This window comes from Bacillus rossius, chromosome 11 (assembly GCF_032445375.1).
Source record: "Bacillus rossius redtenbacheri isolate Brsri chromosome 11, Brsri_v3, whole genome shotgun sequence".
NCBI lineage: Eukaryota > Metazoa > Arthropoda > Insecta > Phasmatodea > Bacillidae > Bacillus > Bacillus rossius.
Window position 1 is genome coordinate 13,101,445 of NC_086338.1, and position 128,788 is coordinate 13,230,232.

Genomic DNA, 128,788 nt, shown 5'->3' on the forward strand with positions numbered 1-128,788 from the left:
TGAATTAAGTATAATATTGTATTGATAACCATATACAAAGAAATTCAGTTCAAAATTTAATTTTTCGAGCATGATTAGCTGCAAAAGAGTTAATAATATCATAAAAATTTATCAAAGCAGCTCGTTTGTGTTCAATAGATATAATACTTAGATTTGTTAATCTCTGCTGGCCCATCGTGCTTCTCAAATAGCTTTTAATAAGTTTAAGTTTACTAAAACTTCTTTCACCTGACGCAATTGTAACTGGAATGGTGAAAAACATTCTCAAAGCAGTAGTAATGTTAGGATGTGCCTCCTCCAGTTTATTTTTGTAGATAAGGCTCAACATTGTTGATGCTGTAGCATCTTTTAATTCATAGTCTACTGTTAATGCATGGTGCTTAAAACTTTCAATTTCAAATACGAATTCTTCTTTGTTAAGATCGGCACTGTGTTTCCTAATTCTGCTGCTTTGACTTTTAAATCTTCTACTTCCATTTTATGAATTTGAACACCACTAAAAAATCCAAACTTATTGTTAATGTTCTCCAAAGCCTTAAACCTGTTACTCAGTTCCGTAATTAATCTGTCAATGACTTTCAACATTACTTGATGTAAGTTTTTTGGACATACGCCATTGCTAAGCACTTTTTCTGTAGAAGAAAACTAAAAAATAAAATAAATAAATAAGTAAAAATAACCAAAAGACAAAAAGCACAAATTAAGCAAAAAATTGGTGTTGTCAACAGAATATAAACACCACAAAATATTCCGTAACAGAAATATGGTCAACAAACAAAGAAAAACAAAGAAAAATGTACTAAGAGAACGAAAAAAAACCACAAATCATGACGACACAAAAATATTGAACCCAAAAAAAATTCAGCACAATGGTTGAAACGAGACAAAAACACGGCAAAACGGAAATACAAAACAGAATAGAACGATAAAAACCCCACAAATGATGACAGCACAAAAATATTGAACCCAAAAAAATTCAGCACAACAGTTGAAACGAGACAATAACACGACAAAACGAAAAGACGAAACAAACACAATAGTTTTTTCAAAACAGAAACAAGCGATGTTTCGGGAACTGATATCTGCTCCCGTCCTCACACAGAGACACGAAAACACAGGAGCGACTGAGTAGGGGCTGGAAAAATGAGGGTATTTATCAGAGAAAGGGCTACATATTGCTCAGCCAAGTGATCACCCGCGCAACGGGTCCTTGAGATACCAGCTCTCATCGCAGTGGTTTTACTCACTTCAGACCACGAATTATGGTAATACGTGTTTCTTAGAGTGAAGTAACGCATTTGAAGTACGAATATATTTACAAATTATGGATAATCAAGTTAAATAGAATTTCTTAATTTCTTGGCTAACTTATTGTTTGCGATATGTACACTTTCAAAACTTTTTTTAATGACTAGTTTCAACTTGTTTTAGTGAACCACTTTTCATATTTTGCCGCCCCCTGATATTTGCCGCCCGGGGCACATGCCCCCCATGCCCCCCCCCCCCCCCTTAGTTCCGGCCCTGGACCAATGCACCCAATTAAGTACTTAAGTGTATGAAATACTCCCAATCTTATGACAGAAATTATCACAGACTGGCGTTCTCGTGCCTTATATACAATGGTTGGTCGAAAGTTACAACAAATCATGAAACCTTGCTGTTGGATATCGTTGGATGGATCCTGTAAAGCTGTGTACATCATGTTGTATCATTTGGTGAACTGATGAAAAGCAAAAAAAATTGCTGTACTTGTTTCACCATTAGTTATGTTACTGACAATCTGCATAGATTCCTTCCATCCAGGAATTGTGTGCAGTTTTGGAGAGGCCTGCACTGAGTAGAGCCACTTACAAAATATCTTGCGAATTGGGAAGATGGCTGGAATGGGATTGAGCATGTTCAATGTCCGATGTTCAAAGATCTGATCTTCCATAACACCTAGTTGGCTTACTTCTGTGGCAGGGAGAGCCCATTAAAAATAATTTTATACAATTCAAAAACTATTTTTAATATTCCATATTTTTTAATACCCTGCATTTAGCAAATTAATCAACCTAGATAATAATTAATTTGACTTTATTGTATTAAATTTTATTAAGTTGAATTTGCACATGCACATGTTTTCCGCCCACCAGGCAAGATTTTTAGCTTATGTTGTTCTTGGCTCTCCCCTTTAGCAGTGTGTGTTACCAGAAGAAACATCGACAGTTGGCGTCAAATCGAACCTCTTTTCCTCCTTATGGTGGCTATTTTTGTGTTGTCGCCACAGGGTGTATTGATATCAGATTAACTATGTCCAGACTTTTTTTTTATTCACTAGTATTAATACAAGTGCTGTGCAAAATTTCATAACTGCAAGTGAAATATCGTATTTTTATTACTAACTCCACTGGCTACAATGAACTTTTAATTAAACCAATTTATGTAGGTGCATGTACGGATCATAAAAGTCTAATTTAAAAAAAAAATAATCTTTGCTTGAAAATTAAAATGCAGAATGTAGTGTTTTGTTAATTAAAATAGGCATTTGGCGTGGTTTATGAATTTGTGAAATATCGTCATTTCAAATTCTACTGATAAAGTGGACAAAATTACAAGACATATTTATCCATTGAACCCATTCAAAGATCTAAAAGAAGTTTTAAAAATTATAAAATGAGGAATAATATCCAATTATATACCAAACATCTTAAACAACACAAAGTTAAACTAAAATAGTTACTACTAACGCTGTTAGTTTGCAGGCCGCCGCTTATATCTCTGTCCAGAAACATACGAATTTGCCAGAGCTAACTATATGATCTTCTTAAATCTGTGCCGTGTCTGCTAAAAACACGGCTCAAAATATTACTAATATATGTTATAAATATAATGCTTTAAACACTACACTTATTTGAATATGTGATATTTTACTTTTTTTTTATAGGTAAGCAAGATTGAGTGTATGAAGATCTGCGTGAAATAATGTTCTTATATTATTACGTAAAAAAATGAAGAAAAAATATATATAAATTTTAAACTAATTCTCTTCTTGTTGTAGCTTTCTCTTGTAGAAATTAGTGTTTTTATAATCTGTGTTTTTATAATGTTCTTATGTGTAAGATATGCATTTTATTGTCTTGTCGGCTCAAATTTGACAGTTCTCAAGAGTCTTAGTTTAGGCATCCTGCTATTGGTATTCTGTTAACTAATAGTGTCTGTAAACAACTTCACATTGTTGTCAATGACCGTAAAGCCTGGGCTACAGTCACGATTGCACGCAAACAACATATAAATAGCACATTTCCACACGCACCTAACAAATGACAAGTTACATTTGCACACAACACATTTCAAATGATTTGAACATATTTTTCCCTTCAGTCAAAATTTTCTGTTTCAAATGTTTGCATTTTGTCAGCTATTATTTACAGAAGCAGTTGTTTACTAAATCCTAGCATTTATTTGTATGTTTTGTGTTTAACGTTTAGGAATAATAGGTTTTAATGTTGAGAAAATTAAATAGATACATATTCAAATTTGTTTAATTTTTTATCTCTGAAATGCACATATCACAAAAAGTCAGTTACTCTATGCTGCTGATGTAGTGCACAGCATAGAGAAAAGTCAAAAATTCGTCAACTTTCTGTGAGAGTGCTGTTTTGCTATGCATGTGTTATTTTACAATGTGGCTGCTGCTATTTGTTCGTGCATAATTAGCTTCTGTGTGCCTGTGCTGTGCACATGCTGTTGCAATTGTAGCGCAGTCATAACCAAACACAATGTGACATTTGGGAATTGGTACTATTTTCAAGAAATGTCATTAGAGACAAGTTGCATGATGCACACTTTATGAAAAAATGAAATGAAATTAGCATGTGATGTATCACTGTTTCAGGTGTTCATACTGGTCACTTCAAAATGTTCCCCAGAGGAAAGAAGTTTGATAATGACACAATCGACGTGGTCAACAAGGGTTGTTTTGACAACTACGATACATTGGCATGTGTTAGGACAAGCTTTCTCACGATCCTGTCTGCCATTACCTTAGTCTTTGTCATACTGAAGATAGTCAAGTACCACGTGTACAGACACCCACAACTGCATCACTATGTGATCTTCTATGTATCTGCTGTTCTCTGCTTCATGTGGTTAGTATTGCCAATTTTTAAAAAAAATTGATCGGTCTCTTCCATCCACCATCCGAATGTCCGTCAAATAATAGAACGCTTAATTAGAGGTAAAAGTTAATCTTGTTGATTTTGAAAGTCATTAAAGTTAAGCACTTTAAAATCATTAAAGTTTTTTTGCCTCTTGCAATTTTTGTATCAAACATAAAATTTACAAATGTTTACAAATGTAAGTTAAAAACATTTAATGGATCATCTAAACAAAACAACAAACTTTAAAACCTTTTAATATATAGTTGTCTTGCTAACATTTTGGAGGTTATTTCATCCATCGGAAGTTAAAGCTTGGCAATGTTTTGACAGACGGAGTGGCGGATGGAATTTTCTGGGCCACCTGATTGCTTGGTGGTCATGTGCAGGGGCTAACCCAGTATTGACTTAAGGGGGGGGGGGGGGGAGAGGGTGCACTGGTAGTCTGAGTCTGGACCTAGTATAATACCTGCTTATTACTTAAGGTAGTATCCAGTGTATATTTTACTCTTCTGGGGTCCCCTCGTGACCACCCTCTGCTGCCACTCGTCATATATTGATAGACGGACGGGGGACGAATGGATGAAACGGATCATTTTGAGTCCAGCTTTAATTGAAATTTTGCCATTCTAAGTTTTGGTTATTGCTTAGAATATTGAATTCTAAATTTATTTTTGTACGTAATTTTTTGCAATAGTCTTTTCAGAGCAAAAATAATTGGAAACTTTAAGGTTAATGCAAAATGAAAAAAAAAATATACATATAATTTTTTGTCATAGGTCCTATTTATATTGGTACTAGCAATTTTCCTAACGCTCCATCTATATTTTGCTTTTTTTAATTTGAGAAACTACTCTAGTTTCTTTGACAGCATTGCTAGGCCCTTCACAATTAACATTCTGCAGGAATATTAATTTGTTAAAACCCCTTGTTTACAAGAATTCATACATTAGTGTGATTTTACGGTATATGTATACCATATATTAAATTTTGCGATCTTATGCAACTATTCATTTTGGTTATGTTCACTTAGACATGCAAAAACATAACTTTCCTAGCTCACAAAGAACTAACAATTTTATGAGTCACTATCAACACTTAGAATTAGGTGAAGAAAATATGCATTGCACTATTAATTTGTTGAAGTATAATACAAATGGAATATAACAAGATCCACACAATTATGACTGTTTAATCATTATAAAATACATTACTCACTAACATGAGCTCTTTCCGTAAAGAATTTCTAGATATATATTCTTATATGTTTCTGATAAAAAATTACAGAATGATAAATTAAAAAATATAGATCATCTAACAAAGACATTAAACTAACAAATTGTTAAGGGCATATAAGATGGCCATGAGGCAAGCCAGCAGGCAGGCTATCAAGGCAGCTGGCCCGTTCCCACGGGTGGGGCGCGGTCCTTTAGCGTGACACACCTAATCCAATTAGCAACTGTCCTTGCTACTTCCCCTCACCTTGCTCCCTCCTGTGCCCAGTGCTTTCTCATTGGAGCTGGTAAACTCTCTACGGCTCTGGAGGGTTCGGCACATTCCCAGAGCCCCACCTGCGTGAAGTGGTGTAACTAGGATGCCTTCGTGTGTCAAGTCGACTCTGATGAGACTCTTCAAAGGGGCGCGAGATCATTCGAAAAGTGACGAAGGGGTATAAAAACAGTGATGCCAGCCTCCGAGGCAGCCAAGCAAATATGGTGAGTGACCCCTCGGTGAGCGATGGGTTTCGAGTGGGGAGACTGGTGCGTTGTGGGCTGAAACATCTGAAACTGTGGTGGGTGTGCGACAGGCCAGTGTGTAGTGCGAGGCCGTGTGTTGAGACAGAGTTGTGCGGTAAGAGACGAGCGGCCGTCGAAGCCACTGTCGAGCAGATTGCCAAGGGGAAGCGTGGGTAGTGGAAATTGTGAAGCAACAATATATTCGTGGCTAAGTAATTTAATTTTTATAACTTAATAGTTAAAATATTATATAATAAGTGAATCTGTATTTAAACCTTATCGAACCTGTTTTCTCACACAAATTTTGTGCTTTCAGAAGTAAGGATAGCACTTATTAATAGATTTAGGAATGATTTCTAAAATTAAATTAAAAAATATTTGATTTATTATGAAAAAGGAATTTAGCTGTTTGAGAATAAAGTTAGGGTTAGCTGTAATTAGGTAGTGTTAGTTTGGAGTGTGATAAATGTTTTGAGCAGGATTTGAGGCTAGGCTGTATGTGAAATTTAATTTTAGTCAAGAGGACATAAGTGACAGTTACTTTGTCAGTGCATGGTGCTTCACATGCCGAGAATGGGGACATGTCCAGCGCGACTGCCCGGATCGTGGAAGGAGATAGTAGAAAGGAGGACAGCATTGTGATAATGGAGTTAAGGAGGAGGAAAATTTGCAGGTTCGAAAAGCAGGAAATAGCCCACTTTTTTTTTGCCTGCCAGGGGCTATAGCATAATTATTCAATAGAGGTGCTGGAAACGGGAACATACCCGGTGGGACTGCCTAATGGAAAATTTGACGCCATAGCAACAAATGCAGAGAAACGAGGTCCAGAATAAACTCAAAGCAGACCTAAGGTCCGGAAGCGTTGGAGGGCGCAGCGATGTTACATCTGCCAAGAAGTGGGCCACACCCAGAACAGTTGCCAGATGCGTAGTATGGCATTGTAGCATGGACATCAGCAACACATTGTTACCTGTTTGGGACGAACAGGTTTAAGAAGGGGCAGTGTTACAAGCATACTAGAGGCAGGGTGACAAGCCGGACTACGCCGGCTAGCCCGTCAACTGGCCCATTAGCCCAAAGGTGGGGTGTGGTACATTAGCATAATACACATAATGCAATTAGCAATACTAATTATCATCGCTACTCCCCCTTCAGCACTTTCTCATTGAAACCTTAGAACTCTTTGAGGCTCTGGAGGGTTAGGCATGTTCCCACAGCCCAGACGGGTGAAGTGGCGTAACTAGGACACCATTGTTCTGAGGGCTTAGTCTGTCAAGTCGACCTTGAGGACACAACATTTCAAACGGGTGCGAAACATTCCAGAAGGGGGCTGATGGGTACAAAAAGGGTGTCGCTAGTCTCTGAGGTAGTGAAGTGAAGAGGTTGAGTGATTCCTTTGTGAGAGAAGGTGGACGATGGATGAAGGTTTTCGTGTGTGGAGACTGATGCATTGGGGACCAAAACATCTGGGACTGTGTTGTGTGTGAAGAGTGTAAATTCTGATCTTCTATGTACAAGACATTACTTATATGTTTTTGTACTAAAGTAAAGTAAAGTTAGAATCAAGCCTTTCTAAATAAATTTATTCAAAGTAAATATTTTGTAATTAATCGTAGTTGGGTTGAATAACTGTACACTAATAGAATGTTCTAGTGAGCATGTTCACTGGCTCCTGAAATAGAGATGGAGCACAGTGATGCAGTGGTAACCCAACAGACTCGCAGTCTAGAGGTCCTGAGTTTGAATCCTGGTACAGCCATGGCTTCTTGATGTCACTCCAGGAAAATGCTGACCCAGGTCCACTGATACTTCTCTAATCTACGTTCTACGCCTTTGCTGATGACTTATGACAAAATATACATATTTGAACCAAATTCCTGCCTGATGTACAAAACAGCCATGTTTTCATCACAATTTCATAACTCTTTCACTTCATGTAGTACGAGGTGTAATATTTGAATTGGTGACCACTCAAATCAGTCTATTTTCTGTTGTGCAAATTAGAGCAATAATTGGTGCAATAATTGGACCATTTTCATATGGTAAACAGGTTGCTGGTGTTGATGTATTTATCAGTAGCGGTTCAAAAGCATCATTGAAGATTTTTCAAAAGGATCAATTGAGATTTTGACACATAGATGTTTATTCTAGGAAAACTACATATAGCGTGTAATTTAAAAATTAAGTGATAACTTACCTATATAATACAGGTGACTGTAAAAAATCTAGGAACAAGGGTAAAAACTATATTAGTGTAATTTAGTTGTTAGCTTTAGGCTAAAGAATAAAATTATAAAAAGGAAATTATTAAAGAATAAAATTATAAAAAAGGAAATTATTTTAAGTTGTTTTTTGTGGAAATAACAGATAAGAAAACAATTGTTATTAGGAATAAAACCTGTAAATGTGAGCACCAAATGTTCTCTCAGGATGCAGACACCATTTGTGAAGAACGTAAATGCTTGCTAGTCGGCTTCAGCAATCCAGTCTGATGTGTGCTGTTATCTTCAGCTGTGTAATCCCGCTGTGAGGCTGTAGCAAACACAGGGCTCCAGACAAGTTCAAGTAAACATGTTCACATCTCTGCCCTTGTTACACTCTCCAAACATGCCTCTTTCCAGATCATCTCTTTTCTGAAGTCAGAAGCTATCCTCATTATTTGATATAACTATCATCTTCAATGTGTGGAAACAAGATGGAGCATAAATTTTGTAGCTGTGGTACATTGTGTCTAGTAAAAATGTGGTCAAGTGTGTCGACGATTAAAAATAATAGTTAATTTTCTAACATTGACTGTTAGAAATTATTCCACTTTGATTGCTGTGGAGAAGTATTGTTTTGTTTTAAAAGAATTTAACTCTTCGAGAGGTTGCTAGTTGAGAAGTATCCGTGCTGAATAAGTTCAAAATATTTTGCCTTTTATGTTATAAAAACATGTGATTTGTCTCTTTTAAGAAGTTTTATTGTTATAAAGTAAAACTGGAAAAATTTCTTAAAATACTATAACTGTGTTTGTGGTGGTTCTAGAAAGCACTGACTGTAGCAGGATGTGTCGAGATGGAGTAGTAGGCGGCAGCCACATGCAGAGGCGTGTGTTGCAGCGGAGCGAGCTTCATGGCGGGCGCGCGCTACCCGCAGCTGGACTTCTCGGCCTGCTTCCTGAAGCTGCTGCAGTTTGCGCTGATCTGCCACCTGCACTGGTCGCTGGGCGCGCGGGCGGCGCGGCGCGAGGACGTGGTGCAGCACGTCGTCAACCCCGTGCTGTGCCTGTACGTGCTGTACTGCACCACCGTGGCGCTCATGGGCATGGTGGACGTCACCGGCTCGTGGACCCAGTGCATGCGTGAGTCTCCTCCGTTCCTCCGTTCCCGGCAGCCATGTCTTCCGTATTTGTGGTTCACGAATACTATTCTAATTCATATAAAGCTAAATAAAGCAGCACATATTACCGCTGTAGTTATATTTTCGGGTTGATTTTTTTTAAGTAAATCATTTATAATTTAAAAAGTTTATTTTAAATTTGGCTTCAAATAATATAATTGATTATGTTCCATGCACAGGCCTGGGTTGTAACGAGTTACTTGTAATAATTACTTTTTACATTAATCTTATAGGTAATTTGTTACATTTAAAAACCAGTAATTTTACATAAATTTTGATAAAGCAATTTTAGTTACAGTAACTTGTTATAATTTATATTAATTTCATTATTAATACTACATACAAAACTTGTGTGAGACAGTGATTTTTGTATGTCTGTTTTCAGTTCCCTACCTACAGCAAGAAGCATGTTTGTAAAATTCAATACGCCTTTGCCTGCGAGCGCGGCTGTTGAAATATTGTTTAGTTCTGGCATTTTGTGTCTCCGACCAAATTGTAGCCGCCTAAGCGACAAAAACTTTGAGATGCAATTGTATTTGTTACTATAGAAGCACAGTAATTTTACAGGTATTTCATTACTTTTTATAAAAGTAATTTTAATTGTAACAGGTTACATTTAAACAAGTAACTGCTCAGCCCTACCCGTACACTTGAGAACACACACACACATACATTCCACATTCTGGAAAAGTCAGGGAACTTCAAATTGTTCGAGAAAATTCAGGGAATTTTCTTTAAAACCTGTAAAAGTCATGAAAAAAAATTTTTTTTAGATGGTGGTTTAGTTCATAAGCACATACTCTGTAAAATGGTGTATGCAAGATTCTGTTTAAACAAGTACAGCTACAGGGATGGTGGAAGCTGAATGTCTTTATTTCTTCAAGAAAATTGCAATATAGTTAAATTATTTTTAAAATATTTTCAGGAAAATTTGTAAGTTTGGTCATAAAAAGTAGTAATGGTATTTTCTTCTGATTTGTTGGACACATGCCAGTCCTTGTGTCGGGTAGATTTTGAATAAACGTAAACTTCTTGAAGGAAAAACAAATTAGTAAACCAAATTGCTTTAATGAACTGCGGCAAGACAAGTGATAGGTTTGACGCCATGCTTACTTTGTCCACAACTGACTCCAGTATCTGTTTGTTGCAAATGCCAACAATAAAAATAATTTACCAACCCACTTCAAACACAACTAAGGTGGGAAATTCACAGTACACTCATACTACAGGGTGTCTACAAGTCACGAAAGTCCCGAAAGTAACGAAAAAGTAACGAATTTTGATGCGAGGTCACAAAGTCACTAAAAAGTCACGGAATTCGGTACAAGCTCACGAAATTTTTTTCTATTGACGTATTTTCACGTGTATTTATTGGACACTAAGTGACTGTAATTGGCACAGCCGTATTTTTCTTTCTTTAGCATGGTTTGGCCTGCGATAGAAGAACAAAGTGCTGAAATAAGATACCATGAAACGCAGTGGTGAAATTCAATGCTATGCCAAGCTGATTGTCGTGCTATGTTCGTTTTCGTTGTTTCGTTTTTTAGGACACAGGCGGTACGAGTCTAGCATTGCCTGACTTATGAAAAGTCTCTTATTTGTATGAGGATTCAGAGGTTTTCAAACCATAGATGTTACATTATACTACCGTATTTACTCGTATAATCATCTCCAGCGCATATTTTTTTTCTATATGTACTCGACATGTATCATACCCCAGAAATGGGGTCAATGGTTATGAAATAAATAAATCAAATAAATAAAATAAAAATAATCGTCGCACACTAATTTATTGACGGCGACTGAGGCGCGATCGGAACAGCCGTAAACACAATGGAACAGCCTGCTTTCATGTGGCGTGGCCGTGTGGGAGGAAGGAATGTGAGTGCGGGCTATCAAATATAGTTTACATGGAACCAGGCAGTGTGTGCGCGCTGAATGTAATCGGCAACCTATCGATATCCGTACTTGACTACATGCGCGCACTCTATGCAGGCATCAACATAACCAAACACAGCGGTGACCTACCGATATCCATATACATACGACTGCGTGTGCTCACACAATACATGCATAAACATAACGAAACACAGCGGCGACGGAAAAAATGATTAAAGATTTAACTGAAAGAGAATTTACACATCAGAAAACTTCGTGTTCATGTTAGTTAAATAAATAAATGGTAATTTCTTAACAAATAATTTATTTCAACGTAAAATAAAGACAGTACGGAGAAAATGGCGGGATCGAAACGTTCTATCAGCTATCACATTTCATGGGAAATCTTTGTGTGATAACTTCATAAACGAGTTTTACATAATTTTTTTTTTTTAATTTTTACTCAATGGTTGCTTCTAACATTTCTCATAAAATTTGGTAAAATTACTGCGACGATTGTGCAAGTAAATACGGTACGTACAACTTGTTACGGTAACGATGCTTTCCGCCTACGCGTCCATATAAGTATAGTAAATACACAATCTTCTCATTAGGATAACATGTCATTTTAAATTTTGGTGGTCATTGGTAGTTTTTAGGTATAATTGTTATGCCTAATGTGTAATTTTTTTTGTAAAAGTGTCAATTAGTTTAGTCAAAAGTACAAAGTGAAAAAAATATCAGAAAAAAAATGTTGCCATTTAGGTCAGTTAGTCACTAAAAAGGTCACTAAAAAGTCACTAAAATTGATTTTGTCACTTCTGTAGACACTCTGTACTAAATACATCACATGTTTTTAATTTTTGTTTGGAGATAAGCTATAGAAATTTTTTTTTATTATCTTTTTTGGTATTTATATACTACATTCACTTTATTTCTAGTTTTTTTTGTTGCAAGAATGCAGTCTGTTGTAAGGATTGAATAAGTTTCTAAAAGTACATAATTTTTAAAGTTAAATGTTAGTGTATGTTCATAGTCAAGATGGTATTCAACTGTTAGTAGGCCTTTGCAAATATCAGTTCTTGTAGTTTAAACCAAATTTGAATGCAGATGTCAAAATAATCCTGAATGTTAATATTGAATTTGAATACCAAGAGTAAGGGAAATAACTTTTTTAAAAAGTCATATACAGTAGACTCCCGATTATCCGGGTGTGGGTTATCCGGTTTGCGGATAACCTGTGCCATATTTCACTTTCATAAAACCATAAAAAGAAAAATAATTTTCGTTATTTTATTTCCATGCGCGCACATTGGCAATGGCACTAGTTGTAGCATTAAATTTAATCCAATAAATTAGTAATGTTACGAATCAACAAAAAATATTTTTCTTTTGCTCAATAGCTATTTGCTTCCTTCATTGCATAATTATTTCTGACGCTGACCAAGTGATCAGCAAACGTTTATATTCCTCCATCCTGCATGTCAACAGCAGGAGAGAAAAGCTAGAAGCTTTCAGGGCTAGTTTACCTTGTGCCACTAGGATGCGATAATGGCAAGTCATGGCAGACACACCTTTATTAAACAACAGAGTTGGGAATTACAGTTAAAAGGTTAAATAATCATTCTAATAATAGAAAACGTTATGTTTATGCTTTTTAAATTCTTATTTATTAGAACTGTAATATATTCTCCTTTATCAATAACTTCATTATTTTGTAACTCAGAAATGTTGTTAGTGCCTACATAAGAAAAAGAAAGTACATATTATGCCCAAGCCCTATTATGTAAACATTGCTTTATTTGAATTTTTTAATTAACTCTGTAAATGTTATTCAACATTTATTTAAATGTATTTAGATACATATTAGTACTGTAAATTAATTTTAACAGGAGTATTGTCTTGATTAAAATGTTAGTCTGCAATCACACTTTAACTATTTGGAAAACAAATTATTTTGATTAAAATACTCTCTTTTGGAAAAACGTATGTGACTAGTGCTGTTTTGATTAGTGCTCCGTTTTACTGGAGCAAATTGGGGCGTTACTTTGAGGGACGGGTGTTAAAGTGTTTGTCTAGATGGTTGGGATAAAAAAATTAATTTTTTTTTTTACATTTTTAACCTGTTTTTTCGGTTGTCCCTGGACCCCTTGCCAGTCATTACCACAGATAGTTGGGAGTCTACTGAATTAACGAATATGTGTACCAAGTTTTGTGGAATGGCAATTAACATTACACACTAATAATTATAAATTATATAAAAAAAAATGGTTTTCAAAGTTTTTTGGAATTTTTTTGTTGTGGTGACAAACTGTTTTTTTTTTTTTTTTTTTTTTTTTTTAACTAATGAAAGATATTCTTGATGGCAGATACCTGCCGATTGGACTTAACTATTCTGATGTTAACTCTGCACTTCTTGAAATAAAATTTTGACAAATAGTTTGCTGTGTGCATTTTAACTGTAAGTTACTCTCTCTTTCCAATGTACAGTTCGTGATATTAGTGCTGTCCTTGTTTCTGTGTGCTCACAAAAATTTTGACACAGCTTTATTATTTAATTAAAATTTTTTTAAATGTACTTAAATATTTTTATTTGTTTTGAGGAAAATTTGGAATGAGAATTTGGTAAATATATTTTCTGGTTGTATTTCATCAAGACCATCATCTGATAAATTCAGTCCATTCTTCTAAAGAAATATAAGTGAAAGATGCCATCTCGTGTTCAAAATGTTTTTATGGAGAATTCTTTTTATTTGTTTTAATGTTAAAAGTTTTTGCTCTGTATGAACTTAGCACACAAATAATGTAATGGGATGAATTGTTATTAATAGTGACAGACTGCTACAGTTTCTGCTGCGAAGAAAAAATTGGTGATTATAATTTTTATTTTTTATTTTTATTTTTTTCAGAATCTATACAACTCTAATAATACTGTCAAAAGACACTAGCTATTTTATTGTTTTAAAAAAAAATAACAAATAATATAGTTAAAAATATGTATTAAAACTTACAATATTGAAAGAAAATAAATTTTGATGTTAAAAAGCCAGGTAGAATAAATATGACAGCAGTGAGCAATATTTTCTCTGTACTGCAATCTGAGCATGGCACAGACTAGACTGTAGATACATATACATTATACGTATTGTACAATGATGACTGTTGTTGATAATTACACCTCTTCCCCCGGTTCCCCCACCTCATACCTAGCTATTTCCTCTCATGTGATGGGAATTTAGGTAATGCTTGAAAATTGTTACCCTCTCAGGAAAAAAGGTTAAACATAAAAAAAAAGTATTTTTTTTTATGGTATGTGTTTTATTGGTATGATAGCAACTTTAACTTTTAAAAAATTACCATTCACGGACAGCTGTACATGAATGGGTCAAACAGCTAAGCCTTATGTATTATGTAGCTGGTACCAACTATTGGAGCTATTGGAACTTTTTAAATTTATTTCAAATTTCTATAAGTTGATTACCGAAAGTTATATTGTATGAAGTTAAAAAAAGAACCACAAATTCCTGTTTAGGAGATGTAATTAAATGAAACCTTGCAATTACAATTATCACGTACAAGGTAAGTTTCAAGCTCAATGGAGTTGCGGGAGGCCTGTGGCAGGCCTCTTTCCGCATTCTGCGTGACTGTTGGAGAGCTGTCACTGGGAGCTACTGTAGAGGGATGTAGACACGTAAGGAGAGAGGCGAGGAAGCTGGTAGAGCGACCTCGGCAGCTGACTCTCAAGTGTGCAGCGACGCTGTAGACAGTGGATCCTGCAGTTGGACAAAACGTGTGTTTGATATGTCTATTTTTTTTGTGATTGTAAGGAGTTATGGTTTTATAAAAAGATTTTGAAGGGAAACTTTTTTGCTAGGAGCTACAATTTTCTAGCGTTCTGAAAATTCTGATCGCATGAGGGAAATAGTTGGGTACCGGGTGGTGGAACCGGGAGAGGAGGATAGGGCAGGGGAGGGGTACAAATGACGTGGAATACTTGCACACTTTCATACTTGCATAATTTCATCTATTTTTTTGATCTGTGACCTCAGCCAAAGAAAATTATGATTCCTATACCCAAAAAATATAATAAGCAAGAAGTTTCACTTGTGTCACACGTGGACACACAGGCCCATATTTGTACATCTTTAATGCAGTGTATTTATTGATCAGCCCAGCTGTGACTATTTCTATGAGGTTTGTTTCCCGTGAGTGGCGGACCACTGTCGGAAGCTCGGTGAGCCGTGGCTTGTGCGCAGGACCGTACTGGCTGATGCTCTCGTCTGCCGACCTGGTGCTGGTGCAGTTGTTCGTGGTGATGGCCTTGTACATGACGCATCGCTCGGAGGGGCTGTCGTCGCTCGCCTCCTTCAAGAGCACTCAGAAGCGTGACCTCTGGAGCGTCGTCGTCGTCTACGAGGTGTCTGCCGTGCTGGCGGTCACGCTCGACGCCATCATGAGATTCGGTGGGTTCGCTGTCTGGTACCTACTTCTTCCAGTCGGACCTGTTTGTGAAATATCCTGCATTGTATTTTAATCCGAATGTTGTCGATTGGGTCTCTAGAAAATTGTTAGGTACTTAAATGTAATTGGATATTTTTAAAAAAGAAAATGTACCGTAAGTTAAATTTAAAATTGCAAACAGGTGGTATTAATTGTGTATGAGTTTTTCCATGAAGTTGAAGACCAATTTTTATTTCCTTTTTTTTTTTTTTTTTTTTTTTTTTTTTTTTTTTTTTTTTTTTTTTTTTTTTTTTTTTTTTTTTTTTGGCTGTTTGCCCTGTATGATTTTTATTTGTTATTGAAGTTTTGAAATATATTCAAAAGACAAAATTAATAAAAAGTAAACAGTTACTTTGTTAATTTTTATTTTAAGTGCAATTTAAACAAACAAAAAAAAATACATTTAGAAAACAAAGTTTTAGGAAATGTGAAAGAGCAATAAATTTTTTACTAAAATTGTTGTAAACACTTTTTAATACAAAGTATTTGAAAGTAGATACATTTTTTTTGCATGTAAATTTGTTTTAACAGATGCTTGCAATGTAAAAAAGACATTTGTGCTGTGGTTATCATATTGTTTTGGAATGCTCCTTTATTGGTAGGGACATACATTTATCGCATTTGCAGTAATGCAATTTTTTGGCATATTTCGGTGTTTTTTGGTTAAAAAAATACAGATACTATACAGTATCTTTCACTTTTTAAAAAATCCTGAGAACGTACTTCAAAAATGATAACTTGAAATATTAACTGAACTACTGATTGTGTACTTTGCAGCATGTGGATACTTGCAGTCATGTATTTGAGTATTGAAGCTTTATTTCTTTGGGCTTTTTCCATTGGTAGGGACATACATATATCACATTTGCGGTAACTCAAGTAACTACTTAGATGCATTATTTGTAAGAAAAATGGTTATAGTTCTAAAATTAATTGTAAATATTTGTTTGGCTGTGGGCATCGAACCAGGAGATGACTCAATCAGGTCGGAATTAATTTTTCTAAGTGGTATTTTCTTGAGAGGGTTTTAATGTACATGCAGATCGTGATTGGTTAGTCATTTGATGCAGCAAGCAAAATAAGGTGCATACCTGGGAAATTGTTTTATAAACTAAAGAACCAAAATCTGAAAATCTGTTGACGACACCTGGCTCTCTGACCCCTATTGCGAGTGATTCAGACGCGTCCGTCGCGGATGACAGGCAAGCTACGACTGACTCCCACGCACCGGCGCGCGGCGAGCGGGAAGCAGGGGAGGGGGGACGCACGAGATGCGTTAGACAGTACGCGGTCCGTGTCAGATTAAACTGTCGTTCATCACGCCAACCGCCACGCTCACCGCTCAAAGCACTTTGTTACACTACACTCATGCCAGGACCAGACGGCCATGGGCAACAGCGGGCCTAGGGACCAGGATAGACACGGCAGCTGTCTTACATCTACTTGAGTGTACATGGGTGTATGGTGACCGACGGTGCTTGCGCAGTGGGCTCGGAGGTGAGCGGCTGCAGCGGGCTGTTCGGCCACACGCAGGTGCTCTACTCGACGGTGATGGCCGTGTTCGCCATGGCCAAGTTCCTGCTGCCCACGTGGGTGCTGCTGTGCGTCTTCCAGCCCGTGGAGGGCGACGCCCACAACTCGGAGGTGGCGCTGGCGAGCCGCTACAGCCTGGTGAGCCCCGCCGCCCGCCCGCCCAGGGCCCGCTCGCACCCCTGTTTGGCCCGGCCCTGATCTCGACACTCTCCGGAAAAACTCAGACCGACCCTACTGAACTTTCTCCCGGGAATTATTATTTTTTGAGGCACATCACATACGTTCTTTGTGAACAGCCGTGTAGAAATTGTAGTAGATCTCGAGTAAGCTGTACATCATGCAGGCATAAATCTTTTTAAAACTACCTCGGAGTGCTACATATTTGTTCCAGTGTTAAACCTTCTTAATGAACCATGTGATCCACATTTATTGTTACTTATTCTTACAGCTTGTACTTTAAAGAAATATTTTTTTTAATTTTTCAAAGTCATGTACATACAAATAATTATAATTTTGTGCACACAATAAATGCCAGTTCATAAAATATATAATAATTGTTTCACTCCAACACTTTTTTATTTGTTTATTTTTCCAGGTTTGGAAATATGACAAATTAATAATAATTATCATTGGCTACTTAGTAAAATATTCCATGTACTTAATAGTGTTGCTCAGTTATAACTTGTGTTGTGTTGTGTTAAAACTTTTTTTTCAATTTGAGTGGAAGTCAAAGACGAATAATCTAAGACTTCGCTGAAGATGTCTAAGTCAAAATTAAATGTTTTTTTTATTATTTTTTTTAATATTTAAGAAAAATTCATAGATACAATTTTGAATGCTTGAGTTGGTACTTAACCAGCACATCCTGCATACCACACACAATGTAGGAGACATTTACGAAGCTAACATAACAACTACCACTGCTTTTAAATAAAAAAAGATAAAATTAAATTGCAAAGTGAAAAGTAACTTATGTAAAAGCAAAATTAACTGTTAAAGTACATTTGAAACATCAACACACTACAATTATGTATTGTATATAACTAAACATCTTTTCAAGTATCTTATGTTGAAAATTTGGTTTTTTCTGTTAAATTTTGAAGTATAAAACTCTCATAGTCATGATTTTTCTCTGTTTCTTTGGTGTATGTTTTAAGCAGCGTAAATGAGCCAAACAAATTTAACTTTTACTTGCATCTAGTAGAATCTTACATATATCATGCAACTGTAGTTAATGTTACTAAACCCTTAGTGATATAACCAAATTGGTTGTAGTGCTAGGATTTTCTTTGTTAATAGCACTCTGTCCCCCTGAGATAACATATATGGTTGGGTCTCTGGTTGGGAGAAACAGTTGCGTGCAGGTTATAATTCTTTCCTAATGGCAGTTCGCAAAAATGTAAAATGTTTTCTGTAGTTGATGGAATGAAAAAGGTGAGACTAAAGCAAATCTACAAAATGTCTCAATATCAAGCTCCGAACAGTTGATAGGCCAAGTAATGCCTGTTTAAAATAAGAAAAAGAACAAAAGTCTCCTATTTATTGAGTTGTAGGAATATATATTATATATATTTTTTTTCTTTCAATTTTTCAAATATCCACCCTGCACCAAATTATTAGATAATGTGACTGCAAGTTTCTATATTAAAGTATTTTAATTTGTGATACACAAATCTTGATCGCCTTACTATTAATAATACTTCAAATAATCCCAAACATAAAATAATTTTGAGGGAAATTTATTTTCACAACCTATGTGGCAAACATTTTTAATAAGGTAACTTAAAAAAAATACTGTAAAAAAAATTTACTCTGCAAGTTATTTTAAAAGATGCTCATTAAAACCAGTTTGAAATTGGTGCCACACTGACCATTTTTTTTATAAATTCATATATGTATTTTTTGCAAAACAACTTAATTTCAAAATAATGTCCATACTCTGATAGATGATTCAATAAATAATATTAAAAGTCAATTTCAATTAGTCTGTAAGGCGGACAGTGAAAGCATTTGACGTGAGTTGGAGTAAGACAGATAGTGAAATTCAAAATGAAACTACCATGTTTTATCGCATTATTGTCGCACGCGCATAATCATCGCACTAACATTTTAGGGCGTCAAAATTTGGATTAAAACACCTCTCGCATAAACGTCACATTAAGTTTTTGGTCCCGCTATTAGATTCCGAGCACTTTGTGTAGGTATTTTATCTGTATTAACAATGTGTTTTAAAGTAGAAATCTAATATTTATTCAGACATTACCACTTACTTATTTAATTAACGGGAATACGAAGTTGCCTGACGTGTAAATTTTCTTTTAAAGACGTTTTTAAGCGTTATTTTCTTTATCTTATCGTCTGCGTCGCCGCGGAGTACCGCTTATGAACATGTAGCCAGCGCTAGTTGGCATCATTCATGTTTAGTGACGTTGCTTCCCGTATAGAGTGCGCACACGTAGTCGAATATCAATATTGATATCTCGCAGATTGCATGCAACGTGCACTTTCTGTTGAGTGCCTAGTTAACATTTGCTGGCCCACATTCTTTCGTGGTAAGTGTGTACTACGACGATAGTTATGTGTTAGTTCAGTCTTGCATTCGGGTCATAGATTTTGTTTTTCTATTTAAAGTTGAAGAAAGGTTTTTGTTGCATGACTTATTAATTTAAATTGTTTGGCGTGCTTTTGTATACTCTACTTTTTAAATAAACGTACTTTCCATGAATGGGTTTTGTTTGTATAGATAACTTTACGTAACAAAAAAAAAATGTGTTTTTTTTTTGCTTAAAAATTGCACCCTAACTTTTCAAACTTGATTTTAGTATAATAAAACACGGTAAGCATTTATTGAAATTATTTTTATAAAATTAAAGTAAATAGCCTTTTATCGTCACATTATGTTTTTACACAGACTTAACTGAATTCAATCTTTAATCTTGTAAATAATATAAATGTATTGAACAGTATTGAAATTACAGTAAAACCCTGTTAAGATGTTTTTCAAGAGACTGGATGCTAAAAATTTCTTAAAAGGGAAATACATTTGCTTCATAACAACAAATATTACTCAAATGACATACTGCTTAACTCAAAATTACACTTACCAATTATCATCGACATGCTGAAATAACTATACACCTATCCCTCACTTAGCACGTCTTCAGATTGCGCGGATTCATTTAGTGCTATGTTAATTTTACTGCCCCAGTCTTGAATAGCACGTCTGTAAATTTCAGTTAACACAAAATCTCCGCAGGCAAAAAAATTTAAAAAAAAATTGGGGCACGACGCCACAAAGTCTGTTTCAACTTCTGTAAACAAAGATATGCCGTGGGATACAGTTAGCCAAACAAGGGTGGAAGAGATGCGCGTGCTGATCTGACTATGCTGTCGGCTGTTGTACAAACATCAGCTATGGCAAGTTAAATTGCGACTATGGAGTGTAAAGGACCAAATGTTTTTACGTCCGTGCGTATGCCGCCGTGCCGTACCGTTGTCGCCTGGCCACAAACTGGGCCGTGAACTCAGTCTAGCAAGTGGCAGGGAATTTACACAAACAAAAGCAACGTCTGCCCATTCAGCTGCCGGTAACTGTATGTGTTTGTTCACTCATAATGCATTGTGTTCAAGGATTTGAGACGAAAGTAGAAGTATTACGGCACACAGTTTGTCTTGAAGGCCACACTTATGTTGGTTGCACTTTAGTTTTAAGCAAGTCAACTGTGCGCACAATCGTACAAAATAAGGACTCATATCAAAAGTTTATATAAGTCTGATGCTGTTGGTTGTACTAGCGGGAATATATTTGACATTAGATACCAGAACATAAAATAACAGATGTTTCACATGGAAAAGGTTGTTAAATGAATGTTTCAATGAAAAAAATAATCATTGGCCTGACATTATGGGTGTGAACCAGGTGGGCATATGCGAATAAGCACTTTAATTTTTGAAAAATAAAATGTAATTATCCGGACAGTAATAATATCAGTTTCACTGTCAGTAAAGGATGATTTGAAAGGTACGCAACGTGATATGAAGGTCACGCCTGGGCGGGCAAGTCAGCCAGCCGACTGACGATAAAGTACATAACCACATACCTCCCGTGTTGTATTTGTCATACAAAGTGCGATGGGAGGCATATAAAGATAAATGGTGTCACATATTTATAGTTGAGTGTTATTCTACACATTTATGTTACGTAAAGTATATTGTCCTACACCATTTTGGAACACATTAAATAAATTAGCCTTGCTATTAATGGAAACTAATGCTTCAGAATACGCGATTTCGAATAACACGAGCATTTTTAGGAACGAATTAGTCGTGCTAAGTGAGGGATAGGTGCATTATTATTTTTTTATTTAAAATTGAATTTCAATACAAATATCAAAATATTTTTGAATGTTATTAATGTAAAATAAATAAAACTAAAATAAGAGAGTATAAAAAATGTTATTGTAGTTCATGAACACATTTGAATACATACCTCTAAATGGTTTTATACAACAAAAATGGTTTGATAATGTTAATAGTTATCAGTAAATATAAATCATATAACAAAGCAGTATGTTTTCAAATTACATGTAGGGATCTTTTTACACTGATTGCAAACTCAGGGTATCAACCAGTCACAGAAGTCACTAAAAGGCCACAATATTGAACTCATGCTCATGGATGTCACGGATAAGTCACGAAAGTGCCCATATGGTCACTTTTTTTTTTCGTTACAATGTGAGAAATGATTTTCAATCTACAACTGTGGGTGCTTGTCAGCAACACAAGGGCTTTTTTTTTACAGCTTCATTTTATATTAAAATTTTCATTCTTTTTTTCAACTTCTCAACAAAACTAACATATTCGATGTAAACAAATACCATAATCAAAGAATGTAAATATTAAATATGTTTTGTAATGCGCGTGGCATGATTGGTAGTGAAGCGTTATGTTGACATGGTGTTGAGAGGCTTTGCAATATGTGACAAGCTGTGCGTGCGGTTAACAGTATTATTTTTGTACGCAGTAGAAGCAAAAAATATGTGAATTATTGCTGAATTGACGTTTTCTGCGTAACAAGTTACCGATAAAAAGTAACAAGTGTACTGGTAAGATATAGCAGTATTTTAAAGACATGTGTTTATGAAACCAATGTGTTTTCAACATTTTTATTTTGTTGTGTATTTTCATTGTGTGTTCGCATGTGAAAATTTAATTGTTCTAAAACTTGTGGTAGAAGTCTTCAGCATGCCTAACAGCTAGTATTTTGCAGTGTTTTATCAGCGATAAAAATGCTAGGGAAGTTGCATTTACAAGACATTTGGTTGCAAGAGTTGCAAGAGGATGAATGGAAATTGTGGCTAAGAGCTGGTGACGATACGTTTTCGGCTTTTTGTACGCTGTAGCCAGGATTTGTGTATTGGGGGTGTTAAGCATGCCCCCCCCCCCCCCTCCCGGTATTAAAGCGGGGGTCCGGGGGTCCTCTCCCGGGAAAATTGGAAAATTTGGATTTTAAGGTGTAAAATAGTGCTATTTTATCAGTTTTTGGCTCTTAAATTTAAATATTGTAATGGTAAAAGTTTTATTAATTTTAATATGAAATTTGTTTGAGTGATGAATAAGAAATTAATTAAAGATTTGGTGCTAGGGGGGGGGGGGGTTTGAACCCCTAACCCCCCCCCCCCCTGGCTACGCCCCTGCTCTGGAATTAACGCAATTAAATGCCATGAAATAAAAAAAAAAAGAGTTTCTTAATGTTGACAAGTCAGGCATGCAGCAAATGCTCTCTTTTTGTACAAGGGTATCTGCGATACTTGTTAGGCCCACCGGTAGTTCATCAAAGCCTGGGCCCAGCAATCAAAGCCTGCACCTAGCCCCAGTTCACAGCATACACCTGACAGTATTATCCCAGGAGAGACACATGCAGAACAAAAGCTCTCCACTTTCCTTGTTAGTGATAGTGCAAGTAAAGCAGAGATAGTGTAGGCTGCTCATTGTGTCCATATGCATGCTTCAACCTGCTCAGGAGCAGCTGCAGTGGAATCTTTTCCACTCATGTTTCCAGATAGTACTATAGCTTCAAAAATAAAATTACAAAAGCACAAAGTAGCATATAGTGTCACATATGGCCTTGGGCCTCATTTTGCATCATTATTGTGTAATAGTGTACAGAAAAGGCTTTTTTTTTTGCATTATCTGTTGATGAAATTATCAATGATATTCGCCAAACACAGCAAATGGATATTGTTTTAAAATATTGGGATTCAGAAAACAGTATATCATGTACTTTATTCTTAACAGCTGCTTTTCTTGAGTGTTGTATGGCTGTAGATTTGCTTGAAGAAGTGCTAGTGTGTTTAGTAAAGCCAAACTTTCCCTAGAATGTTTAATTCAACTGTATTTACTGATGGACCAAATGTAAATCTGAAGATGATTTTTGATCTCAAAAGTTACATGAAGAGTACACTGGATACTGAAATGGAACCTTTGGAATTGGTACTTTTTCATTGCACATAATCAGTGGACCCTACAAAACTGCACACACAAAGGTTGGTTGGCAACTTAATCAGATTCTTGAAGCATTGTATCAACTGTTTAAGAATTATCCATTTCGGCATGCTGTTTATTCTCAGATTACTGTTTCCAGAGTTTCTCCAAAAATGTTCAGTGCTGTGTGGTGGACTGAAAACTCATCTTTATTCAAAAGATGCCTAGAAGTGATTCCATTTCTGGGAAAAAAAAAAAAAAACTCGCAGACAAAGAGCTTGAGGAAAACCCTCCCAACACCCAGAATCTTGCCACTGAGAAAAAGGCTTTGTTGGAAGCTTCAGTTCTGAAAGCCAAATTGCATATTTCTGCTATGATTGCTGAGGAGTTGGAAGACAAACTTCCAGAGAAAAGATCATCTTCTTCCTTTCATTCACGAAGAGTTGTATCTTTTGATGAAAAATAGGAAGAAGGGTTTTCAAGCAAAATGTAATGGACAACATTTTAACTGCTTCTCAGTTGAAGAGTCTGGATATCAAAAATGAGAATATCTTACAAAATACTGTTTCCATAGAGATTGGTGCCACTTTCAGTTTCAAAAATGTGAAGGAGCTTGACTCCCTGAAATTTAAGGCTGACTGCAGAAAATTTCTGTAATCTTCATTTGCCAAACTTGATGAAAAGAGTCCTCTGAGAAAGATAATTGTGTGGGGCTCAACTTGCTTTTCTTCAGTAATGGTTAGAGACTCGGTTAGAGCTCTTAGAGCTAAGATTGCCATTCAGGAACTTACCTCACACAATCAGTTGGCACCTGCTGATGCTGAGATTGTTCTTAGAAAGTTCACAAAGTTTTGTGAACATCCCGAGGTGTTGAAAGATGCAAAATCTTTTAATTGGAAAAATGAAAGCCTTGACAAGTTCATTTTTAATTTGATCAGCTCATGATGCAAAATGCACATGACCAATTAATCCTATTCTCCCAGAGCTTCTTAATTTGTTTCCATGGAAATGCAGTGGTAAAGAGAAGTTTCTTTTTCAACGAAGATTTTTTTGGTTGAAAATCTTCAAGAGAAATATCTTGTAGCTCAAAGATTGGTTATGACCACATCTTTTTACTTTCAGGTGAGTATTTTAATTTTAGACTAATGTGTGTTGACTAGAGTGAGAGTACTTACAACTCCAATTGTGTAATATTGCACTACCATTAATATATTTTACCCAACTATTTTGTGTATTGGTTCACTTGGTTTTTCAGAGAGTGTTTCTTCTCTGGCTCATCAAATTACAAGAAAAAAAAAATTGAAATTTTAGCAATGCCACAGCAAAAAGGAAATTTTTTTGTGTAACCTATTAAAAAGAATTAATGCAGAATACTTAAAATTACAGGTCGTAAAGAAAATTTAAAGTAGTGATGCACCGATTATACTTTGCCGATTACGATTACGGATTACCGATTATTACACTAATAATTGCAATTAGCGATTACGATTACCGATTATCAGTTTTTGCGTAAAGTTGAAATAAAAAAACAAAGTCTTTTACTAAATATTCCTACTTGAACGCCGTTCTGTTTTTACTCGTCGTTTAACATCTTCAAACATAGATGGTCTAACTACAGTACCGTACTCAAATGTTTCCTGGAAGGAAGTTCATACTTTGGTACTGCTTTCTCCATTAGTAGCTTAAACCCTTTGTTGTTGACAATATCGACTGGCTGCATGTCAACACAGATCATTTCTGCATCAGCTCGAGTCATTTCTTGTGCTCTTGGATCAGTGGGCAAGTACTTTATTTTTTTTTATACCATGGCTGGTAGTGTTGTTTGTGACGGTGCGCGTTTTTCAGGTGGTTTAGGAGTGACATCAGGATCATCTACTTCACTTTCCCAACTTTTATTTATTTTTTCTGAAATCACTTCACTAGAATGAAATTTTTTTTGCGTGGTTCCACATGTTTGTAGTTGTGTACGACTTCCGGTTCCCGCAACTGCCTCGTGAGATGAGTGTTCCACATATTAAGCATTTTGCTTTAGATTCACTTATTAAATCCACCGAGAAAAATTTCCATATGCCACTTTTCGATCTTGAAGACATTATGTTGATCAACAATCAAAATACAAAGCTAAACTACAATGTGTTTACGTTAATGGCCATTGTCTACGAAAAAAAATCTGCAGTATTCAATATTCATGAATTACTTTTGCAGTGTTGCCAACTTCAATTCTGATCGTCACTTGTGCAAACATTATGGTTGCAATTTGGTATTTCATTTTAGTAACTCCCGTTAATGACTAAAAAGAACTAAATTTAAAAAATGCCAAATAATCACCATTTCAGTTTATTAATTACTAATTAGCATCACGTGAGCCTACTTTTCTCAATCCTTTGAGAAAGGGAATTATGTAGCGGCAGTGGAATGTGAACCGATGGCACTATTGTGTATTTGTGCGTGTTGTCCGTTCCAACCTCACATCATACATAACAAACATGGCCGACATACGGTACGCAGTGAAAATTAGTTAGGCTGTGTTCCAAATAATCCGCATTCGCACTTGCACTCGCACTTGCACTCGTGCTCATACTCACTCCCACAATTCCTTGCGTGCAAAGTGCATGCTCCATGCGTGCTCGCCATTTGGAACACAACCATACTCCAAAGTAAACACACCCATGTGGTAGGTTAAGGTATTATTTGTGTATGAGGTTTCCTACAACAATGTACAATGCTAACAGCTTCATTAAGACATGTACGTTGGTTTATCCATCACCTAAATGCATGTATGTATATGTTTATGTTTCATCATGTTAAAATTAGCTAACCTAACCTGTACCTCCGGGTCAATTTCCGTGCTATTACCGGTATCATACTTGTTAATCTTTGTTGCATATTTGTTCCACGTCTTACAGATCACATGAAGACATCGCGTGTTGTTTAATTACGAACAGGTACTTAAATGAAATGTGCATTGTTCATTTGCCATTGTTTAGATCAATAGTCCAGACGTAAACGTAAACAAACAATGGTTACGAGAGTACACAACGAGCATGCATTCAAACGCACTCAATATGCGCACTCTTTCTCGTGCTCCCACCCGACTATATGGAACAACACTCTCGTGACGTTACTTCCGAGAGCGAGTACGTGAGCACGCATGTTTACCTATTTGGAACACAGCCGTAGGCGCATCGTTTCTACGATACCATGTCCAATTTTTTTTCAGACTTACATTTACTAATATAAGTAACATATGCCATATTGTGAATTGTGACAGCTTTAAAAATGCATTTATTTTCTTAACTAAATATTTTGTGCGAAAAAATCAAGTGTGTGATTTAGCTGTGGCCATGGTAAATATTGTGACAATAATACCATTCACGACGTTAACTTTACAGGATAAATTGTACAATAAGTAATTGAATTGAAAGGGGTAAATACTGTAAATAGTAAACGGGGCAGTTATGTATGTACGAGCACAATTCACAAAACAAGCAAATATTATTAGGCGAGTGTATCTATGTACACTCCGAGACGTTGACATTCTCTACCTTCCACGGTCATATTCGTTAAGAGATTTCAGCAGTTTGTAGTTTCAATTCAAGAACTTATTAAGGTTTAAACTTTAAATGTATTTTCTTTTCTTTCAAGTCGTATGGGTTTCAGCAATAAATTTTACAATAATCGGCAATCGGTTATAACCTAACCTGGTAATCGCCGATTACGATTAATCGGCATTGGGTCAATAATCACAGTTGCCGATTAACCAGCTGCATAATAGGTGCATCACTAATTTAAAGGTCCTCAAAAGTTACCAAAAAGTCACTGATTTTTGCTGAAACTGGTTGGTTTTATTTATTTTCGACGTGTAAAAAAATTTACAGATTGTAGATTTTTGCTGCCATCTGAACTACTTGTAATGCTCACTTTATTTTGAAAGAAGGTATGGTGAGATTTAGAGACAGATGGCTAGTAATATTGAATCATTTATGTATTTAATCTGGGATCTTATGCATTTATGTTTTACAATGATTCTTAACCGCAACGTCACAAGTTGTATTGAAAGCACAACATTTAATTGTGTGTCTGTGAAAACTTAAAAAGAGAAATAATGGCATGTTGTTACATTGAACACATGTAAATAGACACTAATAATTCAAAAGTGAAGTGTTGGTAAAAAAATTTGACTAAAGTTTTGGAAACTCACCACGAGTCGAAAATTGGCACATCTCAGTCATAAGAAACGAGGCATTATGGAAACATTAAAATATTACCAGATCTCAATAAGTTGAAGAATAAATACCAGCTTTTACAATGGCTGAGCTAAATATGATGTAGCACTGTCAGTATCACTCTTTTCATCACTGTTGTCCGTTTCACTGTTACTTGTTAATGAAAGGAATTCGTCATCGCCACTGTCATCTATTAATTTTAAGAACTGTTCCATTGCCATGCCTATTATGCAATCCCTCTTCCAGTTTTTATCTTCTAATTTTTCAACATGATTGCAGTAGCCTACCTAGTTATCCTGTGTCACGGAGTTAATAATATCCAGTGTGTGCATCTGAAGTGCTTGCGCGGAAAACTCATCCACAATATTACATTCCCGAATGCACCTCTTTATCTTTGCCCACAGTGATTCAGTAGCATTGAACTCAGACATGTATGGTGGGAATTGAATGACATGATGTCCTGCAGTTTTTAAAAGTTGATCAACCTGAAATATTTTATCCTTTGGTTTGTTTTCCTACTAGTTCCATCAATATATACTTCAGAATTTTTTCATCACACTCTACACTTCTGCGTTTTAGCCATGTAATCATTTCGTTTTTTGTACTGTATTTCAAAGGAGGCTTATCGTCTTGTTCGGAGTGATAAGGTGCATTCATTGTCCGTTACTACAGCAGAAGATGGCAGCAAGTTTGGTAGAATACATTCACACAGCCATTTTACAAAATTATTACCATTCATTTCTCCGTGATAATCTCAGACTGTCGTATTTGACTTGTACATCAATAAACCTCCTGGAAGAAATCCACATCTTGAATCAATATGAACTAATATTAGCCTCTTGGTTACATTTCCTTTAGTTAGTCCAGTTACATCATTTTTGTGTTGCCAGCATTTCTGGAATGTGAGATTAGTATCTACCCACAACTCATCAAGGTAAAACACCTCCTTACCTTCAGACCTACACTGTTTAATTTGTGTGAGGTACTTGAAGCGCCATGCCACTATATCAGCTCGTTCAATTAACAAAGGCCGCCTGTTTTCACACCGTTTCCAGATGAAGCCCACACTTCGCAATAATCTCTTGAGCAACGAAGGGCTCCACTGCCAGCCTATATTTTACTTTAATACGGGAATCAGTTTGCATATTGTGGGGACAAATTTTTCAACCACATAGAATTCTGAATTGTGTCTCTTATGACATATTTATTGAAGTTGTCTGTCTCATTTTGCATTTTTTCATGGCCTGCACATAAAAAAATAGGCTGTGGGAATCTTAATAATAAAAAAATAAACATATACATGTCTGTTATATTTTGTACACTAACATAACCAATGATGAATACACTTCTTTTAACATCACTGATACACATTACACATGTATTAAATGCATGGCTTACCTCTTTTTTCCTGGTGTTATATGTGGTTCATTTGGCATAGCAATTTTTTTCTTCTGAATACTCATCACTGTTGTTTTGCTTACATCTGTATAATTTGCAGCACGTTCCATTGCTTTGAATAGGAATCTAAAGGCATTTTTACAATTTACAGATTGATATTACTTTATTAATTATATCTCTCTCTTTCCGGTGAATCACTTTATTACTTTTCCTATGCTTTATATTTGGATCCATTACTCGTCACACACTATCTGCCGATATACTTCACACGGTTCGTAACGCACGAAGAAAGATGGAATCCCCTACTGCATTACACTCCCTTCCCTTTCAACCCCTACTTCCTCTGTCGTCCTTCATCCACTCTTTCCCCTTCACCACCATACTGACATCTCGCAAGATTACTGGCCCCTAGAGTAGTTCAACTAGCAAATTTTCTGTACCTATTAAACTTTTTTAATTGAAGATTAAAGAAAATGGGTTCAGAAGGTATTAATTTGTGTGAAGAGAAAATTTTTTATATATACAGACTGTCTTAAAACAATTGAATTAATAATTCTTCAGGCATAGGTCCAAGAATCTGAAATACATACATTTTAATTACACTTTTTTAAATTACTAAACATAATATCATAATATTTACACTTTCCTGTCGAATGGTGACTGTTGTTGGATGGTGTATTTGTCAGTTTGTTGATTATTTGTTATATTTGAAAATTTTTATTTGATTGATCTTTCAATGGTTAGCATTCAGTTTTAATCTGGGGCCGAAATCTGTAATGTTGATGTTTGACTGGGTAGCAGGTAGTCGGTAACAAATGCAATCCTGCCCAGGACTGCCAAACGGACACCGGCTGCTCCTCCATCCGGGGCTACCACCAGTACCGCCGCATGTTCGTCCCCGAGCAGAGCGGCGTGTTGCCCGCCTTGCAGGACGAGTATCCCTTCCCGGAGCTGCAGAAGCAGCAGCCGGCCGGCCTCCCGGTGGCAGGGCTGTCGACCATCAACGAGGAGTCGGGCAGCCTGTCCGTGCTGGAGAGCCCCGTGAGTGGCTCTCTGCGCAGCGACGCGGGCGAGCTGTCGCGAGCCTTCGGCCACCGCGTCTCCTGCTGAGCCCCTGGCATCCGCTGTATCGCAAGCTAGGGGTGTACCGATTCCACTGCCACTGTTCATTAAGGTTATGGAAACAAATAATTATTTACTTTTATGTATTCTTGAATTGGGATTCTGAAAACATTTTCTTGGTTCCCTGTAATTTTACTTGCTGATTGATACCAACTAATTAACTCCCTCAATTTTAATAATCGCATTCATTAATTAGTACCTAAATGTCGGTACACCCCTATTTAAAATACAAAGTGTTTCAAAAATTGTTTGGCAGTTATTCAGGCAGTCTTTTCTCGTGTTGCCATACAAGTGGACTTGCTCATTTCTTGTTTACTGTAAATCACTTATTTTATCCTGGCTATCATTAATGATCATTCTGTTTTTTTTTTCTGCTACAGAAACAGAGTGATTGGTTGTGTGCCTCCGGCAACTGAACATGCTCAAGGAGGAAAGTGCGTAGCCTGTTTTCTTGCTTTGGAAAACTTTTATGCTGTGTGTTTTTTTAAACCATTAACTCCTACTCATAGTTAAAAAGCTCCATTCTCATAGTTATTTAAGGCTGTGCGAAGCTTCAGATGTTCAGAGTTAAAACCAATATGTATTATGATTCATATTGATTTGCTTGAAAACATGAATATTCATTAATATTCAAAGCTTTCATGTGGCATACCGTAGAAGATAAATTGTAATATTTGGAATTTCTATAAGCGCTCTAATTCAATTTGGGTTGATTCCAGTTTCGATTCTTGTATTTGGGCTCTGATTTGGATTCTGATTCCATCAGATTCTATACTCTTTGCAGTAATGCCTTATGGGGCCCTCCTAGTCAGGGTGTGTCTGTGTTAGTGAGGCAGGATTAGAAGTTCGACACGCACTAGTGCTTCTAGCGCGGTGCTGCCTCTAAGCGCAGGGCTCTAAACCAGCACCTTCTCGTGGTGCATAAGGAAACGGTGAAATTTGAGCAGTAACCATAACATTATATGGAGGAGAAATAAAGATAAATATGTAATGCAAGGCCTTAGGGTGCTTTGAAGAGTCTTTAACCAAATATTTAATGTCTAATATTATTCTGAAAAAACCTGTATTAAGCCCTTTACTCTCTCCTAAAAATACTGTTCGGTTACGAAATACGGAAACACAACTACCCATCCGCCCTCAGCATATTTATGAATACTTTTCGTAAACCGACCCCACTCTGATATCTTGACCAATTTTCAAATCGCGTGGCTTCTTCTGTAGCTCTGCATACAGTATGTGTGCCCAGGTAGGCAGGCCCCTTACTTATCAAATTATTCTTGATTTGTATATTTGTGTACAAAAACCTGTATTTTATGGACTAATTTAATTATAAATATATAAGTATATTTATTTACTCACAATTATTGCAATGTATAAATAATTTATATAGACAGGGCACTATAAATTCACATACAAATATTTTCTGTACTTTTACACTTTCACAAAATCGTATATAATCATTGAATTAAAAATAAGGTAAATACTTGTAATAACATCAACAAAATCAAGGAATTGGTTTGTAATACACTTGTAATAAAATTATTTTTTAATAACATTGGTTATTATAAAATTTGGCTATAAATATTTAAAAAATCAGCTCTACTCTGTTAAATTATCAAATTTCATATTAAATCAGTACTTCTAGTTAATTGGCACAATACTGTCATCAATCTGTGAAAATACAGATGAATCAAAAAACAAAAATTAAAAATTCTTTTTAATCAAACTAGCCTGATTAATCATAAATCACCCTATAAGTGGGATATGTATTGCCTGATTGACAGGGAATTTACAGATTAGTGTGGTATCGGCCAATTAGTGGAATATATGCCAATTAGTGGGGTATCTGCTGGTTAGCGTGGTACCTGGTGTTCAGTTCGGCGGATTAATGTGGAATCACCTGATTATTCAGACCAAAATCCTTTTTAAAGTTTTGGCAAATCTATACTGATCCCCCTATTAAAAATAAAAATCTAATTTTTAAGTTGGTGCTATAGGGGAGGAAGTAACATCTTCAACAATTCAAAACCATTGGATTCTGAATCCTTTAATACCATTGAAATCGATGGAATCGAAAATGACCCAACATAATTCAATAGTACAAGCATATATATCTTTGGGTTTTTGTTCCAAACTTTGAAGTGCAGTTCTGCAGTTCATTTATAAATGAAGCCACATCTTTTACCACAACTAGTTTAAAGCTACATATTTTTACATTGTTTTATTGATATTTCAAATTTCATAAATATTATAGATCATGATTTTTACAAAGTACTTCTCTTGTTGGAGTTAAGAAATAATTAAAAATAATTCATTTTTGAAAAGTGGTAAGAAAATATTAAAACAAAAGTAATAATGACTTAACCACACTTCCTGTTTGTTCACAGTTGCATCCCAAAAAAAAAAAAAAAGGATTTTATGGTAGGATAAGAAAATTAATAGGATTCTTCATGTATGTGTTTTTAATAGGTTTGGTATTAAATGAGAAGATAAATTTTAACCAAAGTTGTATGAGAATAAATTTTTTTTGCAAAAAGTATTTTATATGCAATATTTTAATAAAACAATTTAAGATCAGTTTTATTAAAGGATCAGTTAATTAAAGATTTTAGTAATTAATAATACTTGAATTCCTTATATCTATATGTCATACACCCACCCCTCGAAGTAACACCCTAATTCGTTCCAGGAAAACAGAGCACTAATCAAAACAGCGCTAATCAAAAACAATTTTTCCATACGAGTGTATGTTAGTCAAATTAATTTTTTTAGAAATAGGTTAAGTGTGCTTCCTGACAAACATTTCAATAAAGACCCTACTCCTGTTAAAATCATTTTAGAGTACTAATATATATCAAAATACATTTGAAGTGTGTTTACATAAATGTTGAGTAGTATTTTGAAAATAAGCAACCTAAAATAAAATTAATAAACAATTCTCAGAGTTACAAAATAACAATGTTATTAATATAGTAAATAAATTTCAATTCTAAAAAGATTTATTAGAATGATTATTTAACCTTTTAACATAATTCCCAACTCTTTTTACTAAATGTGTGTCTTCCATGATTTGCCACTATCAAATCCTATTGGCGCAAGGTAAACTAGCCCTGAAAGCTTCTGGCTTTTCTATCAAGAGCTCCTGCTGACATATGGGACTGTTGTCTGAGATAAATACGCTATGAAGGAATGAATAAATATTGAGGAAAGAGCAAAATATTGTTTTTTTGATTCATCACATTATTAATTTGTTGCATTGTATTTAATGCTACACAAGAACTGTTCCATTGTGCACGTCCAGAAATAAAAATTCACGTAAAAGAAAAAATTGCTTCTTCAATACCACGCAAATCGAACAGCATTTCTTCGAGGGATGGGTGTAGAATATGTATTTAAAACATTAGTGTTTAATAGAGTTCTTGTAAAAGCAGTAAGAAGGCCCTTAACATAAATTTTTTTCTTGTGGAATTCATCATTATGAAGAATTTTTGAACTTACATTTAATTATTACTTTAAATAATATTAATATTCTCTTCAAATCTTTTTTAAAAATATTTTCTACTTCGCACAGCCTAAGTTATATCATATAATTCTTTTCTTCTGAATACTAATTCTTTATTTTTATTTATTCATTAATTAACATATTTTTTGCTGCTCAGTGCTTTTTTTAAATGTTGGGTGATTTTAATTATTCTTCCTAGTACTTTCTTCACGCAATATGAGTCTCCAATGATGTGAAGCATGATGAATACTTAAACTTTTTTAAGGGAGGATATAAAGTGTTATAAATAAATGAAGCCTGACTGCAGTTTTGGTAGGTTCTTTCATGTTTTTGTAGCAGATAATAGAGTTTTAAGTAGTCATGTATGTGTAGAATTGAAGGTGTTTCTTCCCTGTATGTGTTTGTGTCACTGTTATCTATAATACTCAGTAATCATAGATCTCTTGAACACACATGTACCTGTACATGTTCTTAGAATCGGGTTAATGTGTGAAAGTGTTCAATTATTCATATCATAATTATTTTAAATGTGATATTTTATAATTTTATTAAATTACTTTTAGTTTTAATTCTAAAAACTACGTACACTTGTGTTTTATTTTCCCAGGACAGTTATTATGTCTTGGAGTGATTCGTTGTGATAATGCCACAGAACTAATATCTGTTGCAGATAATTGATATCAGTCCATTTTTATTTGTAAAAACCAGGTTATCATAACAGTACAATGTTTCAAATTTGAAGCATTTATAATTGTAGCTATATGCTTATGTATATTTTTATTATTATATTTTTGCACAATCATATATAAAATTACTTTTCATTATCATTCTGTAAATGTGTTGTTTGTTGACATGTACAATGTGATCTTTATGATTTGTATTTGAAGACTGTATTGTTATAGCATTGTTCTAGTGTAAATAAGTTAGCAATACTTACTTTAATATAGTTTTGTTTTCTTTTACTTGAAGATTCTGATGTACACTCAAAAATCTTTCATAAACAGAAAGATGGTGCTATGCAAAAATGTTTTGCAATAAAAGTTATTACAAATTTTTGTTAGTTTTAGGTATTCAATTGTAACATTCTGTATGTAAGTATATTAAAGTGCAGGGTGGCTACAGGCAGGGAAACCAGGGACACCAGGAATAATTAGGAAATTTCAGAACTTGAGGGATAACCGGTAAATGTCTGGGAATTTGTGCGAATCGCAGGGGTAAATGTTTTGTTAAGTTACTGTGATTTACCTGTTATTCATTACAAATATGTCCATTTTGCTTGTTTAATTTTGCTAGTGGGATCCCTCGACAGCATCAAAAAGATTCCAGATGGACAGTTTCTCAACTTAGCATCTTATTAATTTCTTGCATCTGAATTTTTTTAGAATTTATGTCTTAAAAGCATGAACTATTAGGTTATTGAGTAGGCAAATCAGAAATACTCAAATTCAAAACATGCAAAATACTACAAAATGATCATGTTTCCCCTCTTATTTTCTAAATTTGCAAAGTTTTTCCAAACATGAAATTGCAAACAAATTGAAGGTTTTTCAGTTGGTTAAGAAAGTGATATTTACAATTGATACAATAAACTAAATCGAAGCAATTGTTTATTTTGTGTGTTAATATTTGCTTAAAATGGCATCTATTGACAGTTTTTTTAACACTGTGTTGAAAAAATTGAGTTTTTAATGTATATTTGTGCTTTCCGGCATTCCATTGTATATTTCAGCAATTGTGAATTTTTATTTTAAACAATATCTAATAATTTTGGTGCAACATAGGTTATTTTGTGTTAGAGTTGTATACAAAATGGCCATGCTGCTCCTAATTGTAAAATTTTATTTTTCAACGACTCACAGGACGTTGCTCCCATCTGCATACCGCTTCATGCTGTTACGCTACAGTCAAGAGAGCCAACTTTTTATCATGGGGCTGGCAAGGAGAACATGATTCGTCATTTTTTGTAACATGTTTCATTTGGACTCGTACTAGTTGTAAACTGATACAATGAAAGAATTTCTTAAGGTATCTATGTTAATACCGCAAGTTAAAACATACGCAAATAAAAATATAGTTTGTCAGGTAAAATATTTACTACAAATTATAACCTATAAATAGTTTGTTTGTAACATGCAATTACGTTTTGTATTATTTCTGTCTTCAATTCGTGTTTTATTAAAAAGCAACAAGTGTTTACGATTTTGGAATTTGAAATACGTACTAAGCATGTTGGACCAGCATGGTGCCTTCCAACAGCAGCTCAGTAGCAGCTGTCAGCACCTGTATATTGTAACAAGGACTTAAATTTGACTTCGTTCATGGAAATATGTCAGTTGCACATGTACAACAAATAATTTGAAGCTACATTTGAACACAATTCAGTGCATGAGCGTAGTTCCGGAAGGTTTGCGAGGGGGTAGAGGGGTCCGAGTCCCCCTGGAATCAAAAAACCTATCACTTTGAATGCAATTGGGATTGTAAAATGGGAATGATAAAGTTATAATAACCCCAAAACTATGTTTTAAGAAAATTATTTTTATAGTTTAATGCTTATTGCATGCAGATAAGCCTGGACCACCTGGTGAGATGAAGTTGCCTCCGTGCGCTGAACCGGTGAGCCTCAGGTTCCGCAGACGCCCTCTGACACAGTAGCTGTTGAGAAATGCAACTTTTTCCTTCTCATTTACTGCTGTCAAAATTTTCAGTTTTAAAAATAATTTTTTTTAGTTAATACAATGTGAATAGCTGTGTACATAATCCTAGTGCTTAATTACTATGTTTTGTTTTTTCTGCCTGTATTTTTCTTGGATTATTGCTTTCAGAGCATTAAATAGTATGGATGTACCGATTCGAATCCCGATTAACTGTAATCGCCCGATATTAGAGAATCGGTAATTAATCTTAATCTGCGATATTTCAACCGATTATTTAGACAAAATTGTCAACCTATTTCTCATTATATTTATCAGTTATCTCTTACAGGGTGGCCACCAAACCGGGAAAACGGGAAAAACCGGGAATATGTCGGGAATTTGAAAGGGCCCGGGTAAAACCGGGAAACTGTCTGGAATTTTATTTCTTTCCTGGGCAAATGCTGCGGTGTAAATGCGCACAACTTATATAAGACGTACATCGCGGCGTCTCATAATCACGCGGCAAATCTGTACAGTGTCATGTTGGCAGCGACTGTAGTGTTCCCAGGCGTGCCATGTTTCTTCTTTCCTCATAGACGCAATACGTCACTAAGAGGCGGAGGGGGAGGGGGAATATGAACCGCACTACGGCGTGCAACACGGGGTGTTGTTCTAATTTGTTCTGTTCAGTACAAGTCTTCGAGCGGTTTTAGTCTTACGCTGTGCAGTTTGTTAGGAAGCTATTGCGGCAATGTCTACTAGGTATTCCTGTCGTTATGAGTCTTGAGGTTCCATGGGCTACTGAGGATGCGAAAGACAGAACTTGTGCGAGATGCAAGATATGCAATAAAAGTTTCAAGATCGATACGATGGGTAGGGGAGCATTTACAAGCCATGCCAAATCTAAGAATTACAATAGAGTTATAAATAACCAATCAAGAAACCTGCAAGTTACAGAATTTTGTTTCCACTCAACCTGCTCAGGATGAAGCCCACGCTTCCTGTAACAAAGTTTTATTAGTACTTTAATTTATACTAGTAGCTTCCAACGGTTTAGCGATGTTTTAAACTACAACGTCTTGTAATCCATCGCTTATCAATAAACTGTCAAATATGTCCAGTAACTAACCACACTGCACGTTTTTTTATGAATATTCGCAGCGTGTTGAGGCCGGCCGATAAACATTCCGCATTAACTTACCTTTAACGTCGGTAATGCTATGTTCACTTAAAATTTGTAAAATAATAATACTAAACATATAATTATTATGTACACCAGAACCCCGATTTCACGAACACCGGATTTAACGAAGCAGTGATTTTACGAGTACATTCTCGGGAACCGTAAAAAAATTGGAAATTTTGACCAAAATGTGAAAAACAGAAAAAAATATTTAAAAAAAAACGCAATGAAAGATCATATATACCGAATAAAACCATGTTGGACCTCCTGCGGTCACCAGCAAAGCATAAACACGACCCAATGCGTGGTGCAACTGCTACATCGCTTCGTTATTGCTCGCGCGAGAGGCGGGACGTGGAATGTTAGAAGAAAGGAAGGGGCAAATGCGGGGGATGACAGACAGTAGCCAGTGTGTTTCCTGCGTGGGGAATAAGTGGCGTAGCTCCTTTTTTTATGCTGTGTGAAGCGACCTTTTTCTATCAACTCATGGGAAAAGATAATTGCTTGAGCTGTCAAAATAAACATCGCTGCGACAGTTAAAACAAGACGCGGGCGAGCATCCGGTAGGTCGATGTGTATATCTACTCGAAAAACATATCTCAATTCATGACACTAATAAGATTCCTTATAACTTACACGTATAGCCTGATGTTTTCAGCCTGATCCATGCAAGTTCTTTAGCCACGTTTTGAATGAAAACAACCACCAGCAGGCCAGTGTTGTGCCCTGTTTAATACGCACAAAATATACAAAATATATTTGGTTCAAAAAAAAAAAAAAAAAAAAAAAAAGAACCTCAGGGAACTTAAGGCAAAAAAAGTCAAAATAATGAGTGATGCCTTAAAACAGACCGCTCTCATAGACGAAGAAATTTTAAACACAAAAAAGGTTAAAGTTATGTGGCAAATATATATTTAGTAAACTGCCACCTGTTTTTTTAGTTGGGTATGTATCACATTTTGTGCATTTTTGTTTTATATTTAGTACTATACAGTTCCGTGTTTTAAAATGTGTGCTTTGTATCATGTATTACATAAATAAAAACATGTCATTTTGTATATATATTGCAAAACCTGGAAAATCTTGAAAATACCTGGAAAAACCTGGAAAAAACCTGGAATTTTTTATCACAAATATAGTGGCCACCCTGCTCTTAGCATTATAAGAAAAACATGCCAAAGATGCTAATATATTCTTTCAACGGTAAATAAACTCTTTAATTCATGAAACACCGTTCAGACTGTAGGCCTACACACGCGCTGAAAGTTTCAGAAACTTTATGTCTAATAAATTAAATATACTCTTATTTTATTCAATTGAGGTTTTTCTTCTAGCATGTATGGCTAGTATTTCCATTATTGTTAGCTCCATGCATCAAACAACTGCTTTGAGTGCCGCTTGTAATAAAATACAACACATAAAACAGTATAAAACAAAATAATGTTATTTTAACAGCATCATCACAAGATCTCCATTTTACGTTTAGGTTACGCACGTCATGTGATGAACACAAACAATTTGGTCAACTTATCTCACTTCACCGGAATTTCCGTTGTTTACGTGAACATTTTTCGATTATTTTTTATTATGATTGAAGTCGCTTTAATAACGGGAAAGTCTTCTTTACTTTTTATGTTTACCGTACATTAACAACAAATATTTAACCAGGAATAAAAGTTCACGATTGCGATAGTTGGTGGTCGGTTGTAGGAATATTTCTGTTTGCGACCGAAATTAATTTTTTGAATATTGGTAATGTCTGTGTCAGCGAAGACGACTCGGTGACTGTAGATTGTTTTGTTGTTTTCTAGTCACTAATGCACGTCCGTACATTACGTAAACGGAGTGACGAATTATTTGTTTATTTTGCTAAGTTTTCTATATGTTGGCATTTACCAAAATAAATATTTGTTTAGAGCTGTTATTACATCGCATTCACTATTTAATGTTGCATAATAATCGGGCAAATATAATCGGTATTCTTAATCGGTTTGGAACATCGGCTGAATTTGAATTTTTTAGTGAATCGTTAATCGTAATCGGTAACCGGTTTTTCAATATCGGTACATCCCTATTAAATAGCATAAAGTAAGTAATAACTCGATTCAGTTTATGGTTCTGCTAACTAAAATTTTATTTCTGGAAAATTTCAGGGAAATGTCCTGGAATTTTTTGGTAGAACTTCTGTAGCTACCCTGAAATAATATCTTTACAAATACTTACTTAACAACATGTCTATAAGTTTGTGTGTTCGCAACTGATCTTACTCTACTTGTAACAAGTGAACAAGCTGTTACAAGTACCTATTACTTTTAGCCAAGCTTTTAGTATGTTGCTAGACATTATAAAATGCAAAAATTGTCAGTAAATATTGATTGAAAGGTTACATAAAATTAATTTTTAATTTTAGTTATTCTTTTTTTTTTTTGCTGGTTTTGAAGCTGTTCTGTGTGCAAAAACAAATCATTAGTTCTTTAATGTTGTTCCTTATAAGTTTTGTACGGTTGAACATCACTAAATCAGGAATGACAGCAGCATGAGAAGTTGTTGCTATAAACCATGCTCACCACAAGCAAGCCTTCATTGTGTCTCCTGAATCTCTGATTGTATTACAATAATTGTTGAGTGCTGTTGTGTGTGGAGCATGCCAGGCAGCTTTGTCTTGAGTAATGAGCCATGCCAATTATGTTTCCTGGTGTTGGTACCCATGGTTATTTTTTTCATAGTGCTTAGTGCATAATCACAGCAAGTAATATATTTGCTGTCTTCAGTTTCATATCAATAATTAATAGTGCATAAAAATTAGATTTTGCTTTTGATGGGTTAATAATACTTTATGGTAATTAAAATATTTTTTTTATGTTGCGAACATTTTTTAATTCTTCAGTTAATGTTAAAATTAAATACAGTAGACTCCTGATTATCCAGAGTAATTACTGGCGAGTGATCCATAGATAACAGAAAAAAAAAGTGAAAGCAGTGTCAAAAAAAACTATATAATTAGTTTTTTTGTTATTATGACTAGACAAAACAGTATAAGGTTGTATATAGTTCATATACATATGTACACTTACTCGAGTACATCTTGGTAGCATTTTTTGGCTAATATACAAACATTATTAAAATATCCCGAAGCATATATACAGTACGTAAAATATACTAAAGTGTTAATTTACAAAAAACATTTGCTGTATATATCAGTATAACATAGGTAGGTAGCTGTATTTTTATGTCACCATCACAGTTACACAGAACTAAAAAAGTCCTTTAATAACGTTTGCTTCTTGAATTCATTTTATTTCTTACGAATGTTGGAAAGAATTCTCCATGAAACGATTTTGTCCATGACTCATGGACCATGAGGCTATCTTCATCCGTGTCCCGGTAGTCGAGGAGACCTCTGACATAACTGCGCGCGAGAATGTAAGAGTTTTTTACAGGCTTTCACCTTCGCTCTCTCTTCCAGTTTCTCATTTTCTTCCCGTTTGATTTTCTGACTTGACATCATATGTTAGTTCAGCCTTACATACAGCAGCAGAAAATGTATGCTCAGTAAGTAACTATATTTCCCTGTGCTTACAAGCAGCACTTGTAACCTCAAGTTTCAAAACTTATCATTTTCCATTATGCTAATGTGGCTTCCAAAATAGTATTCATTTGAAATATATTTTTTTGAAAAGAAAAAAAAAGCTCTATTGCTCTATAAAGTTACATATTTGTTTCGAAATGTTTCACTGGTATGTACCAATATTGTATTGCCAGTATCAGTATCACCATCACTACTGTTGATGTGAGTGAGCTTTCCACTGAGTAGGGAGCCATTATGCAGAATCAAGTGACTCTCATTTAAAGTACCTCAGATTTGCGATTACCCACATTAATGAAGTGGAGCAATGTCGCAGGAAATCTGATAGGCCTAATAGAGCTTTGTCTCAATGCTGCTGGAATATTTATTATGTATAATAAATGGTTTTAATTGAAAACATTTAATAATGTGGTAATGAAATATGTTTTTAAAAGGGGACATCTTCTAACAATGAAACGGTACTAAGAAACAAATTTACATCTCTCATTGCCAAAGAAAACATTACCCTTGGTGTCATACCAAACTTTTAGTAAGCAGCCAGCTTGAAGGCCATTTTCAGGAGCTAGTTGAAAAAGTTATTGAATATTATTTGTTAAAATTATAATTATTTTTATTACTTACGTGTTGTGAACAAAATTGTGCCCCAGAAAAATATCTGGTGTCTTTTCTTTGCCAAAAAAAAAATGTATATATCATGAGCACAGGATGACAATCATGTTCTAGTGTTATCAAAAAGTGAATTTTTTCAATTGATAGACGTCTCCTGAGTAAAACAAGAGCAAAGAATATCAAATAAAGCCTGTTTAATGGGCAAAAGAAAACATAAAAAAAAAATCAATTGTATTACTTTTAACAAACAGCCAACGTGAAATCTGTTTTTAGTGCCTCATTGTAAGAAAATAAGAAGTTTTGCCATCATTACAATAAATAATTTTATTAGCAACATATCTTAAAGAACAAAATTTTACCACAGACTTATATTCTGTCTCACGATTTTGCGAAAATGTTACTGCGTTTTTGTCACCCTGTGAAGTATAAGTTCTTGCGATGTGCACACACAAAATGTATTTTTGTGGTAGCTTACAGTTAAGTATTAGTTTATTTTTTAGCGATATTAATTCCTTTCATTAGATGTACGTCTCGGGAATCTGCTGTAAAAAAGCAAATAATATCTTCTCAGGCATAAAGAGATAAAGAGTGAGCCTAAATACCGCGCTGTGCCAGACCAAATGGGTGTTTGCGGCAGTGCATCTTGAGCCTGTGTGGTTAGCTGCAACTCGGTGTCAGTGGAAACACGAGGAAAGCCAATGAGACTGTGGACGGCCAGGTCGTCTCTGCTCAAGGTTATTAGAGAGAGGTTGCCTCGATCGCTTGCGCATCGTTCTGCGCATCGCGTCACTTGCAGCCCCGGCTCGGCTTGCCAGCCCGTCCGCTCCTATCAGTTACTTAGTTTACAAGCACATCTGCTCGTAATAACGTGTCAATATACAGCGTAATGCAGGGAGAGTTATTGTTGTGAGGAGTTTAATTAAGAGTGCGTGTGTTATAAAATGTTGGTGTTGCTTATATCATAAGTGCACGGGTGCTTCGTTAATTATAATTAGCAGGCAAAACGTTAAGAACACGAATTTAAAGTGAATTTGTTTTGTTAGGCTAAACGCTGTTAACAAGTTGTATTTAAACATAAAATGCCAGGTACGCGGTGTACAGTGGCTGTGTGTACAAATAGTTTGTAAAAACAAAATCTTTACCTGAAACAAATCATATAAAATATCATCGATTCCCATGTGATGATCATCTGTTGAAAGTGTGGGTTCAGAAATGCCGACGTGATGGTGAGTGGAATCCAAAAACAACTTACATAATATATGTTCAGATCACTTTACAGATGATGATTACGAGCGCGACTTGAAAGCTGAGTTGTTAAATGCATGCGCTAAAAGACGTCTTAAACCAAATGCTGTACCTTCATTAAAACTTGGAATTACAACACATGTAGAAACATTGGAAAGTCGTCAGTGGCGTAGCCAGGATTTGTGTATGGGGGGTGTTAAGAAGCATGCGGCCCCCCCTCCCCCCCCCCCGTATTAAAGCGGGTGGTCCGGGGGTCCTCCCCCGGGAAAATTTGGATTTTAAGGTATAAAATAGTGCTATTTTAGTAGTTTTCGACACTTAAATTTAAATATTGTAATGATAAAAATTTTATTAATTTTAATATGAAATTTGAGTGATGAATAAGAAATTAATCAAAGATTTGGTGCTAAGGGGGGGGGGGGGGGTTGAACCCCTAACCCCCCCCCCCCCCCCTGGCTCCGCCCCTGAAAGTCGTGTGCGCCGAGAAGACAGAGTTAAATGCAGGGAAAACAAAAAAAAAAAAATGTTATGTAAATTAATCGTAGATTCAAATGAAAATGTAAGTGAGGAATAAACCTGTTCTTGTAGTCAGTTAAAGCATTCAAAGTCTTGTTCTAACAATGACTCGGTTGAAATGCTTAGGAAGTAAATCCAAATTCTTAAAGAAAATTTGTTTCTTGCCGAAAGAAAGTCAGTTTTAAATTTGGAAGTCATGAAAAAACTCAAAAAAGAAAACTTAAATCTTAAAAACAAACAAGAAAACGTTCTTCGTTAGAGTTCCGCATGCGGAATATTCTTTCAAGTGTTTTTTTTTCTTTTCAAAAATCAAATTGACATTACTTTCGTTGAAAAAAAGAGTAAACTGGACCAATGAGGAAATAGCTCTCGCTTTCACTTTGCGTTATTTCAGTAAGCGATGTTATTTATTTTTAAAACAGAAACTTAACTTCCCATTACTTGGACTTTCAACTCTTCAACGATGGGCATATTCATTTGACATGAGAAAAGGTATCCTAGTAAACATGTTTGAAATTTTGAATGTAGCACGTTCTTCGTTGCTAGACTTCGAACGCATTGTTGTTCTTTCATTTGACGAAGTAAAAGTGAAGAAAACGCTCCAGTATGATGCAAAACAGGATGAAACTATTACACGAAAAACTGCTCTATTCATGTTAGAAATTTATTTTTAAATCTAACCTCAGTTTATTTATATTGTAAACATTCCCAAAACGTTTTAATGAGCTATGGCTACTTTTATTAAACACTAAGAAATTGATATGCAATTATTTTAAACATTATAATCTTGCTGAGAAATAAATACAAATAAACCATTTTGTTTACTAGTTACATGTTAATTATATTAATTTTTAAAAATTCATGGATTCATCATTGATATTTTGAAAAGTTTTACTGTCACTTAAAAATATGTTGAAATGATAATTCATCCTTGTTTTCAGTCACAGCATTTTGTCATTTGAAAAGCATATCAAAACGATTATAATTAACAGTAATCAACAAAGCATAAATGAAATACTATAAGTATTGCGTATCAGACATGTGAAACGAGCCGAGCTGATAAGAGAAAGCCGTCAGTCAGCAGGTGTAGTATTACGGCTGGGAACGGCGGGGCTGCAGATAACGTCAGAGCGGAGTGTCGGGCTGTCTACATTGTTCTTATGGGATCGAGACAACCTCTCTCTACTAACCTTGGTCTCTGCTAGCAAGTGTTCAAGAGGGGAGAGCGTTGAGCAAAGATGTGCAATGTCACACGTGGACTTGCCTTCTTTGAGGATGCTTTAACAAGTAGTGTTACATGATTTGCTCTAAGCCACCGAGAGTAAAGTTTTAACTGATTGTTTTTTTAAAAACAATTTTAGAAACAAACTAGGGCTTATTATTTAAGGCTTCGGACAATAAAATCCTTTCATTTAATTGTGGTTAACAAGCAAATTATGTTTAATTTCTTTTCTTGCCTATTCCAATTCCTATGTACTGATATTTCTTGGGTATAAAATAAGCTTATTCTCTCTATAGGTGCCATGGATAATCTGCCTGCAGACAAAATAATTCAGCAGTAATGAATCGAACACTATTTATTTCAAATCCAAATTTAGTTTCTGAACCTCAAAGGTTGCCGTAAACAATTATTTTCATTCTGACTCTAAAACTAGGAATAAAATGATACCTACAATCAAAAAAATCATCTTGGATTTGAAATAAACGTTCAACCTTTACATTTTTAATTTGAAAGAAACAATCATATTTACATGTTAACATGTTCAAGAGCCACACTATGCATTTATGTAACAAATGTTACATGTAAGGCTAAACAAACTTTCTGAGACCTTTTTAGCTGATGGCAAAAACAATATTTTCTTCAATACCTACTGAAGGTTAAAATAATATATGCTAAGTGAACTAAAGTAGTATTAGTGCAGAGTTTTTGAATTTTTCCTTTCTTTGATATTTTTATTGAAATCTTTAATACTATATTTTGACACAATCACTAAAATTTGATCACATTAGAAAATAGGAATAATTTAAGACAATCACTTTTGCTGAATATAAAGAAAAGATTTATTTATTTGTCTGAGTGTCATGATGTGGTGTTACTAGAAACTAGTCAAATACAGGAAAAAAACTGAAAAGAAGCGAATAAATGTGATTTTAGTGTCGTTTAAGAACTACAGAAGTTAGGTAATGTGTCTTGTACGTCATGTTTTGTATTCTGGAACTGTCTGCATGTTTGAGTGTACATCAGAACTATAGTTTATGCAACCTTATGTTGGTAAGAGAACTTGTGTTCTCTTGTGTGTGACTGTTATGGTTTTGGCCCAGCATTCTTGGCTAGGGGTTGATGTAGGGGTACTAACCTTGTATGTCCCACATATGTAATATCTGATCAGCTGTGAGACATATTTGTCTCTAAGATTTTTGGCGCATTTACATTTAAGTGATGTGCTGTATGTAACAAGACTGTAAATAACTGACTCTGAAATAAAAAAGCTTAATCTCATACATCTCATATGTGTAAACTTAAAATTTGTACTGTTTAACGGTTTTTACCTGTTTAGTACTGCATTGTTACACAATTGCAGTGCAATAGTTAACCACCATCCAGCTGTTACATAGTCCTTGTCAAAGCATTGCTTTTCTCTGTTACTTCTAGGCTGCTTTACCCTTTTATTTTTAATTGTTTCTAAACACAGCCTACATAACACAAGAAGTAATCATTTTTGTAATCCTCACATTTGTAAAACAAATGCCACAATTGTGATATGACTTTGTACTGTGATTTGCATTTCATTTTTTTAATACTTTTACATATAATTTGAACAGGAAATATAGTAGTTAGTGTATTTTTGGTCTAAAACATTTATTTGCAAATATAGAAAATTAAAAATTGTACTAGTATCTCTAATAAGGTTTGTAAACAATGATGGCCACCTTTATGTGTACAACTTCACACATTTAGTTTGCTATTGTTCAAGTTTTTGATGGTGTGTAACTCACAGCTTAATTTATTGACAATATTTGGTGGTTAATTACATATATTTTTAGGCCTCTGCAAATATGAATACACGTAATAAACTATTAATATTTAATTCAACCTCAAATACTAACACTTCATAATAATGAATATTCGTTACGAATACTTAACATAGCATACCTCATGATTCTGTCATATATCAACGTTCAATGCCGAGATCAAAACATTTGTGTGATATAAATACCCTTTTTTTATGTTGAATGGGACTTCTTAATCAAAAATATGAGTAAACATAATTTTAACTATGCAACAATTATTAATGATAACTTTTCCTAATTAATCACAATTTTATTTTTATACTTATACACATACATGTTCTTGTTATTTCCATAGACAAAACGATAACAGTTTCTTTCGATCAACACAAAATAAAAACCGTCAAATTATATTAACAAACATAAACGGGAAATTTGAATTAATTTTAACACGCCCCTCTCAAATTTTTGTATCTATACAGACTTTTTTAATCCCATTGCTTCTGCATGACGATGATGCGCAGGTCCTGGAAGTGGCTTTGTGAGAGCATCAGCATGCATTATTTCTGTTGGTATGTATTTTAAACTTAGTTCATCATTTTTCAACAATTATTGACGCACAAAATGGTATCTTGTAGCAATGTGTTTAGTGCGTGAGTGACAAGTAGCATTTTCTGCAATGTATTTCGCACCTCTGTTGTCTGTTCCGAGATCTATTTTCGATAAATCATTCAAGTTCAATTCCAACATTAAATTTCATAAATACAAAGCTTCGCGAGATGTTTCTGACAAGGCTACATATTCAGCTTCAGTGGACGAAATTGCAACTGATTTCTGTTTCTTCGAACGCCATGATATTGCAGCTCCACTTAATGTAAATACATATCCTGTGTATGAAATTCTATCGAAGATATCATTTGCATGATCTGCATCAGAATATCCTTGAATCCCATATGAGTTCTTCTTAAATGCTAGGCCATAATTTTGGGTACCTCGTAAATAACGTAATACACGTTTCGCTGCTGACCAATGAATATCTTTGTACTTTTCATTGAACTGCGATAATCTGTTTACAATAAATGTAATGTCCGGACGAGTAGCGATTGCCAAATACATCAATGATCAAATTAATTGTCTGAATGGTTTTTCTTCACTCCCTTTTCGATTTGAATTTCCATCTGGTAACTTTGCTTGATGTTCACAGGGAGTGTTTACAGGATTACATTCTTCCATGTTAATTTTTTTCAAAAGATTGTTTATATATTTTTGTTGACTCAATATAATTTCACCATTTTCTTGATTAATTTCAACTCCTAAACTCCTAAACAGTGTCGTGCAAATCTTTTACTTCGAATTCTTTTGCCAGACCAGTTTTAATTTCATTTAGCCTCTTTTCATTCTTTGATATGTACAAAATATTGTCAACATAGACAACTAAAATCGTATACTGACCTTCACTCATGTTGTAATATAAGCAAGTTTCGCTAACGGCCGAAATAAGTCCAATACCTTGCAACACTTCACTTAATCTTTTATGCCACTGACGACCAGCTTGTCGTAGACCATATAACGCTTTCCTTAACTTACAAACTTTATGTCCTTGTGCTAGTGTCAGGAGCATTTTTTGAGCTTCTTTTCCAATTTTGCTGTTGATACCATCATTTATAATTATTTCTTGTAAAGCTTCTTGAATGTACTCTGGGGGTTCCATAAATATTTCTTCTTCTAAACTTCCATTTAAATAAGCTGCGACAATGTCCAATTGAAAAACTGGCAGTTTTTCACGAGCAGCCAGTGCCATCTAAAATCTAACAGAATCTAATATTGCTACAGGAGCAAATGTATCAGTAAAATCAATCCCTTGTCGCTGCGTAAAACCACGAGCTACAACTCTTGCTTTTCTTTGCTCAAGAGTTCCATCGGGCTTTAATTTATTTTTAAGAACAATTTTACATGTGATAACTGCTCTATGTTTAGGACGTTCAACTATTTCCCAAGTATTATATTTTATCAAACCTCGAATTTCTTCAGAGATAGCTTTCATCCATTCAGCTGCTTCGTTTCCATTCATAGCTTCTTTCAGTGTTATGTTAACCAAGTTTGCTTCTTCGATTATGTCAATTTCATTTTCTGCACCATCAAAAAATATTTCATCATCACTCAGAACTCCTTGCGTTCCAGTATGGTTATATTTTCATATTCTTCTTGATCTTCATTTACTGTTGGTCCAGTGTTATAAATTTTACATGGTCTTCCTCGCTTACCTAATCTCTCCAATCGTGGTCTTCCGGGCATTTTATGCAAAATTGGCTGCAAAATTTCATCTTGTGCCTGTTCTTGTTTATTTATTTGCTCATTTCCTATTTCTTCATTTTCTTCCTGAATTTTATCTTGCATATGTACACATTCAAAATCATCTTTATTTCTCTCAATGGTTCTACTTCCCTTTTCTTCATTCAAAAATGGGTTTTCCAGTATTCGTACATCTCTTGCTACAACAACTTTCCTTTCGACTGGAATCCATACTCGGTAGTCTTTCGATTCTTCAGAATAACCTACCAGCACACCTTCTTGTGATCTTGAATCAAATTTTGATTTTCCTAATCCTTTTTCCAAAACAAATGTTTTTGCGCCAAACACTTTCAAGTTACTCAAGTCCGGCACTTCTTTGTTCTAAGATTCAAATGGAGAATGACTGCCTAAACTAGATGTTGGGCACTTATTTCTCAAATAATTTGAAGTAGATACTGCTTCAGCCCAAAATCCATGACCTAATCCAGAACTTATCAAAAGACATCGTGCCATTTCAACTAATGTTCTATTTTTTCGTTCTGCCATTCCATTTTGTTGTGGTGTATAAGGAACTGTCAGACGTCGACGAATACCATTTTTCTTTAAGAAATCATCTAATTCCTTATTGCAATATTCTTTATCGTTGTCTGACATCAAACATTTTATTTTACGACCAGTTTGTGTTTCAACACGAACTTTGTATTCCTTAAAAACACGAAAAACATCACTTTTATTTCTAATGAATCGAACTTCACACCAACGAGTGCTGTCGTCAATGAATGTGACAAAATACCTAGCGTGTCCTAATGACTCTGTTCTTGATGGTCCCCAGACATCGGTATGTATTAATTCCAATATTTTTGTACATTTTTCTGATTTCTTGGGAAATGGCAAGGCGGTCATTTTTCCTCGTAAACATACCTCGCATGTTCCCAACTGCTTTTCTCCATTTAGCTTGATTCCAACAGCTAATCCTTTTCGCGGAATCTTTAACAAGTCTTCTTCATTCAAATGACCAAGATGATGATGCCATAACTTTATCACTTGCAACATTTTTTTTTTCTCTACTACCGCAAACATAGTATAGATTTCCAACTCTTTGTGCTAACAGTTTTATCTTACCATCTTTCCCGAAAACAGTTGCACCAGTTTTGTGAAAAGTGACTGTATTTTCGTGATCCGTGATTCTCGCAACAGATAACAGATTTGTTCTCAATTCTTTTACTAACAGTGTATCATTTATTTTTACCGACCTGTTTACTTTCCCATCCGTAGTAGTAACTTGCACAGTTCCTTTTGCAACAATTTCAGTCTCCGCACTACTAACTAACAAAACATTTCCATTTTTTAAAGTCACATTTAGAAACGCTGCTTCATTATAACACATGTGAGACGTGCAACTACTATCCAGACACCATCGATCATCGCTTGATGTAATCTTCGTATGTAAAAATTCCTCAGTAATTTTCTTTTTGATTTGGAACACATCTTCAACTTGAGATTCAACTTTTGACGAGTATTCTTGACCATCATCACTTAATTTTCTGGGACAATCAATTGCCTTATGTCCTATTTTATTACATTTAAAACAGTTGTATTTGAAAGGCCTATTATAATCACTATTGTATCTACGTGGACTTCCTCGATATTGCTTAAAACGTTTCTGATTTTTCCTTACCCACATAACCTCAGAATCGTCTGTATCTCGTTTATTTTTAGCTTCGTACCTTTCAATAATTTTTTCTCGAAGAATATCCGGTTTTGGCAATTCGTTTTGAGACTCCATTGCACATATAAACATTTCAAATCTTGGTGGCAGTGCGTTTAGAAGTAACGTTGATTGTAAATCATTGTGCATCTCAACGCCCATAGCTGACAGTTTTGCAATTATATCGAAAAACTCCATCAGTTGTGTGTGTAAATCATCATTTTACATTATTTTGTACAAAGTTACGCGTTTCAATAAACTTGCCCTTTTTACTAGTCCTGTGGAAGCATATTCTGACTTTATCCCAAACTTGTTTTGAAGTTTTTAAACCTTTTACCATACGTAATAAACTGGGATCTATTGCAATTATTAGATATGATTTTGCTTTAGCATCTTCATCCTCCCACTTTTCAACGTCTCATAATGAAGCGTCCTTACCTTCAACTGGTTCTGGTCTTGGCTTTCTTCCATTTACGTATACCCATGTTCCATTTTTAACCATCACAGCTTCAATTTGAATTGCCCAAGTATCGTAGTTCTCCTCTGTGAGAGGTTTAATCGAACTCGACGACAAAGACATCTTAAAAAACTTATTAAGTCTGATCAAATTGTCACAAAGCACAACTTTTACATTCAGTGGATCAAAACTTTATATTTTAAGCACTCTGGGCCCATAACCTGATAAATTTTCGTAATTAATCACAATTTATTTTTATACTTATACACATACATGTTCTTATTATTTCCATAGACAAAACGATAACAGTTTCTTTCGACCAACACAAAATAAAAACCGTCAATTTATATTAACAAACATAAACGGGAAATCGATACAATGGATGATGCTAAATTTGAATTCATTTTAACAATTAAAACAAAAATTTTTTTTTGCTACTGTCATAGCTAAACAGTAATGTAAAAAATTTGTGTAAACAATTCAAAACACAGCATATTTGTTATTTCAAACTTTAATCCGTAATCTTATTTCGTCACATGCACCAGAAGTGAGGGGAAAAAAAAAAACATCTACAACCATGAACTACAACACCACAAAAAACAGACACTCCATTGAGATGGGCATTAAAAGAAGTAATCATCATAGTTTCAACGGCGTTTAAGTTAGTCACAACCGATGTAACACCATGTGATAGTGTCAGCTTATTTGTTGTCTACATCTATGATGAAACAGACGTTGCGACTCAAAAAATATTTAAAAAATCTTAAATAATAGTTTAAGATTCTGGATGAAGTAAGCAAAAATTGGGTTTATAATATTGCTGAACTAAAGTAAAATTTACCTGTCTGCAATTTACAACGAAAACTTGTGAATAACTAGTATATAAATATGTGCTCTTTCAATCACTAATTTGGAAATACAGTATTTAAAAAAAAAAATCATCACATTTTGCTTAAAATAGATTGCAATGGATTTTGTACGCAAAAATATTCTGCATAATGCAATCTGAAGACATTTTGCCACTGCAGGCAAAAAATAGGTGTGCTCATGTTGTAGTATGTCTATAAAATGCATATTTTTCAAGTCTTCATCACTGGTCTGAGAATTTTTCCAGAGAGTGTACCATACAGTGACCTCGTTCTGGAAATTGTCCAATAGCTTGGAATATATTTTACCAACTTCTTCCATGGATTCTTCCTTTGATATTCTTTTTATTTCTCTTGGGTGCAACTAGAAAATTTCAAATGCAGTCCGATGACGGATGGAGAATCTGTCTTTCAACGATTGTATCAAGCAGTCCAAGTAGGGAAGATATATTGATAATCTGTAGTACTCATTGATTGTTTCGGCAGGCTGATTTGCGCAATGTGTTTGCTTTTGTACTACTCAAAGTTTTGAAAGACTAATGCTTAGAACTTCAGCATTTTTTTCAACTATCTTCATTATTTTGTCAAACTCTTGGACACTTTCTTCTCTGTGAGTTTCGAAAGTGGAAATTAACTGTTGAATATGGTTTGATACTCTCAACAAATCAACTCTCGGACTTTGAAGCAATTGACTCACAACCTCAAGTATGCCAGAATACTGGGCTATGATCTGCAAGCAGATTAGAGATGTTGATGCTGTAAATGCACAGTGAAGCTGGAAAGCCTTCTGCCTTGTATTTTTGTTTCCATCTGTGGACATGGTTTCAAGTGCTTGCATAATGTCCACAAACTTTTTATTTAACTTTCTAATTGACTTATATTTTTCTGTCCACCTGGTCTCACAGAGCATCGGAAGTATGCCAACAATTTCTCTTCTCTGCCCATTTTCTCGAAAAAACTTAATTGTCTCTTTTATTGTCCCTACAGTATTCCGAATCTGTGGTAAGGTGTTTGAATCGTGGACAGCTAAATTGAGACTATGGCTTGAACAATGGAAAAATAAAGCCATAGGATACTCGTCATTTATTCTTTTTTGTACCCCTATAACATGTCCAGCCATTGTACTGCATCCATCATATCCCTGGCCAACAGCATTATTCATGTTTAAGCCCCATGTTTTTAAGGCAGAAGTAATCGCGTTTGCCACGTTTTCGGCATCTAATCACCTTTTAAGGGCGTGAAAACCCAGAAAATCTTCCTTAATACAATTTTCAGTCTTGTCTAAATATCTTACTCCCAGTGACAACTGTTCTGTTCCTGAAGTATCCATAGTCTCATCAGCCATAATTGAGAATATTTCATTTCTGTTTACTTTTTCAATAAGATCATGTCTTAAAACTGTTGCGCTGATTTCAATTAGTTCATTTTGAACTCTGTGTGAGATGTAGGTGGCATTTTTTGGTGCATTCTTCAAGTGGTCTGCCAAAACAACGTCACCTGACTCTTCCCGAAAACTCAGCAAGTCGTTAAAAACAGCGTGCTTGTCTGTTTTTCCTTTTAATGGAAGATCATGGAGAGCACAAAAAGGATAGATGACAGTATTGGTTTTATCTTTTTTTGGTTTGCTTCTATCTGTTGAGCTAGCCCTTCATTTACCAGAACACTTCTGTTCACATTTCATGATAGACAAGAAATTAGTAGACTTTTCCAAAGCCTCCTGATGCCATGCAGAACCTGCATGTGATTTTGCACTTTCATGAAATTTTTTGTAATTATTAAAGGGACGTGTAATAAAACCACCCTGATAACTACCATGACTCACTCGTGGCTTAAACAAAACACACAACTTTCAAAATGCACCTTTGGCAACTTCAGAGTAAGCCAACCAATTGTATTCATTTAACCACTGGTGCCGGAAAGGCCGTTTTTTATCAGTTACATCATTTTTAAAATTGTATTTAACCTCAGGTTTACATAAATTCCTATTCGTTAAAAACAAATATTTTAGGTCATCTTTATGATTTTCATGGAGATAGCTACCAATATCAAATGAGTTATATCTGTTGTTGATTGTGTTTGCGTTGATGATGACGGTAGGGAAAAGGGTGCTGATATATTCGAAGGAAATTCTAAACAGCCATTATTTGATTCACTTGAAGTAGTTTTGGGTTGTTGAGAATCACTGCTGCTTGATGGTAAAGCAAGAGGTACGAAATCACCTTCAGTTTCAGCAGGTCCACGACTTTTTTTTAACACATTCGATCATTTGATGGTTATGGTTTTCAACTTCACTACCGTCATTAACTTTCTCATGGTCAACTTTTAAACGCTTGTGTAAAAACTTACTAATATCCACTAAAATCACAAGTTTATCAATAACAACTATATGATTAATCAATGCATTAATTCTATTTGGAGTTTGACATGAAAGTAGATGAAAGTACAAAACAATATTTATTAAAACCAAATAATTTTTTTTCAGGTTTCACTAAAAATCAAACATACCTACCTGAGATAAGTTTTAAGCCTTCGTAGAGAGCTGAAACTTCTTTCAGCTGAACAAGAAGAGCTGGGTACAACAAGCAGCAATCTCAAAACCACTCCTATATTTTAAAACAGCTGCCTAACTTCTAGCATAGAGTTCAATAGTATTTTTTACATCCTTAACAGATTTTGGCTTATGCTTCTTCAAAAATAGTTCAACTTCAGTCTTCAGTAACTGAGAATTCACTTCTGGATAACTTGCTAGCTCGTCAAAAATTTCTCCCTTGAGCAAACAGTCTTCCAGCTTCTGCATTTTCTTTATGCCTTCTTGGTTGAATCTGCAATGCAGCCCACTAACAGCAGAATCGACCATCATGAAGAAAACTCTGTGCGGAAATATTGATCAACGGTTGTTGTTTAAAAAACATCTGCTGGCCCAGTGAAACGTTTCGGTGGTTTCCTTTGTCTTGGTAACTGCAACTCTTTCAAGTTGTGCTCTGTAGTAAAACTGTTTACCTCAGTAAGTATATTTTGAAATTTCACTTCAGATCTCATTTTGCTGATTGAGTCTTCTATCAGAGTAACTGCTTCCATCATTCCACTAACTAATATGCTAAAACAGTTTTTTGTCTTTTCATTGTCGATAAATTGAAATGCTAATGCACACGTAAGTAGTTTGACTCTACATCTACAACTCTCTGGTCTACTGCTCAACACATGTTTCTACAACACTACTTCTTACACCCAACACAACAAAATAGCGAAATACTTAAAGTTATTCAAGGAATATGCAAGTACACTCACAGACGATATGTATAGGTGTATGATACACGAGGAGGGAGGGAGCGAAGCTGCCTAATGACAGCAGACATTAGGTCTGGTTGCAAAGTGGAAGGGGCATAGTCCTGCAGGTATACTCTATTTCAAATAACATCGGTACGTTTTGACAGTTTAAAGTAAAGTCACTTTACTATTTGTTTTTGAATGTTATAATTTCGATGCTGGACATATTTCTTGCACATGACCTTTGATACATAGTACCCGATTCGCTTAAAATTACTTAGATTATTGATTTATTCAAATAGCATAACAGTAATGCGGAATAATATTATAAAATAAAAATATCACGGTCTAGAAAATTGGGGGGACAGTCCCCTCCACCCAAAAAGTTCAGGGGGACACGTCCCCCCTGTCCCCCCGGTTCCTACGCCCTTGAATGTCCAAGTCATCTGAATAAGACCTGACGAGCTGCTCTGCTGCGGCCTTAAGCTCATCTGAAGACAGTTCTTTCATATGGCTAAAAAAGCTAAATTGGCTTGCTATATATTTATATGCCTGAAGACGTTCGTCAAGAGAAGTGATAAACTGATCAATAACAGGCAAGAAAGTTTCTGTTCTGTATTTTTCAGAAGGGCTGAGTTGTACTTCTTCCATATGGCCATAATCCAATGGGTTAAGACGCACATTTTGGCGCTTATGTCGAGTTTTCATCTGAACATACTCTGTTGAACCAGATAGCTCTACGCCTTGCTTCTCATAAATTTTGAAGGAGTCATGCTTTGATGCCACATAGTTTTTCAAGCTGGTCAGTGATGCCACAGCTGTATTTAGATCGAGTTTTGCTTGTTGTAGATTTTTACTAGTAGCATCTGTTATTTGCAGGATATCATTCCAGAAGGTGGTGTGAATACCAATTTAAAGCTGATTCATCTGTGTTAACAGTCCTGCTTCACACCGTACACAGCCTTTTTTTTCTAAGACATCCGCAATCTGTTTAAGTAAATTCTTAATCTGCTGATAGTCAAGCTTAAGTGCCTTAGTTGTGTCAGCTCTGCAGGACCAACGTATTGTTGTGACATGTTTGAGCGTCAATGCTGAGTCATTATTTTTCAAAGCCTCAGTCAGAAGCTGATGCCGATGCGTTGAAACTGTGAAGAAGATGAACAGCTTTTCAAGGAAGTAGAAAAATTTTATAGCACTCGAGCAGCTTTCTACAGCATTTTTAGCAACCAGATTTAGAGAATGTGCCATACAAGGAATCCAGGATGCAAGATTGTTCTTTTCTCTCACTTTGGCTTGTAAACCATTGTACCTACTTTCCACTCATTGCAGAGGCACTGTCATAACTTTGACCGCGGCAGTTTCCCAGGTCTAGGTCATGTCTCTTCAAAAATTGCACTAAGCCATTGAACATGTCTTGAGCACAATGGCCTTTGTTTGCCATGAATGTTACAAAGCGTTCCACGGGGCCATCTTTCTCCATATACCTCAATACAAGGGTTAGTTGGTCAATGTGGGTTGCATCGGGTGTGGAGTCCAAAGAGATGGAGTAATATTTTGATTTCTTAACTCTGGAAATAATTTCTCGGAGGACTTGTTCACCCATTACACTGATAAGTTCTTCCATTATTGTAGATGACAGGTAGTTTGTGTGACCCTTGCCGCGATTGGCTTTACTTTTTATATGCTGTGCAAGAAAGTCGTCGTACTGGGCGATGAGTTCAAGAATACCCAGAAAGTTTCCATTTCTAGGTGATCCCACCAACTCGTTATCTCCTCTAAATGCTAAGCCACACTCGGCAATAAACTGAATAACATTTACTACTCGTTTCAACACTGATCTCCAATAATGCTCTAGACATTCAACCTGTTGGGTCAGCTCCGTATCAATTCGCCCAATTGCTTTTAACCTCAAATTGAAAGCAATAGTAGCCTTCACATGTTCTGTTGACCGATCATGACTTTGTATACATTCTTGTGAATGTTTACAATCATAAAATCCATTAGACGAAAGCTAAGAAGACTCAGGTGCTGTAAGTGTAGTTAAGCTCATCAATCTGCACGTGAAGCAGTAAACACGTCCATTAAAAGGAGCGAAGCATAACCAATTGCTCGTTATGACTTCTCCATTATGATTTTGACGACGAAAAAGCCCAAGTGTGCATATTCTTGGAATATTGCGGTCCTTTCTAGGTTGCTGAACCGAGTGTGCAATGAAAAAACTTTCATCACAGTGCTGGATTGTTGACACACCCCTTTTCATCCAGTAATCCCACATCTGTTCCGAAATCATGGATGGCCAAAGTCCAATGTCATTGCCCCCTGGTGGGCCCTCAGATTCTACATAAGATGTGCCACTATCAGCCTCCTTTTCTATGTGTTCTTCAGTTGGACCAGTTACTACTTCTGCCTTTTCTTCGCCGAGATCTACAACCATTTCCACTTAAGAATTGTCAGGTTGATCACGTTTTGGAAAATCATCACTCCTTTCCGACACATGTCTTGATTGAACAGTGAAGAACTGGTCAAATTTTCTTATCTTTGCCACCTCTTCTGCTGATTTCATTGTTGCTTCATTTGCCTTACGTCTTTTAGAAGCACCAGACTCCCAAATTCTTGTGCGATGTCTGTGTCTATCTACTTCACGATTGTCCATGCTGGTAATCTGAAAATAACAAAAGAAATAAAAAATGCAAAGTACACTAATACTTGCATAATTTAAATATGTTTAAACTGTTAAATTACATAATTAGATGAGATTTGAATAAAATAAACATTAACAAAAATTCTAGCAAGTAATTACGTAACTACTCTGATTTTTATTTATTATCTGACAAAACATAACATTTGTCCATCTTCCAATCAAATAATACATTTTTAACTGTTTAAATATATTTAACGTATGTAAATAAGAGTTTAATTTTGCGAGAAACAAAAAATTAAAATCTAACCAGAATGGGATCTAGCAGGTTTCGAACCCGAGCTCACAAGTTGCCAGCTCATGATTTTATCCATTACACTACACCAGAGACTTCTCAATAGTAAAAAAAGTGATTTATAGTTTCTTTAGTAAATTAAAACTTTAACTGACAATTGCAGCAAAGTTACAAGTTATTGCTATGCATTAAACCCTAAAAATCTTCCAAATAAATAAAAAAACTCAAAACTTTACCCAATGTTTAAAACGAAACAGAGTTTTAAAAAATATATCCACTTTTACATGAAACTCCCATATAACACAATGTTAATGATGGGTTCAACTACTAGTAGTGCCGTTAGTTCGCAGGCCACCGCAAGCTTCACTAAGCCTATTTAGAATGAAGGTAAGTTGCCAGACCTATCTATATGACCGTGGTCCTGACCAAATAGGCAGGGCAATGATGGAAAGTGCATCATATTAAGATTGAGATTTCCCTCCAAGTCTTTTGAGGTTAGGTTTACACTGAAAGCACTGTTAGCATGCATTCATTGTTCATTTTAATTAGAATAATAAAACAGTTTTTCACTTACCAAGATGTATCATAAGTCAAAGTCCAGGAATATGACTATTGATAAAAATTACATGGAAAAATAAGAATTAACTTTTAAACAAGTAAACTACACATAACTGAGATCGCACTTGTCATAGGGACTCATAACAACACTACTCTATAGAAGACAAAGACTAGTTCTGTACTGACATTGTGTTTGTGCTGCCACCTATGAACAAGTTAGAAAATGAAACCTACTTGCTAGGATAATGATCATATTCCTGGTCACCGGTAATAATATATTATTTTTACATATTGCAATTTGTATTTTTCAAGTAAAATAAACATACTAAACATATTATTGTGAATAATTATAACTGGTGTAAATTAGTAAATTATCAGCCATTTTAACTAAATGTAATGTGCATCACTACGTTTTTGGAAGAACTAGCCAGTGCAATAACGTTGCATGATTTTTAATAATTTTAACTAATTTAGAATATAAAGTTTGGTTATTACATTTCTTATCAAGCTAAAGATGTCTTGTTAAATGTTCCCTATAATTGAATCGCTTATTTATGAAAAGGCATAAGTCAATTCACTAAAAGTTGTGGGAATATGCAAAAAACTATATCATATCTGTTATAAGTTTCATACATCAAAATTAATATTTTTTTACTACTCTGTACCTAAATGTCACTACATTGACAAGTGCATGCTTTGCAAGTGTTTCATTACCTGCGAGAAAAAAATTGTTAAATATCACAGACTTAGGCCCTTTTATAACTTAACCTTGCAAGTCAACAAAACTTATGTAATAAAATATTCCAATCGAAATACAATGATGTAATTCAACCTAGATATAGTTCAGTAAACGTGTACACCATATTATTGAACACTTTACGCCATTTTCACTGACCTTATAATGCATAACATCACAGGCATACCCTCTTTAAACAACACCACAAAAGTTATGTACTAAAGCATCATTTCACTTTAAACAACAGTGATGTAAGACTACACATTGTTTTGAAAACATGTACAAAAGGTGTTAATATAACTTCACACTTTGTATGTTATTATGTAACAATGCCTGTTACAATGGCATGGTAGCTCAGTCTGTTTGCTTGGTAGGCCACTGGATAATCTCATCGTAGAAGTCTCTGTGTTCACCTGGAACATAACGGAGAACCTTCTTTAAGTCAATAATCTTCTTTGCATTAATTGGCACATTTTTCGCAGGATACGCCTTTTGAACAGGAATAGTAGGATTCAAACTTTTGTCGGATGATTGACGAAGCACAAAAGTATGTGACACAAGGCCGCCAATGAATTCGGAAGCAACTACAGTACCTTTATGGCGACTGTTGTACTGGAACTCTACAAACCTTGATACAGAAAAGTCTTGCTTCTGGCTTCGCGGAACTGCTTTACTCTGGCTTTCCAATGATAAGCATGTCTTTTTGTAATGGCTGGGCCACCAATTCTTGAAGTCCAACACGTCATCAGATGTTACCATGTTGACTGTGAATTTTCCAGGAAATCCTGCAGATGTAATAAGTTGGCAGACCTCCATGGGTACATAGTATCTATCAGTCTTTTTAAGAACACGTTTCACCAGTGCAAAATCACGATCGCAAGCAAGATATGAATGACCACGTATCGGAAACCGATGGATAATAATGTCAAATCTGTTGGTGTCAGTAAGTGATAACAAGAATCTTACCATGCAATTGTTCTTATTCTGCCCTCCGCAAGCATCACTGTAAAGGTGCAGTTCTTTAACACATGGAGGCACATTGTCACTTATGTATTTGTGGAGAAAAGAGCATGTTTCATTTGGCCCTTTATTTGCCTGCCCTTCGTGATATAAAAATAAACTCGCCTCATCTGTTTTCAGGTTATGTATGGCAAAGGGAAACACCGAAAGCTGGCGATAGTAAAAAAGCTCTTGTACTGGAATGCAGGGCAGTGAAATGTTCTGCATATAATCAAACGTTAACCCTAACACACTATCATTGTTTTTGCAAATGTGTTTCGTGTCTTTCATGCTTGTGTAAAACTTGTTACTCCTTCTTTCATGAATGGCCAGCTCGGCCATGGCAACTCGCTTAGCACATTCATTAAGATTAGGATTTTTTATCTTGACCTTCAGTTGTTCACATTCTCCACAGGTGTCTATCTGTGGTCTCCCAAAGTGGAGATTGAAATTTTCCCTGAAAATCTTGTAATAGAAAGAATACTTAACTTTACAATCAGGAAATTTCTCTTTGAACAGTGTATGCATCTTCTTTATATCCAACTGCGCATCAAGATATTTATATTCTTTGGATGCATGGTGGCTTATCTTGACAGGAAATGAAGATATGTGGTCTTTGATGGCCTGAACATCACCAACAGGCACCGACTTCCTATTGTTTTGTTGGCCTCGCATGTCTTTTGGAGTTTGTCCACATAGTAACAATGTTTGCAGTCTCCTTACCCTCTTGGCAGATACTCCATATAACTGAATGAATGCTTTCTTGCACACTTTCACTCTTCGTTCTTGAATAACTACATGGAAAGTGAAGGAGGATGACCTTTTTCCAGACTTGTCACCATTCCTTGGTCGGCGATGTTTAATTGGCACAGCGTCAAGCAAACCTTGAAGATAGATGTCTTGCTCATTCTTGCATGTAGCATCAAGTAATTTCCCTCTCTGTGCAATGTCAATCTTGTCATAGCATTTTCTTGCACATCTAAAACAATAAAAATAATTTTTTTATGAGTCGTGCGAGCTATTTTAAATATTTCCAAATTATCAATAATAGGTAGTTAACTAATACATTTCTACAAACTGAATTATGTTTACGTGAGTGAAATCTGAAAGATGAATGAATATAAATCTTAAAAGAAAATAATATGAAGAATTAGGTTACCTGCACGACTCGGTAGTACTTTTAGTTTTCACAACATTCCCTCTGTAGTTTGCATACTCCTTTCCTTGCAGACGAGCTCGTTTAATTCTTTGACATTTGTATTCTTCCACATTTCGCACACCTTTTTTACGTTTCATAGAATGGTTACAATCATTTTCCACACAAGTCTTATTAGACTCCATTTCACTCATTTTCTACTAGTAAACAAACCAAAAATAACTGAAAGTACACAACAAAACAAATGATAGCAGAATATACCAGCATGCAACACTGCATGATACTGCCAAAGAGGTCGGAAGAGTATACTGCTATTTGTTTTCTCTTTGTAACTAGCTGCAATTATATGGTTATGAAAGGACATAAGTCCACTGATTAATAGCTGTAATCATTTGGTTATGAAAGGACATAAGTCCACTGACTAATTCCTTTTCATAACTAAACTAAATTTTCTGGCGGTCGGTAAACCCACTTCCATGCATCAGACTAGTGCCTTTTAGTAACTAAACGATGCGTATACACCCACAGATTGGCATCCTGTATGTAACTCATTTCTTCAAAAAAGTTGACTTATGCCCTTTCATAAATAAGCGATTCAATTGTAAACAGTTCACAGCAAAAATACATTTATTTTTCCTGTTTTGTGATATTCACCCCTATATTGGTGGGAGGCCCACTCTTGGTGGGTGGCCCAGGGCCCGGGCCCCTCGGCCCCCCTCTTAATCCGGCCCTGATTGTATCACACAAAATATTCCCTCGTTCACAGTTAAATGAATATTAGTATGTTTCGATATGAACATAATTGTTTATCATTTAGAATTAGCACAGGTGGATTCAGTAGTCGAGGACTATAAGTTTATTTAGTGATAGTAAAGCTTCAAATTAGAAATGTGAAATCTGTTTACAATATTCAAATAAGATATAAGTTACTATCAAAAGGAATTGTTTCAAATCATGTAACTTCAAACTCAATATAATATTATCAGCTCAAATCATGTTATCAATGAGTGCCTTTAAACAGTGCTTACGGCTATTTTTGCTCAATGGTGTCAGCAAATTGGACCTCTGGGCTCTGGATATGAACTACACTTAAGGGACAAGATAAATTCTCAAAAGTAAATTGCAAATTTAAGTTATTAATCAAACAGCAACTTCTAATTCCATCTGATCAGACACAAAATCAACATTATAGTTAGAACAAATTAAAATTTAGTTCATGCCAAAAATTATTCACAATAAAATTAAATTGAAGATGAACTTCTGGAAAATTACTGTGATCTCAGATTATATGAAAATAAAATTATTTACTTGATCATCGATAGTTCAAGAGACTCTCGAAAATTGTTCAAATGCTATTCAAGACGACGATAACCAACCTCCGTCAGTACATGCGAAAGTATGACGACACAGATGACCTCTGGCTCTGCAACACAGCTGTGCGTGGTCCGGGAACTATGGCTGCCCACTGCCGCTGCATCCTTCCTCGCAGTGGGAAAGGTCTTGTTCGGTACGCACCAATGGTCGAGTTCGAAGTTCTGTGTGAAACACGGCGCTCTCAACTGCTTCTATATCGCCACTGCCGGTCAATCGTTGGCCTTCCTTCCTTCCTTCCGGCTGGAGCGGTTTTGATACGAACTTGCAGAAATTCTTCTCCTCAGCTCGATTCTCTTCAGTCAAAAATGTTGATCGCTGGCATTACAGCACGTTGAACAGCGTCAGTAATCAGTCTTGTAGGCTGTAAACTTAGTGGACTGGTTTCATTCGTTTCCGTCGTGAAAATTTGATAGTTCGTTTCAAAGCAAGCAATAGATCGTGAATAAACCCTATCGTGGTTGCAGTTTATCGCCTACGATGATTCAAATTTGATGTCACAATAATCTAATTTATTAATACTATTTCTGCCACATTGCTTTATTAATAAAATCTTGCAAAATTGATATCTCGTGTATAATCAGAAGTAATAACGATGTCTCTACAAAACCGTGGTAGAACGAATACTCCTTCGTTCTAAAGAATGTACTTTTCCTTTGCTATTTAAACGACTTTCAGATGTCAAAACACAAAACATAAACTGAATGTCCTAGCTATCGCTATTCGCTGGATATGCTAACCAATCATTAACTTTCTTACAAGTTCATCTTCTTATAATAATTAAATTTATTATTTAACACATGAATTTAAATGGGTTATTTATAAAATATAAACATTTTATAAAAAAACCAAAGATAAAAAAAGAGGAATTTCATATCAGTGTCTAAACACAATCATAGAGGATTTACTTAATTTAAATTAACAGAATATTGTTAAGTAGAAATAAAGTATAAGAATTTAGTTTTCAGTATCTTATGCTTCTCTACCTTCATAATTTAATACAGAAAACAAATTAAAAATGCACTCATCACACGATTTTTCACTGGTATTGACATAAAAAAGCAAATTTTAAGATAAATTATTATGCATAAGTTTGATTACGGATTTAGTAGTATATAATAGGGGCTACTGGCGCAGGCGCTCGCAGGAGGTGCCAGAGGTGCCGACCGCCATATTGGATTGTGACGTCACGGCGGCCATCTTTGATTGTTGTGACCTTGAACTTAGACCTTGATCTTGAATTTGACCCTCAAAACTTGTCAAAGTTGGGCAAAATTTGCCCAAAATTCCTCAAAAATCGCCAAAATGTCCATTTTTTTTGGTAAAATATTCCGCCAAAAAATCTCAAAAATTTTGATAAATTAAAAATTTCTCTTTCCGAGGGAAAAATTCCCGTTTGAGGGAAAATTTCCCGCTTTTAGTCCTTAAAAATCCCAGTGGCTAGAAATGTCCATATAGAGGCTTAAGCATCCATGTCTACAGCCTCTGATAAGCCGCCGAGGTCATGACCTTGAAAATTAGGATGCCATGGCAGTTATCTTGGATTATGTCGTCACCGTTGCAGTTTCCGTTACGGCCGCCATATTTAAAATCTTTATTTATTATCCGATTTTAATAATAAAAATTTTAAAAATTATAAAAAAAATTAAATAATAAAATTTGAATAAAAACTACTTAATAAGCATACTTTTTCGACACGGAGCTCGAAGTCCTCGGTTCGAACCAGGCGAGGGCAAAAAAAAATGGCGACCGATCCTTCCCTCACATTGGATGCAGGCAGACTGACCCCCACCACTTATGTCAAAGTATATATAACGTCACCTAGTATGACGTCATGTCCGCCATTTTGTCTTCGTTTGCTGGAAGCGATCATCATTGTATCGTCGGCTAGAGTGCGCTGACGCCATGTTATTTTAATTCTTACCCACTAGAGTGCAGTAATCATTTATTACTGAGGTGCCCCCGCCATCATAAAATTTAAGGCGCCATCATGGAATTCTGTAATTATTTAGCTAGAAATTCGGGAAAAAATCCAAAATTCATCAAAAAAACACTCATTAATTTACATATTGAATCACCGGATTCCTGCCCTCGATTCGATACTTTAACAGTGATAAGTGTAACTAAATATTAAATAAATTTAATATTCTGTTTTTCCATTACCTTTCGCGGAGTTTATAAACCATCCTCTCTTCAAAAATAAAACACAAGTCAATGTACGACAATGTTCGACGAATTAAATACGTTGCCGATAAGCCTAACATGAAAGTCTAGTTTTTCGATAATCTGAATAACCTCTAAACCGTTCATGCACAAAGCCATACATATACACCAAGCGTCTTCTGACCGAGAGACCGGGTCATAATCAATGTCAGACGTATGGACCAGTTATTTCCGAACCTCACGACCTTCCTCATCGTCAGCTAATTATATTCAACTGAACCAACGGATAATGTTTTCTACGCTTACAAGAGGACCAAGAATCCAATCAAAAAGGCAGCACCATTAACAAAAAGGAAGCACATTTTGGAAGCAACATCAACAAAACGGCAGCACATTTGGAAGCACCATCAAAAAACAGGGAAGCACATTTGGAAGCACCATCAACGAAAAGGCAGCACATTTGGAAGCACCGTAAACGAAAAGGCAGCACATTTGGAAGCACCGTAAACGAAAAGGCAGCACATTTGGAAGCACTGTAAACGAAAAGGCAGCACATTTGGAAGCACCGACAACGAAAAGGCAGCACATTTGGAAGCACCGTAAACGAAAAGGAAGCACATTTAGAAGCACCGTAAACGAAAAGACAGCACATTTGGAAGCACCATCTACGAAAAGGCAGCACATTTGGAAGCACCGTAAACGAAAAGGCAGCACATTTGGAAGCACCTACAACGAAAAGGCAGCTCATTTGGAAGCACCGACAACGAAAAGGCAGCACATTTGGAAGCACCGACAACTAAAAGGCAGCACATTTGGAAGCACCATCAAAAAAAAAGGGAAGCACATTTGGAAGCACCATCAACGAAAAGGCAGCACATTTGGAAGCACCGTAAACGAAAAGGCAGCACATTTGGAAGCACCTACAAGAAAAAGGCAAAAAGGAAGCATAAGTTACGAGAACTAAATCTTAGGGAACGTCCATTAATCACGTGAGGCTCGAAAAGTGGGGGGGGGGGGGGGGGGGTCGGGAAAAATCACGAAATTTCACAAGGGGGGAGGGGGTGTAAAGAGATATCACGTGTATTTATTTTTTCGCGCAATTTCTACTAAACCGAAAAGCGATGCGTGACCTGGACTCGCCATAGCCAGGCAACAATATCCCCGCCCACCGCAACATGAACCACCCGGCTCGGCTTGCCAGTCGCCAGTAAGACTGTGATTTTGGCGCCAAATACATGCGTGATTATTAAGTTATATGTTTTTTCACATATAAGCCTTTCCTTTATTATTTTTATGCCAGTGAGAATAAACCTGCAACCTTATTGTGTGTCTGGACATTTTTATCACTGTGCTTAATTTTCCAGAATTAAATTAGATTATACCTATATTTAAAGATAATATTCTGAAATTTTTAAAAATATTTTGTATAAAAAAAATACACGTTATATTGGGGGGGGGGGGGGGTAAACTAAACCTCACCACAAATCACTAGGGGGGAGGGGGGGTTATAATTTTGCTAAAAAAACATCAAGTGATTAATGGACGACCCCTTAGTTAGAAATCAGAATACAAGAAATGAAAGCATTAAATTTTTATAATTTAAATTATTTATTTAATTTCTTTACATTATACAAATGCCAGTAAAACAAGCCATTATTGTATGTAGCCAGCTTTCCTCAGTTCTTTGAGTATGAAGGATATTTCTTTGATGCACGAATAGTTTCCTGCACAAAGCGAACCATGTAGAAGTCTTAGCCGGTCAACCAATATGTTCGGATCTTTCCATGATGTGTAATCATTCTCTTCTACCACCCTCTTCCTTGCACGTTTATAATAAATATTATGATCCCCGGTGTCTTCCGTTTTACCACCATCCTCAGGGTAACTTCCATTATTTTTGAGACAGTGATCATCACAAGCTTGATCAGATTTATTTAATATATCACGTCGTTTCCATCGTTTCGGTGTCAGGACACCGCCACATTCTTCGATCTTGTCAGCTTTAGGTGCTTCATCACAGTCTATGTCTTTGTCAACAGCCTCAGAGTCACTGTAACAATCACCGTAGAAGGCATCATCTTCACCCAGATTACCGTAAGAATCCGATGTTGATGATGTCGAAGTGTCTTCATCGTCTTCATGCTTCCTTTTTAGGAGTCCATCATTTTTACAAAGTAAGAAAGATCTACTTGAATTCGGCTGGAATATATTCTCACTTTTCACGTTAAAGATTCTTCCATTGTCTTCATTCTTCCATAAATCATCAACCTCCTTCAATTTAAGTTCTTTGTCGAGATCGGAAGAGCCAGGAAAATTATTGACGTAATGCAGATCACTCATCCTTAGTCTAGTAGATTCATCGTTGTCCTCTAGCGTGTACGCAGGCTTGGCGTTACAAGTTCTGTCATGTCTTTTTAAGCTCTCTCTCCGCGTAAACGACTTGCTACATCGAACACAACTTATCATATTGGGCAGTGGATTTTTAACACAGTCATTCTTCTCGTGTTGACGTTTATTCTTTCTCAAGATAAACTCTTTGCTGCAAAACTTACACCTATGTTCTTTCGATACAGCGTCAGATCCCAAATCGGAATTCATATTAGTTACTGAGACTAATGCAAGATACCAATTGAGTGTTTTAAATTAGATCCATTACTTAAATAGAATTTTTTTTCATATTTCATCAGCGAGAATTAATAGATCTCATGCAAAGGTACTTGATGCATGTAGTTCTGCTTTTCAACAACAGATGTCGCCACATGTTGCTTGCAGGTAAATAATATTTAGTTATTTTATGCGGAATGCGGGATGCTCACTACACTGAAAGAAAATTTTGTATATTTTACAAGGAAAATCCTTGGAAACCCTGTTGCCAAGGATATTACTTGTAAAACTACAAGGCAGAGCTTTGTACCATGTGCGATTTTGCAAGGCTCTGCCTTGTAGTTTTGCAAGAAATATCCTTGGCAAGAGGGTTTCTAAGAATTTCCCTTGTAAAAGTACAAAAATTATTTTAGAGTGTAACGATCGCAAAAGAAGGATGGCTTCGCTAGACTCCAAGGAGAAGGAAGTTCATCCCTCCCTTTAGTGCTTCTTAGATTTCTCAGAGATTATTATTTGTCTGAGTAATGATATTTTTTTAATTTCTACATGATAAAAATATTACAAGTGTTGATTTAGTAGCAGAAATTCACTAATTAAATGAAACCTTAAATAAATTAACATGACTCTTTAAGTAAAAAAATCCTTCATGCAGAGATCAATTGCTCATCTGTAACCAGAAGCACTTGCAGAAAACCATCAAAAATATTGTCAAGTATAATCAGGAGCACACGGAGAAAACCATCAAAATATTGACAAGAATATTCAGGAGCACACGGAGAAAACCACCATAATATTGACAAGAATAATTGGAAGCACACGGAGAAAACCACCACATGTTTTCTTTGTTATCATAAAATTACAGAAAAAAAATTAATAAAAAATAAAAAATAAAAAAAATCACAAATAATTCAAAAATTGATTCTGATTGCTTGTGAACTTCTCATTGTTGAGCAAAGATAGAGTTCTAATTCAAACCAGAATCAATTTTTGAATTTTTTTGTGATTTTTTTATTTTTAATTTTTTATTAATTTTTTTCTGTAATTTTATGATAACAAAGAAAACTTGTGGCGGTTTTCTCCGTGTGCTTCCAATTATTCTTGTCAGTATTATGGTGGTTTTCTCCGTGTGCTCCTGAATATTCTTGTCAATCTTTTAATGGTTTTCTCCGTGTGCTCCTGATTATACTTGACAATATTTTTGATGGTTTTCTGCAAGTGCTTCTGGTTACAGATGAGCAATTGATCTCTGCATGAAGGATTTTTTTACTTAATGAGTCATGTTAATTTATTTAAGGTTACATTTAATTAGTGAATTTCTGCTACTAAATCAACACTTGTAATATTTTTATCATGTAGAAATTAAAAAAATATCATTACTCAGTCAAATAATAATCTCTGAGAAATCTAAGAAGCACTAAAGGGAGGGATGAACTTCCTTCTCCTTGGAGTCTAGCGAAGCCATCCTTCTTTTGCGATCGTTACACTCTAAAATAATTTTTGTACTTTTACAAGGGAAATTCTTAGAAACCCTCTTGCCAAGGATATTTCTTGCAAAACTACAAGGCAGAGCCTTGCAAAATCGCACATGGTACAAAGCTCTGCCTTGTAGTTTTACAAGTAATATCCTTGGCAACAGGGTTTCCAAGGATTTTCCTTGTAAAATATACAAAATTTTCTTTCAGTGTAGTGAGCATCCCGCATTCCGCATAAAATAACTAAATATTATTTACCTGCAAGCAACATGTGGCGACATCTGTTGTTGAAAAGCAGAACTACATGCATCAAGTACCTTTGCATGAGATCTATTAATTCTCGCTGATGAAATATGAAAAAAAATTCTATTTAAGTAATGGATCTAATTTAAAACACTCAATTGGTATCTTGCATTAGTCTCAGTAACTAATATGAATTCCGATTTGGGATCTGACGCTGTATCGAAAGAATATAGGTGTAAGTTTTGCAGCAAAGAGTTTATCTTGAAAAAGAATAAAAGACAATACGAGAAGAATGACTGTGTTAATAATCATCTACGCAATATGATAAGTTGTGTTCGATGTAGCAAGTCGTTTACGCGGAGAGAGAGCTTAAAAAGACATGACAGAACTTGTAACGCCAAGCCTGCGTACACGCTAGAGGACAACGATGAATCTACTAGACTAAGGATGAGTGATCTGCATTACGTCAATAATTTTCCTGGCTCTTCCGATCTCGACAAAGAACTTAAATTGAAGGAGGTTGATGATTTATGGAAGAATGAAGACAATGGAAGAATCCTTAACGTGAAATGTGAGAATATATTCCAGCCGAATTCAAGTAGATCTTTCTTACTTTGTAAAAATGATGGACTCCTAAAAAGGAAGCATGAAGACGATGAAGACACTTCGACATCATCAACATCGAATTCTTACGGTAATCTGGGTGAGGACGATGCCTTCTACGGTGATTGTTACAGTGACTCTGAGGCTGTTGACAAAGACATAGACTGTGATGAAGCACCTAAAGCTGACAAGATCGAAGAATGTGGCGGTGTCCTGAGACCGAAACGATGGAAACGACGTGATATATTAAATAAATCTGATCAAGCTTGTGATGATCACTGTCTCAAAAATAATGGAAGTTACCCTGAGGTTGGTGGTAAAACGAAAGACACCAGGGATCATAATATTTATTATAAACGTGCAAGGAAGAGGGTGGTAGAACAGAATGATTACACATCATGGAAAGATCCGAACATATTGGTTGACCGGCTAAGACTTCTACATGGTTCGCTTTGTGCAGGAAACTAATCGTGCATCAAAGAAATATCCTTCATACTCAAAGAACTGAGGAAAGCTGGCTACATACAATATTGGCTTGTTTTACTGGCATTTGTATAATTTAAGGAAATAAAATAAATAATTTAAATTATAAAAATTTAATGTTTTTATTTCTTGTATTCTGATTTCTAATTAAGATTTAGTTCTCGTAACTTGTGCTTCCTTTTTGCCTTTTCGTTGTAGGTGCTTCCAAATGTGCTGCCTTTTCGTTGTAGGTGCTTCCAAATGTGCTGCCTTTTCGTTTACGGTGCTTCCAAATGTGCTGCCTTTTCGTTTACGGTGCTTCCAAATGTGCTGCCTTTTCGTTGATGGTGCTTCCAAATGTGCTTCCCTTTTTTTTGATGGTGCTTCCAAATGTGCTGCCTTTTCGTTGTCGGTGCTTCCAAATGTGCTGCCTTTTCGTTTACAGTGCTTCCAAATGTGCTGCCTTTTCGTTTACGGTGCTTCCAAATGTGCTGCCTTTTCGTTTACGGTGCTTCCAAATGTGCTGCCTTTTCGTTGATGGTGCTTCCAAATGTGCTTTCCTGTTTTTTGATGGTGCTTCCAAATGTGCTGCCGTTTTGTTGATGTTACTTCCAAAATGTGCATCCTTTTTGTTAATGGTGCTTCCTTTTTGATTTGATTCTTGGTCCTCTTGTAAGCGTAGAAAACATGATCAGTTGGTTCAGTTGAATATAATTAGCTGACGATGAGGAAGGTCGTGAGGTTCGTAAATAACTGGTCCATACATCTGACATTGATTATGACCCGGTCTCTCGGTCCGAAGACGCTTGGTGTATATGTATGGCTTTGTGCATGAACGGTTTAGAGGTTATTCAGATTATCGAAAAACTAGACTTTCATGTTAGGCTTATCGGCAACGTATTTAATTCGTCGAACATTGTCGTACATTGACTTGTGTTTTATTTTTGAAGAGAGGATGATTTATATACTCCGCGAAAGGTAATGGAAAAACAGAATATTAAATTTATTTAATATTTAGTTACACTTATCACTGTTAAAGTATCGAATCGAGGGCAGGAATCTGGTGATACAATATGTAAATTAATGAGTGTTTTTTTGATGAATTTTGGATTTTTTCCCGAATTTCTAGCTAAATAATTACATGATTTCAAGATGGCGCCCGAATTTCAAGATGGCGGGGGCACCTCGGAAATAAATGTTTACTGCACGGTTTTGGGTTGGAATTAAACTATCCAGATGGAAATGTACTCTATAAGACGAGTACACGCACAAGATGGTGTACTCCAGCAGGTGGTAGCTCCAGGTAGCATGTACTGAACTTAAAATGTTGGATCCATGATTGTCGACAAGGTCAAAGTCAAATTTAAAGGTCAAGGTCAAATTTCAAGGTCAAGGTCAAAGTTCAAGGTAAAGGTCAAATTTCAATGTCAAATTACAAGGTCAAGGTCGAATTTCAAGGTCAAGGTAAAATTTAAAGGTCAAGGTCAAATTTCAAGTTCAATGTCAAATTTCAAGTTCAAGGTCAAAGTTCAAGGTCAAAGTTCATTGCCAGCAGTTGAGGACAAGGGTATGGTGACCAGAAAATTATACTGATATGGTATCAGTACACTCTAGCGGACGAAAACAAGATGGTGGTCTCCAGCGAATGAAGACAAGATGGCGGACATGATGTCATATCAGCTGACGATATATGTACTTTGGTAGATCAGTCTGTAGGTGGCTTCTGTGGAGGATCTGTTGTTTTTTATTTTTTTGCTCTTACTGGTTTTGAACCAAGGACTTTAGTTGATCTAATCAATCATTATGTTAATTGCTAATTTATTTCATGAATTTTGAACTCTTTCCCGCATCTCTAGCATTAAAATTACGGATTTTCAAGATGGCGGCCGTAACGAAAAGTGCAACGGTGTTTTTTAAGATTTTTACTATTTAATTAGATTGATTAATTTTTTTTAATGATTTTTAAAAATTTTCCCGATTTTCTAATATAAAAATTACAGGTTTTCAGGATGGCGGAAGTGACGTCATTCTAACTGGCGATATATATGCTTTTAACAATGTGGTGGGGGTCAGTCTGCCAGCACCCACCACGGGGGAAGGATCGGTCGCCATTTTTATTTTTTTGCACTCATCGGGTTCGAACTGAGGACTCCGAACTCCATGTCGTAAATGTATGTTTTTTATTAATTTTTATTAAAACTTTATCAATTGAATTTTTTTATAAATTTAAAATTTTTTTTCATTAAAATCGGATAATAAATAAAGATGTTAAAGATGGTGGCCGTAACAAAATTTGCAACGGTGACGACATAATCCAAGATGGCGATCATGGTATCCTTATTCCTAGAAATGGCTTACCGGAGGTTTTAGACATGGATGCTTAAGCCGTTTTTAGGAATTTGGGTTCTTTCTAGGGAAAAACGACTTTTGAGAATTTTCGAAATCCTAATTTTTGAATTGTGGAATTTTTTGAGATTTTTTGGCGGAATTTTTTTCCACAGAAATTGAAATTTTGATGAATTTTGGGCAAATTTTGCTCAATTTTGACTAGTTTTGAGGGTCAAAGGTCAATGTCCTACTTGTCCTGTTATGCTGTGTCCCATTACACTCATCCAAGATGGCCGCCGTGACGTCACAATCAGAGATGTCGCTCGGCTCCGGCTCCACGCCCCGGACCCGTGTTTCCGGACCGGCTATCCTATACTACTCAGGTGGAATTAAAAAATAAACAACCATTACTCAGTCAAATAATAATATACCATTAGACATCTGAGAAACTCTAACTGGAAGAACAAACTTCCTTCTCCTTGGAGTCTAGCGAAGCCATCCTTCTTTTGCGATCGTTAGTGAGCATCCCGCATCCCGCATAAAATAACTAAATATTATTTACCTGCAAGTAACATGTGGCGACATCTGTTGTTGAAAAGCAGAACTACTTGCAACAAGTAGCTTTACATGAGATAAATTAATTCTCGCTGATGAAATAATTAAAAAATTCTATTTAAGTAATAGATCTAATTTGAAACTCTTAGTTTGCATCTGGCATTAGTTTCAGTAATTAATATGAATCCTGATTCGGGATTTGTAGCTGTATCAAAACGTCATCACTGTAGATACTGTAGCAAGGTGTTTACCTTGAGAAAGAATGCTAAACGACATGAGAGAAGCGAGTGTAATTTGGGTCCTTGTCAAAAACCATTTCATTGCAGACAGTGTCAGAAATCCTTTGGTAGAAGATATTACTTGGATAGACATTGCAAGACCTGTAAAATTAAGATGAATAAAAATAACGAAGACTGGGCTACAACATCGCGGAAGAGGAACGAAGGCGAACAAGCTAATGATCTAGATCAAGATAATAATTTAAAATTTAAAACAAACGAAGAAAGTTGCAACCACATTAGAAATGAAAAGATATTTGCTCCAATATCTAGTCGTCTCCATGATAATGTGAACGATGGAGAACCACCTGAAGCTTACAAGGCCGAAGACTTTGATGAATCATCTGAATCTGGCATGATTGAAGATTGTGGTGACACATCTGAGGCTGATATGATCGATGACTGTGATAACACATATAAGGCTGACATGATTGAGTACTGTACTGAAGCACCTAAAGCAGGCAAGATCGAAGACTGTGATGGTGGTCTGAGACCAAAACGATGGAAACGACGTAATAAAATAAATTATCCTGATCAAGCTTGTGATGCTGACATGATTGAAGACTGTGCTGACACATCTAAGGCGGACATGATTGAGTACTGTGCTGAAGCACCAAAAGCATGCCAGAGCGGAGACTGTGATGGTGGCTTGAGACCAAAACGATGGAAACGTCGTAATAAAATAAATTATCCTGATCAAGCTTGTGATAATCACTGGAACGATGACGAAAGTGACCTTGTGGTTGGTGTTAAAACGAAAGACACCAGAGATAATAATATTTATTATAAACATGCAAGGATGATGAACGTAGCAGAAGAGATTGATTATACTTCATGGGAAGATCCTAACATATTGGTTGACAGGCTAAGACTACTACATGGTTCGCTTTGTGCAGGAAACTATTCGAACATTAAAGAAAAATCCTTCATACTCAAAGAACTGAGGGAAGCTGGCTACATACAATAATGGTTTAAATTAAATTTATGTGTATAAACTTGAAGATAAATTAATAAATATTTTTTTCAAGATGGTATCTACCACTTCTCGAAATCTGATTTCTAAATAAAACTTATAACTTAAAGGCCTAAAAAACGTTACCACTGCCAGTCTTAATGTATACTAATAAAGACATGTAAGTAATCAAGCCAAGTTCGATAAAAAAAGTAATTGAAATCATTTGGAGCCAAATGAAGAGGGATCTGTTGGAGCCTTTGGAGCCAATTGATCATTTAGAGCCTTTTGGAGCTGTTGGAGCATTTGGAGCCTTTTGGAGCCTTTTGGAGGTGTTGGAGCTGTTGGAGCTTTTGGAGCCTTTTGGATCATTTGGAGCTGTTGGAGCATCTGGAGCTGTTGCAGCCATTTGAAGCCTTTTGGAGCATTTGGAGCCTTTTGGAGCATTTGTAGCTGTTGGAGCTTTTGGAGCTGTTGGAGCCTTTTAGAGCCATTTGGAGCCTTTTGGAGGTGTTGGAGCATCTGGAGCTGTTGGAGCCATTTGAAGACTTTTGGAGCATTTGAAGCCTTTTGTAGCATTTGGAGGCTTTGGATGTGTTGGAGCATTTGGAGCATCTGGAACTGTTGGAGCCATTTGAAGGTTTTAGAGCCTTTTGGAGCATTTGGAGGCTTTTGAAGCATTTGGAGGCTTTTGAAGCATTTGGAGGCTTTTGGAGCATTTGGAGCTGTTGGAGCATCTGGAGCTGTTGGAGCCATTTGAAGCCTTTTGAAGGTTTTGGAGCCTTTTGGAGCATTTGGAGGCTTTTGGAGCATTTGGAGCTAAAGAATTTTTTTTTCCTTTAGGATATCAGGTAGAACATAATCAATCAGCTTACTGATGAAGTAACAACGTACGGACCTTTAAATTATAACTTGTGGCTTGGCTGTTTATATGGTAAATAGTTTCCGTTAGAGAACCTAGAGAAGAAGTCCTCTCAAGACATCGACCGTTAAAATTTTACAGTTCGGACGATGTGAAACAATCTGTTAAACATGGTATCCAGAAACTCTGCCAAGAAGAGGAGTACTATGTTAGTAAGGGATCTGGTTGGTCTCTGTCTAGTATAAACCGATTGGAGCTAAGAATTAGTCATTTTGCGCCTATGCAGGGCTAAATGATTATAAGATTGCTGGCTTTCGCAAGTGATCCTGTAGTAGAATAGAAACTATGTAATAAATAATATGTTGTAAAAGAACTTGCGGTGTTTTATTTCTCGAACCTTACACTTTTCTGGTATTTTAATTAAATTTATTTTAGCTTCTACCAGGATCGTGCCAAGGACCTTAGTCGATCTAATTAATCAGTATATTGTTTGAAAATTTATTTAATGAAATTTTTAACCTTTTCCTGAATTTGTAGGTTAATTATTACGAATTTCCAAGATGGTGGTCTTGATGGCTTATAGGATGATGGTAGTAGAGGATTTAAAGTCTCTTTAAGAATTTTGATCATGGTTAATTGAAATTATAATTTTTTATATAAAATTAAATGTTTTGCATAATCCATGGATCGAACCAAGGATAGGAGCTGATCGAATCAATCTGTAAAATGATTGCCAATTTTTTTTTGGTGAATTTTAAAATTTTTCCCGCATTTCTAGCTAAATAATTACACAATTCCAAGATGGCGGCCAAATTTCAAGATGGCGGGGGCACCTCAGTAATAAATGATTACTGCACTCTAGCGGGTAAGAATTAAACTAACATGGCGTCAGCGCACTCTAGCCGACGATACAATGATGGTCGCTTCCAGCAAAAGAAGACAAAATGGTGGACATGACGTCATACTAGGTGACGTTATATATACTTTGACATAAGTGGTGGGGGTCAGTCTGCCTGCATCCAATGTGAGGGAAGGATCGGTCGCCATTTTTATTTATTTTTTGCCCTCGCCGGGTTCGAACCGAGGACTTCGAGCTCCGTGTCGAAAAAGTATGCTTTTTAAGTAGTTTTTATTCAAATTTTATTATTTAATTTTTTTATAATTTTAATTTTTATTATTAAAATCAGATAATAAATAAAGATTTTAAAGATGGCGGCTGTAACGGGAACTGCAACGGTGACGACATAATCCAAGATGGCTGCCATGGCATCCTAATTTTCAAGGTCATGACCTCGGCGGCTTATCGGAGGCTGTAGACATGGATGTTTAAGCCTCTATATGGACATTTCTAGCCGTTGGGATTTTTAAGGACTAAAAACGGGAAATTTTCCTTCGAAACGGGAATTTTTCCCTCGGAAAGAGAAATTTTTAATTTATAAAAAAAATTTCAGATTTTTTGGCGGGATTTTTTACAAAAAAAAATGGAAATTTTGGTGATTTTTGAGGAATTTTGGGCAAATTTTTCCCAATTTTGACTAATTTTGACAAGTTTTGAGGGTCAAATTCAAGGTCAAAGGTCAAGGTCACAACAATCAAAGATGGCCGCCGTGACGTCACAATTCAATATGGCGGTCGGCACCTCTGGCACCTCCTGCGAGCGCCTGCGCGTGTAGCCCCTATTACATACTACTGGATTTGACTCTAATATTTATCTGAAAAAGCAAACTGTAAATTTGTTTTCTTCTTGCCGAACAAGTCAAGCACTTTGTCCTCGAAACCAGGGTTTTTCACTATTTTCCTGTGGACACTTAGAAGGCACAAGCTGGACAGACGGTCCTCGCCAGTAGTACTTCTCAGCCACGTCTTCACTTTACGCAGTGTGCTGAAAGAACACTCTATTGTGCAGGCCTTAAGGCCTGTCGCGCATGCGCAGAAATAGTACGAGCCTGTCTTTAGGCGCTAGTACTCTACGGCGGGCATCTTGACGGGAGCGGGCGGGAAGAGACCGTGGAGGGGGGAGAGTCTCAGACTAGAGTGGCAGCCGGCAGCTGAGTTGACACATCATCCAGCTACGATCGTCGATCATCCAATTATTTTGCACAATAATTAATTACCGCTGCAGTTGTTAATAAGTTATGTGTAATTTTCTTCAAATTATATGTTAAAAGTATTTTTTACTCAAAATCTCAGGGGGGGGGGGCAACTGCCCCTACTGGCACCCCCCCCCCCTCTGCGGGCGCCCTGGTAATGACATTTAAAATTGCTCCCATGGTCAAGATCAAATGTCAAGAATCAAAGGTTAAATCAATTAGAATTTCGATGCGATGATAGATGTGAAGAAGTCCAAAATAGTAGGAAGTCCATGCACAAACATGCTTCAAACCGAAAATAAAATTTATTGCAAAGACTTTCTTGACATTGCCTGTCAGCATCCTGAGGCCAAGAGAGGAGGAGGAGGAGGAGGAGAAAGAATCACTCCTGTTCCAGACGTTATGGGAAAGTCAACTATGGGCCTTGATGTCACACACCAAACAAGGACCACTAGAAGAAAAAGCTATATATATATATATATATATATATATATATATATATATATATATATATATATATATATATATATGTATGTATAAATCTGTCAAAAATAAATATTTAAAATGATGCCTGAGGAATCAAGCAAAAACTCACCCAAAAGGTGATGAGGCATGGAGCAACTTAATAACCATAATGAAGTGGATTTGAAATAAAAAAACTAAACACGATATTTATGTGATGGATTACCACAAGAGAAGGGCAACACCACGGTCACCTTCAAAGACGTAAAACGATCACAAATATAAACACAAGATATCGAAACTGGTAGGTAGTCCAAAATTTCACAAATACATAAATAAATACTACAGATACCTAATATGATTTAAAAAGATAAATTTATTTAAACTTAAGCTTCAAAATGTTTACTGTCCAGTAGTTTTTCTCCTAAATTATTAAAACTTCACAACGATTATTTTCGTTTTAAGTTAGTAACAAACTATACAACTTTGCATTAATTGATAGTTACATGCCTATTTATAAAAATTAAGGACTAAGGCACCTTACCTTAAATAAAAATAAATTACTAAGAGCCTACATAAGGTCAAGTTTGCCTACAAAATAGAACATCAAGTTAAACAAGTAGAGCATTTACCACACAACAGCTGTGCAATGGCGCACTGGTTAGTTCCCGAAGCGGAACTTTGCGACATGGTAGTCTCAATGTGCGAACAGTTCACCAAGAGTCTCGACCTTCGCAGCGCTGGTCATAGGCATGGAGCAGAACTTGGTGGCATGATGTTCTGCTGAAATTGCGAACATGTCTCTGAGGGTCTCGACCTTGGCGGCGCTGGTGATGGGCATCCTGGTTAGCTGCCGGAGCGGAACTTGGCGACATGGCGGTCCGCAGAAAGCGCGAACAGGTCACCGAGTGTCTCGACCTTTGCAGCGCTGGTGCTGAGCGGTCGTGTCAGGCGTCCTGGGTCTGCCACTGCAACAGTTTCCCAGTGGCTCTCTACACTGCTTAGATCACTGATCACTGGTGATTTTATAAATAGTTGTGTTTTTCGAATACCTCCATAAAATACACTTTAGCCAAAAGTAGTTATGAAAAGTTTTTGAAAGGATCCTAAAGAATTGCATATGCAGCTTTTCATAAATGGAGGCATTTTTTAATGTATTATTGTGAGTAGTGTATAAATTACTATTCGGGGACAATTTATTTCTTACTATACTATGGCACTTCGTTTCCGTGGTTCGATTCCTGAACTATGCAAAACGATGGAAACTTCGTGATAAAGTTAATTATTCTGATAAAACTTACTAGGATCACTTGGTATATAGTGATGTTTAACCCTTAGCCGGAGACGTGAAAATATTTGACATATCTGGTGACGTGGTGCCCCTCAGACCCCAAAATGTTTTGTAGAAATTAACTGATTAGAAATTATTTTTGTTCCATGTAAAATTATTTAATGCATTTTTTATACTTATTAATTTAATTAAAAAATAAATTACTAAATAATTATTTACGAATTATAAAATACAATTTTTTCCATTGGTGCTTGCTCAAATAAATCTAAAAAATGCATATTTGTAATAATTGCTTTTTTTTAAAAAAAAAGCAGATGGTAGCCTTAAAGTTTTATTTGCTATTCAATATAGATATAGTAAACAAACAAAATATAGAAAACTTCTATGAATAATAAGACTTTTTCATAAAATCTACAACAGATAAATTTTCCCAAAAAAAAAAAAAAAAGAAATTACTTTTTTCCCCCCAAAAAATTTTTCCTTGCATAACCAATGCTTAAACCACAACAAAATATATAATCTAGCTAACTAGAAAGCACATGCATACTTATATATTTTGAAAATGGCATTTTTACATAAAAAAAATTAAAAATTTGAAAAAATTAAATTTGTACGAAAAGTCACTGTTTGCTCTGTAATCATCACACATTGCTTTTCCACACACACTTTGATCACTTAAGTCACTAAAAATATCTTTCAACCACTTAGAAATAGTTTCGTCATAATCTAAATCGCCCACACATACACATGTTCGTTTAGAAGCCATTTGATCACTTCTGAGATAGAAACATAACTGGTGACGTGGTGCCACTACGATCCCAAGTTATCTTTGCGACCTGATATCTAGCGCCAGACAGCGTAAACAAATCTGACACTGCAGGAGGAGACTATGTGATATCCAAGCGAAAGGTAGATGGTACCACAAGCAAGTGCCTTGAACTGTACATAGATGGCAGCAAGTTAAAGTTTTGCTGGGGTCACGGAGACCCCACGTCTCCGGATAAGGGTTAAAATACTTATAATAAACATGCAAGGTAGATGACAATAGCAGAAGAGATCGATTACTCATCGTGAGAACATCCTAACATATCGATCGAACGTCTGAGACTACTGTTGGCCTAGCTTATGGCATGAAACTATTCGCACCTCACCGAAGTAGGCACTATACTCAAAGAACTGAAGGAAGCTGCGGCTACATTCAATAATGACTTGTTTTACCTGCATTTGTATAAAACTAATAAATATAGTTTAAAAAACAAAAATAAACATGCTTTTAAAGATTATCAAACTAAAAAGTAAAAAATAATTTAAAAATTAAATTTATGACAATAGTATATAAGCAATACTAGTATAAATGAGAAAAAACCTTGAGGCGCTTTGTGCCATATTTTTTGAATATTAAGCACCCCATGCTTTTTTCTCATTTATACTAGTATTGCTTATATACTATTGTCATAAATTAAATTTTAAAATTATTTTTTACTTTTTAGTTTGATAATCTTTAAAAGCATGTTTCTTTAGTCTTTTAAACTATATTTATTTTTAACTTTTTAGTTTGATATTCTTTAAAAGCATGTTTTTTTAGTTTTTTAAACTATATTTATGTATAATTATCATAGGGAAATGAGTTACCGACACTACCTATTACCATCTGAGATAACTATTTGGAGTTGCAACGTCACAAAGAAATGGTAAAGTCTCTCCGAATCATTTACAGTTAGATGTATGGATATAATCTTAGAATTTACCGGAAAAAAAAAATTTTTTTCGGCGTGGCCTGGAGTAGAACCCACGATCGCTGAATCCAAAAGCTAACGTCACAGAAGTCGCGCGCCTTAGACCGCTCAGCTAACGAGAGTAATAAAATTGGTGGGACATTTTACAATCATGAGACACTCACTCTTAGTCGAAAGAGTTACAGACGGACAGACAATCATTTACAGTTAGATGTATGGATATAATCTTAGAATTTACCGGGAAAAAAAAAACATTTTTTTTTTCGGCGTGGTTAAGCAAGCTGAAAGGCTAGCACAGAGGAAGGAACAATTGAAACTGGTAAAAGTATGTGCTTTGCAAGAAAAGAAAACTTAGTCGAAAGAGTTACAGACGGACAGACAAACATACAGGTGAAGCTAATATAAAGCATGTAAAAAAGTAAATAAATTATATATTGGATTTTAAAAGTGATTGTTCTATTTCAAGAATTCTGATTTCTAATTAAGACAGTTCTCGCGGCTGCATGTTCAAAGTATACACAATGTGTTCATTGCATGTTCGGTGTGTACATTGCGTGTACATTGCATGTTCGGTGTGTACATTGCGTGTACATTGCATGTTCGGTGTGTACATTGCGTGAACATCGCATGTTAATTGCGTTTTCATTACGTGTTCGGCGTGTCACTGCGTGTCAATTGCGTGTTCAGTGTGTACAATGTGTGTACAGTGTGTACATTGCATGTCCATTGCAAGTTCGGTGTGTACAGAGGGTGTTACGTGTTCTACATTGCGTGTTCGGTGAGTACATTGCGTGTTCGGTGAGTACATTGCGTGTTCTTTATGTGTTCGGTGTGTGCATTGCGTGTTCACTGCATGTACATTGAGTGTTGGGTGTGTGTATTGCGTGTTCGGTGTGTGCAATGTGTGTTCCTTGTGTGTTTGGTGTGTACATTGCGTGTTCTTTGCGTGTTCTGTGTGTGCATTGAGTTTTCATTGCTTATTAATTTTGTGTATTATGTGTTCACTGGATTTTATTGCATCTATTGTGTATTCTTTACTTTTGTTGAATGTGTGTCGTTTCGTTAAATGTGTGTGGTCAAGACTGCAGTCGGGTCATGATTGATTTCGTGGTTCAGATTTACTTGGTCTGTATGAAGATTTGTTGTTTCTTATTATTTGTGGCCTTTCTTTTTGTGGCATTTGGCCTGGGTTCGACTACAAAATTTTCCGAGGTGGGAATGTTTCTTTGGTAGGATCGTTGTCTTCTCTCGTTCCGTATTTCGTACTTAGGGGCGATTCCAAATAGTACTTTTAATGTACTGGATTATGATTTTAGTGACATTTATATGTGTTTGTGACACGGCCGGGGACCGAGGCCTAGGCCAGGTGACTGGTTACCTGACACTTCTGCAAGCCTGTGAATCTCTCCCCGCGCGCCGGGCGGCCTCTGCCTCGTGAATATTAAAAAAAAACTATCTGGTTAACATGATTGAATTTAGGTTGTTTGACTAGTCGTATGTGAATATGTATTCGAATTTTTTCCATACATGATTCAAGGAAAAATATACAAAGTTGTCGGATTGGTTTCGTACACATGGTCCTTACCGCATGAGTAAGTAGTACTTGGTGTGAGCTATCTCCTCTGACTATCGGTTCAATGTAATATTGATGTTCTTTTTTTTTTTGCATTCCATACCTTAGACTATTTAATATCTAATTAATCAATTTAACTAATCCTTTACTGCCTAGTATCAAACTGTGGACAAAAATCTATTGAGTAAATTTTATATTAAGAGACGATTGTTTGATGAATTTGGGAATTTTTTTTTCGAATTTAAAGATTAATAATTAAAGATTTTCAATGTGACGGCCAAATGTCAAGATGGTGGACGCCCTGGCAATAATTGGATACTTCACTCTAGCTGGTAACAATTAACCTAATATAGTGGCAGCGTTATCTAGCAGATGTAAAGATAATGGCGGCCTCCAGCAGACGCAAACAAGATAGCCGACATTATGTCATACTGACTGACTTAATATCTGCCTTGGAATTAGTGGTGGAAGATCTGACTGCCGGTGGCTTCTGTAGATGAAGAATCAGTCGCCATTTTTATTTTGCTTCCACCGGGTTTGAACTCAGTGCCTTTTCATAAATTTTATAATCAATATTTAATTAAATATATTTTTTAAGAAATTTAAAATTTTTCCATTAAAATCGAATAAAAATTATTGATTTTCGATATGGCAACCAGTTTTAAAAACTGTGCATAACTTTATATTATTATAACTTTATTAGTTCAATTATTTATAAATTGAAACTTTTTCTCGAATTTATAGCTCAAAAATTACGGATTTTCAAGATGGCGGCCGTAACGAAAAGTTCAACGGTGACGGCCGAGGTCAAGGTCTAGGTCAATGTCAAAGCTTCCCTTCAGAGGCTTATTGGAGGCTTGACGACGGGGAATTTAAGCCTCAAAGGAGAATTTTACTTCCTTCAATTCACGAATTTACTATTACCAAATGTCGTTTACCAAGAGCTTAAATATTTACACATAAAAAATGAACTACCAAAATGAAGGAAGGCCGTAGAATTTATTTTGTCTTCCTGTTCTATCTCTTCGAAAATATTCCACTGCTGCTTCACCACATCTCACTTAACCTTGCTTTTATCCTGGCTGGCCGAAACGACTTGTATCATTTGGGTATGGCAGAATGTTCGTGTGGGTGCCCTTTTTCATTATTCTCAACCGTACCTCAGACAGCATGTGTGTGGTTTTCTCTAAACTTTTGACAGAGTTTGCCTAGCCAACAACTCTTGATTTGTCCCTACACATGTTCCTCAAGAGAGATGATAAATGGAGTTGATTGAAGGACGATAGACACTCGAGTGAATGAGCTCAGCCAGATACTCACACATACATGCATACAATGACATTAATTTTCTTCACCAGTAGCCCTATAATTTGACGGGACCTTTAGCCAAAATTTCTTTTTCCAGGACATATAACGTAAAATATTAAAAATAAACTAAAATTTTGTACCGCTCCAGATTTATGTATGTATTTAATAGTTATAAGAACATAAGGAATATCGCGATAAAACATACGACAAACAATAAAAATAAGTGTATTTTTTTTTCAAAAATTGTTTGAAAATTTTAAGTATTCATAAATTAAATTTTAAAGTAGCTATCCTGTTAAAAAATATATGTATAAAATCGTACATTAATTTCACCAGCAAGCCTTGTTAAAAAATGAAATATATTAACAAAAATAAATTTTAGAGCTACCATTAAATTGCAATATTTGCTGTAAAAAATGAAACAAAAATAAAAAAAAACATAAATGTTTAAAAATAAATACAGGTGAAATGTATGAAATCTTAAGTATAAAGAAAAATTAAGTTTGGTAGTGCATTCAGATATTTTCTTATATTTAATTTGAAGCTCCGCCACTGACCGCTAGGGCGCCGCAAGCGAGCTACATCCAGCTCACGAGATGGCACGGCAACCTCCGGGCATCCATCCAGGTAGAGTCCCCTGTAGCCCAGGTACGGCGACACACAGAGTGCAACCAGCCGCTCCAGTCGGAGCCGCTTGTCACTAGGCGGGTAGCACTCCGTCACGCCCTGCAACACGCAAGTTCTTCTTAGAGCCATCTAGTCACAGCCTCCCACGTAACATCCCCTATAGACCTGGTACGGCGACACACAGCGTGCAACCAGCTGCTCCAGTCGGAGCCGCTTGTCACTAGGCGGGTAGCACTCCGTCACGCCCTGCAACACGCAAGTTCTTCTTAGAGCCATCTAGTCACAGCCTCCCACGTAACATCCCCTATAGACCTGGTACGGTGACACACAGCGTGCAACCAGCCGCTCCAGTCGGAGCCGCTTGTCACTAGGCGGGTAGCACTCCGTCACTCCCTGCAACACGCAAGTTCTTGCTTAGAGCCATCGAGTCACAGCCTCCCACGTTCCATCCCCACTCCATTTGGAGCAAATGGTCGGTATGCGAGTAGTATACTGTCTGTACAAGCAACACTTGGGTTCTCTCATACCCTCTAATTAATACGTTCACATCGGAGGAGTGGGGCTTAAATCGGCTATTATCTACCATGTAAATTGTAGGACTTCCTGAAACTGTACAAGATTATGTAATTTCTAAGTTTTTAAATAAGTTGATGGCGGCATTAAAATATAAATATGTATTGTTACTATGTTTTACATGTAAAATATGATTTTTAAATTATCATCCTCTGTTATGTCTTTCTATGTGTTGATTATGTAGATGTGTTTAAGTGACTGTGTCTGAGAACTAACGTGTTTCTATAATTTTTTAAAATTCGTTTTGCTATTAGTATGAATTTGGATGATTGCTTTGTAAAGTATGGTATTGTAGTACAATTTTGTGTCTGGTAATTTTTTTTATAAATTCGAAATGTTATAGTAGGTTTCCTAAAAAAAACTGCAAATTAAAAAATTGTATTTTGGCAATACATCCAAAATAATAAATCATGTCCAAACAATTTTTACCACCAATCATTTAAAACATTTGAGCCTTAGTTACAGTATAAATAAATGTAATACATGAATAATTTACCTATTCTGATACAATACTAATTGGAAATGCCTATAGTTGTCTGATAATACAATTTTTTATTCATATTTTTGTTAAAAAAATTTTGAACAGTTAATTGGTTAAAAATAAATTATTATATAACATGTAAACTAAATTAACTTTAGTATTTGCAACACTTATAAAAAAACAAATTATATTTTACATGATTTTATATTTTGCCCTTATGTAAAAATAACATAACATTTAATGTGGAATTAATTGTTTTCAGTATATTTATTATGTTTACTTAACTTTTAACTGAGAAAAAAATTACCTTTCGATATATGTAGTTAAAGTATCTTTTACTTGAGTTTAAAAATTATTAATTAGTTTTAAAAGTTTTCTTTGGTTGATAAAGATTAGGCTTTCCCTTAAAAATAGGTTATGTTAAAAGTTGTACATGTAAATATTTCTTGCAAATGATTTGTGGAAGGTTTTATTTCAATAAGTTTAATCCCCCGTATCCAATGACGAATCACATTATTAATACTCATATTTCTGAGAAACATTTCAGTAATGCAATTAACACAAGAAATGACAATTTTTAATCTATATTAATAAGCATAATGCTTAGTACTCAAAATTATTTTTGTATTGCTTTATGGCAATTTTGTATTACAAAAAAGGATGATAAAACGTTTCATTTTGTAAAATATCTCATCAGTCTACCTTGAAAGAAACCAATAGTAATTGACAATTACTGCATGGTTGAAATTTAATTTGAATTTTTCATGCATATAAGAGATAGATACTGCAGTGACTGGGAGAACAGGCGAATCGCAAAAAAACTAACCACGGGATCAAAAGACAATAAATCGTTCCACGAGAAATTACGACATAACGCCACCTATGTACCGGGGTGATCTGAAGCCTCTTGAACCTAGGGACCTCTATATGTATCAACAAAATAACTACCACAATTATGAACAAACACAAGCAGACAAAACATACGACATAATCTATAGAAAATCCCGACTGAGATCATGAATTAGCAAGATCAGATGAAGGAACCAAACGAAAGGCCGGTATTTTACAAAAGTGAAAGCCTTTTAACATGTTAAACTTAAAAAAAAAAAATACATTTATTGTTGCAGATGTAATTAAAAGGGACAGAACATTAGAAAGATAATTACCTGCAGTACGAGCAACATCTGGCGAACAGCGGCGGGCACAGCATTCCTTGCATAAAGCTGCTGCAGCAAAGGTGCCAGATCTTCCTCGACCTGCAGCAGCAGGTAGTCCCGAAACCCCACCAGCGTGGCCTGCCGCACCGACAGTCGCTGGTGCTGCAACACCATGCACACTTGCCTGCCTACTCCGTCCTCACTTGCAGCGTCAAGTAGTCGCGGAACCTAACCACTGTTTCTTGCCACATAGAGAGTCGCTGGTGCTGCAACACCATGCACACTTGCCTGCCTACTCCGTCCTCACTTGCAGCGTCAAGTAGTCACGGAACCTAACCACTGTTTCTTGCCACATAGAGAGTCGCTGGTGCTGCAACACCATGCACACTTGCCTGCCTACTCCGTCCTCACTTGCAGCGTCAAGTAGTCGCGGAACCTAACCACTGTTTCTTGCCACATAGAGAGTCGCTGGTGCTGCAACAACATGCACACTTGCCTGCCTACTCCGTCCTCACTTGCAGCGTCAAGTAGTCACGGAACCTAACCACTGTTCTTGCCACATAGAGAGTCGCTGGTGCTGCAACAACATGCACACTTGCCTGCCTACTCCGTCCTCACTTGCAGCGTCAAGTAGTCACGGAACCTAACCACTGTTCTTGCCACATAGAGAGTCGCTGGTGCTGCAACAACATGCACACTTGCCTGCCTACTCCGTCCTCACTTGCAGCGTCAAGTAGTCGCGGAACCTAACCACTGTTTCTTGCCACATAGAGAGTCGCTGGTGCTGCAACAACATGCACACTTGCCTGCCTACTCCGTCCTCACTTGCAGCGTCAAGTAGTCACGGAACCTAACCACTGTTTCTTGCCACATAGAGAGTCGCTGGTGCTGCAACACCATGCACACTTGCCTGCCTACTCCGTCCTCACTTGCAGCGTCAAGTAGTCACGGAACCTAACCACTGTTCTTGCCACATAGAGAGTCGCTGGTGCTGCAACAACATGCACACTTGCCTGCCTACTCCGTCCTCACTTGCAGCGTCAAGTAGTCGCGGAACCTAACCACTGTTTCTTGCCACATAGAGAGTCGCTGGTGCTGCAACACCATGCACACTTGCCTGCCTACTCCGTCCTCACTTGCAGCGTCAAGTAGTCACGGAACCTAACCACTGTTCTTGCCACATAGAGAGTCGCTGGTGCTGCAACACCATGCACACTTGCCTGCCTACTCCGTCCTCACTTGCAGCGTCAAGTAGTCACGGAACCTAACCACTGTTCTTGCCACATAGAGAGTCGCTGGTGCTGCAACAACATGCACACTTGCCTGCCTACTCCGTCCTCACTTGCAGCGTCAAGTAGTCACGGAACCTAACCACTGTTCTTGCCACATAGAGAGTCGCTGGTGCTGCAACAACATGCACACTTGCCTGCCTACTCCGTCCTCACTTGCAGCGTCAAGTAGTCGCGGAACCTAACCACTGTTCTTGCCACATAGAGAGTCGCTGGTGCTGCAACACCATGCACACTTGCCTGCCTACTCCGTCCTCACTTGCAGCGTCAAGTAGTCACGGAACCTAACCACTGTTCTTGCCACATAGAGAGTCGCTGGTGCTGCAACAACATGCACACTTGCCTGCCTACTCCGTCCTCACTTGCAGCGTCAAGTAGTCGCGGAACCTAACCACTGTTCTTGCCACATAGAGAGTCGCTGGTGCTGCAACACCATGCACACTTGCCTGCCTACTCCGTCCTCACTTGCAGCGTCAAGTAGTCACGGAACCTAACCACTGTTCTTGCCACATAGAGAGTCGCTGGTGCTGCAACAACATGCACACTTGCCTGCCTACTCCGTCCTCACTTGCAGCGTCAAGTAGTCACGGAACCTAACCACTGTTCTTGCCACATAGAGAGTCGCTGGTGCTGCAACAACATGCACACTTGCCTGCCTACTCCGTCCTCACTTGCAGCGTCAAGTAGTCGCGGAACCTAACCATTGTTTCTTGACACATATAGTTGCTGGGGCTTGACCTGCAACAGCAAGTAGATCCAGAACCACAACAGTTTGTATTGCCACGTATGCAGTTTAATAAAAAAGGAGAAAACTCGAATTACATTGTTTGTAACTCTTAGTCTCCACATTAGAGTTCAGAATTCTCAACAGCGCAGTGGCAGAGTGCATATTTGAAACCCTGAGGTCGCTTCTATATCGACACTGGACTGTGTAGGCATCGATTGTGTACGATCGTATCACAGACCTATAATTAATAAAGTTATAACACAGTAATTATTTGATTTCTTTCCTGAACCCGACGAACGGAAATAGTTGCTATCATAAACAAAACATGGAAACCCGAAGTACTCCTTAGTTTTAAAACATGATTATTACATAAATAAAATAGCGTGTTTTATATTTCGTATAGAAAATATAACCTTTTACGTACAGGTATTCACGTACAACACACTGCCGTGTCCATGACACAGCCACACCCCATTTTTTAAAAATTTATTTATAGTATTGTAGGCAAGCTACCTTAACGTGCCCGCTCGTGCAATAAAAAGACGTAAGGCCAAAACTACGTAAAGTTACGTCAACGAGCTGTAAAAAAGAGCTCAGAAAATTTAAGCAAGAATAATCAGCATGCCTCAACATGGCATGACATAGCACAATAACCCAAGCAAAGTGACATGCACAAATGTTAAGAGGGGCTGGCTTACACGAGACCAACACCTGAAACAGTTACTAAAGTCTCTAGACACGTACAGGCAAGTTATGGGCAGTAAGCTCACGCCAAGGACTCATATTTAAGGCCGACTCGAACGTCACTCTGAGAGCACCCGCGGTACCCAAGGCAAGGCCTCCTCAACAACCCTGCATATCATGATCAGAAAATATAAAAGGCTACAGAACTAGACCCGGCAAAAGGCTCAAATTGGGCAGCACGCAAGTTTGACGACAAAATTAGCTGTGCCCCTGCAGAAATGTAATAGTAAAGGCTAGGCAGCTAAGTGAACCCTAGTCTGGCAGATGACACAATCTCCAGTAAATATGATCACCCTGGACTGACATAACTTACGCTTCACTAAGACAAGGTCGATTGACTGAAGTAGAAGTAAGACAAGTAAGGCGACTAAGGCGAATAAAAAACCCTAATATTAATTGTGCAGATCCTTATGTAGACAAGCCAAACACAAGTGCGCGTGCGCAGAACGGAGTGGGGAATCTGCGCACGGCGCTAAACGCTCTCGTGACCACTCCAATGGCTGGAGGGGAGTGAGGAGGGGGTTCTACCAAGTCTCAAGGAAAGGAGGGGAAGGATGGCGTGCGAAAACAAGACGGCGGAAACGTCCGCTTCAGTATAAATAATACATAACAATTAACACTGTATTTAATTAATGATTTATTATTTCAAACCTTTTTTCCCACACATAACACTGTCGTTCATAACAACAACCAAAAATATTCCGGGAATTTAAAACTAAAGAACTGTAGTTTAAAATATATATTATTGTGTAGCTGTGGTTTTTTGTTATTAATAGATTACTATAAATTTATACTATTCATGCTTATTCATTTGAACATGGTTTAAAAATATCTGACTGCAATTTTGGGATTTTTTGTGTTTTAAGTTATACTTTAATAAGTCCACAATAAATTATTTTATTTAAAGTAGGTTTGAAACTTTATGGCAAGTTCTTGTTTTATGATCTTAACTTTGAAATTTGCAAAGTATTAAAAACTCTCTATCTAACAAAAAAAATTAAAAGATTTGTTACCTTATTAAAAATATTATTAATTCTTATATTTTAATAATTGTGTAAAATTTTGATTGCTTTATATGAGTGTTTTGAACAAAATTTATTTTTTATATACAACATTAACATATTTTGTTTTGTAATTTTAATATTAACGACACCCGCAATTTTATATTCTATTACTGAATACATTTTACGGATAGCTATTAAGTTGTGTGTTTTGAAAAAATAAATGCCTTTAAATAAATTTCTTTTAAACTAATGTTCTCTAACATAGCATACATTTCATTAATTAAGTCAGCACTAGGTACGGTTCTGAATACACTATGTTGAACTTGAATATCACAAATATTTATTCTATGTAGTAGTAGAATGATAAAAATTATGACGCAAATGTATCGGTTTTCAATTTTTTTTACATAGTATAAACATATAAAAAATTGGCTGTATGTAAAGTCGGTTTACGGACGATAGTTTAACGTGACAACGTCATAACAAAACATTGATGAAATGATTGCATACTTTTGTGAATAAAATTGAATTATTTTTATTTTAATAATAAAAGAATAAATACTTGAAATTATACTAGTAATCAGATTTTTAAAATGCAAGAATAATTAACCTTTATTGCCGAAATTGTTATTGTAATAAACAACGAAAACCACATTAACTTTTCGTTTGAATATAATTATGAACAAGTTTACATGTAAATAAATTGTAATGAAATACCTAATATAACCTATTATTAGGGATAGGAAATATTCGCGGGTTCAATGACCTGCAGGATGAACTTCATAGTTCTGCGTACACTCAGTAAAATGTCACCCACCCATTGGCTACCGTCTTGTGAGACGTCCCAACGTAGCAGCCTGTGATTCGATAAAGATTTGGTCGGGCGTTTCTAATTGGCCCAGAGTCATCCAGGTGAGTTGTGAGCCAATAGCAGAGGCAGCACTGAGGTGTAACTGTTTGTATTTTAGCCTGTCGCGAATTGAACCCGCGAATTTTTCCTATCCCTACCTATTATTACTGCACTTGCCGATAGATGCTTCTTTTATTAATAATAAAAGAATAAATACTTGAAATTATACTAGTAATCAGATTCATTTTCTTACGTACATTTGACGTATAAATTATTTAATATCACACATTTATAAACAAAGTTTTAAGTTTTCACTTCTGTCGTTGCGGCGCAAGCGTACAATGAGCGTGACGGGACAGTTGAATGTCGAGATGTGGTTGACAGAGGGGGAGGACAGGAGGAGGGAGTGTCACGCACCTTGACGCTGACGAAGACGGCCTGCAGCGCGGGCAGCGAGTGGCAGTAGAAGTGCGTCCACACGAGCGCCAGGGTCTGCGCCAGCTCGGCCCTGCGCTCCAGCAGGCGCGCCAGCAGCGGCGCCGCGGCGTCTCGCAGCAGCGTGCTCTGGTAGTACTCCAGCATGAAGGAGCCGGCCTGGGAGCGCTGCAGCACGCGCACGTCCTCGTGCAGCGCCGCCAGGTCCTCGCTCGCCGCCTCCTGCCGTCCCGCCCCGATCTGCCTCTCGCTCAGTGCACTTAGAGGTAACATCGGAAACAAAAGAGCTAATCATTAGAGACCTGCAAAATTCGTGGTTTCGATGGCCTTCAGGATAGACTGCACATGCCCCTGTACACTCGGGCAAATAACGCAAGTTCATTGGCTGCCCACTTGTAAGTCGTCTCAGCTGGTTTGTCTGCGATTGGATCCTTCTTTGGTTGAGGTTTTTTTTTTTAAACTGGTTGAGATTCGTCCTGATGAACAGTAAGCCAATAGCAAAATTATCCAAGAGGTAATATGTGTTTGAATTCTAGCCTATCACCGAATGAATCCGCGAATTTTGCAGGTCTCTCTACGTAATCATGTTTGGATTAAAGTTACCTGATTGTGCTGCCAATTGTAATTTTCGGCTCAATTTTTTAAATTTGAAATACAAGTTATAATGTTAACAGTAATTTCATAGCTTGAATTGAAACTTGTTGAGCTGACTGTAAGCTCCCTAGTTGACTGAACAGAGGGACGCGAGCTGCAGCAGAGGATCGAGCACGCGTGTGCGCACTCACCGGCCAGTGGAAGAGGCGGCGCACGGCCGCGCGCAGCCGCCCCCACTCCTCGCGGAAGCGCAGCTGCCAGGAGGTGGCGAAGCGCGCCTGCGCGGCGGGGGAGGGCGCGTCGGGGCGCGGCCGGGCCGCCTCCACCAGGCGGCCGAGCGAGAAGCGCAGCGCCGGGTCCAGGCGCAGCATCGCGCGGCCCGGCAGCGTGAAGGAGGGCGCGCGCGCCAGCTTGCCGCGGGGCATCTGCACCCACAGCACCCACAGCACCCGTGGTCTCGTGTCTCACGTGTTTCCCTACGAAAACTGAGGGGAACTTTGTGGAACATCGTGAGATTTAATTCTGTTATTTCGAACCTGATAATTGACTCATTATAACTGTTGAAAATAATTTCTGTTTAAATAAATATTATTATAGAAACGTTATTAATAATCTGATGTGAAATTATAACAAATTTAAATATAATGCGCATGCATTCACTATATCGAAGTAGTTTTAACATTGCTATTTGGCAGAAAAATAAATTAATGTAAAGACAATAATTATTAAAACCTTGAAACAAATAATTCAATCGCGATAATCTTGAAAGCTAGAAACTATTTTTGAAATAATGCTTATTTTTCTTTTATTTAAATCCATTGTGTACATATGAAAGTGTTAAGCAGTATCGCACTGCGTAACTTTGTTGTATTGCAAGAGACCGCGCCCCTGCTTGTCGACTGGATACCAACCGCAGCACAGGGGCGCGCACTGTTCGAATTCTGCGCGACTGGCAGCAAGCCAGCCATCGGGCCCGCTCGGGTCCTTTCGACTCAGATCGGCTTCGCGGGCTTGGCGCCGGAACTACCGACGAGCCGAACTTCCCCCGCGGGCTTCCAGACTGTTCTCCCGTGTGATCGGCCGGGGCCCAGCGGACTATAAACACGGCCCACTCCAGTGGATCGTCAGTCGTTGCTTTGGTGACTCGCCGAGGATCGAGTGACGGCGGAACTTCAAGTCGGACGGCGCGCTGGGCCTGGAGTGTTGGCACTGCCGGCGATGCAGCAGTAGTCGACGAGAGCCTGGCGTTACACACACTTCTAAAGCTGCACATCGTCGGCAGGGGGGAAGAGGAGTAGTGACCCTCGGTCCCGGCGCGTCGGCTGATGGAGAGAGAAACCTGAACGAGTGAATCGGTGAGTGACTGGAGCAACAGTCAGCTTCGGGGGCACTGGCTGTCTGCGGGAGCGGACTGACAGAATCCCACGCGGTTGCCTGCTATTCTCCGCACACTCTTAGCTGAGTTCTGAAATAAACAAAGACCCCCCCCCCCCCCCCGTATCACTACGCCGCGTCAGCAAGTGATAGGTTGAATTCATCTGGCGCGCCAAGCACTAGTTGCAACACACACCCTTCAGTACAGTCGGTGCTAATAAAATAACGGAGACGTAATATAACAGGAAGCACCGTAGCACTTTGTTCAGCGTAGGTGGTTCATTTTCGAAGAAAAAACTATGCACTTTACGCCTAACAACCGTCTTCACAAAATCATCACAAGTTTTTATAACAGGATACTCAAGTTTCCTTTTCTTCCCGGAAGATGTTAATGTCCCGGTGTCCTGTAATTCTTTCCTTGCACGAAGCACACTGCTCTTCGAAACACGCCTAAATTCCGCAGTTAAACTCGCGATATGGTTCACACGACAATCCGGATATTTGTCTGAAAATGTTTTAAAAACATTCAACATAATAGTTTTCTGTGCACTTTTCAAAGGCTTTCCCGTTCTGTGTTTTACAAAACTCGGTCCGACGTCAGCCATAACAAACCGTGCGCGCGCGAATCCGAAATATAACTGTTGCGCTGGGCATCAACTGTACACTGTACAGTACCTTATGTCTATGCCACTGTACACACGGCGTCTGCTAACAAAATTGTAAGTAAATACTTGCTGACACATTAAACTGTATTGGAAATAAATGATGAACCGCTATAATGCTATATATCAACAATTGTTATAAAAAAGGCAGTGTAAAAATACTTACAAATGGTACGTAACCAAGGGACTATTTCTTGCGCACGAATAATGTGCGCGGCAGCCGGCAGCCAATGAAAATGTTTGTTTACAAGAGGCTTTGTTTATTCCAAAACTCAGGTAAGAGTGAACGGAGAATAACTAACCTCTTTCCCACAGCGGAACTCTACACTATTCACGATTATATGCCTCCTCGGCGACTGGCCGGGCACATACCTGTTGGGGGGTCACTGTGCTGTCGCGCGCGGCCTTGGAGCTTAACACTACACTCACACAACGAGATTAACTAGGCCACTTTTGATACAATACTTTACAAGCCTCTAAATACAGACATCACGACACTTCCATACATCAGTTTGCCACCTAACTGAGGGGGAAAGGGTGACATGATATCTGCACTAAATAAATTAAAGCCAAGCACCACAGCGACAGCTACTTAACTACTTTCAGGACCGTGAGCCACAATTAACACACTTCGCGCCCCGCCAACGTTTCTAATGATTCGAATAAAGTGACGGGGTCGCAATCTTGAATTGACTTCCCACATAGCGAGTTATGGGAACATAATAGTTCCTGGTGTCGCTGTCACACGCTCACGGCCGAGCATATGAAGAAACGGCTGCTGATCGTCAGTCAGTCCCTGACTCACCCCGGCTGCGTGAACTTGCGGTGACCACGACCCGCGCCATAGACCTCCGCCGTCGCGCTGCCCGCCGACTGTGCTGCCACCAGGGACTCCCTGCGCTGTTCCGCCTGCTGTCCGCGAGTCTTCTCGTCGGCCGGTTGTGCTGCTTCTTGTGCTGTCTTTCTGATGTTTGCTGTTTTGGTTTTCTGTTGCGGATTCTCTGGTCTTGTTCTTTGTGCGGTTTTTGCGGTGCTTTGGACTGTCATTGCTGTCTGTTTCTGTTTTTTCGTGCCTGGATTTACGCGATGTTCGTGATTGCTGTTTCTGCTTGTGATTTTCGTCCCTTATTTGCCTTGCTTGTTGCTGCTCTGTTTTCGCGCTTGTTACTGTGTGCTGTTCGCCTGACCCTTTTTGCTGCTTCGTTATGGCTGAGCCCCGCCGCACAATTTCTCCTGCTGTTCGTGTGCCAGTGTCACCCCCCGACTCTGCTGCCTCGTGTTTGCTGCCTGCCAGTGACAGGTTCGCGGCGCTTCCTGTCGGCGACTCGCGGCACTCGCGCGCTGCTCGCAGGAGGCGCTCAACAGCCAATATATCAGACACAGAATATATTTTATAAAAAAAAACAATAAAGTAAATATCTATACAAATAATACAGTTCCGCTAAAATGTCTGAATAACTTACACGCTGCGCAACTTATAATATACCACTTAAAAGTTTATACTTTCGTAGCTGGGGAGAAGTTTAAATTTAATGAAGTTTATACCAATAAAACTTCCAATGTTCCAGTTTCGTGAAACGTCCATTAAAACTGCAATGACTGCTAAAACGTCGTATGCTATTCCCGCATCCCGCTAGTCCATCCAGGTCAAAAAGGGCATTACGTAGGCTGGCGTATCTACCAAATTGTTTCAACTCGCTTCACGGTTAAAGTGACCAACAAAGTTCTGAGCAAAATAAAGTCGAAACGAAGGCTGACGGAAATTAGACACTTAATACGCAGTGTAGCGTTTAGAACTCACGCTGTTCCCCCAAATGAAGACCCGAACCACAAATTAAATAAGGCAAAACATTCAGTCTCTTCATTCTCAGAGTTTTACCAAATTTTTTTTTGTTTAATCAGCAAAGATTTGCACCATCTTAGGGCCACACTTCCCGGCCTTAAACAGTGTTTCGGGGACTACGCTGTTGGTCGTGCTGGTGCCCGGTGCCGCAACTCAGGTCCTCGGCGCTGGGCACGGGCGGTCGCCGCTGTGCCTCCGTGCTTCCGCCCTCAGCACTTCCAGACGAACTCCTCCGCCTTCAGCAGTCCGCCGCGCATCCACGCATCGCGCGGCGCTGCCGTCGCATGGCCTCTCCCCGCCAGCGCTCTCCCCAGCGGCCATAAACAAGTAACAAAACTTTAACACTAAATCGTAACACAAATTAATATAAAACAAAGAATGAAAACCTATAATGGATGTGAAAATTAAATAAGAAATACAATTTAATAATTTAAACTGGAGATTTAATAAAAATTTAAAATTTAATTTATAAATAAGCCTAAGTATCCGCACCGGCCACACTATTTAAGTGATATATATTGTTCAAAGAGAGTTTTTAAGGAAGTGTTTGGCTCGTGGGCCCCGGAAGACTGGCCGCAGAGCCTAGGATAGGCTATGGTATGATGTCCAGTCTGAACACCCTTCGTACGCCTGAAGCATGATAGTAGGACTTGTTTGTCATCTCAGAAGCTGTGTCCAGCTTGGGTCTAGAAAGACACGCCTAGGAAGCGATCAGGTGAAATAAGTTACACGCGCTTGTGACAAGCATCGAAAAAAACGTCAAGATAGTCTGAGAAAACTGTGCATGCAAATGAGGTGACCTTGGAAAGATCTGACGGTATCATTAATCAAGCTAACTGTTACGTTAAAACACGTGACAGTGTACCCGGTTTGAAGGCTGAGTTAAAATATTTGAACGAGAGCATGTTGCACGAAGCCGCAAATACGCGAATTCTAGAAACGGAACACTTGTTCCGCGACATGAAGTGATTGCCGCTGTGGCGGTCACTGACGATCAACGCAGCAGTCTTATCTCGGCTCCGTAAACAAGACGCAGCAGTATCTCTGGTCGATAGCTTTGTTGACGTCGTGTCGTGCTGAAGCAGGCGAGCTCTGGCGGTTGGGCCAAGAAGCGTCCTGCGCGTGTCTTGCAGAACTTAACAAACCCTTCACGATGGTTTCACGTTAAAGCTTTAAGAAGTTTGTGCCGTAAACATATCACTGCCACACGTAGCAACTGTGTGCCTTTGAAAAACGATTGTTAACTTGTTAGTCTTGAAACTGTTGCTTCGTTTGGGTTCAAGTTACTGAATTGCAGGTTGTATTTTAACACATCAATGTTCCGACTATGTTTTTAAAAAAAAATTATATAAAATATATAAAACAATACGAGTTACAAATTTAGTATACTCAAAGACGAGTTGTTAAGTTATGTTAAACATTTTGTTTTTAAAATTTTTTATAAACCTTAAAATCAATAAACTCTCGTTAAATAAATGAATGATATATGTACGTCAGGAATTAGAGAAATAGCTTAGTGTTCCACATCTCTAAGAGAAGCATAACTAGACGTAATGATCGAGTTTCGTGACAGCTAGAAAATTAGGAATCGCGTTATAATGAACATATCTCACAATTATATGGCTTCTGGAAGGCTTTAGATGTCTGGAAACATATATTAGAAATTTTAATGTTGTTTTTGGCGAAAGAAAAATAAGTTTCAATACGTCACACACACATATTACAGACTCCGAGTATTAAACATATATATTTGTATATTTACATATACTTGAATTCCTTATCTCAAAGCACAATAATTAGATGAAAACGTGTTTGGTTATTACAGAAATTCCCACAATCCTAGAAAGTGACCACTGGAAGCACTATAGCTTCACACTGCCAGCCCGACCCTCCCGGGAGTGAAAGCGGCCTGCTAAGGGCGACTCTAACCCTCGAGCTAGCTCCCTTGTCGCCCTAACGAGCGAGGCGACGGCGTGGCACGTACCTCGGTGCTGGCTGCTCGTTGCCGGCTGCTGCTATCGGCGCTGACCTTCGCAGTGACGCCGCGTGCTATCAGCAGAGAGGCCCTCGCCGCCAGACTGCCGGCTCACGGGAGTGGGAGGCTGTCGCCTCGTGTTTGCTTCCACTCATCGCCTGGGAACAACTTACACGTCACTCGACGACACCGCACACAAACTATGTACCTACATTTCATGTTATTATCATGAGTAGTACATATTGGCCGCTCATACGACTGGGTCCGAGGTGAGGTGTCGAGGCACCGGCCGCCATCTTGGATTGTGACGTCACGAGGGCATTCTCTGATGACCTTGAGCTTGACCCCCTTACATTGACATTGACTCCGACTTCAATCTTGGATGACCCCGGCCACATCACAGGAGCTAATTTTGTTGTCGTCTGCTAGAGGTTAACATCTGGTTTTCACCTGCTGAAGGCCAACGACTTGAATTCGTCCGCTGCATGTTGCCATTTGGGATGATGTAATATCCACTATATTTTATTCTTCTGGTGGATGTCGCCATTTTTGTTTCGGTTTGTTCCTTGAGTACACCAGAATCACTCAGTCTCATGCACATAAGATGAATGTAACATTATCTACCAATGTTGTTATGACCCTAAAGGACACATTAAATTAAATTTTTCATACACAGTACATTGGAAGCGAGGTTATTAAAAACATCACAGGTCGGAATTCTCTGGTATGGAAAAACTTACGCCTTTGAGGTCATGTTAATCGAGGTGGATACCAGACTAAGAATTAAATAAGTTATCTATTAAAATAACAGATGCGGAGATGGAATTTTTTAAATATGTAGTACCTAATAATAGCTGCACCAGTTGGAGTCCGGGTTGCCATCTTCGTCTTCAATACTTGCTGCTTGAAGCGCTAGTGTCGCGTATTTGACTGATCTTCTTCTAGAGTGCCTTGCTGCTATATTGAATTAATTTATACTCACTAGAGTGCAACAGTTTCAATCACTAGCCCATTTTAAGTCATAGCTCCGCCATCTTGTCAGCCATCTTGGTTGCCCTATTGAGGAAGTTGATGTTAGAGAGTAGTAGTGAAATATTTAAAGCGAGTCTTTTTTAATAAATCAAATTTAATGAGACAATTGTAGTGAAATAGTGGTAGTTAGACTCTTGTAGTTACACAGTTGAAGTGAGACAATGGAGGAAAGACAATATTAGCGATAAAGTAGCTGTAAGACAATTAAAATGTTACAGTCGCTGTGAGACATTTTTCGCGAGAACTAGTTGTAGGATAATTGAAGTAAAACAGTTGTTGTGAGAAAGTTGTGTGACAGTTAAATAAGACATTTTTAGTGAAAAAGTTGTAGGGTGACAATTACTATAAGATTGTTGTATTGGGACAGTTCTAGCAGACAGATATCTATAGAGAGACTTTTGTAGTAAGAGTCGTAGTAAGACCTATGTTGTGAGACAGTTGTTTTTAGAAGTTGTTAAAGTAGGGTATTGTAATGAGACCATGATGTAAGACAGTTGTAGTAAGTCAGTTATTGGGAGACACTTGTATTCAGATAGTTTTAGTGAGACGTGTTATAGAAAGATAGCTGAAGTAAGAAATTTGTATGATGACAGTTGTAGTGAGATTGTGGTATTGAGACAGTTACAATTAGACAGTTGAACTAAGATATTCGCAGTGACACAATTTTAGGAAGATAGTTAAGTGAGAGAGATGTTTTGAAGAATTTTATTGCGTGAAACATATGTAGTGAGACAGTTATGGCGAGGCAGTTGTAGCGAAATTGTTGTAGCAAGTCTGTTGTAATAAAATATTTGAAATGTGATAGCTGCAAAACGTTGTTATGAAGAAATTGTAGTTAGACAGTTGTACTGAGGCAGTTGTAACATAAGATTGATACAAAAACATGATGTAATAAGACATTAGTAGTGAAATGGTTATAGTTATACAGTTGTAGTAAGACAATTGTAATGGATCAATTGTTGTGAGACAGTTTTGATGAGAGAGTCAAAGTGAGAAAGTTGCAGTAGTATTTGACGTTTGAGTGTTTGGTACAAGGTGGCTGCAGCACAATAAAGTAACATTAAATTTAATTTTCAATTTTTGTTTTTCAGTTTTGATTGCCAGTATTCAAATTTAAAGATATTAAGTAATTGTTGTGCTGTGACATGTTAAAATTATGCACTGAAGTCGACGTACGGTTGTATCCCAGGCGCCTGTAATAACCCGGTTTGCCTTTTCAGATGCTATTAACTTAAAACTTCTTTTATAGCACTTTTATCAGGTATTGGTGCCTTGTTCAGGACTTGCAATGCACCTTTTTGACAAGTCTGTTGATGACATACTTACTTTGCTCTATTTGCGATGCATTTGCGTGTAACTTCATGCTTGTGTTAAGCGACTTTTACCTTGGAGATATGCTTTCTCGTATATCATTTTTCATTTAAGCTTTTTTTAAAAATTTTCTCTAGTTAGTCGTGCCGCAGTATGTATGTCATTGGATCTTGAGACACCCAGTCGCATTGTGTTATTATTACCTTGTAACATGTAGGGTTCCTTACTGTTAAATTTTATTACTTGTTTTTTATATTTGTGTGTCTGTCCTTAGATTCTGCGTAATTGCCTTAAAGATTATATGCATTACCTTAAGATTTACTTTACATGTGGTACAGACGCTTTGTAAAATTTTTTTCGTAGCTGTATATTTAGGATTATTCTCTTAATTTATTTATATTGAGAATACACAATTTATTTTGTGATCTCACTATGACCACATTGGAAATCACAATAATATGCGTTCCCAGGAGACCATTTTAACATCAGAGGAAGATACTCCAGCCGCCAGGAAGGCACGCCATACCTGTGTTTATGTAGCCGGCGAACCCTTAAGTCAAGATATCCGTGCAAGTGTACAAGTCTTAGACCCTTGTGAACTGTCTGGGAACTGAACCAGTTAGTTCGACGATTTCAAAGTGAAGGAAATAATGCAGGAATAATTTTAAAAAGTGCAAAGATACACTATATATTTAACATACTTATTTAAATAATGCAAGGATACTACGTCATATAAGGACCATAGCAAAAAGTAAAAAAAAGTTATAATGTTAAAACAAGTGTAAACAGTGTAACACATTCTGCTTATGTTACAGGAACGCAGGGAGGCTGACAGGAGAGTGTCTTGTTCGGCATGGAACCATGTTTCTGAGGACTCACGACCCACCAAGGGGTGGCGGCAGTTTCCTGCATTTTGTGCAATAATATAAAAAAAAATTGTTCAAATGTAACAACATCAACCAAAAAGGCAGCAGTGATGTCATTAAGATAGCGGTGATGAGGTAGTCCAAATTTGCGTCCATATTTGTAAACTGTTGCAGTCTAGACTATACAATAAATTTTTTATATATATAACCAAATATTATGATGAAACACTCTGATGTACAGTACTAAAACTAATAGGGTGAATACCCTTTATAAACAGACTAGTCAGATTGCGTTTTTCATTCCAAAAACTGTTGAATTGTTGCGTGCAAAATCACTGTCTAAATGTTTACAGATAACATATTTTAAAAAATTGTTTAGAGAGAAATATTCACAAAAAAACTTGATACTTTTGTGAAAAAAAAGGAAACTTGGGAGGTATTTGGCTTACATTTAGCAATAAATTTTTAAAGAAATAAGAGAATAATTTAAGAAAAATATGTAAAATTTAGGGGAAATTGGTAACTTTAAAGGTCAAAGATCAGAAATGATAACTCTGCCCCACTATTTTAATCAATCGCCAAAAAATTTTTTTCACGATCAGAGAAATATTAGTCAAGAAAGTACAGACTGCACAAATTAGAGTATTATTATCCAAAATCGGATTAAAGTATTATTACATAAACAATTTTTGTATTTATACTTTCTTTTATCATAGTGCTGCACTAAACATAACAAAATATTTTAAAATAAATTATAAGTAATTCATATACTCGACTTAGACTTAAGAACATTGATGGTCACGTGGAATACCACTGTAGAATACGCAAAGATAACCTCTTTTACTGAACTCTCTCGCAGTAGCGAGAGAAACATTTTAGTTTTAAAAATGCAGAGCGATACCATACAAACAAACACAAATTGAAAGTGGCAATCAACAAGAAAAAACAGGAGAAAACATACAAGCTTACTGGTGGGTTTAAAGCAAAAGCTACCAGAAATCGTGCATTGAAATTACTATATTTTATCTTTAAAAAAATTAAGTAACTTTTGCCCTTATGTCAACATGATTGAGGTATTTCCACGATATCTTGTAAATTATTGATTCAAAAGGAAACCCTTCGTATCGGTTAACAAAAAAAAATTTTTATTTTTCTTCCGAGAGCTTACTGTTATAAGTTTTATATTATTAATAATAATTGAAATTTATTTGAACCGTGTGTCCAAGTGCATTAATTATATGTGCGATTTCTCGTGAACCGCTAATTTTAGGGCGAAACTACCTCTCATCTTACGCACTGCTTACGTCTTTGAGTTTGCCTTGATGAAGAAGATAATCTAATTCATCGTGAGGAATTGTACGTCAAGTTAACCCAGCCAAGTTAAGCCAGGCAAACAGCGCTAGTGGGACGGACATGACGAGGCGTGAGCGCATGAGAGCCGTGTTGGCAGATAAGGAACCTGCTGGCGGGATAACAAGGCTCCCACGCGACAAAACCCCGGCGAGGTTTCCTATTGAGCCCCGAGACGCCATTACTGCCACCCGGCATCGACCCAGCCCGCGCGCCGACACACAAGCTCACACGCCCTTCAATGCAACACAAATGAGAAGTAAGTATAAATATAACTGAAACCAGTATCAATAATAAAAGTTAGTACACAAAACTCAACGACAAGAATTGTTTTTTCACGCCTCGTCGGTCAGCGTTGTCACCGGAGATGTCAGCAAGTGTGACACTTGTCAGGAATGTCAGGGAATCAACCGGACGCTGCACTCAGCGGAGAACCATCTCTGCTCCTCTCTCCCGGGGGGGGGGGGGGGGGGGGTTCTGGAAACCAAGCAGAGCTGACGTCACGATGACGGACCGGAACTTGCATACGGGGTCCTACAGTGGGAGTCAGGTATCTTACTGAGTCTTGTCACTTCACCAATATTCATCCTTGCCAATACCTAGACCTCCAGGTTTAATGCCCAACATTTAACAGATCGTGTGTAGGTGCTGTATCTTAATAAAATGTTAATTAGTTAATTATTTGCTTGTGAACGCACCATATGTATACAAATACAAATGGCTCTTGAACTAAAAATTTAAATAACTGATCTCCTTTTCTTAAAGCGATTTTCATCATGGAAATTTAAGACTAAAAAAAGCAAAAGCTGAAAAGGAAAGACCGCAAAAAAAATTGGATGAGATCTCAGTTACTATTTGCGGTGGGTAGCGCTGAATCCAGGCAGTTGCGGAACAGCAGCGAAGGCACGCTCGAAAGCAAAACTGACAAAACATGACTAAGTAGAACGACGTCATAAATAAATGAGTAAGAGGAATTAGGAAATAACATTCCCCCATCGCTCTCGACGAGGAATGATCCAGAAGCGGAGTGCGTGAGAGAGATCCGACACGTCCGCGCACCAGAAGGTACAAGGTGACAGCCGCTGTGGGATGTTGAGTCAAGAGGGCGGGGAAGGAGGCGGCCAGGGTCTGGACAGTGGCGCTCTGTGGCCAACACAGTATCCTGAGGCAGCGCCGAGTCGCCGTGGTAGGACACAAAGCTGGAGGTGGCACTCCCTGGAAGGAAAGGTCCGAGTAAATAAAGGCTTGAACTTGGTTCTGTTGGTGGCCGAGAGATGGCGCAAGGGTTGGTGGCGTGGGCTGGGTTGGTGGCCACGGCGAGCCCTCGTCGGGAGGCGAGCGGAGGTGTTTCCGACTCGCCAGCACAAGGGCCGAGGACCACCAGCCGCCCGACAGTAGCTACGGGCTGCGCCACCCCCGGCGCGGGACTCGCGCGCTAATACGACCCTGGCACGCCGACTGAAGCGGGGAACATCATGTTTTGCGCTGAAGTCAGGCTGCACGGCATCTTTGCAGGAGGGAACTGCGCCGGAGGCTCTATAACCACGAACTCTGCCTGGGAGAACCCACGACTGTGCCCGCACCTAGCGCAGCACTACCTAGTCCACATTTGGGTATCGTCTAACACGCAGCACCTGGACAAACTAGCCAAAGAAGAAGCCAGAATGTCGCTCCGTCACCAGGCAGTCGGAACATCAGCGGCCCTAGTGCGCTGCATCTCGTGGGGGATCCATCGCACAGTCCTCGAGCGCCGACAACATGCGGCCGACTCACCAGACCCCGACACCGACTCTGCCCCAGGACACAGCGAGGCAAGTACGCAGACACACAAACAACAAGACGACACGCGTCAACATCGCAGCTGAGACAGGTACACCAGCAGCGAACTGCGCGGCGACACAGACCGCCAGTCGGGGAGCGACTCAGCTGGCAGGAGGCGCCACGATCGTCGGGCCCGGCCGCGGTAGAAGGGGGAGCCCTGCCACTCGTCGTCCCTCGGGGCACGGCACGTCACCTGGAGGCAGGCATCACCGTCCAGGGCAAGCCCTCCCCCCCGCAGTCCTAGCCACTACTCGCGGGTCAGTGGGAATCTCGCATCACAACAACACCTAGTAAACACAACACAGTAAATTTTTAGTACAGCCCTAAAATAACACGAAATTAGTCCAAGCTCAAATCTAGCTTCAAATAAATAACAACTAGCCAAGTTCCGAGCTGAACAGGCACACTGCTCGAAAAACCAAAATCAACCCATAACTCCTTCCCCCCCCCCCCTCCTCCCTGTGAGCTGGTTACCACACTACGAATTAAGAGTAAATAAACATCGCCTAGGTGACTCTAAATTAAAATTAAAATGTAAACTAACACAGAAAATTGCCTCAGGGCCATTTTGTATTTACACACCTCGGAAATTATAGCCAAGACCCCAAACCCTATCATACACTAAGAGAAACTTACCATCACCACAGGAGGTTATGGACTGCAGTTCCGAGCGTACCAAAGGATCCATGCCGAGAGCAAGCACTCCCCTGGGGCCGCCATGGCAATGATGAGATCCTGTCAACCAGTCGGAAATAACCGCATGGAGTTGCTTCATTAAGAAAGTAATCTGAGCCGGCGGCAGAAACTGGGGGAGAAGGGGTCGGCCTTTGCTCAGCCTGGAGTTCTCAGAGTCCCAGATCTTGGCTGCTGCTGGCTTTGCCGACCGCTCCAGCACAGAGGCTGTGTCGTGGTGCCGTGCCTGAAGGCGTGATCCCTGCACGGGGCTCTGGAGGCGGGACACACACGACACAGCGAGGGGTGGTCGCTAGCGCAGTAGCACTAGTCACTGGTGTACAGACTGTCTAAAGTTTAAATAATGAGTACCCCATCAGATTTTAAAATCTTAAAAGTGAAAGTCTGAACACTTATCACAATAATAATTGCTGAAAGTTACTCAATTGAGACTTACAGCTACCAAATATTTTAACCATCGAATCAGGCAAGCATTAAACGAGCAATAAAGTTTTCGGACAAGCAACACCTACGTTATTCTTAACACATAATAATAATAATATTTGTAGGATTACTAGCTAATTCCCTGACATACGTTGCAATGCCTCTTTGTAATTATTTTGTAATTTTTTTAAGTTTGCACACACATACAAAGCATCTCTCTCAACCTCTCTCTTTATCTCTCTGTGGCTCATATATATATAATCTTTTTATCTTTTTATATTCATCTCTCCATATCACTCCATATCACTCAATCTTCCTAACTCTAACTATTTACCTCTATATCACACTATTTATATCCATATCTGTATATATCTCTATATGTATCTTCAATATATATCTATATATCAATCTCTATATCTCTATATATTTGTCTATCTTTAAATAAATATAGCGTTATAATTCTTTATATCCCTAACACTTTATTTATATCTATCTAATCTACGTATAAATTTATATTTCTCTTAAGCTATTTATCTATACATTACTCTCTTTCTCTATACATCTCTCTAGCTCTATACCTCTCTGTATATCTATAACTCTCTTCAACACTATATTTCTCTTACACTCTATCTCTATCCCTCTCTATCAAACTTCATCACTCTCTGCCTTTCTTTCTTTTTCTCTCTTTCTCTATATCTATCTATTTTATCTCTATATATTTCTCTCGACTCGCAAGTCACTATTATTATTCGGACCATAGAAAAGAGGAACTGACATAAATTACTTACCGGTAATTATCAGATTGCACTCGCGCGCCACCTTAATTTTTTCTTTAAGGGTTCGTACTATCGAAATATCACCTGAACAGTGACCTTGCTCGTGTTTTGCCATTTTAATACTTGAATTCGAAATGAGAACGACCTCGAACCCCTTTTTTGCTCGTATATAACTTTTTGCTCGTTTTTGGTTATAATGAAGTTTAACCGTAATTTCTTGCAGATATGTTGGTATTATGTTTCTTTAGCGATATACACTACATTATGTCATATTTACGATTCTTCCTAATGAGTTCTTTTCAAGCTATTATACAAATTTATAGCATATTAGCCTTTATAAAGCTACGATATCAGGTACTTCAGAACAGACATTTCCATAGAATAATACCACCATGGTTTCAAAGGTCAACCATGGTAAAATTTCATAGAGATAGGATGAACGATGAATTATAATTTTTTTTATTAAGAATGAATAAATTCTGCTTTAAGGATTGGTTTTATCAACATTTTCCCTAGAAAGTACGGCATTAAAATGATTTCTCCTTCATTACAGTCAAACGTTTCTGCCCCGTCAATAATAAGTTATGAATTTATTTTTTTCCCTGTTGAAGATGATGTCCATAAACTTATTTTCCCATATAAAACGATGTATTTTAAAGTTGAAAACCATTATATGTTAGGATATTACCGGTTACTTATTTAATTAACATAAATATGAAGTTGGTGATGTATAAAGTTAATTACTGTATAGAGTGCGTTCGCACAGTCCAATATCGATATCGACAGCTCGCCGATTGCATCCTGTTCGCACGCATTGTCTCGTGCCGAGTGAACTACATTTAATAACCCGCATTCCTTCGTGGTTAGTCTGTACTAGGACGATGGAATGGCGAGATTTTACCAACAATAATTTAAGTATGCTTTAAGGTTTTGTTTTATCGGAATCTCACCCAGACAGAGTGGCCTTCCTCTTGTTTCGATGGTCAAGTGTGCAAAGTTTCAACTCACTCGGATGAACGATGCGTGAGCGTATAGAAGACGAACACACAAACATTCATTTTTATATATAATATTTATGATATTTCTGAGTAAAGCAACGATATATCGAATTTTAAGAGCAAAGTATTCCGTTCAGTAATATTTAATGTGTTAAAATATGTAAAACATTTGTTTCCCGTGGGTGCTCTGCTCTTACTGGTTGCTGTTGTTTGAAATGTGAATACTTCAGGTTGGGCCCAAACAGCACTAGCGGACTACGTTTGCATCAGTGGAGGGTGAAGGTATCTCTCGTGATGGATGGCTCGACCTGCAGCGAACTGGTCTCTCGAGACAGTCAGCCCCAACCAACCCCTGCAGCTCACCCGCGCTGGAGGAACACTCGGCAAGATGAGGGTTACCAGTTCACAGGCCATCTCAAGGAAACCCCTTTCCTCTTTCTTTTAATTCAATACTTCTCTAATAGGGCTAGTTAACATAATGTATACAAACAAAAAAATAATAAAACAATAAAGTAACAAAATTTTTTATGTAGTAAAATTTTAACTGAATTATCATTTGCTGCCAATACATTTGAAGGTGGTTAGTTTTATTTAAAATTTTTTTCGTAATATTGAAAAAAAAAACACAGGAATACTCCTTGGGAAGGACGAGGGTAAGAGGGGAGTATAGGTAAAGGTGTAGAATTGTACGTGGCATGGATATACTTAGTGAACCCTCCAAGAATGTTGTAAGCTTCTAGCTATTTTTGCTAGTAACTTGACCGATTACTTTTATCTATAGACCATAATATATAGGCCCTATGTAAACAAACGTTATTTAAATGACTGAAAATCACATAGAGAGTAAGGCCCAGGGTGAAATATCTGTATTTTTATGTTAAATTTAGAAGCTATTTAAATTTTATTGGAATAAAAAATGTATCTGATATCGAAACATGCGATCTTAAATACCAAACATGTCTACAAACATTGATACATTCTTCTTCCCAAATTGGGACACGAAAAAATGTTTTAAAGCCAGATTTTCAACACGATACCCTTTTATCCACTGATTCATCCACGTTTACCCATGTTTTGAACATACAAATAAATCAAATACAGACATTTAGTTTTATTTAAAAAAAAGTTAATGTTGTGTTAAACATTCAAGTTAAAATATTTAAAAAATAACATCAATAAAGGTTGAAGGTTAATTTCTGTTCCGATTTCTGAGCTTAAACTACACACAAAGCGTTCGATGTTCTTGCTCTTGTGTTTTGCAACTGATGGTGTCTGTCCTCTTGCTTTTGAGGAAACAGCAGGCTTCCACATAGTTGAATGTATTTCTTTATTGGTAAAATGGCTTTATCAAAGAGTATTTGTCACATTGCATACTTATAATTACATTTTTTCCAACCATCTAATAAGTTTAATTGCTTGATTAGAGTTTATAATGACTTGGAAAAAGTTCATGAATCAGTAAACGCAAATATCTGCTAGATGTTATTTTCACTCCCTTTATAATTGAGTGAAATTTTGCGTTAATTAAAATATTTTGTGGAATAATATTTGAAATTAGTCATATTTAATTTGAATTACAATATTCTAAAACATAAAGCAAAGATAATCTAGCCATTTTGTATTGGGTTTGTGTCATGATTCGTATTTAAGTGACCCACAAAAAACTTAAGACTAATTGTACTCTCACTTGACTCAAAAAATTGCAGAAATACATATGTTTTTGTTAAAACATTAACTTAAATGGTCAATTATTTTACATGAACTACTTAATGTATTAAGACCGTTTACTGATTAAGCAACCGGAAGAGAAAAAAATAATAATTTGTTTGGTTTTATTTATCAGATTCTAATATTTTCTTTCTTTCTTATCTTCTTTAAAAAAATGTCATATACTGTTTTACATCTTGGCCAATTGTAAAATACAATGTATGCTGAAAGTCTTTATAATATTAAGGTAGTATATTTTTTTACTATTGTGTAGTTTTTAGGCTATGTTATTTATGCAGTTTTCTATTTTTTTTTTGTTGTAATAAGTTCAGGCTAATATTATTCTAGGGTCTCCTTTATACAGCAACTTCTACACTGAAACATTTTTTAATCATTATTTTCTACACCGTACCGAGGCAATAGATGCAAAATCCTTTATTTTTCTAGAGTAAACTTAAAACCACAGGATTAAATACGTTGTCATAATTCATGCTCTTGGACACAATATGTGCGGTGCTTGTTAGGACTGTGTACATCTCAGTCATCAATAACAGCACAATTTCAGAAAGCCCTCAAAATCACTCATTTGGGGAGGTTAAAAGTACAAGTGGAGCCATACCAGGGGACTCTTGTCGTTCATTGTTACAGGTGTCACACACTTATAATGAACTCCCAATTTGTGTGAAATGTGCTGGCCAACATTCTGCGGCGCACGGCACTAAAGCAGCTGATGAACACCCTTGTTGCTGTCATTGTCAGGGAGAACATCTAGATAATTATTCCCTCTATCCAGAACAATATCCAAAAGGCTAGCTACCAAGTTTACGGAGAAAGAAAAGTGGCAGCAAGTTAAAATTCACAAACAACATTCTATTAACCAGACCCACCTCTGCCAGCCACACGTAACACAGTTTAGCAAATCTGTCCAATCTGCTAGAAATATAAATAAAAAATATTAAAGGGGAGAGAAGGAAGCCGACAAAATGCCAGATTTGATTAACTAATTGCAAATTAATACCGATATTTAAAGTTTAACGTTGACGATTCGCCGTCGTTAAGGGGTCTGTCTATCCACCTAAGGCTGAAATACAACTGCGGTGTTTTCACGTTTTACTAGTGTAGTATCGCCTCTAGGCTAAAAGCTGTCAAGTTCTCGTCATGTATGGAACAACTATGAAAATGTTATGATTTTAACATACAATGGCTTAGAAATGAGAATTAATGTGTACCTACTACCCACACAGAGCGAATTTTCAAAAAACTTTCTATAAATTTCATACCTAAAACTATTCTGAAAAATATAAATCCAAAACACAATAAAATAAATTTCCTTTAATTTTAGACAAAAATTCCCTACAAAAATACAGCAAAGCCAATTTCCAAAAAAAAAAAAAAAAAAGTTTTTATGTTGTGTACCAGGCACTTATTTTGCTACAGAAAAAAAAGAGCACGTGTAACTCAGTACGTCATAGAAGTGAAACTTTTTGGGAATTTAAACCTCGTAAGGAGAGAGAAAGAGAGAGAGAGAGAAAAAAGACAATTTTATAATAATGATTGACTAATAACAAATATTATGCACTGTTGAAATTCACCATAAAGACAAATTGCGTGTGTTATTATTTCTCCAATCAACTCTGCCATTTGGAACCTGCCAAAGCAATATTAAATTCATAACAGGTTGCTCTATCTATGCGGGAAATCCAGAGACTGTCTCAACAGCGCTCTCTACGCTGCTGGTTGAACAAGGAGAAACGCGAGCGCATTGGTAACAAATATAAAAATCAAGGCATTCACTGTTGATGGTATAGGAATCCTATATATCTAATTTTTTTAAACAAGTGGTTGCGTACAATTTCTGTCTTATACTTTTGTTCATCTAGCTTTCTCGTTACTATTTTTTTCGGGTGGGGGACGAATCATCGCACAAAGACGAGAACGAAAACGAGCCCAGCAACATATATAGCATAGTGCTCTCTTTATATATTTTTGGACAAGTGCCATTCTCTGACCTTTTCACGTCAGAAAAATTCCACAACAATGTCTCACGAAAACGTTGAATTAAAATTCGGCCTTGAAATTTTACTGTCATCGCCCATAAAGAAGTTTCACTTCCAAAATGTGTTTTTAAGAAAAACATAATAAATTAAAGAGCGTCCGTACAAATGTGCAAGTATCGTAAACAAAAGGGAACATTCATGTGAAAATTAAAAATTATGGTTAAATTTCAAACCATTTAAGGTGACAACAGTAGTATATATTGGTTCCTCCGGAAACAGGCCTCAGGCGGTGGATTGAGATTGTCGGTCCGCCATCTTGGATTGTGACGTCACGGCGGCCATCTTGGATTGTGACGTCACGGCGGCCATCTTGGATTCTGACGTCACGGCGACCATCTTGGATTGTGACGTCACGGCGGCCATCTTGGATGAGCGCAACGGGACGTAACGTAACGGGACATAACGTAACGGGACAAGCAGATCACTGCAGCCATCTTGGATCCGCCATCTGTAAATCGAGCGCCCCACTCATGATGAAATGTTCGTCTCTGTAGCCATATTGATTTTTTTCTGTTCCGCTGCAGGCCGCCATCTCGGATACCGTCGACTTTGTTTCTGTTGTTTGTTCCTAGATAGCGCCAGCGTCGCTCTTGATTTTTTTCTGTTCCACTGGAGGCCGCCATCTTGGATACCGTCGATTTTGTTTCTGTTGTTTGTTCCTAGATAGCGCCAGCATCGCTCTTGATTTTTTTTGTTCCGCCGCAGGCCGCCATCTTGGATACCGTCGACTTTGTTTCTGTCGTTTGTTCCTAGAGAGCGCCAGCGTCGCTCTGTCTCATCACATAAGGTCGATGTTCCATTACCTACCATAGTTATTAAGAACCTTATCGACATTTTAAATTTTATTTTTTATGAAAAATATATTGGAAACGCTGTGATTCGAACCATCGCAGCTCTGATCTCTAGGTTGGAAAACATACGCCTTTAACCGCTCAGCCATCGAGACATTTACCAGACCGAAGATTAAATAAGGTATATATAAAAATAACATGCATATTTGGACTTGTAATTTTTTTTAATTTAAAGTAATAATAGCACCACCTGTTCGAGACGGACCCACCATCTTGTCATTTGGCCGCCATCTTGAAAATCCGTAATTATTTAGCTAGAAATTCGGGAAAACTTTCAAAATTCATTAAATAAATCACTCATTAATTTACATATTGATTCGATCGATTCCCGTCCTCGGTTCGATCTTGGATGATGCAAAAAAAATTAAATATAACATCAATTTAACATAATAGTAACAGGTTCGAGGAATTAAACACTGCAAGTTCTTTTACAAACATAATATTTATTACATAATTTCTATTCTACTACAGGATCATTTGAGAAAGCCAGCAATCTTATAATCATTTAGTTCCGCAGCGGTGTGAAATGACTAATTCTTAGATCCAATCGGTTTATACTAGACAGAGTCCAGCCAGAACCTTTACAGACATAGTCCACCTCTTCTTGACAGAGTTTCTGGATACCGTTTTTAACAGTTTGCTTCACATCGTTAGAACTGTAAATTACTGCAGCCGATGTCTTGAATGCACACTTCTTCACTTTGTCATCGAACGGATATGGCTTTCCATATATACAGTCCAACCACAAGTTATATTTCAAAGGTCCGTTTGTTGCTACATCATCAGTAAGCTGATTGATTATGTCCTCTCTGATATCATCAAGAAAATTACAAATGTCTTTCGACTCACCTAACGTATTTAAATAATAATAGTCCTTCAATGTTCCACGAAATGCAGACTGCGCCAAGTAGAAGCCATTATCGTTCACTTGTAATGCTCCGAACACAGTCTTAGGTTTATTTTCCTGTTCAGACGTCATACCAATCGGTTGTTGCACATCGGTTTTCTTGCTTGTACGCTCACGAGCCTTCAACCTAAACCGAGGAGTCGAAATTTCTGCAGGTAGTTCAGCAGTAGGCACACGGACTTCACCTTTACAGTTTTTCGCATGTCGTCGCAAATTATCAATTCGAGTAAACCATTCATGACACTCATCACATCGAAACTTCATGCGAGATGAATTCTTCGTGCATTTGCTCCGCTCATGTCTTCGTGCATCATGGGAAAATGCGAACGACGTATCACAGTAGCTGCAAGGATACCGTGGTGATGAAGACGATCCTTTCAGACCCGATCCAGATACAGGCGTTACATCAGTAGTACCATTTCCATGCATTCTCTTATGCACATCGATGCATCGTTGTTGCGACGAAACCTTTACTTTCTGCCGAACAGCAGGGCCTTTGCATGCCTTCATGTGCGTTTTCATATTATCTTTTCTGGCAAACTGCTTATGACATTTCTCACAAACAAACATTTTACGATATAGGTTCTTGACACATTCGCTCCTCTCGTGTCGCCGAGCATTGCTGCTGTTTGAGAAAATCTTGTCGCAATAACAGCACCGATGTTCGCTAGTTGTCAAATCAGCATCCATTGAAGTCTCCATCGAGGTCGTATCGTCGATCGTCGTGGTTTCCTGCACATCCAGCTCAGTAGTCATTAAGCTATCTTCTGCTGGTGGTATCACATCTGTTGAAATCTCCTCCAGTGTTGACATCGACGTTGTCAACGGAATCTGCTCCTTCTCCGTCGTAGCTGTCGTCAAGGTTCCCGTAGACGATGGTACAACCTCCATCGAGTTCGTCGTTAAAGTCGGTAAAGATGCCATCGAGTTCGCAAGAACAGGTAATTACATGATTAATGCACCAGAAGAAACAAACTAGGTGATCCTTACACCGACGACGTCAGTAACAAACTGAGCGTCCTGTTGTCTAGGACTCGCTTATATACATGCACCGTATGGAATAAAACGCTAGTCAAATCAAGAACCATTTACAATATTACTAGAGTCAAAACAACATTAAAATAGAAGGACCATCAACGAAAAGGCAGCACATTTGGAAGCACCGACAACGAAACGGCAGCACATTTGGAAGCACCGACAACGAAAAGACAGCACATTTGGAAGCACCGACAACGAAAAGGCAGCACATTTGGAAGCACCGAAAACGAAACGGCAGCACATTTGGAAGCACCGACAACGAAAAGGCAGCACATTTGGAAGCACCGACAACGAAAAGGCAGCACATTTGGAAGCACCGACAACGAAACGGCAGCACATTTGGAAGCACCGACAACGAAAAGGCAGCACATTTGGAAGCACCGACAACGAAAAGGCAGCACATTTGGAAGCACCGACAACGAAAAGGCAGCACATTTGGAAGCACCGACAACGAAAAGGCAGCACATTTGGAAGCACCGACAACGAAAAGGCAGCACATTTGGAAGCACCGACAACGAAAAGGCAGCGCATTTGGAAGCACCGACAACGAAAAGGCAGCACCATCATCAAAAAGGCCGTACATTTGTCATTGGCTCCAATATTCATTGGCTCCAATATTCATTGGCTCCATTATTCATTGATTCCATCAGTCTATTGATTCCATCAGTCTAGTGACTCCATATGTCATTGGCTCCTACAGTCATTGGCTCCTACAGTCATTGGCTCCAACAACTGTCTTTTGTCTCACCAACTCCAAATATATTTATTTGGCTAGAATTCTACGAGTCTAAGAGACTATGAGACCACATGGCTACGAGTCTAAAATGATCTAGCTGGTTACGAGTTATACATGGCTTGCGAGGCTACAGAGCTACGAAGTTTCTAGTACACAGGTTTACATGACTGCGAGGATACAGGACTACAAGTCTGCAAGAGTACTTGACTACGAAGGTACTCGTCTACATGACTCCAGTTACCGCATCTGTCTTCGACGGAATTTTCTCTTTTGCTCCAACTGCTCCATCAGCATTATGTTATAATATTACAAGGCCTCTTGCTTACGTAGCTTCAAGTCTACAAGCCTCCAATGCATCATGACTGCGAGACTACGATCAATGAGGTTACGAGTCTACGCGATTGCGAGTCTTCTAGGTTACATGATCGCGAGGCTATAGGACTACGAAGCTTCTAGAACGCATGGTTACGAGACTGCGAGGCTACAATTCTACGAGGTCCCAAGACATCCAGGCTACGCGACTACGAGCCATGAGGTTACGAGACTACGTGACTACGAATCTTCAAGTTTACGAGACTGCGAGGCTACAGAGCTACGAAGCCTCTAGTACACAGGTTTACGTGACTGCGAGGATATAGGACTACGCGACTTCGAGCCATAAGGTTACGAGATTACGTGACTACGAATCTTCATGTTTACGAGACTGCGAGGCTACAGAGCTACGAAGCCTCTAGAAAACGAGTTTACGTGACTGCGTGGATACAGGAATACAAGTCTGCATGAGTTCTTGACTACGAAGCTACTCGTCTACAAGGCTCCAATTGACACATCTGTCTTCGATGGAATTTTCTCTTTTGCTACATCTACACCATCAGCATTATGTTATAAGATTACAAAGCTACTTGCTTACGTAGCTTCAAGTCTACGAGGCTCCAATACATCATGACTACGAGACTACGAGCCATGAGGTTACGAGACTATGCGATTGCAAGTCTTCAAGGTTACGTCATCACGAGGCTATAGGACTACGAAGCTTCCAGAACGCATGGTTACGAGAATGCATGACTAATTGGCCGCATGGCTACGAAACTTTATGTCTCTAACTGACTACAATAGCACTATTCAGTGGTGAGAGTTAATTTATTTCATGCAAAGGTACTTGCTGCAAGCAGTTCCACTTTTCAACATCAGATGACGTCACGTTTTGCTTGCAGGTAAAATAATATTTATTTATTTTATGCGGGATGCGGGTTGTTCACTATCGATCGCATAAGAAGAATGGCATCGATAGTCTTCAAGGAGAAGGAAGTTCGTCCTTCCTGCTAGTGCTTCTCAGATTTCTCACGGTCCGCCATCTTGGATTGCGACGTCACGGCTGCCATCTTAGATGGGTGTGACTTTGACCTTTGACCGAAACCGCAGGAATGATCGCAAGCACACGGATTAACCATCAAAATATATATAAGAATTATCAGGAGCACACGGAGAAAACCATCATAATATTGGCAAGAATAATCAGGAGCACACGGAGAAAAACGACACATGTTTTCTTTGATATCATAAAATTACAGAAAAAAAATATTTAGAAATAAAAAAAATTAATAAAAAAATTTAAAATAAAAACAAAAAATACATAAAATTCTGGCTTGTACTAGAACTCTATCTTTGCTCAGCAATGATAAGTTTACAAGCTAGCAGAATCTATTTATGTATTTTTTGTTTTTATTTTAAATTTTTTTATTAATTTTTTTTATTTCTAAATATTTTTTTTCTTAATTTTTTGATATCAAAGAAAACATGTGTCGTTTTTCTCCGTGAGTAGTTGGAAATAGGGGGTTCAAGCACAGGCGGAGGAGCCAGGAGCCCGCCATCTTGGATGACGTCATCGGCGGCCATCTTGGATGACGTCATCGGCGGCCATCTTGGATGACGTCATCATGACCTTTGACCTTGACCTTTGACCTTGCTAATCTATGCTAATCTATGCCAATCTATGCCAATCTACGCTAATCTATGCCAATCTATGCCAATCCATATGCTAATCTATGCTAATCCGTATGCTAATTTATGCCAATCCGTATGCTAATCTATGCTAATCTGTATGCTAATCTGTATGCTAATCCATGCCAATCCATGCTAATCCATCCGCCATTTTGTATTTCTAGAAATTTCCACCAACTTCGAATCGTGACGTCACCGTTGCACTTTGTGTCACGGACGCCATCTTGGATTTGAATTTTTTTTTCGAACTTTGAAATTCGATGTAAACATCAACCGCCATCTTGTTTTCGTCTGCTGGTGGCCGCCATCTTGTTTTCGTCTGCTGGTGGCCGCCATCTTGTTTCGTCTGCTGGAGGCAGCCATCTTGCGACGTCATATAGTTCTGTTGGTCGCCACCAGATAGCAGCAGGGATTATTTTATTTTTTTTCTTTAACTAAAATAATTTCAGTGCCGAGGCTGGGATTCGATCCATGGGACGTGAAAACGTCCAGGATGTCGTGGTTACGAGGCGGACACCTTGACCACTAGACCACGAGACCAATTGGGATATGGTGGAATAAATAATCTATATATGCCACGTACTGACGTCAAGTTTTATGATAAAAGGGGGGAGGGTGTCTTTGCCTTCCCAAATGCATGAAATTCAAATTATTATTATACCATCGCCATCTTTAATTCCAGCACAGACTACCAGATGGCGCCAAATTCAAAAATTAGTTGCCAGAGGCGCCGCCATCTTGGTTCTCAAGTTGGCTGGCAGGTGTCGCATGCCGCCATCTTGGTTCTCAAGTTGGCTGGTAGATGTCGCTAGTATCGCGCGCCAAATTCAAAAATTAGTTGCCAGAGGCGCCGCCATCTTGGTTCTCAAGTTGGCTGGTAGATGTCGCTAGTATCGCGCGCCAAATTCAAAAATTAGTTGCCAGAAGCGCCGCCATCTTGGTTCTCAAGTTGGCTGGTAGATGGCGCCACCGTCACCATATTTTAGTTCATACAATCGATACCAGATGACGCCACCATCGCCATCTTTAGTTCCTAGTGTTGCTACCAGAGTGTGCCACCGTCGCCATCTTTAATTCTTAAAGTTACTGCCGGAGTGCGCCACCGTCGCCATCTTTAATTCTTAAAGTTACTGCCGGATGGCGCCAAGTGTTATGCAATGTGTAACCAGTCGAGATAAGTTTGGAACCTGTAGCCATATTATTATTAATTAATAATGTATGTTTATTAAATATGATAGAGTATTTATAAAATATTGGTGTTGTGTAGAGACTCTCTCTTCTTCTCGTAGTGGCGGAAGACATCTCGAAGGTAGTGTTAGAATTTATGTATTAAAGCAATCACTCTAGCTGAGGAGACTAATAACTTATAGTTACAATTCAATAATATCGGCAATTAAATGTTTTGATATTAAAGCAAACAACGTAAATGTTAAACACATATTTATTTAAATCTTATTACAAACAGCAAGGGGTAAGAACAATCGATGATTTAAAAGAAGTAAATAACGAGTAATAAAATCACTTAATATTCACACACTACACATCATAGTGACAAAGGCAACATTAACTCGAGACCCAATTATACATAGTAGTATGGGTGGTCGAATAGCCAGAATTTAAGTAGCTGAACATTACAATGGGCGCAATGGAATTTGCCATACAGTTTTATACATTTATCCAGGCGGTTTCCATAAGTCTTTAAAAGTTTGTTGAAGCTAGGACAGTTTCTTTCATTATGTAAATCAACAATGTTGGCACTGCACAGTTCACTAAAGATACTTTTCTGTTTGTCTCCTAGGACGTATACTACATCTCCTTCTTCAGGGTTGACGATGTCACATAACACTGATGAGATTTGGTCAAAGCTCACTTCACCTTCGTTCCACGAGAGTCCATGCACTTCATAAGTCAGTTTACGATTCTCGCTTTGCGACAGCCTGTCTAGTTCGGACCAGTCACATGGTGGTTTGAATATGTATTCATAGGTCCTCAATACATCACCGTCCTCGATGAACATTGCTGCAAGTTGCTTAACCACATACCCCTTTTGTGATGTGAGGCACTGAATGTTGCAGAGAAATAATGACATTTTTTTTGCCAGTACTCACGATAACTGATGTGTGAAGCTGTGCTAGCTCTGCAAGGCTGATGCTAGTTCTACAGGTATGACTGCAAGGCTGCAGTGCTGATGTTGTCTCTAGGATGCTGAATGTCAGACTGGTTGTAACAACCTTTGGTGTCGTAGTACACACAAATTTACAATTCGTCTTCATCACTATCCCCCAAGCCACTATCCGTTCCTTCATCCACATCTTCGTTCACCTCTTGCGCTTCCTTTGCGGCCTCGATGCAGGTCATAACAGCATGATATAAATAGGTAATAAATATCTCTTCCTCAGGGAACTCAGTGAGAATGTTGAGGGTGGAGGATGTAAGGTGGTAATGTATATCATTAAAGTCCATACCTATGTAGCGACGTACTACATCCATTACAAATTCCCGAACATCGTCCATCGTAACACTGTTTAAATTACAATCGCAAACACTCTCCGCGTAAACACTGGTGGAAGCCATGATGATGAGAGCGTGGTTAGAAGCAGACTACCACGTTAGCGGAGCGATGCTGTGAGGCCCCAGAACTCGCTCGAAATAACCTGCACAACACATTCCAAAAACATGACGTAGCCTATGGTTGACGGCACAAACACCCTGAGTGGCTCTGCGTGTTTCCTCCTGCCCGAACACGCGCTGCTGTGAAAGCCTCTTCCCGAGCACAGACGTCACTCCCGCAGCAGACAAAACAGGCGTATGCTACAGGAGCTAGAACAATTGAATAGCCAAATATATATTTAGACTACCCAACTTCATAAATGACATGAGATAATTCCTGTGCGATAATCATACTTTAAATGTTGTAATGTATGTATAAACAATAATCATGACTAAGTACTTGAAAAAAAATGTAAGTGAGGTGTTATTCACCTTTAGCGCTTCTCGATTTCTGTATCTGCTACCCACGAATTAAATTGAGACGGGAAACCCCACCATTTCACAAAAGAACGACCATTTCTTCGTTTGAGAACTTTCTCCACCAAATATGTGTCCGGATACATCGTAGACTGGATCTCTTCAGCATAGAAGCCACCACGAATAGGCTTGTGGTCCAAGTCTTCGAGGTAGTAGGTCCTGGGTTCCGATTCACGAACGTGTGTCACACGGAAAAGTTCAGAACTCCAATTCGCCGTGAAACCTTTCTCAAAGACACCTTTCTGCTTGGAGATTCTCACAATGTCACCAACATTAGCTTTATGCTTGCGTGTATCTTTCTTCTTCGTGTTGGTGAATACAGCCCCAAGTAGACGATCATCCTTTACATCTTTAGGCTTCATTTTCGTGGTAGAATGCACTGTGGAATTATATTCACTTATAAGTTTCGACAAAAGATCCAACCAAAAACAACTCAAAGTCTTTTACAAACATAATATTTATTACTCAATTTCTATCCTACTACAGAATCACTTGCGAAAGCCAGCAATCTTATAAACATTTAGCCCTGCATAGACGTGCAACAACTACTTCTTAGCTCCAAATGGCTCCAAATGCTCCAAACGGCCTTCAAATGCTCCAACAGCTCCAAAAAAAGGCTCCAAATGCTTGACAGCTCCAAATGGCTCCAAATGCTCCAAACGGCTCCAAATGCTCCAAATGCCTCCAAATGGCTCCAAATGCTCCAAACGCTCCAAATGTCTCCAAAAGGCTCCAAATGCTTCAAAAGACTCCAAATGCTCCAACAGCTCCAAAAAAAGGCTCCAAATGCTTAACACAGCTCCAAATGGCTCCAAATGCTCCAAATGGCTCCAACAGCTCCAAAAGGCTCCAAATGCTTGACAGCTCCAAATGCTCCAAATGGCTCCAAATGCTCCAAATGGCTCCAACAGCTCCAAAAGGCTCCAAATGCTTCAAAAGGCTCCAATTGTTCCAAGAGCTCCATCTTCAATTGGTTCCAACTGATTCCAATTACTTTTCTTATCGAACTTGGCATGATTACTAACATGTCTTTATTAGTATACATTTTGACTGGCAGTGGTAACGTATTTTGCACCTTTAAGTTATAAGTTTTATTTAGAAATCATATTTCGATAAATGGTAGATACCATTTGGAAAGAAAATATATTAATTTATCTTTAAGTTTATACACATACATTTAATTTAAGCCATTATTGTATGTAGCCAGCTTCCCTCAGTTCTTTGAGTATGAAGGATATTTCTTTAATGTTCGAATAGTTTCCTGCACAAAGCGATCCATGTAGTAGTCGTAGCCTGTCAACCAATATGTTAGGATCTCCCCATGAGGTATAATCAAACTCTTCTGCTGCGTTCATCATCCTTGCATGTTTATAATAAATATTATCTCTGGTGTCTATCGTTTTAACACCAACCTCAAGGTCACTTTCGTCATCGTGCCAGAAATTATCACAAGCTTGATCAGGATAATTTATTTTATTACGACGTTTCCATCGTTTTGGTCTCAAACCACCATCACAGTCTTCACTCTTGCATGTTTTTGGTGCTTCAGCACAATACTCAATCATGTCAGCCTTAGATGTGTCAGCACAGTCTTCGTTCACGCCAGCTTCTGATGTGTCACCACAGTCTTCAATCATGTCAGCACCACAAACTTGATCAGGATAATTTATTTTATTACGTCGTTTCCATCGTTTTGGTCTCAGACCGCCATCACAGTCTTCGATCTTACCTGCTTTAGGTGCTTCAGTACAGTACTCAATCATATCAGCCTCAGATGTGTCACCACATTCTTCAATCATGCACGCTTCAGATGATTCATCAAAGTCTTCGACCTTGTAAGCTTCAGATGGTTCTCCATCTTTCTCATTTTCATGGAGACGACTAGATATTGGAGTAAATATATTTTCATTTCTAATGTGGTTACAACTACCTTCGTTTGTTTTAAATTTTAAATTATTATCTTCATCTAGATCAGTAATTTTAGCATTAGCTTTTTCGCCTTCGTTCCTCTTCCGCGATGTTGTAGCCCAGTCTTCGTTATCTTTATTCATCTTAATTGTACAGGTCTTGTAATGTCTATCCAAGTAATATCTTCTACCAAAGGATTTCTGACACTGACTGCAATGAAACGGTTTTTGACAAGGACCCAAATTACACTCGCTTCTCTCATGTCGTTTAGCATTCTTTCTCAAGGTAAACACCTTGCTACAGTATCTACAGTGATGACGTTTCGATACAGCGTCAGATCCTAAATCGGAATTCATATTAGTTACCGAGACTAATGCCAGATGCAAACTAAGAGTTTTAAATTAGATATATTACTTAAATATAATTTTTTTTAATTATTTCATCAGCGAGAATTAATTTATCTCATTCAAAGGTACTTGTTGCAAGTAGTTCTGCTTTTCAACAACAGATGTCGACACGTATTGCTTGCAGGTAAATATTATTTCTTTCTTTCATGCGGGATGCAGGATTCTCACTAACGATCGCAATAGAGGGATGGCATCGCTATACTCCAAGGAGAAGGTAGTTTGTTCTTCCAGTTAGTGTTTCTCAGGGTATATATTATTATTTGACTGAATAATGATTTTTTTTTAAATTCCACCTAATAAAAATAAAATAGAAGCACTCAGAGAAAACCATCAGGGATGATGTCGTTTATAAACATCATAAATTACCAATTTTTTTTAAAAAAAGTCCAAATTTAATCCTACTTAAGCAAAGAGTTCACAAGCCCGCTTGTGCTAGAACTCTCGTGTTGCTTAAGCAAAGAGTTCACAAGCCCGCATGTGCTAGAACTCTCGTGTTGCTTAAGCAAAGAGTTCACAAGCCCGCTTGTGCTAGAACTCTCATGTTGCTTAAGCAAAGAGTTCACAAGCCCGCTTGTGCTAGAACTCTCATGTTGCTTAAGCAAAGAGTTCACAAGCCCGCTTGTGCTAGAACTCTCATGTTGCTTAAGCAAAGAGTTCACAAGCCCGCTTGTGCTAGAACTCTCATGTTGCTTAAGCAAAGAGTTCACAAGCCCGCTTGTGCTAGAACTCTCGTGTTGCTTAAGCAAAGAGTTCACAAGCCCGCTTGTGCTAGAACTCTCATGTTGCTTAAGCAAAGAGTTCACAAGCGGGCTTGTGAACTCTTTGCTTAAGTAGGATTAAATTTGGACTTTTTTTAAAAAAAATTGGTAATTTATGATGTTTATAAACGACATCATCCCTGATGGTTTTCTCTGAGTGCTTCTATTTTATTTTTATTAGGTGGAATTTAAAAAAAAATCATTATTCAGTCAAATATTAATATATACCCTGAGAAACACTAACTGGAAGAACAAACTACCTTCTCCTTGGAGTATAGCGATGCCATCCCTCTATTGCGATCGTTAGTGAGAATCCTGCATCCCGCATGAAAGAAAGAAATAATATTTACCTGCAAGCAATACGTGTCGACATCTGTTGTTGAAAAGCAGAACTACTTGCAACAAGTACCTTTGAATGAGATAAATTAATTCTCGCTGATGAAATAATTAAAAAAAATTATATTTAAGTAATATATCTAATTTAAAACTCTTAGTTTGCATCTGGCATTAGTCTCGGTAACTAATATGAATTCCGATTTAGGATCTGACGCTGTATCGAAACGTCATCACTGTAGATACTGTAGCAAGGTGTTTACCTTGAGAAAGAATGCTAAACGACATGAGAGAAGCGAGTGTAATTTGGGTCCTTGTCAAAAACCGTTTCATTGCAGTCAGTGTCAGAAATCCTTTGGTAGAAGATATTACTTGGATAGACATTACAAGACCTGTACAATTAAGATGAATAAAGATAACGAAGACTGGGCTACAACATCGCGGAAGAGGAACGAAGGCGAAAAAGCTAATGCTAAAATTACTGATCTAGATGAAGATAATAATTTAAAATTTAAAACAAACGAAGGTAGTTGTAACCACATTAGAAATGAAAATATATTTACTCCAATATCTAGTCGTCTCCATGAAAATGAGAAAGATGGAGAACCATCTGAAGCTTACAAGGTCGAAGACTTTGATGAATCATCTGAAGCGTGCATGATTGAAGAATGTGGTGACACATCTGAGGCTGATATGATTGAGTACTGTACTGAAGCACCTAAAGCAGGTAAGATCGAAGACTGTGATGGCGGTCTGAGACCAAAACGATGGAAACGACGTAATAAAATAAATTATCCTGATCAAGTTTGTGGTGCTGACATGATTGAAGACTGTGGTGACACATCAGAAGCTGGCGTGAACGAAGACTGTGCTGACACATCTAAGGCTGACATGATTGAGTATTGTGCTGAAGCACCAAAAACATGCAAGAGTGAAGACTGTGATGGTGGTTTGAGACCAAAACGATGGAAACGTCGTAATAAAATAAATTATCCTGATCAAGCTTGTGATAATTTCTGGCACGATGACGAAAGTGACCTTGAGGTTGGTGTTAAAACGATAGACACCAGAGATAATATTTATTATAAACATGCAAGGATGATGAACGCAGCAGAAGAGTTTGATTATACCTCATGGGGAGATCCTAACATATTGGTTGACAGGCTACGACTACTACATGGATCGCTTTGTGCAGGAAACTATTCGAACATTAAAGAAATATCCTTCATACTCAAAGAACTGAGGGAAGCTGGCTACATACAATAATGGCTTAAATTAAATGTATGTGTATAAACTTAAAGATAAATTAATATATTTTCTTTCCAAATGGTATCTACCATTTATCGAAATATGATTTCTAAATAAAACTTATAACTTAAAGGTGCAAAATACGTTACCACTGCCAGTCAAAATGTATACTAATAAAGACATGTTAGTAATCATGCCAAGTTCGATAAGAAAAGTAATTGGAATCAGTTGGAACCAATTGAAGATGGAGCTCTTGGAACAATTGGAGCCTTTTGAAGCATTTGGAGCCTTTTGGAGCTGTTGGAGCCATTTGGAGCATTTGGAGCCATTTGGAGCATTTGGAGCTGTCAAGCATTTGGAGCCTTTTGGAGCTGTTGGAGCCATTTGGAGCATTTGGAGCCATTTGGAGCTGTGTTAAGCATTTGGAGCCTTTTTTTGGAGCTGTTGGAGCATTTGGAGTCTTTTGAAGCATTTGGAGCCTTTTGGAGACATTTGGAGCGTTTGGAGCATTTGGAGCCATTTGGAGGCATTTGGAGCATTTGGAGCCGTTTGGAGCATTTGGAGCCATTTGGAGCTGTCAAGCATTTGGAGCCTTTTTTTGGAGCTGTTGGAGCATTTGAAGGCCGTTTGGAGCATTTGGAGCCATTTGGAGCTAAGAAGTAGTTGTTGCACGTCTATGCAGGGCTAAATGTTTATAAGATTGCTGGCTTTCGCAAGTGATTCTGTAGTAGGATAGAAATTGAGTAATAAATATTATGTTTGTAAAAGACTTTGAGTTGTTTTTGGTTGGATCTTTTGTCGAAACTTATAAGTGAATATAATTCCACAGTGCATTCTACCACGAAAATGAAGCCTAAAGATGTAAAGGATGATCGTCTACTTGGGGCTGTATTCACCAACACGAAGAAGAAAGATACACGCAAGCATAAAGCTAATGTTGGTGACATTGTGAGAATCTCCAAGCAGAAAGGTGTCTTTGAGAAAGGTTTCACGGCGAATTGGAGTTCTGAACTTTTCCGTGTGACACACGTTCGTGAATCGGAACCCAGGACCTACTACCTCGAAGACTTGGACCACAAGCCTATTCGTGGTGGCTTCTATGCTGAAGAGATCCAGTCTACGATGTATCCGGACACATATTTGGTGGAGAAAGTTCTCAAACGAAGAAATGGTCGGTCTTTTGTGAAATGGTGGGGTTTCCCGTCTCAATTTAATTCGTGGGTAGCAGATACAGAAATCGAGAAGCGCTAAAGGTGAATAACACCTCACTTACATTTTTTTTCAAGTACTTAGTCATGATTATTGTTTATACATACATTACAACATTTAAAGTATGATTATCGCACAGGAATTATCTCATGTCATTTATGAAGTTGGGTAGTCTAAATATATATTTGGCTATTCAATTGTTCTAGCTCCTGTAGCATACGCCTGTTGTCTGCTGCGGGAGTGACGTCTGTGCTCGGGAAGAGGCTTTCACAGCAGCGCGTGTTCGGGCAGGAGGAAACACGCAGAGCCACTCAGGGTGTTTGTGCCGTCAACCATAGGCTACGTCATGTTTTTGGAATGTGTTGTGCAGGTTATTTCGAGCGAGTTCTGGGGCCTCACAGCATCGCTCCGCTAACGTGGTAGTCTGCTTCTAACCACGCTCTCATCATCATGGCTTCCACCAGTGTTTACGCGGAGAGTGTTTGCGATTGTAATTTAAACAGTGTTACGATGGACGATGTTCGGGAATTTGTAATGGATGTAGTACGTCGCTACATAGGTATGGACTTTTATGATATACATTACCACCTTACATCCTCCACCCTCAACATTCTCACTGAGTTCCCTGAGGAAGAGATATTTATTACCTATTTATATCATGCTGTTATGACCTGCATCGAGGCCGCAAAGGAAGCGCAAGAGGTGAACGAAGATGTGGATGAAGGAACGGATAGTGGCTTGGGGGATAGTGATGAAGACGAATTGTAAATTTGTGTGTACTACGACACCAAAGGTTGTTACAACCAGTCTGACATTCAGCATCCTAGAGACAACATCAGCACTGCAGCCTTGCAGTCATACCTGTAGAACTAGCATCAGCCTTGCAGAGCTAGCACAGCTTCACACATCAGTTATCGTGAGTACTGGCAAAAAAAATGTCATTATTTCTCTGCAACATTCAGTGCCTCACATCACAAAAGGGGTATGTGGTTAAGCAACTTGCAGCAATGTTCATCGAGGACGGTGATGTATTGAGGACCTATGAATACATATTCAAACCACCATGTGACTGGTCCGAACTAGACAGGCTGTCGCAAAGCGAGAATCGTAAACTGACTTATGAAGTGCATGGACTCTCGTGGAACGAAGGTGAAGTGAGCTTTGACCAAATCTCATCAGTGTTATGTGACATCGTCAACCCTGAAGAAGGAGATGTAGTATACGTCCTAGGAGACAAACAGAAAAGTATCTTTAGTGAACTGTGCAGTGCCAACATTGTTGATTTACATAATGAAAGAAACTGTCCTAGCTTCAACAAACTTTTAAAGACTTATGGAAACCGCCTGGATAAATGTATAAAACTGTATGGCAAATTCCATTGCGCCCATTGTAATGTTCAGCTACTTAAATTCTGGCTATTCGACCACCCATACTACTATGTATAATTGGGTCTCGAGTTAATGTTGCCTTTGTCACTATGATGTGTAGTGTGTGAATATTAAGTGATTTTATTACTCGTTATTTACTTCTTTTAAATCATCGATTGTTCTTACCCCTTGCTGTTTGTAATAAGATTTAAATAAATATGTGTTTAACATTTACGTTGTTTGCTTTAATATCAAAACATTTAATTGCCGATATTATTGAATTGTAACTATAAGTTATTAGTCTCCTCAGCTAGAGTGATTGCTTTAATACATAAATTCTAACACTACCTTCGAGATGTCTTCCGCCACTACGAGAAGAAGAGAGAGTCTCTACACAACACCAATATTTTATAAATACTCTATCATATTTAATAAACATACATTATTAATTAATAATAATATGGCTACAGGTTCCAAACTTATCTCGACTGGTTACACATTGCATAACACTTGGCGCCATCCGGCAGTAACTTTAAGAATTAAAGATGGCGACGGTGGCGCACTCCGGCAGTAACTTTAAGAATTAAAGATGGCGACGGTGGCACACTCTGGTAGCAACACTAGGAACTAAAGATGGCGATGGTGGCGTCATCTGGTATCGATTGTATGAACTAAAATATGGTGACGGTGGCGCCATCTACCAGCCAACTTGAGAACCAAGATGGCGGCGCTTCTGGCAACTAATTTTTGAATTTGGCGCGCGATACTAGCGACATCTACCAGCCAACTTGAGAACCAAGATGGCGGCGCCTCTGGCAACTAATTTTTGAATTTGGCGCGCGATACTAGCGACATCTACCAGCCAACTTGAGAACCAAGATGGCGGCATGCGACACCTGCCAGCCAACTTGAGAACCAAGATGGCGGCGCCTCTGGCAACTAATTTTTGAATTTGGCGCCATCTGGTAGTCTGTGCTGGAATTAAAGATGGCGATGGTATAATAATAATTTTAATTTCATGCATTTGGGAAGGCAAAGACACCCTCCCCCCTTTTATCATAAAACTTGATGTCAGTACGTGGCATATATAGATTATTTATTCCAACATATCCCAATTGGTCTCGTGGTCTAGTGGTCAAGGTGTCCGCCTCGTAACCACGACATCCTGGACGTTTTCACGTCCCATGGATCGAATCCCAGCCTCGGCACTGAAATTATTTTAGTTAAAAAAAAAAATAAAATAATCCCTGCTGCTATCTGGTGGCGACCAACAGAACTATATGACGTCGCAAGATGGCTGCCTCCAGCAGACGAAACAAGATGGCGGCCACCAGCAGACGAAAACAAGATGGCGGCCACCAGCAGACGAAAACAAGATGGCGGTTGATGTTTACATCGAATTTCAAAGTTCGAAAAAAAAATTCAAATCCAAGATGGCGTCCGTGACACAAAGTGCAACGGTGACGTCACGATTCGAAGTTGGTGGAAATTTCTAGAAATACAAAATGGCGGATGGATTAGCATGGATTGGCATGGATTAGCATACAGATTAGCATACAGATTAGCATAGATTAGCATATGGATTGGCATAGATTAGCATACGGATTAGCATAGATTAGCATATG

General features: G+C 37.5%; 4 protein-coding genes across 4 annotated transcripts; 1 reads left to right on the forward strand and 3 right to left on the reverse strand.

Moving 5' to 3' along the window:
- Window positions 1-2,805: 2,805 nt before the first annotated feature.
- Window positions 2,806-46,172, forward strand: LOC134536652 (uncharacterized). The gene is made up of 6 exons (XM_063376459.1): window positions 2,806-2,926; window positions 3,878-4,130; window positions 8,977-9,218; window positions 15,391-15,597; window positions 17,121-17,305; window positions 30,106-46,172. The coding sequence occupies exons 2-6, from the start codon at window positions 3,901-3,903 to the stop codon at window positions 30,382-30,384; spliced, it is 1,143 nt and encodes a 380-aa protein (XP_063232529.1). The 5' UTR covers window positions 2,806-2,926; window positions 3,878-3,900; the 3' UTR covers window positions 30,385-46,172.
- Window positions 46,173-59,567: 13,395 nt separating this feature from the next.
- Window positions 59,568-61,858, reverse strand: LOC134536651 (uncharacterized). The gene is made up of 2 exons (XM_063376458.1): window positions 61,655-61,858; window positions 59,568-61,474 (listed from the first exon to the last, which is right to left on the reverse strand). Exons 1-2 carry the CDS (start codon window positions 61,843-61,845, stop codon window positions 59,851-59,853), a joined length of 1,815 nt encoding a protein of 604 aa, XP_063232528.1. The 5' UTR covers window positions 61,846-61,858; the 3' UTR covers window positions 59,568-59,850.
- Window positions 61,859-78,461: 16,603 nt separating this feature from the next.
- Window positions 78,462-84,791, reverse strand: LOC134536642 (uncharacterized). The gene is made up of 2 exons (XM_063376445.1): window positions 84,562-84,791; window positions 78,462-79,064 (listed from the first exon to the last, which is right to left on the reverse strand). Exons 1-2 carry the CDS (start codon window positions 84,758-84,760, stop codon window positions 78,943-78,945), a joined length of 321 nt encoding a protein of 106 aa, XP_063232515.1. The 5' UTR covers window positions 84,761-84,791; the 3' UTR covers window positions 78,462-78,942.
- LOC134536421 (proline-rich protein 5-like) lies at window positions 84,761-98,632 on the reverse strand. Its single transcript, XM_063376133.1, has 6 exons — window positions 98,579-98,632; window positions 98,349-98,497; window positions 92,677-92,910; window positions 91,874-92,113; window positions 86,852-87,004; window positions 84,761-84,877 (listed from the first exon to the last, which is right to left on the reverse strand). Exons 3-6 carry the CDS (start codon window positions 92,908-92,910, stop codon window positions 84,761-84,763), a joined length of 744 nt encoding a protein of 247 aa, XP_063232203.1. The 5' UTR covers window positions 98,349-98,497; window positions 98,579-98,632.
- Window positions 98,633-128,788: the final 30,156 nt, after the last annotated feature.

Bases quoted from the DNA above. Each gene is read 5' to 3' on its own strand.
- LOC134536642 (XM_063376445.1), bottom strand. From the start codon at position 84,760: ATGGCTCTAAGAAGAACTTGCGTGTTGCAGGGCGTGACGGAGTGCTAC. The intron at 79,065-84,561 runs GTCAGTGGCGGA...AAACTGTTGCAG, and splicing joins TCGCTTGCGGCGCCCTAGCG to TGGCAGACCCAGGACGCCTG.
- LOC134536421 (XM_063376133.1), bottom strand. From the start codon at position 92,910: ATGCCCCGCGGCAAGCTGGCGCGCGCGCCCTCCTTCACGCTGCCGGGC. The intron at 92,114-92,676 runs GTGAGTGCGCAC...GCGGGACGGCAG, and splicing joins GCCGCCTCTTCCACTGGCCG to GAGGCGGCGAGCGAGGACCT. The intron at 84,878-86,851 runs GTAATTATCTTT...TGCGTGTTGCAG, and splicing joins AGATGTTGCTCGTACTGCAG to GGCGTGACGGAGTGCTACCC.
- LOC134536651 (XM_063376458.1), bottom strand. From the start codon at position 61,845: ATGAGTGAAATGGAGTCTAATAAGACTTGTGTGGAAAATGATTGTAAC. The intron at 61,475-61,654 runs GTAACCTAATTC...TTATTGTTTTAG, and splicing joins AGTACTACCGAGTCGTGCAG to ATGTGCAAGAAAATGCTATG.
- LOC134536652 (XM_063376459.1), top strand. From the start codon at position 3,901: ATGTTCCCCAGAGGAAAGAAGTTTGATAATGACACAATCGACGTGGTC. The intron at 4,131-8,976 runs GTTAGTATTGCC...CGTGTGTTGCAG, and splicing joins GCTGTTCTCTGCTTCATGTG to CGGAGCGAGCTTCATGGCGG. The intron at 17,306-30,105 runs GTGAGCCCCGCC...AATCCTGCCCAG, and splicing joins TGGCGAGCCGCTACAGCCTG to GACTGCCAAACGGACACCGG.